Below are 144,179 nucleotides of genomic sequence, written 5' to 3'. Positions count from 1 at the left end.
TTATTATTCACTTCTCTGCTTCCTGGAATGAGAAACCTTTTGATCTGTTCACCAACTGGACAGGTATCAGTATCAATCAGGTAGAATAAATGTTTTTTTGTAGGCGAAAGAGTTTCCTAACTATGTAGATATTTAGCTTGCCCTTTTTACTTTGAAACCATGACTTTTATTTTGTCTTTCCGAAGTGGCGACAGTAATTCCAAAGGATTCATTAAGGTGCTTAGATTCGTATTGTTCCGTGCTGTAATTAATACTCAGTACTAAATACCGTTAAATGAGTACTTGTAAACACTCACAAAGTCGAAATACTCACATGTGTAACTCACCTACCGTACAATTAATTTTCGACACCAAATGAAGTTGCATGCCTCACAGTTAGGTATACCTTTCCACACACACACACCCACACGGATACGACTCACCTGCCTATCGCGTAAAACTACTTAAACGTTGCCGTCGTTGCTGCCGCCGCTAATTGAAATGGCCGCAAATAACAATGGTTGCAGCATTACATTGTGAGAAAAAATGTACTTGCAACACGACTCCGCATGCATGCAGAGGAAGAGTCACAAAATAACTGCACAAAAAGCAAGTGTGGTAGTCGTGGAGCTGACTGTTGAACGATAAAAAACTGCAGAACTTTGCAGAGCAATCAAACTAAAAGCCACAACCAGCGCCAGTGCGTCAAAAGCGAGGGGCGGAGCGTGTTCGCGTATGCGGGCTGAAAAACTTTCCAATATATGTACATACAGACATATGTACAAATGTGTGCGGGGCTGTCAGTTAGAATGCAATTTAACTGCAATAAAGTCGTGCCACTGGGGCGTCGTGCATGAGACGCGGCAAGTCAAGTTAAGAATGAGCTTGGCTTTGGCGGTAGAGATAACAGGACGCAAAACGTGAGGAACTAATGCGGTACGCTTAGTGTAAGTCGGCGCTTGCAATCTTAGGTTATGTTAGGTTAAATGGCTGACCCCATAAGTTGGCTGGGGAATCAAACAAGACTGTTGAATACAGCCCTTTTGTGGAGCCAGATAAGAACTCCTGTAGTCGAGCACAACGACGACAAAGCGACTTGAATGTTTGACAAATCAGTTTACATACTTTATTTTTGTTTACGCTAATTCAATTGGGTTCTAATGTTATTGTTAATGTTAATCTTAATGGTAATGTTAATGTTAATGTTATTGTTAACGTTAATGCTAATGTTAATGTTAATGTTAATGTTAATGTTAATGTTAATGTTAATGTTAATGTTAATGTTAATGTTAATGTTAATGTTAATGTTAATGTTAATGTTAATGTTAATGTTAATGTTAATGTTAATGTTAATGTTAATGTTAATGTTAATGTTAATGTTAATGTTAATGTTAATGTTAATGTTAATGTTAATGTTAATGTTAATGTTAATGTTAATGTTAATGTTAATGTTAATGTTAATGTTAATGTTAATGTTAATGTTAATGTTAATGTTAATGTTAATGTTAATGTTAATGTTAATGTTAATGTTAATGTTAATGTTAATGTTAATGTTAATGTTAATGTTAATGTTAATGTTAATGTTATTGTTAATGTTAATGTTAATGTTAATGTTAATGTTAATGTTAATGTTAATGTTAATGTTAATGTTAATGTTAATGTTAATGTTAATGTTAATGTTAATGTTAATGTTAATGTTAATGTTAATGTTAATGTTAATGCTTGTGGTCAGATTTTTTTGTTGATTATAGGATGACTTTGAGATAGTGACTTTCATATTAAATAATATATCGTTTTTCTTTTTGGTACTGATGAAAACTAAATTTTTCAAGATTAAAGATTCCTCTAAAATCTGGCTAAGTTAGTCCGGAGAACAAAATAGTGGTATATTCAGTCCACTTTCCATTTTTATTTTATAGTTTTGTAGTTCCTAAAAACTTGACATGTGTTGCGTGCTTCAAATAGTCAGTTTCCCAAGCTGCACTTTCTTTTATTAAAATGAGAATGAAATTAAATCAGTGATAATATTATCACACCCACGTTTGAGGCGATCCACGCTTTCCAATTCTTTTCCAATAAGCAAACGCAAACAGATAAATAATAAAAACTGGTTATCCCTTTGGAAGCATGTTATGTCCGAGGTGGCGCGCATCTTCATTAATTTCCAAGCCGATAGAATTTAGACAGCGGACACCAAAAGTTCGTAGAGTGGCGAGTAAACAAGTCGGTAACCAAAATGAAGGTATGAGCGATGGTTGTTGTAGCTGATAAAAGCAAAACGCCAAACGGGGTACGCTCACACACACACACACGTCTTTATACAACTGCTCGTTAAGGGGTTAAACAGTTTTTCCATACCACATACAAACATTCTCGCAACTCTGTGTGCTTTTGAGCCAAATTAAAAGTTTGCAGTTAGACAAACCAACACGCCGCGTGGGTGTGAGCCTGATGGGCTACGACAAGCGTACCGTGTCATGCCGTCTTTCAGTCGTTGGCGTTTTCGGGTTGATAGTCAGAAAGGCGCTGCTGAACAAACCCAACCAATCCGACCAACTACCAGCACTACCTTGGCACTAATGCTTATGCGCTACATTGTCAGCTCCCCGGCGCGGGTGTGTGTTTGCGCTGGGGTCTAACCCTCCACACAATGTGTCCGTGGGTAACTGGCAAAAAGGACAAAGTTTTTATTTCTTAGCATTTTTCCCCATTTTCGCAACTATGTATTTTTCTCATTATTATAACGGTCGTGCTTGTGTGCCAAAAGGAGTGAAAATGAGTATAGATGGCGGGTGGACGCAAGTTGGGGGTGTAGGATTGAGTAAAAGGTACAATTTTGTTACCTCCACTTCGCGTACTGCCTGCCTTCGCTGACGCTAGCTTGCGCACCGAGTACTTAGTCTGGTGCTTCCAACGAACTTTTTTTATCTCATTTCTCTGCATTCTATAATGGGGTACCATTTACTTTGGGCAGCAAAACCGTTTTATGCACAGTTGTTTTTTACTTTTTAATGGACATTGCCAAAGATAACTAGAATATCCACCTTCTTCCACAACACGAAGCTTAGCCGGCGCGCGTGGGTAGCGAACGGAGCAAAGCCAAGTACAATTGCTGCCGTCGATTGAAGGATCTGCTGTTGGGAACGTTCATATAACGGTAGTGCCAGTAGCTTGACGGCTGCCAGCGGGGGAGCCAAAAGTGGTGCGGGAAATCATTCTGATGTCAGGATATTGCAGGCAGCTAGTCGGCGTTTGGCATGCAACCATAAGCGGGGCAGCTCCTCTGGCAGGCAACGGAAGTGGCTGTAAAAAATTCAGCAATTTTTCCACAAACGACAGAGAAATAAAAATCGCAAAAGCGAAGGAAGCTTAGAAGGAAAGCAAGATGCAGAACATTAAAATTCGGAGTAACTTTACATTACAAAATTACAACAACACGGCATTAAGCTTGCGACGCGAGACAAAGAGCGGTGTAGTAGGAGTGCGGAAAATTAAAGACAGCCGGCTTCGAAGACATTTTGACATAATGCATGGGGCGTATGCCTTAGAGTGTAAGATGGTGCTTGCATACCTTTATGCGCCGAAAATAAGTCATAAAGCAGAGCAGTAAAATTTTCTGCGAAACAATTAGTAGCTCGGAGACTGACGGTTCAGATTGTGTGGGCATGCTTTAGCTGGAAGAGTAGAAGACTGTGTGGAGCTAAGCCCTAATACCCTTTCCGTGGAAAGCGTTCACGATTCAGCGCATAAAAAAATCGTAAATGTACGCCCCCGACTCGCAAGTTCTGCCGGTTTCCTCGCAATTTCGCGTATTTCTCTTGTTTACGTTTCTATTTGGCATCGCTGCTCAGTCCCTTTTCTGGTCTCACTTTCTTGCTGTGATTTCTCATTAATTTTTGTCTGCTATGTGCTTCTTTTGCCGGAGTATTGGCCAAATGGTAGTCCCATGGCAATTTTTTTACCGCCTACCTCCCTTTGTTGCCTCATTTTGTGTCCGTCGTTCTTGTGTGGACGTGTTGTTGTAGATCATCAGTCCTTTGGTTATATCATAATTATAATTATTTTCGTACTTTAGTGCGAATTGTAATTTCAGTGTCTGAACCTTCATCAGTCATTATTGTTGCAATTGGATTGCCAGCGAGGAATAACTGTATTGCTAAAGGAGGAGGAAATTGTTGAAAAGGAACCAAACGGTTAAGATGGTAATACAAATTTGTCAAAAATGAGCAAAGGCATAACTGATAATTAAGTTTAAAAATCGATAAGGTAAAATCGGTTATAATAAATTATAATCGGTTAAATGAAAATTACAATCGATTAGTTAAAAATGATAAAAATGATCGTTTGTTTAGAAATGGTAATCGAATAGTTGGAAACTATAATTGATTATATGGAAATTATAATTGATAACACGATTTGAAAATCGATTGTTAAATAATGGTAATCGATTATTTTCAAATGGTAATAGATTAATTGGAAACTACAATTGATTATTTGGAAGTGATAATCGATAATATGATTTGAAAATCGATTGTTAAGAAATTGTAATCATATATTTGTTTTGACTATTCGATGGAAAAGGAAAATTGCCAAAAGTGAGAAAATGCATGGATGATTATTAGGGTTGAAAACGCGTTTACTTTATTTTATGAAAGTAAATTATTTGGACTTTTTTATCGATCATTATAAAATGATGATTGGCTTTTTGGAAAGGCAAATGGTTATTTGTTAATCGGTTTTTTCTAAATCGCTTATTTGGAAGTGATAATCCACAAATCGATTAATTGGAAATGATAATCAATAATTTGATTTGATTATTTTAAATTTAAATGTTTTGATATATAAAATTTTATTTTTATTTTCGATTCTTGACATAAAAATCGAATTTAAGATAAAAAAATTCGGCAAAATTCGGTTAAACTTTATTGTTGAAAACAAATTGATTCGATAAAAATCGGTTAACATTCAGTTATTCATTTTTTAAATTTCTAATTTTCCAATTATTGTTGATCTTGAATAATAAATTGATTCTATAAAAACCGATTAAGAATCGATGATTTTCAATTTTTAATTAAAAAATCTAATTCTATAAAATTCTTTGAATTCTTTAATTTTATTTTAATTTCTTCGAATTTATTTTCTAATTTACCGATTTTGATTGATTTTTAAAACGAAATAATTCGATAATATCGATTATTAATTTTCCAATTTGTTGATTAATTCTGCTATAATTTCTGATTTTAAATAGAAACTAATTTTATAAAATTCGTTGAACAATCGATTATTCATTTTTAATTTGTGTTTTGACTTTTAAGGTAAAATTAAATAAAAGTCGAATAATAATCGATTATTATTATTAGTATTCGTGCTTTTATTTTATAAAACAATACGATATGATATAAAATCGATTTTAAAGCTCTGTCTGTGTGTGTTTTTTTTGTTAACAAGAGTTCTGAAATTTTTTGATTTGGTTGCATTTGTGGCCATATATGATAAAATAGTATATAAAGATTTATTTACGTCCAGATATTATATGACATTGATACTTTGATATTATATGAGCTCCTACACACAATTTTCTGGGGCATACATATATTTTTCCAAATATGTTTTTTTTTGAATTGAAGCACTCATCTGAAAAGCATTATTTGAATAAAAAGCCAGATTTTCGCGTAGTGTGAAACACACCAGTGTGTGTTTTTTTTAATTTTTTTTTTTGGAATAACACAAAACTGCTCCAAATCCTAAAAATGGCGCACACACACTTAAGTGAGGAATATCCGATAGCATTTGGTAACACCCAATAATCCATTATGAATCAACAGACAACGAAATCGATGCAAATAAAAATAAAATGTTCATATTAATCCGCTTCAAAAATACCAATATGCTCATATAGATCATCTATTTATATTTATTTTTACTTGCATATACGTACTTCTTTTACACATACATTTTTGTATATATTTATTCAATATATATTTTTGTAGGTACTTAAGGTATATCCACGGCTTAAAAAACTTCGAGTCTTCCACATGTCCACAAGTGCACTTTAGCCACTCAAGTATAAACGTGCATCGGTAAAACAAGTTATAAAATTCCCAAAAAACATAATGTTGATTCTGAAAATTCTTACTAAAATTATGAGTAAACAATTTTAGTTGAGGAGTGGCAATGTGTGTAGCCTAAGGCAATGCTAGAGACTTTAGAATAGCGAAGAAACCCAATTATTTCTTATAAGGGGTACTAGGCAGTCCATACTGACACGGTTTCAGTTGCAAAATTTTACAGTTATGACGCTTCAATTCTTATTTCTATGAAGTTTAGGTTCACTTTACCTGTAGTATTGCATTTATTTCCTATATACAAAAGTCATGACTGACAAAAGTCAACCAGATTTCGAAGGGAGCTAGCTAGATTCAAATACTTGCTGAAAAAGTAACCTTCATATATTCATTTAGTCTTCATCATAGACTCTCCGACAACTCATAACCAATGGAGGCCATTCCATAACAATAATAATCAATTTGTTATGAAGATAAATTTTAGTTGGCTGATAATTTGTTGCCCACATCTTGGCGCCGTGTTAGCAAAATAAATTAATTAATAAACTTTTATTTAGTATGATATTAATACATCAATACTCTTCCATAAAGGGTGCATGAGCTTTGCAAGAAAAATAAAAGGCATACAATTTAATGTTATTGCCAAGATCTTAGAATTATAATAAAGATAGGAGTCTGTCATTATAGTTTAGGAATGATTTCGTGCAAGTGGCAGGCGCAGCTAATTCGAATAAATTGCAACCGATAGGCTCAGTTTTCAACTCAATTTAAACTGATGTTAAATCACACTATTTTGGAGGCCATGCTACAGCCTCACGACGAGAGATAATGCGCTCACCGAAAGTTTCTCCAATAAATTGACTGTTGGATTGCTGTATGTCATGTTATCTTGTTGGAACCAAAATTCATTCTCATCAACATCCACTAATTTAGACACGACAAAATATTTCATCATTTCTCTGTAGGGCTCTCCATATACATTTACTTTATGCACGGCTTTTTGATTGAAGAAATATCAAACCATGATTTTATCTCCCCATAGAGGGCACCCAACTGTGACTTTTTGTGGTATCTCAATAGCTTGTGGATTATTCTTAGTCCAAATAAAATTTTGTTGAACCAAAAGTGTGCCTCATCGCTGAACAAAATTTTCTTGTGAAAACCTTAGAACGCGCTAGATAGTAGCGAACCGGACCATTATTTAGCACTAAATGTAAAGGTTGTTCCAGAGTAAGTTTGTTCATTATAAAATTGCAAACCAAACTGACTCCGAGAAAATAGATACTCTCTCATTGAAAACAACACGTCTAAAAAGCACTCTTTATAAGCTTTGCGTACCTAGCTATAATCCGAATTTTTCGATCGCTCCTTTTAAGGGCTGGTTTCTATTGCCTACATTTTGGCGCTATGACAAAAATGCTTGTTTTAAATGGAAAGAAAATTCATAACAAATAATTCGAAATGAAGAAAAGTTTATGAAGACAGTTATACTAAATTAGAGCTTATTCATTAAAAATTTATTATATCCAATTATCCAGAGCAGATGTAACTTATAGTCACAAAGAATGTACATATGTATGCATATAACAGTATCTAACCAAATTTTTCGTGCCACAATCAAAACAGCTGACTCATTTCGCCGACTGAGCACAACAAGTCCACTCAAGCACACATACCTAGTAAGAAATCATATACACGCGGCAAATAACTGTGAAAAAATCGGCAGCGAAAATGGATATATACGTAAAAATAAATAATGAGCAATAAAATGCAAAGAACGCGTGACAAAGCCAACAGCAAAGCAACCAAAAAATTCGCGAAGAATCGGCCAAACCTGTTACGTCGCCGAAACAGCTGATTGAAGATTGACAAAACTGAAAATAATAAAAAAAAATTGAAATATGCAAGCGTGTGAAGGCGGAGATATATATATGTATGTGTGAAAAACAGCAGTCAACCCACATAACAGCACACATACTATAAAAACAGGCAATAAACCGAACAACAACAAGGGCATTACAAAAAACAAATTGAAAACTAAAAAATATGAACACAAGTAAATTTGCATCTTCGGGTGACGCGCACGAATTTCATGCTTTATTTAGTTGTTTTTGAACGCCAGCGCGCAGCAACACCAACAACAGCGCGTAGAGCCAGCAGCAGATAATAAACACAACAAGGCAATACAAAACAAAGTAGCAGCTAAAAAATACAAAAAATAACGGTTAAATGCTTGCAACGCGCTAATAAAAAGCATAAAAATCCTGCGCAGCAATGACATCAGCGCGTGGCATGGCGCAAATATAAAATAATAATAACACAAAATACGGAGCAGAGAGTCAAAGAGAAGATATTACAAAAAAAAAATTTAAAAAAATCCATAAACAAATAACAACAAACTGCTGAAGTTTGTTTACGTGCCGCGCACCGGCGACTTTTCATGCAACACGTCGAATGTCGTCGCAACTGCCGAGCAATGCCACCAACGCTTGTGTGTTGTTGCTTGGCACATCGTGCACTTTGCGCGCCAACTTGGTCGTACGCACAAGACGATGGCCGGCGCGGCGTAACGGACGCAAGAAACGAACGCCAGGCGCTTCGCCAACGTGTCGTAGTGCAAGGACGACGCTGTGCAGACACTTCTTGCCGAACACGACGACGACAAGTTGAGAGCACGGCGCTCGTCAACGTAGTCGTCGCCACTTGTGAGCGCTTTGCTCACTTACGGAGCGAGCGCGCTTTTGCTTATACATAAACATATGTAGATATGTACGGGTGTGTGTGCTCTGAGTGGGCGTTTGCGCCCTACACGCCTCGTGGTTTGTGAATGGAGTCGTAAAAGTGTCGTGCATATGCTTGTAGCTTGCTATTTTCCTACTTCACACGCTGTTTCGTAAATTGTGTGAGAGTTTTGTGTTTGTTTTATCTTTTTGAAAAAAAACGGTATTTCTTTTAAGTCTTTTATACTTCTATTTTTTTATGCGTATTTTGTTGTTGCTTTTTTGGAGGTTATTTCTTGAATGTTTTTGTTGTCTGCACATTCGGATTTTTGCGTATGCATTGTTTTGCAAGCTTTCAGCGCAAAAGTAGGCAATGAAACCTATATAAGAAGTAATACTTATGAAAGCGAAGTACTCAAGTTGGAGCAAGAAAAAGTTGAGGTCATAGCTTAAAAATTTCTGAAATTTGCATGAAAGTATATATCTATCTATGTATATACTCATGGATAATCGCTTTTTTTTAAATTCATTCAAAAATTAAACATAGAGCTTTCCATAACCTACAACAAAACTTCGTGTAACTAAAACCTTAAATGAAAGCTTCTGATAGTGATGCTAATAAATGAAAGCTTTTCTTCTGAAGTTTGTATTCAAAGAATGACCTTATCTCTATGGCGGATTTTCTGTCCAAAACGCCCTCTTTAAGAAATGAAATGCAATAGCATACTCCTGATAACACTTTATCAACTAAAATTAAAAGCTCAGGACGAAAGTGTATTTCAAATATCATATTTTTTATTATTTTGTTGAATAAAGAGTTTCAAAAGAACAAAAAAGTAGCTTCCGAATCGACCTAGCGTTTTCACCCGATGAAAGCTTTCATTGAATTCAGAAAAAAGCTCTGAAGATAAGCTTTGATAGTATTAAAATACAATGATAAATACTGCTTACTATTATAGATAATAGAAAATATGCATAATAAACGGATGTAAGAAAGCTTAAAGCTCAGTTTGCATAATTTCTACTCAATCAGTACACGATTTTTATTTAAATATAAAACAAGAGGCGTTCGCATGACTTATAAATACAAAAAGTAATTGTCTGAACACAGAGTTTACAAAACGTGAAGTGAAAGCTTTCAAGATATTTGATGAAAGCTCACTAGATAAGCTTTCGCTGCCTTTTTTTACAAAAGTTGCAAATTTTGTTTATTTACAAATATTTAATTAAGATAAATATTTTTGCGGATTATCTCATTAGATGAAATTTGGACCACAGCAAATTGTGGCGTAAGTAAATTTCTGAAAAAAACCAAATCAATTTTTCCAGCAGATTGTATCCTAAGTAAAAACGTACTTTTAAAATCGAATTTTCGAAAGCTAAAATAAACAAAAATATTTTTAAAATTATTGGCCCGACTTTTATATAACAGATAGTGCATAGATGCTGGAACAGCGTCTCTCTCATGCCTACCGTCGTTACTTATGTTCATCTGGCTCGTAAGTGCTGGCAGTGGGTTCTGACCAGTTAGAGACTAAAAACAGTCCGGCAGTCCTTACGAGACCATATGATCTTGGCAATCATGCATGTACTTAAAGCCTTCCATCTAATAGTGATCCGCTTGTCAGTTCTTTCGGATAGTTCAATTTAAGTACATATATCGTTTTTAGTGGCTTTCGCATTTCCTGTACTTATTTCGAAGACAGACATAATCAGCTGCTTTGTTTCCCGAAATTCCTTTTTGGCCTGCAACTTAGTATATATTCAGTCGCTTTCCGATAGGCGCGGCATATACTACCACCTTGCTTTGAGAAACATCTTCTGACGTAATGCGGTATTTGCCTTGATTACCATCTGGATATGGATGTAAATATTTACTCTTTTTAAGTTATTTTTTGCATTGTTGGCTATGTCAGACGTTTTGCTAGATGCAAGACTTCCGCTTGGAAGATATGGCAATATTCTGGATTACGGCTTCCAATCCATTAGCCATTTTTCGGCCGTCTGTATAAATGTTATAAGTTCCGATGGCACCTCGACAGCTCCTACGCCATCATCCCCTCTGTTAGTAAGGATAGAAGGCATTACACCGAAGCATCGAAAAGCAAGATTGACCTGACTACTGCCGTGTAACAATATTCACGTGAACCCTAGGATCTTCTTTCATGCATATATGTAGGTGGTGTCTTTCTCGCTCTCTCCTCCCTCTTGAGTTGCCGCATCACTTTGCTACCCAAAATTACTACCCGGTACTTAATTGTTGAGCTTCCGGGGGTCCTTGTCTGTACCTCCTTGTAAAGATCTTCAAATCCGTCTTATCGTCATTTTGATATTTGTTGGGCGATATCGCCCGTTGGTGTATGATCCTTAGAGCGTCATCTATCACGTAACTGATTGTGACTGGTATACCTACATATGTATGTCGTCTGCATTGGCTAATAGTTTGGTTGCTTTCTTCTAAAATTAATTCAGAAGCTCATAGTATGCAAAACAAGTCAAAGAATATGTACTTGTTTTGCATACTACTATTTAACTCACATCCACTACCATATGGATACAGTGAGAGCATTTTGGCAACTGTAGCCATATGCCGAAGTGGTGTTAACCGAAAACAAAAGTAGTCAAAACGTTCCTTTCAAATAAAATATAAAAGAAATCATAAAAGACTTACATTGTAGGGAGTGGAAAAACTCCATATTCGCATGAAATTGCCGAAAAGTGGCGAAAATTGTAAACAAAGCTGTTAAAATAGCAACAGTGTGTGGTGTAACGTTGGAGGATACCTGAGCGCTTTGAATAGGATAGGTGGCACCGCGTATATTTGGCTGTATGCTTCACGCGTTCGCATTTGTCTGCCTTTTGATGGATATGTGAAGTGGTTTTCGAGGTGCGATTAAGTGCTCTTGCAGAGACAATGAAAGACGCACGAACAAAGCGCGACTGCCGAAAAATAAATAATTTTGGGAATTAAGTGAAGTTTTATACAAATTTCTTGCTATGGATGGGTATGGAAGCACTACATTGAGGAAATGACGACGACCAAAAATTAATTTCGGAAGAGATGGTTGCTCTTCTCGAATTTTCTGATCAAATTATGTTTAATTATTTCTAGAAGAATTTGAATTAAATAACTATAATTTAATTTTTTAAGTTTTAAATTCAATTATTAAAGTTTTGGGGAGTATAACATATAAAAATATCAGAATTATCAAAAAATTTAGTATATAAATGTATAAGTGGTTAAAAGATAACATTTACACAAAACATACTCCCATCACATAAAATCGTGTAAAAAGATACCAACAACAACACTAATATCAAAACTGCTGAAACTTTGTCACTGCACAAACCACCCTCTTCCTTATGGCTCAGCGCTAAGTTTCTACCAATTCAACAGGTGGCCAATACGCGCGCCATTTATGACCAAGATATCAGTCCATATGGATTCATACATATATATTTGTTTATCTGCATAAATAAATCGCGTACAACTCACAAACACACACACACACAAATTTTGTTAGAAACACTCACAAGTTGTTTGTCTAGCGCTTGTTGTTGTTGCTTTATGCAGTCATGTTACATGACACTGATTTGCGTGCGAAACATCGCTCGTCGCTGACGACTGTAGAATACTCAGCGAGTTGCATAGCAAGAGCAGGGAATGTAGTATTTTCATAACCAATCGATGGCATAGTGAATTTCAAAGCAGCTCTTTATTTTGTGAGTGAGTTGCAAAACATTTAATGAGATTAAGAAATAATTTTTAATTAATAATTTAAGTAATTTAGTGGTTGCGATATTTTTATCAATGGTATTTTTTCTTAAAATTATTATTTAAAAATAATTTTTTTTAATGCCAAATATTTTCTCTTAACGTTTTTCTTTTCTCTAGTTTAGTTTTTCTTTCTTCTAGTGACATTAAATTTTTTCTAGACACGATACAATTTTATATATAATTTTTTACCAAGCTTTAATTCTTCAATAAATTTTTTTAATATAAAAGTATATATAATTTTTTTCTAATTTTACTTAAAAAATATTCTAGAAACCATAAAATTCTGGTATACATTTTTTAAAAATAAATTTAAATGGTATATTTAAATAAATTCTTATGTATATACATTCAATATTAAAAAATTTTAGTTTTTTTTATGTATGTATATATATGGTAAGATTCTGTTTTTGTTCTAACAATTCAGTTTTCCTTAAATCCTATAAAATTTTTTTTAAGAAAAATTTAAATTCAATTTTTTTCTACTAAAAGCTACTTGAAAAAAAAATTCATTGAAATTTCCTTGAAAACAAAAAAAAATTAATCTGATAACCTTAAAATCTTTTTAGTATAAGTTTTCTTTTTTCACCCCCTTTTTATCATATTCAGCGAATAAAAATTTTACTTAAATTGGTTTCAGCAAAAAATATAAATATATTTTGTTTGCTAATTTCCCATTTATTTAATAAGAAAAAATAGTGGTAATCTTAATACAATTTTTCCTTTATTCACCCTTCTTAGCATTATTTCAGAGAATATATATTAAAACTTTTTTAATAAAAGAAAAAATTATGCCTTAATTTAAAATTAATTTTTTTAATACAATTTTTTAAACACAAAAATAAAAAAAAAAATTCCTTAATATTTTTTCTCGTAAAAAAATGTATAAAGTATTTTTTTAATGTTATTTAAATTAAATAAAATTTTAATGGTTTTCAATAAAACGATTTTGATATTTTTATCAACAGTAGTTTTACTTAAAACGCTAATATCAATATTTTTTTTTACTTTTAATTTATTTTTTTTTAATAAACTCTCAAATTAAAAAAAAGTTGCCTTATTCTTAAAAAATAGTATATATTTTTTTTACTAAATTCTACTTCTTTCAAAAAAAAAAACAAAATATTCTGGCAACTTATTTTGATCACCTCTGTTTGCTCTATTTCAATTTATTTATTTTAAGAATTAATTTATAACTAAATCTTGTTATAATTTTTTTTTTTTTGTAACCTAAAAATATTTCTTTATATAAATTTTAAAGTTTAATTTAAATCCGACTTTTAAATAAATTCTTATGTAGACAATAAAAATTGTTTGTAAAATTAATGAAACAAAAAATCTATTTTTTGAAAGAATCTTGCTTTTTCTTATTTAAAATTTTAAAACTCATAAAATTAAAAAAAAAGTTATTGTACTAAAAAAATTATTATCACATATTAAAAATTCAGTTAAAATTAATTTTTTTATATAAAAAAAATTTAGAAACCATAAAATAATTTTACATTTATTTGAGAAAGTGAAGTTACTAGCAAGGTATAAATAAGTTATTGTATAATAATGTAAGCAAAAAATTTGTTTTTCAAAATCAATTAAAAAATATTTTTAAGAGAATCCTGATTCTATTTAATTACAATTTTAAAATTTAATGAAGAAGTTTCAAGAATATTTTTTGTTTAATTTTTCTACAATGATTTTTATTCAAAAAAACTTAATATTATAGTAAAATAACCTAATAGAGTGCTTATCAGCCTAAAGACATGCAAAGAAATTCCACGCAGAACTTTGAAGTTCTGTAGCTGAAGCAGCACTCAATAGTGTTCTCAACACCACTACACTCATAAAAAACAAAAACATCAACACTCGTAACACCACTTTAAACCTATCTATAAATGTCGTTGTCCTTGCCGACGGCGGTTACAACTTCGTCGGCTTCGTTTTATCAGTTTTTGCTTTCATATTACTTTTACTCTAGAATTTTGTAGCTCCTTTTATTTAACACTTTTTTATTTCCATTTTATTTGCAAACTTTTTGCCTCATTTCTGCCTCATATGCTAAGTAGACAGATGGATTCTCTTTTGTTTTCCAAATTTCCTCGCACTTGCATATCGTATTTTCGTCGTCGCTGTTATTGTTTCTGCTTCGCTTCGAATTTCTTTTATTGTCTAGTAATTTTATTTCATTTTTCACTTTTATGCCGTAGATCACGTCAAGGACGTTCGGTTTTTAGCTTTTATTTTTGCGAAATGCTTGCAGTGCGCATGCGCGTAGTATTTTATTTTATTTCTGTTTCTGTGTTCCTTCGTGCGTGTGCTGGTCGCCGTTTTCGCTTCGCTTGTAGATGTGTACAGCAGCAGCACTTTTATTTTTTTCGTCTTGACGCTGTTATTTATTTATGCTTTTACGGTTGCTCTCTCTCTTGTTCGATTGAGGTGTCTTGTGCGCAATTCTTGTTGTGGTTATGTTTTTTTTTATTTATTTGCTGTTTTTTGATTTTTCTGTTTTTTTGTTGAAGCCGCTCTCACGCTGGTTTGGAATTGTTTCGATTTGATTGTTTTGGTTATAATGATGTGGAGGTGGCCGTATATGTATGTATATAAGCATATGTAAGTAGGTGAAAAGTGTTGTTGTATAAATTTTCTTATTATTATATATACTTTATTTTAAAAAAGTAATAGCAAAAATGCATAGAGAACCTTGTGACACATTAAAATTGTAGGAAACATATGGTGATTCCAAATCGGTTAGGGTTTTACAGCTTGCACTTTCTTTACTCAATTTCATGCAAAAATAAGTCCTTAGAATATATGTTAAGTTAATGGTTCCTTATTTAGTTTTAAAAATTCGTCACTTTGCCAAAAATCTAAATTAAAATTAGTCTTTCGAAAAATATCTGCATTCATCTAAAGCGTTAATAAATTTTTGGATTAATAATCACTTTGAAAAGAAAACTCTTCTTTACCATCAGATATATTTTTCCGAACATCCTCCTGGAGATCGGATCGGGCGAAAATGTTCGAGATTTAGTTCCATATTTTTGCCAAGATGAATATTTTAAGTAACTGTAAACAACACAAATAACGCTCCTATTAGATATATATCATCAAAGTGGTCAAAATTTATGATAAGGTTGTGAGGTGGAAACACTATGGTTGCCAAATCTAGAAATACAAAAGGCACGTACGGTATTACGGGAATCCAAAATATGTCAAAATGAATCGCCAATGATTAAAGTAAATTCAATTCTTTAAATGCTTTTTTTTGTTTATTGGTTGGAACTCACAAAAAAGCGTTTTTCTGACTTATAAGTTAATATAACCCCCCCAAACTCTTTCTGTGGATCTTAGTTTTTTAACCTAAGGCCTGCTTATCCATAGTCTATATTAATTGGTGAATCCTTTGCGTTTTATTGCAAATTTTTTCTTCTCCAAAATATAAAATGAAAGGCGTTAAACTTGAGGCTTCCATTAAACGTATCTAATATATATGATCAATGCTTAGAACACTCACATCTGTGCACTTACATATACATACCTACTAACTTTTAGAAAGCAATAGAAAGCAATATTTACAAGTAGAGTATAGAAATCCAGTCTTTCAAACTATCATTCCTAACAACAAGGTTCCTACTTTGACTTACATCAATCTTCTCCTATGAGGTTTCACTAGAATGAGAACACTTACATACATTTTCTTTGACGAGATTTTATTATAATGAACTGTTCTATCACATAGCTCTCTATGAACAGCAAGTGGAAGAACATTCATAAAATACAGCCAAGAATTCGAGAACTGAAGCTTCAATACTTCAAGATTATCCAATACTGGTTTCAAACAGCCTATCCTAATTAAAAAATTGCCAACAATCAAAGATTTCATGGTCTCACTTAATTAAAGTAGATAAAAAATTCTAATTTGTGTTCAAAAAAGTTCATTCCAAAAGGTTGAGAGCATCAATAGTCATCTTGGGGCTCTTGGTTTGTCGCAAGTTTCCAAAAAAAAAAGTTAACCAAAAATACCTTTATTAAAGCTTTAAGAATCATAGAAAAAAATTTGAAAGAGCAGTTTTAAGATGCCAGTCTAGTTAGAATAAAGTTGTGATGAGTTTTTGGCGCAATATAAAGAATTATGTGAACCTCTTACTGTTGGAGATGAAGTCATGAGAACACAAGTTACAGAAAATAGGAGCCACAGATATCTAGTGTTTAAATGTGGTACTTACATATGTATATTATAAGAATTTCATTTGACAAGCTTTGCTGTATTGGATTAGGTATCTTCAGGGTTTCAATAGAAAAAGATTATAGCAAACTTTCAGTTCTTTCATTTTATGAGCTAAGAAATATTTCGCAGGCACTTTCTGAGCTATAAAGATCAAAACTCAAGACTTTTAGCCCTTCATTCCATGAATTTTTAATAAATCGCCGAGGTATACGATGGATGGCACATTTACCATCTGATCAACTTTGACCCAAACTGGCCAAATAATACATTTTCAGAATCTGTAATATTCTCTTAAAAATAGGCTCTTAAATATAAGCATGCTAACACTTAATCCAAATTAACCTAACACTTGTTTTAAGCTTCGGCTGGGGCAGCTTTAGAGTCTTTATCTATTTTCGGGTTTAACTAACTTTTTCGATGTTATCGTCATTAACAGAGTCGAATGGAAAATTGGGAAGTTTTTGATGATTACTCAGCCTTCACTGAATGCTTTGTGACATATAAATATTTGTGTTCTTGATAAAGTAGATTACCCAAAACTATCTTGATTCCATTGGATACACAAAATTTTAAGAGGCCACGGTTTTCTTGTTATTAAGGTAAAGATCGCCGAACAAGCTTTTCGTTAATTGACGCAAGGAGACCACACTTCATACGAATATAAGAAAAAGATTGTACCAATCTAGTAAACCTATTTTACCGAAACGATTTACTAGGTTTAACGGAACCAGTCCGGCTCAAATTTGATCACACTGAGAATTCATAGGAAAAATAGGCGAAAAAAAGTCTCGATATTCCAGCCCTCTTCTGAGTAGTTTAAAGGAATTAATAAATTGTTCTAAATGTATGAAACATAGAATTCGTTACTGCATATATACTTATACATATATTATATACAAATTAATTGTTCTAAGACAAGTTCGATGTGAACACTCTGTCGTCAGCGATCATTATCGAATTGTCAATAAGGCAATAAACTCCCCTAAATACAAATTTCGAAAGTTCAGCGTCTACTTGAACTTCAAAGAAATTTCTAGTGTTCACTCATTTGATATTGAAAAAGATATGAAAACCCTGAATACGAAGATGAAATCTTAGGAATTACTTTTAATTTGAGTAAATGTAGAAGACAATCCTTTGATATGCAAATGGGCGTGTAAATATGCGCGCCAACCAAGCAATCCCGTTACTTTGACCTCTAAGAAAATTAAGAAAACTAACTGCGGCCACTATTGCAGCACATTCAATAAATACACATATTTACATTTGGTATATTTAATATACAATGCCGCTTTGGCTGATGGGCCAAGTGAGTGCGGTCCCTATTTGTCAAGCACTTGAGATATCCTTTTACTAATTTATACGCCATTGACAGCATAGCTATTTACCATATATACCTATGCGACTACACAAATACATACCCTTTTATTTGACTATATATGTATTACTTAAGCATGTGTGTGTGTGTGTGTGTGTGCAACTTAATGTTGTTGCACCTTGCCTCCACTACAAATGTGTCACATGGTTTCGATGAACGCTTCATTGGGATAGTCGTCTACAGTTACCATTATTTACACATAAAAATACGTATGTGTACACGCACGAAGGGAGTAATTTTAAAATGACAGTGTACAGTTTTCTTAGATCCGTACACACACACATACACTCCAACCACCACAAATTCATACACACATATACATGTCGGAGGAAAATTGCATTTGAAGAAAGTGCACATAAGAAAACAAAATATTCTTGCTTTGCTCTCCTTATCTCCTTAGCTTGTCTTTCCTTTTCTTGCTGCTCGACCAAGCTCTGCTCCAGATCTGTGGTGGCAAATTCTGCTTCGTTTAATTGCCGTTCGGCTGGTAGAAATCTTGCTGGAAACTTTAGCAATATGGTCATTACTGCTTGTGTGAGCGAGTGTGTGTGAAGAGTTGTATTTGCTTTTCTGAATATGTGCATGACTTAAATGTTGGCATTTTACTTCTACATAGTGAAGACATACAGTGTGACGATAAGCTTTTCTGATTAAAATATTTTTTTTTCTATTTTCGGGGTTGATTTCCGAACGTCGCGATTTTTAGTGGATATAAAAGCCAAGATTTATTAACGCGTGAAAGTGGTCTTATGCAAATACTTAGAGCACAAGAGGCGTTCGGTTTACTCACAACCATTTTCCAAGTTCGTGATTTGATAACTGTACATTATATTGGGTAGTCGAAAAAGTCTTTTCCTATTTTGTAATAGCTGTCGTTGCAGTAGTATATCGGCACTGCTGCAAAGTACATTGTGTCATAACATATAGTGTTGGAAAGGTGAGATTTTAAGCTTCATTTAACCAAAAAATTTAAATTCGGGGAAGTTGAAAAAAAAGTTACAGCTGCTTAAAATAAGTGAAAATAATGACGAAATCCCCTATATTTTGAAATTTTTGTATAAAAAAGGTATATTGCCACGCAAGCTACCAATGCAATTTGTGAAGTTTACGGAGACGATGCTTTATTAGTTCGTGTAGCACAACAATGGTTTGCTCGCTTCCGTTTTGGAAATGAAATGATGAAAGTTTTACACTGATAGAATAATGTTTCAAGCGGAAAAATGGCAAAAAGTGGTCGACCAAGTTGAAGTTTGATAAGAAATACGAAGAGACTTTTTCGACTACCCACTATTCTTATTCCTTCTTTAGCTTAAAAATGTATAAAGATTTTATTTCCGGACCAAAAATAGTTGCAATATTTTGTTCCACATTCCATTTATAATGATATGATTACCAACAGCAGCAAATTCTATAGACCTAAGATAGAATTCAAAGTGCATATATGTATTATACTATATAATTTGTTACCAGAAATGCCACTAGAAAGGCTACCAGAAAGGCCATCAGAAAGGTTACCAGAAAGTCTACCAGGAAGGGTACCAGTTAGGATACCAGAAAGGTTACCATAAAGGTTACCAGAAAGGTTACCAGAAAGGTTACCAGAAAGGTACCAGAAAGGGTATCATCAGGTTTACAAGGAAAAATTAAGTGAGGTGGAGATCAGAATCTCACTATTTCCGATCGATATATCATCTGTGGTATATACATATATGGTTCTTATAGAACATTTCAATATTAATCGAATTATATTCTAATAAAACTCAATGATCGTTTAATAGAACAAGTTCATATAAACATCTTAACCCAAAAGTAGACGTAAATCCGGAAGAAACTGAAGTGAAACCAATCCAACAACAACTTCTAAAAGAAGGTTTGTTAAAAAATCGAGAGAAAGTTTAAAATCCATACCAAAACTCTTATCGAAAGCCAAAACCTTCAATAAGTAATTTCCTCGATATTAAACTTAGAAACTTCAAACAATTTACAGTTTATACCATAGCACGAGCGAATTGTCTAAAGACTGATAAAAAGCTCAGAAAATAGCTACTAAGCTTAAGAAAAACAAAAGTCGTTTCTTCCTGAAACCTTACATTATCCGTGTTCATGACTTCTGGATCAGAAAATCGCTCTAAATGGTGCAGTAGAACTCACTATTTGCCAAAATGATCTTATCAGCACTATTCTCGAAGGAAATCGAAGATGTAAGTTTAGTTACATGTTTCAGAGAATGTAAGTTGTTAGGGTAACCGGTGAACCAAGTCAAGAGACTTAAGAGAATCTTTGAAAAATATTAAAAACTTTACAAAAGAGAGAAAAAAAACATGGGACCCAGACGCTGATTTATGGCTGTTAAAGTACAGTCAATTTGACATCATACTAGAAATAAGTTTGGGAACTGTTGTATGTCATTTCTCTGTTCACATAGCGATGAGGGCTATGTTGGCGAAGTGAATCGCTCTAAAAGAGTCGCAATGAATTTTTTCATAGGTTCAAAACTCAGAAAGCAGGTTGGGGAGGAGTTTTCTGTAAGGATTTCCCTGCCAAGCTAAGCTTTTAACAATCGGATCACGGTAGTGTGTTCATGCCGAAGGACGGAAGTGGCCGTTATTAAGAATGTAGAGAAAGTATAACTCCGAAGTGCAGCTATTTTTATTTAGGTGAGCAGCTTCAGTGAAATTGCAAGATCCTGCTGGCATAGAGTGGAATGTGGGAAGAACAACTGTGATTATTAACACTCGCTTTTAGCAAGGTTGTTCTTATAGTGACATTAATTTTGACTGTGAGCTTAAAATTAGTCAAGGAGAATCTATCCTTACTAAAATGAAGCTACTTCATTATGAGACTGAATCGGGTGGCCTGGTCATGGCAGAATCTTTAGAAACTGCCAAGCCAATGAGTTGGAGAGCGGCGACTCATTTTGAGAATGAGTTCTAAATACAGGGTAAGTGAACCTCGCGTGAGTCAAGCAGAAATCATTCGATGACCAGCTCTTGTGCAATTGCAGGAAACTTTTGACCTAGAGGGGAATGTAGGGAGATCTCCTAAGACTACTACCACTTGCTATAAGCAAGTCTCTTATTGTAATTGCAGCAGTTCCTATATGTGTCGAATTTGTCGGCAGCAAATTGTCAAAGTTGTATGGAGGATGATGCGGTTGAAACATCAGGTACTTTTTCATCCTTACTCCAGTGTTTGCAAGACTGAGGTTGAAACATTTCGGCATTTATACTTTTGTCCGGGAAGATAGCCACCTCAACAAGTTTATGATAGGCTCAAGCCACTTTTTGGGATTTTTTCTGATTAATATGTATATAAAACTTTGGTTATTATAATGGTTAGGTGTTGATGCTGTCCGACTGACATACCTGTTGGCGCTTGCAACGAACTTTTAACCTCACCTCCAATCTATCTTAAACTATATGTCATTTCAGCAGCAAAAAATTAAAAAATCTACAAAAAAGTATAATTTGTGAGGGAACCTGTAGCCTTCTAACTACGAGGGATGAATATGAAAATTCTTAGAGTGGTTTGTTCTTCAGATATATGTATAGAGTTTACAGGGTTACGCGAGACTCGAAACTTTTAGATACTCACTTGAAGACGCTCCCTTTCTGTATCGTTGTATTTGACTATCAATTCCAGAGTCATCATCTTCGAAATTATTTTTCGCTAAATATTTCACTCACTTAGTCACACTGTCACTCCATTTGGTCCTTGCTGACCAACACTCGCCTAAGACGATATTTTAATGCAATTTTCTTGCATAGCCTTCTGCTTATTTACATTTTTCGACAGAAACCGAAATAACAAGACTTGAGAGAATCACTATGCCTTCGCTTAGCCGAATGGACGGCGCAGTATGAGGGGCAGAACGCACAGCTAAAACACAAACTGTAGGAGAAGAGCAGGAAGTTGCCGAAGAAAATCATTTTCATTTAATTGTGAATACATTTTTGCTTGTGTGCATGGATGTGTGTTTGTATGAATACGTGCATGTGAGTGTGGACCGTTTTGAATGGAAGAAGAAATTTGCTATTCATCTTTTGGCATAACTAAGGCAAACACACATACACACATACGAGCTAAATTTGTTGGTATGAATGGAAGGAAAGACGTTTATGTTTGTGACTGGCCTTGTATGCATGTGATGGTAGATGTATGTATGTGTGTGTTTGTCTTGCAAGAAACTGACCAAGCAAATTAAAGTTTCCAACCGAAAATTCTCTACCGATCACTCAAACTCGACGCGCAGACAAAAGTGGGCGGTGGGGGTGGCATCAAATCGAAAAGTAACCGCACAAAATACATACACACACACACACTTTCATACCATGGTACATACAAATTCTTAAGTCTGTGTGGATTTTGGAAAACAGAGTAACTGCTCCACCTTCGCCTTTGGGCCTACTTCCGCAACCTTCACGGCAAATACAAATGCTAACTAACATTTATACATGCATGCGTACGTGTGTGTGAATGTGTTGCATGAATTGTGCGTTACATCTCATTTTGGGGCGCCTGTGCGTGCGGCGCTGACATGGCGTATGAGTAACCCCTTTGTGGGTATGTAACCGCTGCCATTACCCTGACTAAGCGCTACACATTCGATAATCAAGCTGCAAGCACACACACACACATCCTTACAATTTTCATTTGCTTGTTGGTATATGTGTATGCTTGGCATTTGTGTGTTGATGAGACAAAATGCAGGCACATCTCAAGAAGCCACATTAAAGATGCCGCCTATGCCTTGACATTTTACAACAACAAGCAAACTAAAACAAATATCTTACAACAAATATATTTCATTCTTTACCGACATACATCTCGTTGTGTAAAAATTACTTTAGTATGGCAGCACTGCCCATACATTTGCATGTTATATGTTTGTTGGTGTGAGTTTAAGGTGAAGTTGTTGGCGGAAAATATGGAAAGCCCTGCAAAAAGTGTTTTAATACCCATTAAGGGTTGCAGCTAATGGCACTGAGTGGTCACTACAATTAGTAGCGTTGCGTAAGGCAGAGTGTTGCAGCATTTGAAGTTTCGAATTTTGGAGTTTGAGTTTCTTGGAAATTTGTCTTCATTTATATAGTTCGTGCATGAAATATATGCTAACTAAATTGTGTGCCTGAGAGTGTGGGTGTGCGCTTGGCAGGGTTGCATTAAAAATTTAAAGGCAGGTTTATGGAAGTAAATGTATACGTTTGCATATAATTTGTAAGTTCGTTGTTGTTGTAAGGCTTAGTAACACTGGCTAATCACAACTGCAGCATAGTCAATAAGAGAGAGTCTTTTTAAAAAGCTATATATAAATGCATAAATTAATAATGAGCATTGACGTATGATTTGACTCAGCTCGACTATGTTTAAAGGTGTGTCTCTTTTACTCATTATTTTATTATGGGTATATAGGACTCCTTTAAGAGATAGTTTTCCAAAAAGAAGAAAAAAAAAGAAGAACAAATTTTAACTTCGGTAGCATCGAATCTATAAAACACTTCACAAATAGGTGTTTTCTTGGATAGAAAATTTGATTTTGGTCGGTCAGTTTGTATGGTAGCTCTATGTTATAGTGATCCGATCAGGGCAATATGTGCCGAGATTATACGAAACCCATAATCTATGCCAAATCCTGTGAAGAGATCTCATCAAATTAAAAGTTTTCCATAGAATAACTTTACGGCAGCTATGGGGAATGCTACAGTATTCCGATCTGAACAATGTCTGTAGTTGTTCAATATCGACGGTTCTGTGAAATGAGAAGTCTCTTTGGAAAAAAAGAACGTGTGCAAATTTCAGATCGATAACTCAAAAACTACGGGACTACTTTGCGTATATAAAGACGGACAGAATATTATCGACTCAAGTCGTCTCGTTGACCATTTGTATATACATTTTACATGGTCTCTGACGTAAAATAAAACTACGATTATTTATGATGTATAAAAGTTGCCTCGTAATTAGAGAACAAAAACTAATTTTAATCATTAAAAATTGCTTTACTGTTTTTCAAAATATTATCCATTAAGATCTATGCTCTTTTGCATGCGTTTGAACCAATTTTCGAAACACTTTTCCCACTTTGAATTAGGTTTATCCAAAACGCGAGTTCTGAGGGCTTCGACTGCCTATTCAGATTTCGAAAAGCTTTGAACTATTATTTTATCTCTTAAGTGTAGAAATAAAAAGAAGTTGATCGGTCCCAAGTTAGGACTAATGCGGTGGATGCTTGTCATCATATTGATGTTTCCAGTACTCAAAATTGCAGTTAAGCAGTTATTTCAGTCGATGTGTGAGAGTTTGCGTCATTGTGGTGAAGAGTGATCCATCTTCGGCGGTTAGTTTTCCTGATTTTTTGAAACACAACTTGCAAACAGATGGTTGTATAGCACTCAGAATTTCTTTCCTCTGCGTTGTTCCAGTGGTATGGTTGCGATATATCCAGTTATTCCAGAAAAACAGACAACCATTTGCTTGGAAGTGCTTCCTGCGGAAAAAACTGTTTAATACTTTCAAAGGCATTCGCGTAAATCCACGTTTCAGCATTTGTCACGATGTCATAGACGTGTTTCAAAACACCGCTTTGTATTTTTTTTAACATTTTTCCTCTAGCAATCTTCACGAGCCGTTTTTTGAGCGATTGACAAAGTGTGTGGGTTTCAACATGAAGAATCTTCTTCACAGTCAAATGTCCATCAATATTGAATGTATGCTAGTTCCTCTAATGCCTATAGTAGCCTCTATCTCGCGATAGGTCACATGACAAACTGGCGATATTAGTTTATGCACATCATCAATAATTTCCAGACCAACAGCTGGTTTTGAATAACCTTCATGGAATTCAATTTGGAGTGGTCTACAACCTCGATTGAGTTCGCAGTACCATCGATAAGCACTGATCATTAATGGAGCTCAAAAATTTAATTAAGTTCCTCGAAGCACTGTTGCTGAGTTATTCCACGTCGAAAGTTGTAAAAAATATTCGCGGAAAATGTTCGCGATTTAATTCCATATTTTGACCGAGTTGAATATTTTAAAGTACTGTAAGCAGCACAAATGGCGCTGGTATGTCAAAACGTTGTGAGTATGTAAGACATCAAAAACATCAAACTTTGCTATAGTGTTGTGATTGCAGTTTGCAAATCCAGGATTGCCAATACCCCATAAATAAAATATCACCAACGCATGGAGTTATATCTCGAAAGCAAAACTGAATCTGTCTCAAGGGTAGGTTAATTCTGATAGCTGATAATCAGTTGAAAATTTTTCGGGGTTTGTCCTGACGATCATCTCGGTCGTCTTCTACTGTCGGAAATCCTCTCTAAAAGTAGTTCGAACTTTGTATTTGTTTTATACACAGATCCTGTAAATGTTTACACCATACTCTATGACATACTATATGCATTCATATATTCGTGTAAAGTTTTATTTTTCTTAAAATAAATAATATTTCTCAGAGTTCATGTAATTCCAAAGACGGCTTTTTGATTGTAAGTATTAAAAATATTTCCCTTGATTTGGTTAAACGAAAAGTACCATTCCCTTGACACATTTCCATATCCTTACATTGCTTAGAACATAACCTTTTAACTTACTGACTTTTTGTATAAATAGAAAGAAGTTCGCAAATTTTGTCTTATACCTAAGGTTATTATTCTTTCTCGGTCGGATATTCGGTATAACAAGAGTATCTTAAGGCGATATATCCACTTCCAAGGCCGAAACACGCCTTTTTTCACAATATAAATTTGTTATTTTGGAGAGGCACTTTTTGTAAAAAAAAAACAAAAATAAAGTGCATTTACAAAAAGAAAATTTTGTACTACTTCGATCCAATCTCCAGGAGGACCTCCGAAAAAAGGTGTCTGGTGATGAGCAAGATTTTTGCCCTTAAAATTGCGAAATCTACAAAAACCAAAAAAGTTTTTATCGCCATAGTTAAGTATATATATTAAACAAAAGATTAACCAAAATTTGTATTCTAATTAAAATGGTGGGTTTCCAGAAAAAAATCGATTTGTGTGAAAAAAATATATTTCAGATGGCTGAAAAAATCGAAATTATTTTTGAAATTATTACTATCCCCTCGATCAGGGAGCAGAATACCCTAACTTAGAAAAATTGTAACAATTACGCTCATATCTCCGAAACTATTTCCCACATAAACATCATACTTTCGGAGAAAAGGTCTTCTCAAATATGAATACATTACATAGGTCAATTGAAAAGTCCCACATTTGACACATACATAGATGGCGCTATTAGCAAAACCTTGGCAATATGACGAGTTTTCGAACATTTCTAAGTCTAGACGTGGTGCAATGAGCATTGAAGACGGTGAACGCAGTGGACGCCCAAAAGAAGTTGTTACCGATGAAAACGTCAAACAAGTCCAAAAAATAATTGTGGATGGCCGAAAGGGAAGTTGTTCGAGATAGCATTCACTCTAAAGATATCAACTGGTATCCAACTTCCATTTGAAGGACGAATCGGCAAAAACGGCCACATATTCAGAAAAAATAAAGTGCTGTTTCACCTAGACAATGCACAGTGTCACAAAACAGTGAAAACGTAGCAAAATTCCGTGAATAGATCTTCGTATTGTTTCCGCGTCCACAGATCTGGCCACAGCGACTATTTCCTGTTCTCAGATGAACGCCGAAACTGAGGCCTATCGAAATGGTATCGAAAAGTGTGTCACCCTTACACAGCTGTATATAAAAGCAACACGTTATTGTAGGCCATTTCCGTTCTTATATTTAATTAATAGTGTGCTATAAAGAGTTGAGCCTATAAAATTTCAAGGAGTTTCCAAGAAAAGTACATACCATAAAGTTTCAAATAAATTAGAAGGAAGGTTCAGTATGTCAAGAGTTTAAAAAGTGTTTCAGCTGAGTTTAGTGCATTCGAAAGGCACTCATAGAATTGAAGTTGCTTTCCGGCATATTAAAAAGGGTTTTGAAAAGAACTTCCAAACATAGTTTTGCGATAGAAGATTCAGGAGACACTAATAGTGGGGAATCTGCTTTACAATTCCATAAAATAATTTCAGTAATTATAAATATGTTTTTACAGATGAAACTAAATTAAATTCCACATTAAATAAACATACATATATACATTTACATACCTACACACATTTACATACGACATGTACTTCTTAAAATATTTATACGAAATCAAATAATATCAAAAGGAAATGAATGCATAAGAAGCCCCAACTGTTATGAAATTATATAACTAATACAAAAGCAAGCGCAAACGCAAATAAATATATACAGTTATATATAAATATATCTATTTGCATTTCTACTAAAATAAATAACTATTTAACTCAGCATATCAGGAATTACCCAAAGTGAAGCCGTGTGCCATTGTTGCAAGTTTATTAGTGCAAGCACAATGCAATTGGGGTATCCAAAGGTGTGAGAGGTTAGAGGCAAGAACCGAATAATATAAGCAAAGAAACACGCCGAAATGCAAGCAAAGTGCAGCAAAGATTATGCAGCTGCCATTTTTCGGGCTGCCTCCACAACTTCTTTAACGACGGCCAGAGTTAGAGTTGCCACAAACAACTGCTGACACTGTGCGGCTATACCCTTTACTGCAAGGCAAGAAATTCTTCGCAGAGCAAAACGCTCACACTCACCCAGCAACATACACACACATATCTGGAGACGAAGATTATCTTCTCGCACGCATACCGTTATGTTTGTGTGCTGTACATTTGTGAATTTAAATGCGAAGATGTACAAGAGGCTGCATATTTATAGGCTTGGCAATTTTTGTTGCACTACTCCAAATATATGTATGTATGTGTATGTGGGTGGGTGTGTGCATGCATTTTCATCTTCCAGCTGCATTTCCGGTCATGCATTTCGAAAATCAGCTTTGACTTAGTTACGTCGGTATGTGTGTGTGTGTGTGATTCACCTTAGTTTACCCAGAAGAAATCGATTTGAGCCTACCAAGCTGGCATCTTACTAACACCGCTCACACTCTTACTAATCTACACAAACACACCCACTCACCCACTTTTTCGTTGCAGTTTAGGCCCAAGCAGCACCTTTAGTGGGCTGCGTAGGGTCCTGCAGGCACACAGATATTATATATGTACGCATGTATGTACGCAAATAGTTGCAAGCAGCAAATGAAGTTTTAGTGCAACAAAAATATAGTAACTTCACACACACACAAACGCACACACGCCTGGTCATTCAATTATATTTGCATAGTTGCAGTATTGGACCGAACAAAATTTTGAGAAATTTCTCAAGTCACCTGCAAACACACACACAGGTAATTTAAAACGCACACACACACATACAGCCACTTTAAGACACACATAGCCATATAAAAGAAATTTGAGGCATATACATACACACAAATGCATTTTGCGATGCACATACCCATACACAGTCCAGCTATGACACACACACACTCCAGCCATTTGATTAACATCTTGCCCATCATCGTGTCTGTCGTCGAAGAAAGAAGTTCTTGATGTTCATCTTTAACTTAAGAATTTCCAATTCTTGTTTTCCTTATGTGCAGCGTCTACCACCCCTTTGTCGGCTCGTTTGTTCGTGCGTTCGGTTGCCATGCGCATGCACTTAAAATTTCTTGGCTTAGCTTTTATGCCGACCGTTAGTCCGGTCATAGTGTGAATGCCAAGATGCATTTACTCAAATTCATTTAACTCGCACATATATATATCTATATATATACATATACAATACATGTTTGTGTTTGTGCCAGTGTGCTCTGCAACTAATATAATGACGTTGTACTGTACTTAAATAAAATTATTTGCATTTTATGCCATTTTCGCCATATTTTCTCTACTTTTGCGCAGCTTCTATGTATTATAATGGAATTTTGTTAATTTTGTTGTTGTAATCATACAACAATTCATATCGGCAATATGCACAAATACGTTTACATATACAATATAAGTAAGCAGCGCATTGATATTAGGCAGTCATTTAGTTACTGGTGCTTGTGGCAATGTCGCGGTTGAATAATATTTTTGAAATATCGTCGGGTGAAGTTAGTCCGTTTTTGGGTTTGGAGGATGAACTGTGGTCGCAAATGGTGAGTGAGAGCTTTTTTTGAATAAAATATATATTTTGTATATAGATAATACTTTTGTAATTAAAAAGACTCAACTTTCTTCGGAAGTTAGTCATAAGATGAATTGAAGATAGCTTAGACTTTTAAGACGGCACGAAAAAGGTTTAATTCTCAAAAATTTCTTACACTATAGCCTTAAAAGCCCTGAAAGAAAGCTTAGCCATCCAAAACGGCACAAAGAAGGTTCAATTTTGAATACTTGCTGATACTGTAGTTAATTGTAAGAGGTCAAACAAATTTTCGAAAACCCTGAAAGCACGCTAAGCCTTCCAAATCGATGCGAGCAATATTTATTATACTCTCGCAACAATGTTGCTAACGAGAGTATTATAGTTTTGTTCACATAACGGTTGTTTGTAAGTCGTAAAACTAAGAGAGTCAGATATAGGGTTATATATACCAAAGTGATCAGGGTGACGAGTAGAGTCGAAATCCGGATGTCTGTCTGCCCGTCCGTCCGTCTGTCCGTCCGTCTGTCCGTCCGTCCGTGCAAGCTGTAACTTGAGTAAAAATTGAGATATCATGATGAAACTTGGTACACGTATTCCTTGGCTCCATAAGAAGGTTAAGTTCGAAGATGGGCAAAATCGGCCATCGCATTAGGGAGGGTCATATTTGGACGCAATTGTTTTGGAAAAGTGGGCGTGGCCCCGCCCCCTACTAAGTTTTTTGTACATATCTCGGAAACTACTATAGCTATGTCAACCAAACTCTACAGAGTCGTCTTCTTCAGGTATTTCCATATACAGTTCAAAAATGGAAGAAATCGGATAATAACCACGCCCACCTCCCATACAAAGGTTATGTTCAAAATCACTAAAAGTGCGTTAACCGACTAAAACATTAGGAACCAATGATGATAGCGGAATAAATCTTTACACAAATACGGTATTTGAAAAATATGTAAATGACCGATAATGAAATCTCGATTATCACTTTACCATGCGAGAGTATAAAATGTTCGGTGACACCCGAACTTAGCCCTTCCTTACTTGTTTCTGAAAACTTTGAAGATGAAAATAGATTTAACGTAAAAAACGACGTCAGACATAAAAGATTCATACAATAATAAAGTTTTCCCATTGTTTTTATAAAATTCCATCTAAAATTAAAACAAAAAAAGGAACTCATCAAGTTGGTAAAAAAATCGATTTTCTTTTACACTTTACTCTCTTAACTCTCAAAAGTTGGTTCGTAGAAACCTCAAAAACATGCTTCCAAATTGTTATGTACAGATCGCGCTTTCCAATACTTTTACGAAAAACAGAATTCAATGATGGCTGTATTAGGATGGGGCAAACAATCAAATATTTTCACTTTGTAACCTCTAATATAGTTTGGTGGACAACGAAAAAGATCTCGCCAAGTAGGTGCTCTAAAAATTATTAGGAAGCTCTTTCGACTTTCAGTTTCGTATATTGTTTCTTATTAACTGAAAGAAAAATTCATATGTCAGTTTCTATTAATACAATTAATAACAGTCTCTTACATTTGTAGAGAATTGAATTCTGTAAAAAAAATGCTCCCCTGCAATTTTTGCATAAACCTAACCGTTCTAAAGTTATTAAGGGTTAATATTTGACTATTTCAAGGCTAATTTTTGTTTTTTTCAAGAGTTTCTTAACAACTTTCACAAACAAAAAAATTGTTATGACACCAGAAATCATTTAATATATCACTTTTGTTCGATATCATGGCAAAACATCATTTAATTATCACATATAGGTACTTAATTTACTTCTTTCTCGAGCATTATTCGTAAATTTACATCTTTCGTGCACCAAAACTAGATTTCGGGGTCAATTGGTATAATGTTCGAGCCATATTCCGATAAAGTTCCAAAGAAGGTCTTGTTTTTGCCGATCATAACATTTCCAGTCATCAAAAAACTCTCAAAACGTTCGTTAGTTGTTTGGGTTTCGTCACCATCTTTCATGTCCCATTATTTTTGGGTTAACATGAAGGCAGATACCACAACTGGAAGTCGTGCAGAGAAGATGAGTGGCAAAACGACCTTAAGTTTGAGTTTGATCAGAGTAACAAAAAGAGTCTAAGAGTAAATATGATTACTCTATCGCAGTGTTTCGTTATTTAGAATGTTCTGTCAGCAGTGTGGTGTTTCCATCCTTCCTTTAAAAGCATAGTTATACTCAGAATATTTCAGATCTTATCTTCTTTGTGGGGTTGTATGATCTAAAAATTTCTTAACAATCATTACCAAAAGTTGGTATTGTAATCTTCCTTATAACAAATTGATTTAAATCAGTCGAGTATTACAGCGCTACGTGTTAGATAAATGAAAAACATCTAAATTAGAGCTGAAAGAAACGCCTTCTCAATATTATATGATTGTGACGTATGCATTTATTGAACTTATTGGATAAGACAAAGCTTTCTTTGTTTTAGATTGGTTAGATAATCGATGGAAGAGTTACTAGATAATTTTAAGCTTAGTGTTCAGTACAGATCTTCTAAAAGTTTCTTTGAAATTTGCGAGTTCAAGAGCACGTTCTTCTGAAGCTCATTTTGCAATTCGGAAGTGACCTAATATTTATAGTACACTTAATTTCTAAGTTAGTTCTGCAAATAAGAGAATTGAGTGCTATATCTTTAGATTTCGTATTTATGGATGTCTTTTATAAAACGTGTACTTCAATTTTGAAGCTCGTTTTTGCTCAAAAGGCGTCGATAACAATTGAAAGGATCTTTGTAGTCCTTCCTCCTAGTTGCAATACGGCTCTCATTTCGAGTATGTTCAGGCTTGCAAACAGTCTCTATCTTTTTGTTGATGCTACATGTTTTAAAAATTCCTGTGAAATAAAAATCAGGTTGGAAATTTCAAATCTCAGGTTGTTTGGATTTATTTTCTGTCAATTGACCGAATGCAGTTCCTGCCATATGCCATAATAAGTATGGATGACGTATGACGCACCACTCTTTCTTGGACTATGATCAGGTTAAAAATCGGACTATATCTTCTTGTTGAGATTGTGCAATCTAAACATGTCTTTGCAATAAAAATCAGATAGTAAATTCAGAAACTGGGGTTGGTTGAACATATTTTATATTAATGGAACGAAAACAGTTTTTAGATATGACATAAGAAGAATGGAAATGTTTCTGGCTTCCTATGTCGTTCTCTGTAAACAAAGCTGGTTGAATATTGTCGCACATTTCAGATGGTCACGGAGAAGTTTGATGCTCATGTGCTCCCTTCTTTTCAACGTAATCTAACCTAACATAGCTCAGCATGTCAAAATTCACATGACAGCATCGATATCCATCGCCTAAATATACCCTGAACAGAGTATACTAAGTTTGCCTCCAATTTTGTAAGATCCTGAAGAAAGATACCCTCTAAAAGTAGTTACATATAAATGATCAGCTTGACGAATTCAGTTTTTTAGATATCGATCTGAAATTTTGCCCATGTAATTTTCTCCCCAAAATGCTGCTTATTTGTCAGAAACAGCGCTATAAGACTACTGTAATGGTAGCTGCCATACGAACTGTGGGATCAAAGTCAAGTTCTTGCATGGAAAATTTTTTCGTTTGACAAGGTGACTTCATGAAATTTGGCGTGAATTATTATCCAATACAACAATACAATGTATAAATGCAGGAAGGGTACAATAGCTTCGGAGCAGCCGAAGTTAACATTTTTGATACATTGATATAAATAGGTATAGCTCAATTCATCTGAATTGCTGCTGCTCGCTTCCAAATGCGATGGATGGGTATTGAGCAAAGTAAGGTTGTCACAGTTTTACTCACACTCCAAGAAACAAAACAAAAGTAATAGAAAATACAAATAACCATTAAGGAGAGGTGCGATAAAGACTATAAATTAAAGAAAAGTTAAAAGAAGGCACGCAGCTTGAAGAGAGAGGTAAATAAAGAGTCTAACGCAAGCAAGCAAAATTTATCTAAGGCAAACAGGACGGTGAGTAACCCAAAAATATACAGTACTAAGAGTGGGTGGAATTGGGCAAGTGTACATATGTATATTTCACAGGGGTGCATGTGGCAACTAAGCCTGTTTGTTACTCGGCTATTACAGTCAGTTGCTCATCATACATTTCCTCTTGCTTGGTGATATGCAAATTGCTAATTTTGCCAAACGGCCAAGTCAACCCTTTCCTTTTTAAGATGTGCTGCTGTTTATATTCTTTGTACCATACAACAGTCCGCTTGCAAGCGCTACCCAGCTTCCCGGTACGAGCCTCCCTCCAGCAGTTGCTATGGATTGTGTGAGTTGAAATGCTCGTTTGGTGGTAGTTTGTTATGAATTTCCATTTTCTTCGCAAGAAAATGCTGAAAATACCAAAAAATGTGCCCGCATTTTTGGTAATCTCTTTTACGGTAAACAAAAGTTGAAAGTGGAAAGCATGGAAACCAGTTTTTTTTCTGCTCTCAAAAGTAGAAGGAGAGAAGTTTTCGTACGCATTTGGCAGCTGTTCCAAATTCAGCACTCTTCACACACACATACATATGTATACATGCTTGCTAATCTCAAATAAATGCAGAGGCCAAAGTAAAGGCACTTCCAGTCGACCCATTTCGAGATACGCTCCTACAGTTCACTTGCTGCTTTGCGTGCGGCAAATTCATTTTTGATTAAACACATTCTACCCCTTCTAGGCGGGCTCGGCAACATTTAAACGCACACACACACATTTCACATTCGTGTAACCATTTGACTAAACCAACTTGGCACTTGCGGGATTTGCCGAACGCGGATTAAAAATGCACAACTCACGCTAATTGTCTTGTGCCGGCATTGAGTGCTTTGCCACTCGCTGTGCCACTAACAAGTAGCGTCTATGCGGCAGGCCCTTTTGTCTTGCATACGGCAAATACATACAGCACATAGCATATACTATGTATGAATAGAGAAACTCTTGTACTTAGCTGCGAAACTTCGCTGTTTATGATAGTCACCGACGCTGAGCCTCTGATAGTTTGTGTAAGAGTGTGTACAAACATACATACCTTTATTTGGGTTTGGGGGAGTAAAACACTAAGAATAATGCACGAAATTTGTTTGTAATTAGCTTAGAAAGGAAGCTTCATGGCTTCAGGCTGCTCAAACTAAGGTTAGACCAAATTGATATAAAACCCATCAAGGGTTGAAGCAGCGGTTAGAAGTTATTTTCGTAAAAATCTTATGCATTATGGTGACGTTATAACGTAATCTTTATCTTATATGGATTTTTAAGACGAGATGTATTGTGAAGCGTGATTTTGATGATTATCACTTTCAAATGTTGGCCACGGCTACGTCTCAAATGGTCTCAAATGCGGCAATTTTGTTTGTTTGCATACGCATTGAGCCAGAAATTGACCTCATCACTGAGCAAACTTTAGCTCGATAAGGACGGATCTTCTTGGAATTTTCCAAGAGCCCATAGAGCGAAGCGATGTGGCTTCTGAAGGTCGAGCGGCTTCTATTTTGTACGGTCTTCGCGTACACTGTTAGCTACGGTTGCCATATTTGCTTCACTGCGTTCTGGACGTGGTTTATTCGGCCAAATATTGTCCATGACCTGCCTTAATTTGTATCTGTGAAGAGCGATTAGTCACTTGAACTGTCGAACTGTCCCAGAAACAGTCTCGCCTGTCGAAGCCTCGGCAATTGTTGCCACTGATGTCTTCTGCTGGTCTTTTCCTTCTTTCGTAGCTCCTCTCTTTAGGGGTGGAGGTCCAAAGTGAAGAGCGGTTTCGGTACTATCAGTTTCTTGCGCTAGAAGATAAGTTAGCCCATGTCTGGTTCTTTGATGCCTCTATGCTCAGGAAATCATGGTAGTAGAATATTCTTTTGAGTGGAAACTCTGTTAAACATTTTTATGCACTCCAGTACCATTGTTGTTTTGATTTTAACGAACGAGATTGTCTGAAGTAACGCTTGACTATCGCAGAGAATAAAAATTCGTTCCCCGTGATAATTTTACTCTAGAATAATTTCAGCACATCAGCTAATAGAACTCGGCTTGAAAAATGTCAGGAAACCTGTCCATGTTTCTGAGAAGTTTGGTACGTAGTCCACCCTAACCAGTTTCTCTTCTATCTGCTGTTTCCGAGTCATCTGTATACTATTTGATTATGCTGGAACGAAGGTATGAGTCCTCCTATTCATATTTGTTGGCCACTGAAACTTTAAATACTTTTTCAAAGTAATTTTTTTGGTAATTTCTTCTCTAAAAAACATTGCCAACGGTGGACTCGTTCCAATAACCTTTTTTCTGTTATCTCCACAACACTATGGAGCGGAGTGAGGTCCAAAATCTCCATTAGTGCAGCGGTATGGCACATGCACATACTGTACTACTTATACCACGCACCAATCTCTGCGCTTTCGTCGCTGTTTCTTCACAGTTATGAGTGAGACTCTTGACGTCCATGATGCTGCTCCATATGTTATCATTGGTCTGACTATCATGGTGTACATTCCTCGTATTAAGCCTGGTTTGCAACCCCTGAAAATTGTATAAGCGTAGACTTTGGAGTTTTTCAAAGAGTTTTCTGCTGAAATACAAGGTATTAATAAAAGAAATTGGCTTTAGAGGTCATTGAAAAACTAATCAAATTGATAATTTTAAAGCGTTGCAAGATATAAAAGTTTAAAACTTAGCACTCTGTTGTCTATATAAATACATCCAAAAAAGGCTTATTCTCAAAAAAACTGAAAAATACTTGCCACTTTCCCTAACTCCTGCAACATTTTCTCAGTTACAAATATAATTCCTATTATATTTTGATGTTGGAGCTCATTTCTAAGCGGTTATAGATATTCATTGATAAGGAAAGCAATCATCGATCACAAAATAAGAATAATACCATACCGACGAGATCTCTCCAAATTTATTCGGTGATTGTCGAGCAGACAAACATATTCTTATGCATAGGTCAGGCGAATAAAATATAATAAAAACAACTAAATCAGACATGAATGCCAAACAATAGTTGCCTAACACAGGATAAAGGACAAAAATAATAAGGGCGACCCACAAACGGTGATGCGGAGCGAAAAAGGAGAGATAATAGTGCATATGAAAAAGGAGGAAGGAGGTGAAATTTTTTGTGACACCGTACCAACACATACATACATGTCATATAAATAAATGTGCGAACCGTAAATTGTGAGTATATAAAAATTTTGCTTTTAATGCACAAAAAGTGCGAAAAACGAGAGGCAGGGCCAAGGGGCAATAACTACATAAAGTATATTTATATATGGCTACATGCTGTTATAAAAATGTTACTATTTGTATACATATACCACATGTGTGGGCACGTGTGTATGCCCAGCCACCCCTGTGCCGCGTGCTGCTTGCCCTTTCAGTCACCGCTGCGACAGCCAAACCTCTATCCGGTCACTAGTAGCGCCCCGACAGCGAGGCGTGCATAGAAAAGCGCAAAAAAAAAAAATACAAAACAAAAACAACAGAAAAGGGCGCGGCAGACGGGAAGTGCAGCGGGGTAAGCTGCGGATTTGCGACGAACTAAAAAGTGGACACCAACATTGAACATTTGCCCACATGTCAGTCAAGCAACAACGCCACGCCAGAGTATCCAGTGAGTAGGTAGCGCCTAATGCGCGCGCTAGCTGAAAACACTGGCAACACGGGCGCGCATAGAAATAGCAACAACAAAACAACAAAAGGGCAACAAAATGCGCGACGCCCACTGCGGCAAGCCGAAAGCGTAGCGTAAGTTGATTGTCCGCCAGCGTTGTTTGGCGAGTTGACGTGTCGATTGTGGGTTTATTTGAGGCTAATACTTGGCAGGGGGCTGTGTGATGGTCATGTGATAAACGAGTGCTGCCCGACGCGGGACGGTGAGTGCAAACATTGTACTGCTTTTGCGATTTTTCTTCTCTTTTTTTTGCGAATGTGTAGGCTGGTGCGCGCCGCTTCAGTGGTGGCCTCAATGTGATGGCTTTACCCCCATCTGCTGTCGGTGTTGGCTGTTTTAGCTAATAAAAGAATAAAGTAAGCACAAAGCTCGGACCTTTGGGTGCCTTTATTTGGTTGGGTAACGAAAATTCGTTTCATCTACCTTATATACATTATATATGTATATGTAAACTATATCACATTTTATCTGCGCCACTGCGTGCACTTTGCACTGAGCCTGCTAAAGCAAATACTTTGTAACGCCAAATATTGGAGCCTCAGATAAGACAAAATAAGTCGAAAAAGTAAAATGAGCACACATTAGCATACCGGCATACCTCACCCAACTTTCCTGCTACGCTTGATTCAACTTTGGTCGAGCACCAACGCCTGAGTGGCACCCAAAATAAAAGTATAAAAAATAACATTTACTACACCAACCTTGCTCCCTAAGGGTGAGCGTGTTCGGTGCGATCCACCCACCATTACTTGCTTGCTCCTATGCACACACTTACATTTTTTGCGCCGGCAAGCCCTACTTGATTGCCAAGCGTTAAGCTAACGGCCGAAAATGTGCTTCGGTCCCAATGCGACCGCTGTTTGGTTTGTTCGCCGCCCTTCTCACTCTCTCCCTATTCCATTGGCGCTTGCATGTGCCACTTCTTGTCTTGTAACCAGAGCACGCTCCCCACTGTCGTCGGCGCGAGTTAATGTTCAAATGTGCTTCAGCTGTGTAATCGCATAGCTAACAAACTTGGGTCGCTTGTTGATGCAAAGGCATAAAAATTTAGCTTCGAGGTGCGGCGCATGATGTGGTGCGCCGTTCGAGCACCCCGGGTCTGCTTGCAGCAGATAATGGTTATGTGTATTTTAGTAGCCCAAGCATGGTGTGGGACTCGTAACCGTTGCTATAGCCGCTCGGTAGGGTGTGTTGTGGCAGCGAAGATGCTTGGGTCACAATAGTGGCGGCGGTGAGGGCGTATAGCGCGTTTTGGCGGCGGGGGTGCATGGATTTGCCAGTGTCCGACTCTTGGAATTTTCCTTCGCTTTCTGTTTTTGCAATTCATTTCATTTTTATTTTTCTTTTCCTCAATGAATTCGTTCACTTTCCATGTTATAGTATGAAAGAATTTTATAGGGTGACGAATCATAAATTTAGTCGAATGCTTTGGGTTCGGTGTAAGACGCTCAAGGAAAGTAGTGAGCTCAGTTAGAGGCCGATTATTTTATTTAAATTAGGACGCTTTCATTAAGGCTCATAAACACATCAAATAATATTTCATATACGTATGTAAAGTTCATGACTTAGTACGTGAAATTCTGTGTCTAAAAAATAGATAAAAGGAAGAAAATATAAGTCGGAAGAGCGGAAAGGGGTTCGAGGTGTAAAAAGAAAACCGCAAAAAGTTCCATACACTCCTTACAAGCCCTTCATTTATAATCTTTATCATAAAAACTTCAAAGTTTCCCTCAGCACACCCTGTATTACTGCCATCGTAGTAATTCCTTAGATACACACACACATCCACCAAACATTCATTTATTTAATGCTTCTGTACTCAAGGCTGTCCGCCTGCTGAGCTAAGGTAACCGGCGGCATACTTGTCAACTGGAAGACGACAGCTACTTGTACCCCTTAGACAAAAATATGCTCACAAACATGGAAACAGTAGCATCCTTCGAAAATGGCACATCCACACCCACGTGCTAGCGCGTGCAAGAGTACTCAGCTAACGGTAATGGTGCTGGCACTGGCACATTACTGCTCCTGCCATTGGCACATATAACTTTTATTCGAGCCTCAACGAGCACAGCGCGCACAGAGCTCGATGTGAGCACATAGCCATACACACACAAGTCCGACATCCGTCCCACTTCCGCCGCGTCGGCATCAGCGACAGTGACTCGCTGTTTAATATGAAAAGGGACAAAGTCTAAGACGTCTTCAGTTTGTACGCTCACCTTACCTAAAACGCATCCCTGTGTCCTCCGCTATGCTCTGTCAACGCGCGACCCAACTTCGAAGGACTAAAGCCAAAGTAATATTTTTGTCCAAAAATAATCAAAAGAAAAGCAGAAAAAAGTAGATGTTGAGTTCGGTAGTTTGTATGAGTGTAAATGCGGGTGCTGTGAGTGGAGCTGGGGCAAGACGTAGGTTTTGCTTGTCAAAGAAAAGGAAAGTATTGAGTTTCATTACATTGCCGTCGCTGGCATCACCGCCGCCTTCATCGTCTTGCTGCTTGACTTGGTTTTACTTGGTTTAGTTGAATGGTTGAAAGGTTGCATGACTGGCTGGGCGGGCGGGTTGGTTAGTCCTTGGTGACAATTTCAACCTCGTACCCCTTCTCCGCACGCGAACATCGTCTGCTGTGCTCGTAAGTTGATTTCACAAAAATTGTCTCGACGCTGCTACAACCAACCGTCGTTGGTCGTCAGCTAAACGGACGCCATTGCTGGAGCACACGAGGAATGAACGCTGCAGAGTGGAGCTTTTCTGTTATGTGTTGCAGGCGCACAATTTTCGTCTTACAAACGTCTTGCAAGAAAGCAATGAACGTGAAATTGCCATGGTGGCGGCGACGGCGGCACTGTTGCTGTTGCTACTGCAGTGGTTGTCTGTCTGACGACGAATCCGTAACCACCTTCATACTCAGACACCGGCAGTTGGTTGTGGAACCCACCGACGGACTTATCGAAAAGACGCAGTACACAGAGACATCCACCACATATATGGTTACATAGACATAGCCTTCAACGGTACATGGGTTAGGTAGGTATAATGTGGGGCGTCAAAGAACTGCTACTGAAGCTCAACGCTGCCTGTTTAGAACAGACGCAGCGAGCGCTTGATATCTGTACCCTTCACCGTTTAAGGTAGAGCGCACGTGGATTATACGAGTGTGGGGTAGGCAGTTGGAAAAAGGTAACAGTCCTTTATGTATATGTCTCAGTAGTCGGTGGAAAGCATCTAACTGTATTCATTTGAGCTAACTGTGTATCAATATAAGAAATAGTGGGGTGATAAGCAGGAAGGTAGGCAGGAAGCATGGACGACTTAGTGAAATGACAGTGATTGGATTTATTTCATTTTTAATATAAATCACACAATTGGAAATCGTGATATTTGTGTGTGTGTGTGTGAGCCGATAAACGAAAATAAGTTCAAAGAATGGGTAAAAAGCGACTCACTTTACGTGACGCATAAGGCAATGGTCACTAAATGAAGTGATTTCAATATGAATTGAGAGCAAACAGCATTGGAATCAAACGAATAGCAGTAAAAGAGAGGAAAATATAATTTTTCCTTTTATATGGCGCAGCTTTGATTTTCAACGAATTGCATTTGATTTTTATTTGTATACTTTTAGGCCCTCAGTATTAGACCATTAGCACTATGAATAAGTACTGTTACCAAAGTAAAGACAAGCTTCTAAAATGTTGTGTTATATTCTTTCTTATAACTATTTTCCTTTAAATCAGTCGAGAATTGCGGCGTCAGATATCGGTTTACTGACAAAATTTAAATTGGAGCTGAAAGAGACAGATTTTTAAAAGGTTGTTTTTGATCTTTTTTTAAACATTTTTCTTTAAATCAGTTGAGAATTACAGCGCTATACTTAGGGTCAATGAAAAAATTTAGATTAGAGCTAAAGCAGATTTCGGGACTTTCATATCATTATGCGAGATATTCTTTTATTGATCCTAATGAAGGAGACAGAATTTTCAAAGTTCGAGATTAGGTTCTTCTTATTATCTTTTTAAGATTCTGCATCCTCGAATTTCTAATTTGTGAATGACTTTCATAATGTGTTCACTTCAATTATTAAACCAAATTCACTCAAAAGGGATCCGTAATCTGGTCAGAGCCGTATTTTTAATACTCACAATGCCTAAGTTAAATGGTCACGGATCTCTTCGAGTAACAATGGATTCGTTAGTTGAATTTTTCAGCTAGATAGTATGAATTTCTAACTGTAAATTTACTTTCATGAACTTTCGTGTTATTTTTGAGGCCTTTTTAACATTTAAAAAGTAGAAATTACCATAAGTTTTTCAATACAACAGGAAGGTTTTCTTTCGATTTAGAAAGGCTGTTTGCATAGAAAGTAAAGTGGTAAAGCGAAGTGATACAGACTTTGAACGTGGAACTGTCTCGCCTGAAGTTTGGTTGAGCTTTCATTTTAAGGATCACAAATGTTGCCAAGATTCTTCCAATGAGCTTTCTCAAGTTCGAAATTGATTATTATCTACTTTGAATGGATGGAGAAACTTGATCGTTTAATGCATTAAGCTTTCCTAACTGAAGCTTGATTGAGCTTTTATGTTATGGAACATAAATGTTGCAAAAATTCTTCCAATGAACTTTTTAATTATTTCCTGCTTGAACTTTTTTGATAAGCTTGATCTTTGTATGCTTTAAACTTTTCGACCTGAAGCTTAATTGAGCTTTCATGTTAAGGACCACAAATGATGGCAATATTCATACAATGATTTTTCAAAAATCTAAGATCGATACTCTCTCACCCCAAGTTGTTAGAAAAGCTGTTCCTAAAGGAAAAATACGAGACCCTAAGACAAGATTTATGCTGTTTATTGGCCATCATTGCTCCTTTCGCCTACTTCAAAGTATTCCATCATTCAAGATTCAAACAAATGTACGCAGGTTTACTGCTGGCTACACTTGTCAGATTCGGAAAATCTCTATATCCTACCGCTTACAAACATATCTACACACGTGTGTGTTGATTTATTTACTTTTTCGTCATAAAGATTCCACACAAACGACATCAAATTAAAGAATATCACATTTGCACATTTGCCCATTGTGTGCAACCCAATTCATACTCGGTCCATTTCTTATCCCAACCAACTTTCCCCCTACCATCGACCATACACTCAACAACCATGTAATCATCACCAATATAGCACACTCACTTGACAGCTGCCATCAGCGCCATCATGCCCAAGTAACGAACTCAAAACACAACACCCTTGCGCTACCCACAAGCGTTTGGCCAAAGTCATCATAAACGTTTCGGAGACCATAACCAAATGGAAAAATAGAAGAAGAACGAAAACCGAAAAAGGAATCATCAAACCGAAATCTAACTGTAGTGAACTGAATTGACACAACCGCCGCATAGCTACGGGAGTATGGCATCCCCTCACTGGAACCCCACTGCGTCACCAGTTTTGTAGCGTTAGAGCGGCGCGGTGCTTATGAGCCCGTTTGCTGGGCTTAGCCACAATTTCATGTGTCCATTGTGGCTTATCAGACAACTTGGGGTAACGACAAGCTAGCGGCGCACACAGGACACGCCATTTCTCAAAAACCAATTCAGCTGGGACGAAAGATGAGATGAAGCATAGAGGCAAAAATAAAAAATAAAACGCGCGTAAAGCACAATGAAAATAACAAATCGTACGCGCACACACCCATACACGCCAAAGCTGGAACGGAAAGGCAGGTTAGATGAGGTGATTTTGTTGCGAGCGCAAGGGCAACCGGCGCTCGGATGAATGATTGAGTTCATATTGAATGCGCGTGTATTGAGGGCGAGTACTTGGCGGTGTGAGTTGATTTGAAGTATTGCGTGTCGGTGTCTGCGGGGTTACTATAATGCTAAATAGTATGGGCGATATAAAAAGTACATATATGTAACCGTAGCAAGCGCCAGCAATTTTATAACAGGGGCATGCCAAGTCCAACAAGCCTACTAAAGACGAGTCAGCGTTATAAAGATGGCAAAGGAAGCCTGCCACGCTCACTTCCTTTTCAAGCGCCAACCCTCCCACAGCGTCTGCCAGCCAAAAAGGCACAATTTTACTGTTATTTTAGCGAAGCCGTTGCTGTTGTTTTCGCTAGCGATTGGGAAACACTTTGAAGGGGTCACAGCATTAACGAGTGCTTAGCGCGGGAGCAAAGACGTGCACCCACGCAGTTGGCAGTGGCTGTATATTTGTAGTCATTTAGCAAAATCATACAAGGAGCCTTCGGTAGCTCGCCCTTTTATAATGTTGCTTTATGTTTTGTTGGAGCTGCGCCCCCTTGAAATGTGTAAGCCCCATGCAGCAATGAGCTTGTCGCCAGCGCCGAAACGCCTACCTAACTTCCCAAGCCCACATACATTCATTCACGAAAGCCCCAGTGCTCGGCAACAACCAACACACTGTCGAGTTGGCTCCTTCCATTTCTTGTTCCCCGCTTTTTGCCCGCACCACTTTCTTTCTTCCACGTTTTTGCAATTTTTACTTCCACCAATGTACAACAACAGTGTGATTACTTAGTGTACCCATGATACCCATGTCTTGTTTGACTAAATGAATGGGACCATGCGCCAGGCAAATAGATAGCGCAAATTGACACACACAAACACAGAATTATGAAGATAAAGAGTGGAAAGAGGTGGACTTGTGAGGGGTAGCGCGGGACCCGATAGACTGAAAACTCTTGCCGCCGCTGAACATTGTTTCAGTTGTCCTCCTTTATATTGGCTGCGATGATGTTTTGAAAGAACGACGATCAAATAAAGTCTTACATCAGAGTCAAAATAAAAATAATCCTCAAAAAAGTATTATTGTACTGAGCTTTGCTATGCTTTTGTAACTTCGGGAGGATACAGAAAGAAACCATATACATGATTAGCCAAGCAGTATTGCAAGCCCACTTGTCTATAATTTGGGTTTCCGGTCACGGGAACATTTTCGGCACCGAAAATACAGACGAGGAGCCTCTTTAGATGTATCCGAAGCGGAGTTGAGATTATGCCCGCTGATAACGATCAAAAAAGAGCTTTATACTCACTTTGATCAAATAGCTCAGAGCAGACGGAAATCAATAATCAACTACAAGATATCGAAGCAGGTCATATCTATCATAAGTATGATATACCTAGAACTAAGGACCTACTGCATATGCTCAGGAAGAGTATTTACAGACATGGAGTTACCAAAACGGACATCTACCCTTTTGGAAAATAAGCGCTTTATAATTATATTCCACAAACCCGCGAGCTATACTGGAATTCTCAAACGGTTTCTCACTTTCTCTGTGGATGTCCAGCTCTAACACAAAACAGTCACAGAGAACTTGCCACACATCCGACACAAAAGCTTTAATTGCTGCGCAGTTAGATTTTCTGTATTAGTACTCTGGGATTATTTTTAGTAAGAGTACCATTTTAAAATTCTGATAATGGATATAATATCCCCAAGAAGGATATCCATACTTTAGCGCTTACAATATAATAGGCTAGCAAGCTGAACCATTAATTTTAAGGTTTTGTACTGAAAATTCCGACCAAAATTTTCCGACCTGGTTTCCCTTTGTTCTTTGAAGACCGTTAATTTGTGATTTCACAGCCTTTATTTTACTTATGACCTTCAAAGATGCACAGTGTAAAAACTACGAAAGTTTCTCTAATTATCATTCTTTCACAGAAAATTGATAATAAAAAGTGTAAGGGAGCCGAAAATTTTTTTTAGGACTATTTACGAGATCTTGCGCTTGCTCTTGATTGTCATTCGAGTAACTTTTCAGGACATACAAATCTCTGAAATATTCAACTTTTTCGGTTTTAACCAATACTAAGTACAGATACGAGTCTATACTTTCAAATAGATAAAAACCACTCAAAGTGATTCGAACTTTATGTTGGTATCTATTCTACACTTCTCTCCAAGATGAAAAATCAAAGGATTTTTGTATCGTTCTTTCCTCTCCCTTACACCTTTTATTGAACAAACGGATGATGGAAAATAAAAAGCGGAAAGACTATAATCGCTAAAAAACGGTTGACGACATTTAGCTGCAGAAGGTATGAAGTCTGCTTGCGCATAAACGCATACTTCAGCTGTAAAAATATAAGTGGTGGCGGCCAACTCCAAACCCAGCATACTGTCGCTTCCATTCCCAACTGAAACACGTCTGAGCTGGTATGTAGATGGGAGCGAAGAAACACAAGATTTAGAAAAAAACACTCGGAACTTTGTTAGTTGGATGTGCCGATTTCACTCTATTTGCCTTCTTGCCTTCGACCAGGTGAGCCGAATGGGCTGCTGTCAGCTGAGGTAGGCGAGAGTAAGCATTCGCAGGTTCGGTCTTGGCGGTTGTTACGTTTATTCTAGCCTTTGTTCGCGTATATATATTTTTGTGATTCACGTTTGTATGTGGGTTACTTGCTTTGTGCCTCTGTTCTCGTTGTCTTTCGCTTTATTATCACAAGTCTTTTTTTTTTCTGTTACTCTGAACGCTTGAAATTGCGTTGCAAATGAGTTTTGCCAAAAGTTTGATTGCACGGACAGATTATAATTGGGAACAAAACGGTAACCGTGCGAGTTTTCCCTACTTTTGCTTTTATTTTATTAGTTTGAAGTATTTTTTACTGGTATGTGAGGTATTTGATGAGTGATGATGAGAGTGAATGGGCAATACAGTCTAACACAGAGTTTCGAATAGAACTGCTTGCATCATCTCTCGAGTATATACAGTTATTGGATAAAAGGTCTTCATATTCTGAAGTTCTTGTTCGTCCAGGACTCAAACCACCAACCTACGGGGTGTATGTCATGAACTCAAGAAACACAAAATATGATGGTGTCTCGAAGAAGACTCAGACATTTAATTTTTACTCCCACCAGCTTGATGAACTCGAAACAGTCGAGAAAGAAGTGTTGAGAGTTTTACATCTCGTCTTCTTTCCCTCAGCGTTTTCAGTTGATGTCTAGTAAGATTCTCAACCTTACAGCAAGGGCGTCGATAGGTCAAAGCCCTGTTAGAGCCCCCACCACTACGGTGAGGTTAACCTTACTGTAAGCAAAGAGCTCACTGGATCTCTTTCGATCGATCTAGGGCCAAAAAGATCTTGTCACAGCGCAAGAAACGAGGATAGCCCCGCGCTGCTTAAGCTCCCGCGAAGCTCAGCTATACAGTAGTTAAACACAAGTGGAGAGATGAAAACCGACCCATTCCCATTCTACTGATAGAGGGGCTAGACTGCCTGCCTTGCCAGCTCTTCAGCTTTAAAGTACTCTGCGATTCCATTGTGGCCTGGCTACCGTAGCAGTCTTATCGCAAAGTAAATTGCAGCCATGGATAACGCGGTTAGGAAATTCTCAAGGCTGGTATCGCCACCTTGCTATTGGAGTGGATAGTCAGGTTCCGGTGTAGACAAAAAGTAGAATTATAGGGGAAGCAATTTACATTATTTTTATAAAAACAAGAAAGCCACATACTTTTTAATTAAAAGATATGGCAGCGAATTTCTAAAATAGACCTTAAAGAGAGTTGTAACCCTAGTGTTTAACTAAAATGGCGACACCAAAAAAACGCTGAAGCGCGAATTAATATTCATCAACAGACATAAAGGGATGGGTAAAAGAGGTCTACAAAAAGCTGCTCATCAAAAAAGGGTACCGAGTTGCATAGAAAAGGAAATCGGTATTAACTAAGAGGCATTGTGAAGAGCCAATAACAACTGGGGAGGACAGAAAAAAAATGCTAAAGGACATGCAACGTAAAGCAGACATGTCTAAAATTGCAACAAAGCCAAATGCAATTTTGATCCAAGCCCAAAATGACGAAAAAGATGGACCAGACGACGTCTGCATAAATGCGAAAAAACTGCAGATAAAATCACACGAGACTAAAGTAAAATTAGTAGGAAGACGTTGGAGTGGCTTTTCAACAGCCAAAGTGTTTGAGAAGTTTGGACTATGAGAAAATTGGCAGGACATGGTATTTTCATTGCATTTGCAACGGTTACATTACATTGCATTGTTTGGATTCGAATTATGCAGCGCTTGCTTCTGCATAGCCAATATGCTCGTAGCGACTGTCGACGTTCGAATGCAGACGTTTCGGTCGTTTCTTTGCCACTTTTTTATGGCAGTGCTGAGGTGTAATAAAAAAGTCGTAATTTTTTATGGATGCGCTCCTAGGGTCTACCCTTGAACTTCCTTCGAAAATTTGAGCTCTCTTTTCATTTCGGCTTGCACTTGTTCGCCTTGTTGTTTGTCTTCTTGCCGTGCTAGCGCCTATCTAGTCTATGCATTGTCAAACAAGTTGCATACAGTTACCGTTTGGCGACAGAGTTCCGACTCCTTTCGTTGCATAGTCAATAGCCATTTGCAATAGCATCAAGAAAATCAAAAACGAAAAAATATAGAACTTCGATTTAGACAGTCACACTGTGTTTAGGATGGGAGAGGAGCACGATTTTGATTGGGTTTTAAGAAACTGTGAGTTAGGGTAGGCGCGACAGTAGTTTTTACATTTCTAGGCTCATATTGCATATTGTTTAGGTAATTTTTTGGTTGAAACTCTTTAAAAATTATAAATTGAAAACATCTAATGAAAAATTACAAATGAAATAAATTGTTCTCTTGCGCTGGAAAATTGTTTCATATATGTATGTATCATTGAGATATAGGTACACTTGTATTAATGAAGATAAATTAGGTATAGGTATGCATTGCGTAGAGGTCTTAAGACCTAAAAGTACGATCTAGATAAATATAAAAGAGATCAGACAAGCATACCCTAGATAATTTTCCAACAAAACTTGTAGTTCCAAGGAAGGCCCACACACTAACTAATTGCCAAGTGTCTTTCGTCAGAAGGAAATGGGTATAGAAAAACGTCTTGGGTAAAGATGGAAATGTGTAAGAGCAATAAAAGAATGTGGGTCATTTAAATAAAAGGGTCTCCACTAGTTCACTCTACAATGTTCTCATAAGCATCCTTTTGGTCTATATCCTGAGGCGTTTGTCGGGTAGGTTTCGACGACGATAGAAGGTAATGACTAGCTAAAGATTGGAATCAGGTGTTTAGCAGTAGGAAATTATCTACCAAGGAGCCTAGGTCACAACAAAAGAAGTATAATATTTGATGACCTTGAAGATGGAAATTTGCCTTAAGCCTGCTAATTATTTCGATTACAACAATAGTTATTGGTTCCCTATGATCTTGCTACGACCAAGAAATTTTAAATGAGTGACCATAAAAATAAATCACTTTTTGCTATTTCTTGAAAATATTAACCATTTTTGCCCAATAGTATATTTTAGAAATGTGAAATGAAAGATCTTATAAATAGGCTGCCTAAAAGTATGCTATATCTTGAAAATATTAAAGATTATTGCATAAAAGTATGTTCCGGAAATGTGGGATGAAGGATCCTGCAAATAAATCTCCTCAAAGTATGCATTATCTGAAATATATTAACGGTTATTGCCAAAATGTTTATTTCAGATATATAAAAATCATATAAAAAATCGCCAAAATGTATGCACCTTAAAATAGTAACGATTTAACTTACCTTGAACTTAAACTTTTCCATTTTTTACTTCCACACTTGAACCGTTTTATGTGATCTGCAAGATGGACTAAAATATTAGTAAGATCAGAAGAGAATTTGTAAAAATTAATGAAGATCATCCCTTGAAAAAATAGTGCCAGTAGGCTTTCTTTCGCCTTCTCTTATGCAAAACTAAACTACTTCAATTATGGCTAGAAAATTTAACGCTCATTTCTGCGCAACCAGATTCACAGGCAAAGAGAAATAAAGTAGTCACAACAAAAGAAAAAATTCAGCAAAATTTGGATTTCAGTTACTGTCATGAAAGCGAAGAATACACCGCCGAGAGGACCTGCTATTGCCACACGTAGTCTCTTGTGTGTGAGTGTGTGTAAGAGTTTCTCAGACTTTTTTGGTGAGGCAGCGTTGCTTGTGTATGACGAACACTAGTAGACTGCAGAAGGTGAAAAGAAACAAAAGCTGGCGCTGTGGCACACCTACATTTGTTTCACTGTCCCAACGTCGTTATCCCTTTTTCCAAGTGAACCTTTTTCCAATTTTTCTTTCACTTTGCGTTTTTTCTCATTCATGGCAAATGTTTGCTATGGATTCTCTCTTCCATTTTTTATTGCTTTCGCTGCAAAGGCGAAGGACATTTGATGTTAGGTGGGGTTCGTTGGCTTACAAAGTTGCCGCCAGAGACTCGCAATGAGTAGATAAGAGCGAGGTGGTAAGATTACGGGCGTTAATATCGGTCATTGTTGGCGCTGGGGTTCAGAGCCAGTTACTAGGTACAAATTATAAAGCACAAGGCGGCACTTGCCAACCATATTCGCTCTACGACTATCAAAAATAAGAATTTTTTTGGTTAATTTTTGGGTAACCTGAAGTCCAGCGCAAAACTTTTTGGGCATAGTACTTAAAAACAACAACAGCATTTACAATATCTAACTGCATGCTGTGTTCGTAAAGCGAATGTTTTGCGGAAGTTCGCCGTGTGGGCGAGGGTACCCGTTTTCTTTTGGGTACCAGCAACCACAAATCTTTTGAAGCAACCGAGAAGAAGAACGAAAACGACTTTTGTCGGCAATCGCTGACAAAAACGGCAGCAGAAAGTTTTGATATGCGATTTCTACATTCCATTCACTCTTCTGCTTTGCGCTCGTCAACTGGCGCTCGAAGCCAAGAAAATCCAAACGCTCAAAATGAAGAGGAAGTAAAAGGCAAGCCATGAAAGTGCGCTCATCCACGGTGTTGTAGAAAAACCAAGAATTAGACAGTAAAGCAGTCGGTGCTAAGGGCGAAAAAAGCCCACGAAGAAGATGAATTACTTTCAAGCTGTACTCCAAGTCATCATCTTCGACGCGTGTGCTCCCACGAATGGTTGATAATGCCGAGCAATGCTTTGGCATGAACAAAGCCAAAATGGACGCCGGTCATCAATTTCGTAAAAGGGCACGAGGCAACAGAAAAACGATAACAGTAAATCCAAGTAAATGGCAGCGAAACAATACCGTGCTGGGGTAGGGTGCCGAGACGACAATTCAACGAATTCGAAGAAATCGAAGGCACAAGGGTAAGACAAAAACTGAGAAAAATGGAATACTTTGCTTCCTTCCATTTTTCTCAGTAGTATTCCAAGGTTATAAACAAAGTGCGGAATGTTGATGGCGCACAAACATAGTAAAGTGACTCTCTTCTTTTAGGCCGACATAGACGATGTAGAGTATATCACAAGGCGTACTTAAGAGTACTTACTTCATACTCAGTTTGCTTTAGTTTGGCGAAGGTGGTCTTAAGTTGTTAATGGCCTGTGCAATCCGAGGCGCGTTAATAAGTTTGAGTTCTTTTAAGAAGTGATAGCGCATTGTAGTGTAAGCGGATCCTGATTGAGAATAAAGACTGATCTGCAAGGCATTTATATAAATATGAATATCAATAGTTCAAGTTTGAAAACGCCTGTACTAAGTCTGAGTTCTTGTAGAACGATTTCTTTTGTGCACTTTTTTGGACGTTTAAGCTTTTTGTTTCTTACTATCAGAACATTTCCTGTTACTGCAAAAATTTCAGTCGGAATTGAAGACAGTACCATTGACCCGAAAGGTGTTGACCATCGTTTTCAAGTACTCACAAAGTGGAGTTACATGTATTACTTGGAGAGATCAAAACAAAGAAACAAGACTCCTAACTTGTTGCTTAATTATCCGTATTCACCAAATTTTGGTTTACTCTGTTCAACCTTTTTTGTGATCTTCCTTTCTAAATAGGCTTCGGCTCATAACTCCGCCGTCGCCAAGACTACTTGGTTGTCCATCCTCAGTAGGCTCTGGCTCTTATAAAAGACCACATTCGTCGAATTTGACTACGAACTGCTGACCAAGTTTAGAGTTCAGCCCTTTATTCGAAAAAACCGAAACCCATATCTTCGTCTTTCTTTGATTCCGACTCCTCCTTTTCTTTCTTCTTTTCGGCAGCAGCGCCAGTATCAGCATCTGGACCAGAGACATGCGACGCAGCAACAAACTTACTGGGGTTTTTGATGCACTCCTTGATGGTAGCAGCTTCCTCGAAGTCCACTTCAGTGGCAGCAACAATAACCAATAAATTCTTGAAGTTTCCCAGAATAAATATTGCTAAGCAAAATAGCTTTGGCGTGTTTGGCTTTTTTCGCAAACTATTAGCACTTTTTTGGTAAAATGTACGTTCGACAGTTTAACTGGCTATTTTTTCACTCTTCCACTTTAATTTTTGACCTACTTATGTATAACTCAATGTGAGTCTTGTAGTCAATTTAACCCAGAAATGCCGTTAAAAATGGTGTTAACATCGAGTGGGGCAAAATTCTTCTAGATTTAAAAGATTAGTAGAAATATAAGTCCAATTGATTCATAGTTTGGTGCTCATATGGCTTTTTATGAATGCTGTTCAGATAACGGTATACCTAAAGAGTTCTTTCTTTACTTTTTAAATCCTGAGAAGTCTTTCTGTATACACACGATCTCGGTCCTTTGATTTTTAGAGATCGATCCTAAATTCTTCATACGTTTTTATATCGCATGACGCTGTTCCTTTGTCCGAACTACCAATATCGGATGACTATAACATGTAGTTGCCTAAAAATTACTGATCGGGTTCGAGTTCTTGTATGGAAAAATTTTTTATTTGAAAAGTTATTATCACGAAATTTGGAAAGAAAAATTCCTCAAAGGAATGAAAAAATCTCCCCAGAATTTTTTCAAATCGGACCACTATAGCATATAGCTGCTATACAAACTGGCCAATCGGTATAAAGATTTTGTATGGAAAAGTTTTTATGTAACAAGTTAACGTCGTAAAAATTTAGTAGAGATTCCTTTCTAAGACATCGATGTAATCTCCGAATATAATGTTCAGATCGGACCACTATAGCCTATAGCTGCTATACAAAGTGAACGATCAGAATCAAGTGCTTGTAAGGAAAACTGTTTAATTTGATTAGTTACCGATACGAAATTTGACACAGATTCTTACGTGCGACTTTGATGCAATCTCCGAATACATAGTTCAGATCGGACCTCTATGTCACACAAACTAATCGATCAAGATCAAAATCAAAATCTTGTAATGAAAGGATTTGTTTTTTTGTGAAGTTCAATCCAACTATATATCCGCAGCTGTATTTACCAATCAGTATTACTTTCTTATACTGTTTTTCTATTAATATAAGTGAAGATATTTAATTTTGATTAAAATTTTCTCAAACTCTATTCGCTCACCATCAAACTCAGTCTTCCTGTTGTTTTCAAATGTGTATACAAGAAGAAAAATTTCTTTACTTATCACTAAAAACTCGCCAAATATCTCTGTGCACTTTCTTTGTATGCTTTTCACTCTTCTTCTTATCTACAGACATCTTCCAGTTTCAATATTAATTTTCCTAGCTTCGTCCAACTACTTCGCTTTCTAACGCTGCTTTCTCTACACTTCGCCTCTCACCACATTCAAAATGTAACACTAATACACCTTCGTGCCCATATTCTATCCACCCAAGGCTTCTTACAACTACAACAACAGAAGCAGCTCATACATTTTACTGCTGACCACATTATGTGGTCATCTTCTTGTCTTAGCCTTGCTGAGGGTGCCGGCCAACACCACTGCACTTCCTTGGCTCTATAGAAACAAATTTTCGGAGCAGAAAACTCAACACCTCGCCTCTATAACTTGACCAGCCCACAGTCAACACACGAAATCGGTGATCGCCAGAAGAGTCTTGGTGCAATTTTGTGCACGGAGTTTGTTGTTGTTTTACTTTTACTCTAAAATAATTGTTGCTGCCAGCTTTCAGCATCTTTTTGCTCGTCTTCTGTGCGTATGTGTTAGTGAGCGTGTTTATGTATGCGTGTTGTTGCATTGTACGATTATATATATTTGGCTTCTTTTTCTATCGCATGGAATTGCAGCCAAAAATGCATTTCCGGTGCACATTTCTTGGACTTTTGGGTGCTTACAAGCACAAACACACACATACGTGGTTTGGTGAGCCTGCTTGAGTATGAGTGCCATACATGCTGGAAATAAAATGGATGTGGCAAGTTGAGAAGGGCGGTTAAAGAAGAAGAAATGGCGAAGGAAAATTGTGCACATGCTTGCTTGACTTAGTTGTTGTAGTTGCCATATCGTCTGTTGTTGTTGCGCACACGAGCAGGCATTTTCTAGCTACATTGCTTTAGAGATATATGCATATGAATGTTTGTGTGGCAGGACCAAAGAAAATTTATGCTCAAATGCATTGAAGTCACAGACATACGAACGCACACACACACACACGCATATACTTTTGCAAATAAACTTCACCACACCTACACTCGCTGCGGCGCCGGTAGGCTTTGTGGCACCCACTTGCATGCCAATAAGAAGCTGCATCCACACACATACATACACAGATAGACATGGGAGTGCACTATCAGCTATCGTGTGCGTATGTGTGTGTGAGCGTATGACTGCTTTGTTGAAAATTTCGGCTGTTGCCTGGCGCCACCCAAGAAAACTCACACACAACAGCATTTGCGCAAATATTTTCTATTTGGTTTTGTTGTTGCTAATTTTGTTGCCGCTCTGTGCATGCCGCCTGTGCTGCAAGCAACAACAATGTTGAGGAAAATTGTCACTGCTGGACAATTGTATGCTGATTTTTGTTCGTTGCCTACTTCTGGGCGCTACGCAACTTTAATCAATTGCCTCTCCCTTCAAGTGACAGGGTTCTTTACACATATATATGTACAAGAACACATAAGTAATTTTGCTTTACAATTGTTATCCGAATATCGTTGTGTGTCAAATAACTTAAGGTGCGTGTGTTTGTGAGCCGTATGTATGTATTAGGCTCACATTTGATGTGCTGCGTGAAAATGTCAGAAGCTCAGCACTTTCAAACAGTAATCCTTATATATTACTACACTTGGCGAGCTAATTTTTCCCCAACCACTAGGGTGGGACAGCTTAGGGTGGTAACCATCCGAGATTAAAATTACATATCCATTTTGGTGTGTACAAGTGGGCAGTTTATAGCTTCCCATAAGTGCTTAGGAGGCAACATCTCTTTTTAAAGGAACTCTACAACACGTTATATTATATATAATATAACGTTATATATATCATATACAAGTATAATTATAGTATCTGAGAAAAATATATAGTTTTGAATACTAATCCATGCAAGCAAACTTCTCGAAGACCTACTTGGTTCATCTACGATTTTTATGAGCCTTATAGATCTAACAGTCATCCTCTCTAGTTATATTTCTTTAAAGAAATCATTATTATCGCTTTTTTTGATATTGAAAATTAACCGAAAATATTTATCCAGATCACCCAAATAAGCCCTATTTTCAACCAAAATTTTCAACGTCATTTGTTTTTATCTTAATTAAACGTCAAGATGAGGTTGATCTTTCGAATCCTGCCGAAATAAATGTTAGCTCTTTTATTTTGACTTTGAAAAGTAAGTCATATTAGCTTTATCGTTCAAAATTTACATCCGGTTCACCGAAGCAAGTCTTATTTTCAGCTTAATGGTTTTCCCAAAATGTAGGCAACGTATTTTTATAGTTGTCTTAACTAAATTACAAGATAGTTAATTTTAAAAACACATTGAATTGAGTCTTAAAACTTTCTTAAATGTCTCTTAAGCATGCTCTGAGTCGTCCAACACCTCTTTGCTACTTCTCTTATAATTTTTCTTTAGTTTATCGTCAGTTTAAGACCTTTCCCACAATAGAAAACTTTTCTACTTTAGATTTTTCGAGCACAGGTATAGTAAATTAACTTGGGTAAGGTCTAAATATGGAATATTGGGTCGAAAATATAAACAATGTATGAAGCAAGTTTTATTTACTAAAGATATGATTCGAATACCATGTTTTCCATATAAAATTTACTTTCGCCAATATCTGTACGGTAATGATTGTTTTCATCGAGTAATACAATAATAGATTTAGTTCCAACTCACATTATTCGCAGAATCAATATACTTTCTAGTGTTGCAAATAATTTGTCAAAGTTTATATTTAATATGGCCTTCGAAAGCTCTAAAAATAGTTTAACACAAAAGTCTGCTTTGAAAAAATTCGAAAAATAGAGGAGGGAAACTAACAAATTTTGGACGATTCTCAGATAGGTAATACATACATACATTAAAGAGCATTCAATTTTATTGTAAGCCAACTCAACTCAAGTGTGACTGCGAAGAGGTTGAATTTAACAAATAAAAGTATTGTGTTTCTTGTAAGCGCTAGACTTTTGGTAAATAAGGTAGAATGCCTAGTCATAGGTGCCCATATCCTTTTATTTAATTTGGGTGCTGAATGTCCTCTAATTCTAATTATACTCTTTAGATGGTACATAAAGTGTGTCGGATATCCTTTTAAGCATATGTATATCCAACCGTCCGGCGAGAGGACCTGAGACAATTTAGCCATATTTTTTCTGTACATACGCGAGCTAGTCCCTCAGTTTGTGAGATAGCGATCTGAAATTCCGCACACGTCCTTTTCTTCACAAGAAACTGCTTATTTGTCGGAATCACCGAAATCTGATCAGGATAGCACACAGCTGCCATACAAACTGAACGATCGGAATCAAGTCTTTGTATGGTAAACTTATTTAATTGACAAGGTATCTTCACGAAATTTGTCACAGAAATTAACCCAACGCATTGCTACCATCTCCATAGAGAATGTTCAGATCGGACAACTATAGCATCCAGCTTTCATACACACTTAACGATCGAAATGAAGTGCTTATATGGAAAACCTTTCAACTTGACGAGATATCTTAAAGAAATTTGGCACAGATTTTTGCCTAGAGCAATGGCATTACCTCCGAAGAAATAGTTCAGATCGGACAACTATTACATATAGTTGCCATACAAGCGACAGCGATTCAAATCGAAATAAATATCTTTTTATACACTTTTGGATTATAAAAATGCACCTGTGCAAAGGATTATAGTTTCGGTGCAGCCGAAATTAACTTTTTTCTTATTTTTTTTTTTATTTTTCTAATGCAAATTTTAATGGAAGTCTCAACAACGAACCCAAATTTCTTATACAAATAACTACAATAAAGAGTCTTTGTACTGGAAAAACTAACAACAACACGTTGCAAATATAAAATGTGCGAAAATAACAACAAGTTAAATTTGTTTTGTTGCAGCATAATGAAATAAGAAACAGAAGAAGGTGAAGAAGGCGTTGAAGGAAGCAAGTCTTGAATGACAGCTGCAAGAAAGCAAGAAATGCTTAGTGAATGATGCATTTTATATGCGCATTTATGGATAGCAAGCTAGTGGTGAGCATATATACAACAAAAATATTAGTGCAACTACTGTGCATGCAACAATAACAGCAACTGCCGCTTGCAAATATATACAGCATATTTTTAAGGCTGCTTTGTTCTTGCACTGCAACGGTAATATCTTCACCAACATTGACCATTTCAGCTTTTATTTGCACAGAGCGATGCATTTTGCTCACCCCCTCGAACGTTTATACGCCAACCCGAACTCTTAAATGCAATAACTTGCACCCTAACTCTCATAACCATTAGTTGTTGTTACTTTTGCTGGAGGCCGTTCGTCTTTCTTAGCAGTTTGGAGCTTATATACTGACGACACACACAGTTCCAGTACACTCTCCGGCCGGGCACACTGCTGCGTACGCATTTTCAATTTTATATATTGCATACTTTTAGGCATTTGGGCATATTGCACACAATAATTGCACATTTCGCACACATGCAGCCCTAATGAATTTTCTTAAGATGTTCGTTGCAAGCATTTTATGGCAAAATTTTCTTGAAGCCACACATCTACACAGATCAATGTGCGTATATTTGTTTTTGTGCCACATACATATGCAATATCAATGCACTTCTTGCCTGCTGCAGCCGGTTTGTAGCAATGCATTTAGCCTAAATTTAGGCGTCGCTGTGCGTAAGCTGGTCAAAGTTACGCACACACAAATGCACACGTGCACTTACTTCATACTTACAACAAAAATACTTGCCTCAACTCGCCAGCTGGCCATGCTTGGCTGCTGCGGCGTGTGAGTGTGTGGCGGCAAAATGCATTTGAGTCTTCTGCAACTTTCTAATTTGAATGTGTGCGTGCTTGGCATGCACTTATTGCACTGCAGCTTGCCATTCGTCCGCTTCGGCGTTAGGCCTATGCACCAATACACCTATTCCATACAGCCTTGCAACTTCTTGCGGCGCCTATTTGGCATCTTCGTGCATTTTTACACACTTGTTATCTCTTTTCCTCCAAGCGTAGTCATCAATTTATTTCGATTTCTTTCTGGCTTATTTTCCTTTCTTTTCATCCCAACGTCTTCGTTTATGTCTTCGTATCGCACATTTGAAAATTTCGACTTCTTCGTTTTTACGAAAATTTTAATTCGTCAATAACGCCGCAAATTACCCGCCCAAAAAAATAATTACTTTTTTCCAATTCACTCAAAATAAATTACTTAATGTTTTATATATACTTCAAAAAGATTTTATTTGCAACTTCTGCTTGAATTGCTTCCGGAAATTACAACAAATCAATTAGACAACTGATAGGATATTAAGTAGGCAATGCAATTTTTGTTGTTCAAACTAAAAATATAATATATTATATACACATATAATAAAATATATACGTACAATAGTTTGTAAGTCAGTGACTTAATAATCAATTATTGTTCAAATGTTGGAATCCTTTTTAATGAGTTTAGAGAACTTAATAGGTTAAAATACAGTCTGTGCAAGAACTGAACTCGCTCGACCTTCCTCATCGACATTGCTTCGCTATATTGGCTCTTGAAAAGTTTCAAGAAGATCTGATGTTTTCGAGCCAAATTATGTTTAGCGATCAAGCCCATTTCTAGCTCAAAGTGCATGTAAACGAGCAAATTTGACGCATTTGGAACGAAGAAAAAACCTGAAGAGATTCAAGAGCTGACATTTTATTAGGAAAACTAACGGTTTGAACGTAACCGTCAGTTGCGACGGTTATCGCGCAATGATAACCGATTATTTGATGAAATTGAAGCTCTTGATCTCTACGACATTTGGTTTCAACAAGACGGCGACCACTTCCATCAACCACACATCGCATCAACCAGATAATTTCACGTTTTGAGCCGATTATACAACAAGATCGTGTGTTATCACACCGTTATACTTTTTTCTGTAGGTATCTGTAAAGTTACCAGTTACCAGTCGAAATGCTCAAATGAGTCATAAAAAATTTAACTCAACGGATGGACCATTTTAGATTTACCCATGGCTAACGTTTGAAGGAGATAGTCTTCAAAAAATAAATGCTATAGGATGTCCTTTCGAATAATAATATACATTCGTCATTAGATTTGAGTTGCTGTGTTTTTTCTTTAAAAAATAGAGTACCTCGAAATGAATCACATTTTATAATCTCCTCAACTTTATATTTTATGCATACTTTAGGGGTAAATCACACTTCATACACTTGTATGATGTAAAGAAAACGATTGTGAGCTACCATCAGCTCAGTCTGCTTATCTTTTTCTGAAAATCACACTTCTCAAATTTTCTTGAGTGATTATTCGGAGAGAAATGTTCCGACCAGTATCAAATCTTTTCAGAATTTATCGTATATAATTTTATTTAGTGGCTTCTTTTCATGCAATAAATAGACCTACTGGTCCTTAGTAAAGCAAGCATTTTAATTTGAGCTGAATCTTCTAACATACAGGACGTCAACGCTTTTAGTGTACTTTGAGAGAGACTTATATCTAATTTTGGGGCTTCATCCCGAGAAATAGGAAGCTCTTAGGTATCTAAAACGAGTTCCAAATAAAGCTGGCAGAGCCACAGAAAGTGCTCCAACGGTTTTCTCATGACTTCTGCATGTGTCACCGTTACAAATGCCCTTTTGGCTACCTCTTTCTGGCCACCACCACATCACTGCCTCCTTGTTTCTAAAAACATTCCTGACTTAATACAATGTGAGATGATTGGTTTAATTTCCGCCTGGCTATCGAAGTATTTATTGACCTTCTTTATGTTGTTTCCTGCATTGTTAGCTATAGGAGCTCCTTCAGTATTTCGGTAGCGTGAAGGGCACTTTAAATTCAGTTCTGAGCACTAGATTGCGGTGCCTACTCTATTAGTAATTTTTGATCCGTCTTTATATACATGTTGTAAGCTCCTGTGGTGAACCAAATGCTGTGTTGTGTGGTTCTCCTAGCCAAAAGCGCCCAAAAACGCCCAAAATTTTGTTTAAATTCTGTTTTTTTTTTTAAACATCGCCATTTTTTCCGTATTAGGAATAGAGAATACAAGTATATACTTGTATTTATTGTTACTTTTTATTTCTGAATTTTGCCAGTTCACAGCCCAGGTCTCATATCCATTTGATAGGCATATTTTCAGCAGGATAACCGCTTTTTATTTGTTGAACCAAGCTATGTCGTCATAAAAATTGAACTATTCTATATTCAATCTTACGTCATGTTAAAAAGTGTACCGTTGTCAATGCGTCAAAGCTCATAAATTTGTGTAAGATCTTTCTTTCGAGAGTGCATGAGCGATTTGATAAGATATTTTTTTTTTCATTAATATTGTCACCGAAAGCAGAATATAACCATTTCTCCCCATTTTCTATCAGAGTTATTCTATTTAACTCTTAACTCAATTTGAAGATCTCGCAAACGAAGGCAGGTTGTATTAGAGAAAAGAATTATTAAAGACAAAGTTTCCTAATTAGTTCAATTATTAAAATTGAACTGAGCTAAATTAATGAAATATGAAGAGAAAATAAAGAGAAAACTCTTAATAATATCTGACCCCAATCGCCCATACAAAAAAAGCGCTATGAATTTTAAGCTAAAGTTGATATCAATAGATTGTGAAATCTGATAAATCAAACACAACGCAAGTATTATAAAAATCAAATATTCCAAAATAGTTAATGCAACATTTTAATTCTTTAAATATGAGAATTATCGCCTTTTCACTACAAAAGTGAACATGAATTAATAAGGTTCACTTCCTAAGCAGAATAACCGTAGACACTGTATATGATATGCTTAATGGAGAAGGAAGTGCGTATTAATTAGACATCCCACAAAAAATACCTCGGTTGCTTTCAGTAAATTTTGGTTTTTTCACTTTCGACTTATTTTTGAAGCACCATTCGCTACCTAAAAGAAGTGAGCGAAATATCTGTAGCCGAAAAAGTATTTCGTATTTCTAATCAACTTCAGCTTATTTTTTTTCATGTTTATGCATACTCATATTCATGAACTTTAATGAACCAAACTGTACCGTTTTGGTGGACCACTTGTAAAACTTTTCTGATTTCTCGGCGAAAAACGGTGAAAACCGCGGTAAGTAATTTTCACAGGCTTCTCTTGAAGCCAACTTTACTCCATTAAGGGAGTTTTGCATTGACCGAAACAAAAGGTAGTCCGGTGGTCCAACGTCAGGGCTATATCGTGGATGCATCAAAACTTCCCAACCAAACTCTCCCGAGCTCATAGTGGATGATTCCTTTCCAATCCCACCAAACACTCAGCATAACCTTTCGAGGCGTCAATCCTGACTTTGCGACCATTTATTAAGCCTTACCACGCTTGGACCGTGATCTGTTTCACACACTATTGTCGTATTTGATCCACTTTTCGTCTCCATTTACCATTCGCTTCAAAAATAGTTTGATTTCATTTCGTTTCAGCAAAGAATCGCAGATGTTTATTCGATCGATTAAATTTTTTACAGAAAATTCATATGGTACCCAAACATCGAGCTTCTTTTTATAGCCAGCCCTTTTTAAATGGTTCAAAACCATTAGATGATGAATGTTTAGTTCCTTAGCGATGTCATCGCTACTTATGTGACAGTTCTGGTCAATATTTTCATAATGTCATCGACTTTTTCACCGATAGGTCGACCAGACTTCGAAATTTCCAGAACGGAAGCGAGCCAACCATTGTTGTACTACACGCACGAATACAGCATCGTCTCCGTAATCTTTACGAATTTCATTGGTGGCTTGCGTGGCATTCATCCCCTTTTTATACAAAAATTTCAAAATTTAGTAAATTTCTTCATTATTTTCACTCATTTTTAAATAGCTGTAACTTCTCTTCAACTTCCCCGAATTTAATTTTTTTGGTTAAAAGAAGCTTAAAATCTCATCTTTCCAATTGGTGATTGGTAGCACTGGAGATATACCTCTGCAACGACATCTATTGATCAAAATACGAAAAGATTTTATCGACTACCCAATATATCAGTTAAAAAAAAAATTTACATCAACTCAACTTAATTCAATTCGGAAATAGCAAAGTATAGCACCAAGAAAATTTTGATAGTGATCTATGTATTTTAGGCAAGCTAACCTTAAATATACCCGACCTGAAAAAATATTTATTTTCCGAAGCATACTTTTAAGAGTAACAGATATTTTATGTAGAATCATCACAATTCAACTCATTGCGTTTATGAAAGCAATCAAGACATGCTCAGCTGTTAGCCCCAACAACCCAAAAATTGGAACCATATCGTAAACTCTAATTATACATATTTGACTTGAAGTGAGTTATTTGTTGGATTGACTTTCTCATTAAATGGTCAATATTTATACACTAAAAAGTACTTGATCTCCTCCTGGCAATATTTTCTATGACCTATTTGAAAAGCAGTCACCCTCTACAATCGAATTGTTGGCTGCTACTTTTTCGATTCCCATAGCCACCCTGCCGCCGTTTCCGCACCCTCCGCTTTAGCCTTTAATACTAGCACGGGGCTACAAAAGAAGAGTATGTGGGACACAAAAGCAAATACAAGAAACATTTACAGCCTTATAAGGTGAGTGCATGCAGAACAACAACCAAAACGACATAATAGCTTGTGGCAACAACTATGCGAACATACAACAACTAAGCGCACAATGAAACTAACGGTAACAATAATAATAATAACAATAACAAAAACAATAATAATGCTTACTTAGATATAGTAATTGTAATAATAGCGCTGGGAATCATGGGTACACACTTCACCCCCGCCCACTACTACAACGACACCCGCGCGCACATACACCCACAACGCCGCGCCCTAAGCAGCAACAAGGCAAAAACTAACTTAGTATTGGAAATGAAATACGCTGCCGCTTGAAGCGAAGGAAATGGCAAAAATACCGAGAACAAGGCTGCCTTGTGCCACCACAACAACAATAAGAATAATACATACTATATGCGGAATAGAAAAAGTAGACGGCGGAGCGCAGCGCGCGGCGAAAGCAATAAACTTAGTGCCAAGTAATAGTGCTGCGGCACTAGTCACAATAACAACAACACATACTAAAAGCATGTGTGGTAATTGTACGCGTACCCGCACACATGCGCACATATCAATATATATTTATATGCACACAAAAGCGTATGTGTAACTGAAATGAGGCAACTTTCCTTGATGCAGAAGGGGAATGTCAATCAAACCATCAAAAGCAAGTGATGATGACGGCAAGTATGCCAGCGACGTCAGCGGCGACGCGCCCAAAAACACGCATGCAGGCACAAGCAAACACACACACAGGCATTGCCGCATATAAATGTGATAGAGGCACACCAAAATATTGCTATTATTAGGAAAAGTCGCTGCTCCGTGCGCGCTGTGGGGTGACGGCACCATACCCTTGACAAGCGCACACCATTGCCCGCCGCGCAACCGCAACAACCTACGCCACAAAGTAGTACCGTTAACGGTGGCACAGAGCCGCATAGCATGCCACATGTGTGTGAGCGCGTGACTAGCGAGCGCGGGGTGGGCGGCATAGTGAACGCGCGCGGTTACTGTAGTGGCGTGGCGGCGCAACCCCATCACGTGTCGCCACAACCCCAAACGCATATGCGTCTTACGGGACTAAAGACGTACACATACACACATGCCGTAATGTAAGCCGTGAGACGCCGGTGCTGTGCTTAGAATTGTGCGTAGGCGCGGCAGCACGGCAGTTTTGTCTTAACCCGCGGCCTCATCACTCATCGGCGCGTAACGCGGCGTTGACTGCGCGCCGCTAGCAGTGTGTGTGCTCGATTGAAGGCGCTAACCGAAAGAAAGGCGCATACATGTAACCGCCTCTATATATGTGTGCGTGTGCATGCGTGTAGGTGCGGGAAGCAGCACAAGTGTCGCCGCGCATGAAAAAGGTGCGTCACTTAATGTCTACGTTCAAATTAATTTCGTACAATGAAGCAGCAGCAAACAAAAAACTACAAGAAACAACAACAACTACACATTCTCAAGCCTCAGATTGCCGAGCTAACTAACTCACTAACCCCTTTCGATCTGTGCACAGCACTCCAACTTGCGCCGTCAATTTCGGGGGTTAGAAATTCAAAGCAATTTCCTTCAAAAATACCATCAAAAGCGCACCGGGGTTGGGGTGTTGAGGTTTTCGTGCAAAAGTTTGTTTGTACTTCGACTTTGTCTCAGCTTGGCGCTCATGTGTGAGTATGTCATTGTGGCCGTGCGCGCATTGTGCGCGTTGTCAGTCGCATGAGCTAAGCAGACAATTCTTTTTTCTTCGAATTTTGCTTTGCCTTTCAAATATAGCCCATTTCTAAAGCGTGTTTTTTCGACCTCAAAAACTTGCGCTTAGAGCTCTTTACAACCCTTTCAAGGTGGTTTAGAGTTTGTCGGTTGTTGGTAGGTATATGTAGGTATATACAACACAGCACATACGCACTTCCGACAACTTCAATGAATTTCACGCTCTCCTTCCCAAAGTTCATTCAAATAGACAGGCATTTCGGCTGAGTGTGTGCCCACCCTAATCTATTTCCATTTGATTGGATTGTGAGTGTCTTGGACCCACACTTTCAATTATCAGTGATGAATTTATTGTCATTGCACAATGAGGGATATCACCACACTTAGAGGCTACTAGAGGCTAGTACTCAGTGGCTCTAGAAATTAAGATTGGTGCTCATACTCTTTGATGTGCAAGTAAATTACGTTATGTGGACAGCATTCGTAAGCTGTTATTGCAGCATCGCGCACTGTGAAGTCTTTCAGAACTCGATGTTGAGGAAACACTCTGAAAATTAATTAAAATTTCATATATATTTTCACGGTTCATCCGATATGTCTCTCTCTGAAAATTACCTTTTTTTCCATCTTTCCAAATTTTCGAAGAATATTCAGATAACTCAGATAACTCAAGCGCCTACATCTGAATCAATTGAGCAAATATTAATACTTCCAAAAACAAAACTAAAGTAAGTGATATTAAAAACACTCGAAAAGTTCGTACAATGTATGAGGTTCTAATATCTTCTCTCTGAGCAAGAAAGACATCAACTCTTACTATATAAATAACTTCTTGCTTTCATGTTCGGTAACACCTTAACGATCCACCTCTTAAAACTTCCAGTTATTATCTTCTTCTTTACAACTGTGGTTTGCTCGGGACCGACAACACGAAACTCCGCAAGCTGTCTCTATTCATTGTAAGGTAACGCCAGTTGTACATCCCAAGTGCAGACAGATCCCTATACACTAAGTCCTTTCATTGAATGCGTAGTCCACCCAAGGATCCAGAATCGAAATAGCTTTTTGTAGGACCCAGTTCTTACATACGTACGACATGACTTAACCAGCACATTCGTTCAATTTTTATCAGCTTAACTGTCTTATGCCGCCTTAAAGCTCATATAGTTCGTGGTTTCATCGATACTCATCGCTCACTCAGACGGCTCCAAAAGATGCTGCTAGAAACAGGTCTCTCGAATGCTTCAAGTGCTTTCTTATCTCGTTTCATCATCAGCAATCTGCGCTGTATAATAGGACGAAATGATAAGAAACTTATAGAGCGTATTTGTTGCTCGACAAAAGAGGGATCTACTTCTCATTAGCCTACCGATTCCAACGTATTTCCTGTTGGTAAATATTATTATGCGCTTGATCTTCCGGCTTAAAATACGTTGTTACTAAATAAGTTCCAAAACTCAACAGTCTTCTCAAGTTGTTACTAAGCTGCAACTTATAATATATGAAACTATCTTCAGTTGGATAAACAAGAAAGGCAAGAAAACTATGATGATACCGAGCCTCCAAGTTACTAAAAAGTTTCAGAAACGGATCTCTAATTTGTGGTGACTCGACGAAGTGAATTTTCTTCGCGGTCTTTACTCTCTACTACTTCTCGTGCAGTCAAAAACATAAAAAATAATAATTTACGAACAGTTAATCGACTATTCAAGCGCTCAACCACACACATTAAGCAAATTCCCATCAAAGGCCGATAGAAGCGTTCGAAGTGACCAAACAAATTTGACTCACATCGATTTTAAACACTTTTGATTTGTAGTCTGTAGCCGGCTCACATCATAGTGTCTTGTGTCCAAAAATAGTTGATCGAAATAACCACTCACATGTTGTCGTCCTTCTATTGTCAGCATGAGGCCCAAATGCAAGTCGTCATCCCAAGTAACCACCCTTAATCGGGCTTCGATTGATTGCCGCTTGTTGGCGTTGGCAGTGATGATGGGGGTGACGTGCCCGCCGTACACTCACGGGGCCCGAGGTCACGCACACGCGATTACATGACACATATCTACTTACAATCTAAGATTTCTGTTTGTATGTCCCTTTGTCGTAGAGCGCTTTGTACACATTGACGAAGTGTTCCGTTTGCGGCTGTGTGTAGATGTGTTGCATTTGTTTTTGCTATTTCGATTGGCATCGCCTTTCTTGATGACAACAGTGATGAAGCACTTAATTTACTAGAGCGTTGATGGGCTTTTTTTCAAGTGCCGCAACAACCGTTTCTTTTTTTATTTTGCTTTGCCTTTGCTATTCTTTGCTTTATCATTTCTCTTTATGTGGGCACTAATATCATGTGAGATACGTGGGGTTAGATGATTTCTCATTTATATCCCATTTGGTTTACGGTTTTTCTTTTTCTTTTCGTTTTCAGTTTTATATATATCCTTGTATTCGAAGTATGGACACCAAACTATTATTTGAAGTTTTTCTTCCACGCTTTTCAACTTTCCTTTTGGGAGAGTAGCCAATTTTCTAAGAAATAATTTTCTATTCAATTGCATCTACAGAAGAAAAAATTCTATCAGTATTTTGTTTCCTTAATAATATTAGCGATTGTTGTAACGATCCATTGTCATGAAAGTTAGTGGTACCTGATCAAATATTACCCGGTCTGATGAAGAAACTACATCTTCACTTACTTTAATTCTTTTTTGACATGCGGTCAAGAACTTTGCTTAGAGTGGCGTCTGTATTGTTGAAACCAAAGGTAGTTCACATCAATATTCTCCAATTTGACGGACGAAAAAGTCATTATTTCCAGCTCTATAGCGATCCAATTGACTGTAACATTCTAGTCAGCATAATTTTTTAAGAAATAATTGATTCCCAAAACAAACAGTGACTTTCGGAGGATGCCACTGCATCTCAACAATGGATGGTGAATTATCATCACTCCCATTCAAACAAAAGAGCTTCATTGCCGAACAACAGTTTCTTGTGAAAATAGGGTTCGGGGTCATTTCGTTTTAAACCTGTTCCGGCGTAAGTCTCTTTATTATGAAATGCCAACCAAATCTGCGAAAAAATCAAGTAACAGTTGTCAAATGGACCAAAAAAATAAAACGCAAAATATTTAATAATTCGCCAATATTTGTTTGCTTCTTTCAGGTATGCCAATAATTTTTCAACCCTCTAAACACTTTTCATAAGCACTTTTTGTGATGGCCTTCAGCTCCTTCAGCGAATTTGATCTATCTCTTCGTTTGATTGTAAACGGTTTCGATGGAGCGGCAATTTCAGTTTGGGGAATAAGAAAAAATCAGACGTAGCCAAATCTGATGAATACGGCGGTTGATGGATAGCATTCATTTCGTTTTTGGCTTTAAATTCGGTCACAATAGTCGTTCGATGCGATGGTGCATTATCATTGTGTAAAATACATGAATAGTTCTTCCACAATTCTGTTTTTGGCGCATGTTCTCACGCAAACGCTTCAATACGGCAAAATAGAACTTCTTATTTATCGTCTGTACCTCCGGAACAAATTCATGATACATCAAACCACGATTATCGAAAATTACAATGAGCATCACCTTGATTTTTGAGCGGCTTTGGCATGGTTTTTTTGGTTTCGGCTTGTTTTTTCCCCTCCATTCCGGTGATTATTGACTAGTTCGCATGGCAATCTCATAAACCCATGTCTCATCGGCAGTATAATGCTGCCCATGAGAGTGTGATCGGAATTCGCGCGATCAAGCATGTTCGAAGAGATCTCTTTACTGTACTCTTTTTGAAAAAATTAAGCTTTATCAGGACGAGTCGAGCCAGAACGCTTTTCATACCTGAAATATCTAAATCATTCGAACGACTTCGCGAGAGTTCTAAGGCTCTCTTGACATCTCTCTTATACTTGGCTGACGATTTTCAGGCACCATATTCTTCACTTTTTCAATATTTTCGTCAGTTGAAGTTCAACGACCTCTCGACCGTTTTTAAAGGTTTTATAACACTCGTAGGCTTACGTTTTTGATACAACTGAATCTCCGTACGCCTTTTCCAACATTCGCAATGATTCCGCATGTGAAATTTGGTAATAAATACAAAATTTGAGACCAATTTTTTGTTCGATATTTTTATCCATTTTAAAAATCGCAACGCACTACTGAGGTGTACCGACTTCAGTAGCTATTGTAAACAAACTGGTTGGCAAATCGCACTCATATTTGACATAGTATCTTGGGACAGTCATACCAACTTAGCAAAATACATTTTTTTTAAGTAACATGTTCCCGGGGAGTTTAATTATAATTTGCGGGTGCTTTTTGTCGCAATGTAAGCCTTGGCTGTGATCGCTTTTTTCTGCTTCGGCTCATTTTTGAATACCATTCGCTACCAATGTTGGAAAATTTCAACGTCATATTTAAAAAACCCACGTCTGGCCGCCAGTAACGACGCTTTTGATGAATGTAAGGTCTTCAGCTACGTTTTCAAGCATCTTTTCTGTGATATGATGTTTTTTGGTACGAGTCTGGCAATGACGCGCTTCATACCAAAAACAATAACCGAAATGTGTTGAGTCGTTCTATGAGAGATGTTGAGCTCTTCTACTATTTTTCAGATGCCGACATGACGATTTTAGGCACTCTTTCTTAAACTTTTTCGTTGCTATCAATATTATTAAAGGTCGATTGACAACTCGTATTAGGCAAAACTTTACCCGAACATGAAACAAAAATTGTACCCGTCTAAGAAAGCATGTGTATGGATTCCACAGATCTAAAATCCCTTCACAGAGAACTTCGAACCTTGAGGCGAGTGCTCTTAATGTCAGTCATCAGTTAAATAATCGGTGGTAGCAGAATTTGAAAAAGCCGCGGTTAAGCTGAAGCTACTGAAATTTTTTTTCTTTATGTACCAATGTCCCTTCAAGGCAAATGGGGAGAAAAGGTGGAACGGTATTTAAATAAGGATGGCAGCTTGAATTCTATTAAATATGATTGGATTCAGAAAATTTTCCTTTTTATGGAAGCAAGAAGTTAAAGAATTGTCAAGATTGCGGAGCTTCATTTGGTAACATCCAGTTCTTATTATCCCCAACATGGAAGACGATGAGAACAAATAAACACTAGGAGATCAAATAAAAGCTAGGAAGGCAAAAATTAATATTTTGCCCTAGCTTGAATGATTATTTAAATACCTTGCCTTAGTCAGAAGCCTGTAATCAATATATAAAGCCTGTAAAAAGTAATCGAGCAATATAAATTTCGCGGGAAAATCTCTTTAAAAATCGAGAACACTCGAAGAGAGTTACCGGAGTACGTTTACTAAATTTTTTCAAAACATGATTTCACCGTTACAACACAAAACCCACATATAAAGCATTTTTCCAGCAAATTCGTTAGTCTCTAATTAAGTTTAATATTAAATTTCGCCAACAATCGAGGGTCCAATGCAAATGCATGTTTTTATATGATATTCAAAATAAACTGTTTTAGGCGCATACATACGGAGGTAACAACACTGACACACGCATGCACTGTATACCTGTGCGAATAGTGGGAACAACCCCAATGGCTGTGACCAAAAAGAAGACACCGAAACAGGAGTGCTTCCAATATGGAAGAGTGCGTGGAAAAAATGCACTTTGGCTAAAGCCTAGGCCAACTGCATTTTTCATTAGCCGGGGCATGGTGAGGAGCGAGATTGCAACGAAGCGATTGTATGGGTGTGTGTGCGTGGGTTTGTTTAAGCGCAGGGGTGTGTTAGTGCGTATATTTGTGTGTGTGTGGTGGCGAAACTGCAGCGACAACAATAGCAATAAAGCTAACGGCATTGGTGCAACTAGAATAATAACACCAACAATTGCTATAACATTATCAACAACAGCAACATAAAAATAATGGACACTAGTGTACAAAAAATATCTGCATCAAAAATTAATACCATGAAAATATTTGCCATGGCAACAAAAGTGGTCACACAAAAAATTTCTATAAATATAAATATGTATGCATATATACATATTTATATACACATGTGTTTACATACCCATATACATTAGCGCGTGTGTGTGTAAAGGCGCTAAAGCGGCGCAACAAAAACAATAAGAACGCGCGGCATTGCATAGAAGCGAAAAGAGACAAAAAATCGTGATAAGCACACATCAGTGCTCGCATGAGCGCCTACAAATATGCCAAAGTGCAGCACGACAGCGGCTGCACCGCGGATGGCTCATCGAAAAAATAGAAGCGAATTGAATAAATGACCAACTAAAACGGAATTATGCTAGCACACCCACACACACACGAACACACAGAAGAACCGTGGAGGGGTATTGAAAAAATTGTAGGCCAATTGTGTGGCGGTGTATGTGTGCGGCATAGCGGGAGTGACGCGTTCAGGTGGCGCTCACTAGAAAATGTGTCGTAGCTGTGCCCGAGTGCCAGCGCTGATGCGTTGCGGTGCACCCAATTCAATTAAAAATATTTCCCACTCGCCCTTTTTGGCAGCGCGCAGCGGCGCTGCTGTCGCCATTGTCGCTCAAACGAAAATTTCATATCGGTAAAGGTGCGCGGCCGATACAACACCAGCAATATTTGAAAACGCAAATGCAGGCGGATACACACGCCGCTACACAAAAATTGTGGCAGCGCGGACTCACCCGTACACACGCGCGTATTTTTGCAGTAGCGGAATTTGAATATCAGCAAAGCTAAAACTCAGCGCAAAAAAAGATAACAACAAAGCGCGCGTTAAAACACACACACACATGCGCGCATACATCCACACACGCATGCACTCGGCGGCACTAAAATGCCATTTGCCAAGTGATGTGTCCAACCATATTTATTTATTTCATTTTTTTGTTGTTGTTATTAGCATTTACTCGCGTTTTTGTTGTTGTAATTGTATTTTAATTTTTTGTGCGCGCTCTTTGTTTTTATTTGCCTGCCATTTTATTTGCATTTTATTTTATATTTTTTGCATGCACATTTAATGCGTGCACTAATACACAGGCAAATGAGCGCATGCCAGTGCACACAATCAACAGCAGTTGCAATAAATTATATCTCTGTATGTGTGTGTGTGTAAATGTTGTAGATTCCACCAACACGCGCGCGCTCGACCAGCTCGCACAATTAGAGCGTGTTGGAGGTGCCGGCGCCGCGCAGCAATGAGGCAAAGAACAAAAAAGTCAGTAGGCGTGAAACGAGCCAACACACACAGAGGCACACAAACAGGACTTTTTTGCTGCAATTCACACAGAGGGACGAACGCGCGCAATGGCAGTCAGCAATTTGGCATACATGCAAGCACCTAAGCATCCGCGTATGCACTATTACCCCCCAATGTCCGCGCAGATTTGCGCGATGGGTCACATGGCGTGCTGTTTTGGTAGCTGGAGTCGCGATTTGTGTGCCAAGCAAACATTTGGTCGGAATACTATAGAGGAGAAAGTACATTTGGAAATTCCACTAGCTGAAAAGGCTTAATTTGTCTTTTGTCGTTTGAGAGATCAACTTGTAATACATCTGGAAGTCTTCATGAGATTTGATTGTGGTTTTAGGTTGAATAAACCTGAAGCCCCGTCTTTTTTTTCGAATACGTATTTTTCACAGGAAAGTTGATGCACTGAGTAAAGATTACAATCAGAGACACATCAGAAATTCAGAAATCAGAAGTTTCTTTATTGAAAATTGTTTCAAACAAACCTGGAAAGAGCTGAGAGCCAACTCTGATTTTTGTTTCCTTCTATCTTTACACGATTGGGTATCCAAGTTGTAATACTCTGAAGAAAAAGTCGAAGAGCAAAAAAGTATATGCATATGTAAATAATCAGCGTGACGAGCTGAGCCGACATAGACATGTCCGTCAGTATATACGCGAATTGGTTTCTCAGGTTTTGAGATATCGATCTGAAATTTCCCAAACGTTCTTTTCTTCCTTTATAGTATAACATATAGCTGCAATACAAACTGACCGATCAAAGTCAAGACAAACCATTTATGTTATAAGAAATGCACCTTTAAAGGGCATTATAGCTTCCGTGCAGCCGAAAATCTGTCGAAAACTCTTGAACTGAAATGTCGCTAAATCGTAAAAACAACTTTTGGGGGAATATAAGAAAATCGGCTAACTAGCTTTCATAGAAAATAGATCACATGAGAATCAGCCAGAGAGCCTAACTAAAACTAATTTAAATGATTAAGGACAATTTTTCCAAAGTCTGGTTAGCAGCCACCGTCAGTTAAGTTTTGATTATAAAGAAGGGTCTTTGCCGAAATAAGAAGTGTTTGCTTAGTTAACCAGAACTTAACTGATAGATGGATGCTAATCAGATATTTAGGAAACGGACATAAGTGAACGGCGTTAGATTTATGTCAGACGCTTGGTTCTTACAAAGAACACAATGCTGCTGGCTGTAAGTTTTCCACCAAACTTTAAACAAATTGCTGATTGGGCACACATATCAAATTCAATATATATTGATAAGTGCATGTTGGCTTGTGTGCTTGCAACAAATGCAACGCCAAAAAAAGACAAATGCAAAAATTGCAAAACGAAATAAAAACGAATGCGCGCATAGACCTATGATGCACTAGCCCAGATTGCCATTGGCGCGCCGTGTTGGGGTAGGTTAGAAGTTGGGTTTTATGATCAGGTTTGCAAACCCAAACACACACACCCACACATATGCATGCTGACATTGCCACATAAATACAATGGAGGCCTACTCATGTAAGCATAATAAATAATAAAGTGCATTGAAACTGGCGAGCAACAACACTGACTCACTTATACACACAAACAAAGATGGAAATTTACAAATTTTCATAAAAGTGCGCGCATATGTATATGTATGTATGTGTGCATGAAGTGGCTACAATTTGTTCGCACATTTTATGGCTGATCGGCAAATACGCAATAGGATTGGGAAAGCGCGAGCTAGAGCAACGTGTGGCTGCATTCGTGTGTGTGTGTGTTGGTGTAATGAGTGTAGTTGAAGCCATTTGATGTGCAATGTGAATAAAAATTTTGGGTTCAAAGCTGTAAGTGCTGGGCATGGCGTGATTGGAAATGAAATAAATGAAAAAGCGCTGCACAAATAAAGAGGCGCATGTTGCAGGCGGCGAGCAGCAAGCGGGCGGCGGGTGGCCACATAGATGGCAGCGGTGCAAACAAAATGTGTTTGCGCGCATAAAAAATAGTAGGTATATATACAAAAATGTGAAGCACCTAAGCGCACATGTAATTGTAGTGAAGTGCATTTCGCGCGCGACACACACACACCCATACACGAACACACACACCCATACATATATATTTAAGCAAATGTTACTGACTGCTGTGGCATCAAATTGGTGCAACCACTCGTGTGTGTGTGTATGTGCGCCCAGTTTGGCTTGATTTGGCTGGGTTTGGCATGACAGGCCCACAAAAAATCAACGCTGATAAATAAAATAAGCAAATAATTGCGAAAGCATTAAAAGGCAGGCGAAAAAAGTTGAAATAATATAAAAACAGGCTGCACAAATGTATTTCGACATACAAGCATATGTATGCATGCAGCAGAGTCACATTCAAAACGCACTCGAACCTAAGCGTTTAGCCGCAAATTGGTGTATGTTAAGCGCCCACACACTCACACTCGCACACACACACACAGCGGCCGTGAGCACAAAATGTGTCCGTTTTTTGTTGCGTGCGTCCCAAGCATCGAGGGAGGAGCCTAAAGGTACACTACAAATCACAAAATGAGATGGCACTATAGCGTGCGAGTGGGACACACAACACTTGACCATGCCTGCCGCGTGCATGTACGGGCGTGTGTTTGCGCGACTGTGCCTATTCCTGTGGCTGTATTGGTGGCCCCGTTTCGCATAGGTGTCGTGCTTTCGTTATACACAATTTTTAATTAATAGACCACGTAACTGATCTACCGCAATCTATCGCGCAACTGAGTATCAGTTCCCTTTTTCTAAATTATATTACGCAAGAAGGTTTGCAAAAATCGTCGCTAATTGCTTCTGATGCCTATTAAAGCGTGTGTGCCTTAAGAAATCAGTATTTGTTGATCAGAAGACAATTTGTCGACTTAAAACAGTCACAGTTGTGGATTGTGTTGAAAGGGTTGAACACCCTGATTTTGTGGCAAAATATGATCAAGTTATTTAAGAATTTTAGAGACCATCGCGAGCTTTAGAATTTTTAGCCCAAAAGTATGCTTCTATTTTAGAGTACTGTGGTCATTAAAGGAAAGAAATACGTAAATACGTTGGAGACTCTGAAACATTTCTCCTGCCTATAACTTACAGTGTATGTGGGAAGATATTCATGCTAAGTGACTTTCCAAAATAACAAAAAAACAACTTCTATTTTTATAGATAATATATTCGCAGTACGATTGATTGTCAAAAAGTTTGTAAGGAAACTTCAGGTTCATATAAAAAAAATGTTTTCTGGTAAAAAATCCGTTTTTTTAGGTTTGAAGGTTTCATGGAGGCCAAATATTGAAGAGAGAACAAGGAAGGCCACAGTTGCCTTATAATGCTGTAAAAGAGCTATAGAGAAAGGGTATTTTGGCCGTACGAAAGCATAGTCTAGGCAGTAATGTTCTGTGATGTATTCGTCTGAACCGTCAACATATTCAAAGAACAGATCTCACCGGCATCTTTTCCTTATAAAGAGCTAGCCGTCAATCTCAGCTTTAGGTTCTTGGACCATTGTAATGAATGTTCTTAAGGTTGCACTGCGGCTACTGCCATGAAGTGCGGCTTCTTTCAGGGAGGTGAGTATTCACTTCGACGGTAGAGCGACAATACCACTGCTGAGCTCGATAACTGAGCGCTTAAAGCTAGTCAAGGCATTAATGAACTTTACCAACTGCATAGCCGATGAGCTAGGGGGAACACTATTGCTCTGCTCACATCGGAACGGGACCAAGTTGGATCTTCTTTTTGTAGCTTTTTGTTCCAATGGACTTTAAGTTCTCTTAGCAGAGGCTGGTCGACCTTATGGCATAGAGTAGAACACAGGAGATATACTGAACTACTTGTACCTCAGTAAAGTTTATCTTGCCGCAATCTTAGGGATTCTTACTGGACACTGGCCAATAGGTATTCATGCGGTAAGATTAAAACCTTGTCTGACGCAAGTTGTCAAACCTAATTGACCAGCCGTTACAAGACTAAGGTTGAAGTATCTCGACACTCTTACATTCGGTACCCAGAAGACATAGCCGAAACTAACATTAGCCATCTTAACAAGTTTGTCGATTTGTAAAGGTCTTATGATCTATTATACAAGTATAGAAGTTCAAGGTACCACAAGTGATCGACGTTCTAAGCTGTTCAAGTGGGATCCCTGTTAGATTTGAACTATTCTATTTAGCATAGTTAGAATGATCCAAGTTTAGAATGAGCCAGTTTTATACGAAAGGTTGCTGCCATTTCGGAGGCAGTTTCATAAAACTAGTTTCATTGAAACATTTGGAACCCGGAACCACTGATTTGCCAAACTTCTCTTCAGGCGAATTTTCCATAAGTAAAAATATTCTCCGTAAATACTAGACATATGGCTCTAGGCCCGAACAATAAGGAGGATGAATACTTATCTCTCAACCACACTCTCGAAGTTCCTGGCGAATCACTATCGAGGCGTGTGAACTTTGCATGTCGACTTTGTCATGGCGGAGTCCTCTACTACTCTTAGCAGGGTTGGTTTGGCCACAATGAAAGGTGTCCCAATTGGTGGCTAGCACAGGTTCAAACCAATTAACTAATTTTAATTCTAACTGCTTACAGAGGGTGCTTCTTAAGTATTATTCAGAACATACGCTTTATGTCAACCTTGCAGAGGTAAAATTATGGATTATTTGAAAACAGAGTATATGACTGAAATTCTCGGATCAGTGAGAAGCTCAATTCCCACTGTGATCCAATAAGTTATGTAAAAGGCCGCAAAATTGCCAGAAGATCTGTTTTCTTTCTTTGCTGTTCAAATATACTACAGGAAAATTACGAAGAGATCATATATGTTATACCTCTTAGTAAAGAGTTGATTTGTAGATCGTGGACTATATTGTGCTTCAGCGATCCTTACTTTACAGTACTACATCATCGGTTCGCTAATTCTTCCGAGAATTGATCAGTAATAACATCTAAAACTGAGCACTCCATATTGTGATATTGTGGGTGTTTAAATTTCGTATAAGGCCGTGCCGAATTGCATTACTAAAAAGAATCCAGCAATTACTGTTAAAAAAAATATTTTTCATTTTTTTAGGAAGAATTTGAATCTTCTGCTTCGTGTTTCTCTCTAACTTTTTGTAGAAGATGTTTTCTGTACTACTAGATTCCAGCACAAGGAAATTCTTCAAATGGCTGTCTTCGGATCGAGAATTTCGAAACTAAATCGATCATGTTGTTATAGACAAACGACATGTATCCAATGTCCGCGACGTGCGTACACTCCGAGAACCTAACATCGACTCGGACTATTATCTTGTTGTAGCGAAGATACGCGCCCACCTCTGTACAGCAAAGCACGCCCGTCAACAAACACAAGGTAGGTGCAACGTCGAAAAGCTACTATCACAACCGACAGCGAAACGCTTTTCTATTCGACTTGCACTCCTGCTCTCTGAGTCATGGAGGGAAAACTTATTCTGTCTGCTGAACGGCATTTAAATAGAAACATCTGAAGATGGCGAAGGCGATTCCTCAATCGATGACGATGGAATAGATGTTCCATTGCCCGATTATGATGAAGTTTGGAAGCAATTATCCGCCTGAAGAACAGCTATTCTTCGCAATCAGCTTCTTCGCAATATATGGTCGGACGAAAGCATCTTCAATGATTGCAACCTAAGGGTGCTCAATCCACAAAAATGATCTACTTCAACTACCGTGGAATAAACCTACTTAACATCGCATATAAGGTGTTATCGAGCGTATTGTGTGAAACACTGAAGCCCACCGTCAATAAACTGATTGGATCTTATGAGTGTGACTTTAGACCCTCACATCTACTATCGACCAGGTTTTCACCATGCGCCAAATATTGGAAAAGACCTTCGAAAGGAAGATCGACACACACCACATCTTCGTCGCTTTTAAAACCACATTCGACAGCACGAAAAGGAACTGCCTCTATGCCGCTTTGTCTGAACTTGAATGAACATAATGCTAATACGGCTGTGTAAACTGACGTTGAGCAACACCAAAAGCACCGTCCGCCAGCCAACAAAAATATCAGCATTGAAATCCAATGCAAAATATGTTTTACCAACAGGTGCTACTTTGGACTGAGAAGGCAATTGAAAAGTAAAGTCCTCTCCCGACGAACAAAGACCAAACTCTCCAAGTCATCATTCCAGTCCTGCAATATAGTGCGGAGGCGTGGACAATGACATCATCTGATCAGTTGGTTTAAGGAGTGTTCGAGACAAAGATTTTGCGGAAGATGTACGAGATATACGGTGACATTAGACTTAGTTCAGTGCATCAAGAGACAGCGACAGGGCTGGCTAGGTCATGTTATCCGGACGGATGGGACACTCCAACTGTGAATCTTATTCAGTAACCTCCGGTGGAAGCAAAGGAAGAGGAAAACATCACTTCCGTTGGAGAGATTATCTAATTGGCGCCGAACAGCGAAAATTAAGAACGACAGGCGTGTTGTTTCTAAAATCGGCTATAACCGCGGAAGAAGAAAAATATGTATGTATATCAAAAATCAGTCTAAGTGGTCAGCTTTTCTTTGTCACAAAATTTCTTACAAAATGCCATTACTTCATCGGTTCGACAAAACCGCACTTTCTTCATCTTTTAATTTCTTTTTCTCCCTGATTTTAACCTTAAACATACCAATAACGCCTCAATCATTGTTAATGCTCTTCGAAGATATTTTTGGATATAGTACTCGTATATTTCTTGAACAACCTAAAATACGGGCGTTATAAGTTTGCAAGCCAGCTGTTTGTCAATTTGTGATATTTGGTAGGTTCGGTTCACTGCTTGTAACGTCAATTGGACCTTGACGTGACATGATGGCGCAATTTACCTTCATTAGTACGTTTCGACCAATTTACGGATAGCTTGTACACCCACTACCTATTCTGATGGTTATCAAAACCTAAATATTCTATCCTATACGACTATGTGAGCGTCTTCTCGGTTATGATAGTTTTTGTACTTGTCATATCTATGGAGTCGTGCTAAGTTAGCCGTTAATAACACAACTCTTCGAAGCATTTTAAATTGGGTGGAGAACGTTTCTGAATCGCCTTATTTTGCTTCAGTATACTCTAATAAGAGCGGACAACTAACCATATTTCATGATGAAAACAATATTATTTCCCCAAATAAAAAAATCCCCCTTTATTAAAAAGAAAATTCTACGAATACCTGACTTTGCTACTACGAAGATAAGGTTCAAAAGCGTTGACGATGCATTCACCAACGAAGTCATAACCGATCTCATGGAGTATTCGATAGAAAGATTCTTCTGAAGGTTTATGGAACTTTAACATCTGAAACTGTGAATAAGGTTGAACGGGGTTGAACTGTTTTTGGTATACAAATTTACTGGAGCTCCGATATTTTTAAATGATCTGACCACATCAATTAGATATATTTCGGTCCTTTAAAGAAAACCGTATTCATCATGCAATTATGCTGCTGCTGTAACACTTTATAGTTGGATACAAATGCTTATTTTGGCTTTGAAGAGAGAGTACTGTAAATTCACTGAATTCTAAAACAGTCTATTGTATGTAATCAGATCGGACCCGTATTTTTATTTGGCCAAGGGCTCTAAACTTGGGAGCACTAGATTGATTTCTGTCTCTACACTAACTACTTTACCCTGCAAGTCAAAACTGGCGTGGCTATAACAACACTGTAGAGGTTGTGTTTATTTTAGCAGTTATCATTAACCGTCTGCGTCTGCGTCTCGTTCATAATATACGCCGTACACGCCATGGATTCATTGTTTACTTGGTTCATCTTCAACATTGTCGCACACTTTCGCGCGCTGCAGAGTGTACTGGAAACTGTGGCTGCGGCCATGTTCAGTGCAGAAGGCTACGATAGCAGAATCACTCGAACTTTGCGCTATCAAGGTCGCATCATTGAGTTATCAGTGGAATTTGACGAATTCCATTGAAATCTTCGTTAGCTATTTGAAACTCTGCTTCAGCGTTTATAATCTCATCAATCTTAGTGACATATCTAGTTTCCCGCGAAGCTTTTTGTTGCAACGTAACCTTAGAGAATCTCTTTTACGCAGATTTTTATCAGTAGTGAGTTGTATTTCCGGCTATTTATGGAAGATAATAGGTGGGCGAGCGAATCGATTTAAATACAGTTGGACGAACCTACAATCTAACGTTGTATAAGCATTCATTAAGCATTTTATAATACTGGAACACACAACATAATTCTTTCTGCTCCATGAAGGTGGTGTATTTTAGAGAGAAGTTAGAGAGAGACCATTTTGGAAACTTAAATCTCTTCATATTGTGTGGAAGAGATGAACAGGTTTGAAAAGAAATCACCTGACTCTAAGATGTTCTCTCTGAATCATTGTGCTGCTGGAGAAGTTTATCGAAGTTCAAAAGTCATTAAAAATATGTGCAACTTCCGAAATATCGCCAAGAAACTATCGACCGATAGTTGCCATTTTTTTCTTATACAAAATCCTTTAGAAGTTGTTCTACAAAATCTTCTTCATCTACCTCTTTACTACTTCTATAATACAAAGTAAACAAGACCTCCTGGTGCCGCCCTCGCCAACTCTATGTCGACTGGTGCGTTAGAATCTGCTATCTTTATTGATTGTCCAGTGAGAATTTCATGACACTTCATTGATTGGAAGTTAAGTTATTGCGTTTTAAGTGTCAGTATGTTTCTGTTATCGTTGCGAGAATGAGCTTCGAACAAAGAGCCAACCTTAAATTTTGTTTTGAAATAGCAGAGTGCACGCGTGGTTTCAACGTTTTGAAAGTGGCCGTGAAGACATAATTGACAATCAACATGTGGGCCAATCAAAATCCTTGATCACCGGAAATTCCATCGAAAATTGACTGACGAGCAAAAATTGCTCAGAATCCAACATTCGAAGGACGATTATTTGACCAAAAATCACATTTTGACCATTAACCACTCCGTATTCACCTGATATGGCACCGTGCGACTTATTCCTTTTGGGAAAATGCATTTGCCCATGAAAGGAAAGCGTTATGCAGACGTAGAGGTCATTGAAAAGGTTTGCACCGGCATACTGGCGGCCATACCGGCCAACGAGCTAAAACACTCTTTCGACATGATTTAGGACCGTGCAAAAAGCCGTATTGAAGCAGAAGGAGACTATTTTAAATAAAATAAACTGCTTTTGCAAAAAAAAAAAACCATTTGTTCTGTTTCTGTTTTTTTTTTTAATCCTGTTTACTTTGGAAAGCACCTTGTGTTCATTGTGTGGTATCTGCAGTCCACTAGCATGTCTGCAAATTAGACAGGGATCTGTTGCAATCTTGCCAGAGTTCTTATGTGACTTCCGTTTCTCTGTTAAAATTTTTTTGCATCGAGACTCAGCCATACGTAAAACAGATTTAGCCATTAAATATCTACAAGTATACAGAGGCATACAATTCCTCTCTACTGGAGTCTAATTGTGGGGTGGTGTCTTTTCTGGTTACTTCATTTGCTTCAGAGTTACCAGAATATCCCTTTGTTTTGGAATCTCTTGCAGGTTCATCGTGAAACAAGATGTTCGATCCACTAATAGATCAATACTTTATTTCACTACATTCGATGAAATCCTAAGAGAAAATTATAATCCGCTTTACTATCTATATGTATATATTTTTCTCGACACCTTCTTTGTCGGAACCAAAAGTTTTCTTTAGTCACTGATACCTACGTTTGGAACACACCGCAGTGGTCTGTTGTGCTTAGAGGGCGATTCTGGGATCTAATTTTGCTAAAAAAATATCTCACCTCCCACTTGATTATTGAACTCGTCCTACGGATACTTAACTCTTTGTCCAGAGAGACCAAATTTCAATTTGGTTTTACTCATTATTTGTATAACAAAAAAATTTTTATATGAATAAAAATATGTATGTATATTGAGACTCAGAATATAAGAACCTGTTAAAATTACACTAAAAAAATAATGTCAGGAGAAGTAAGTTGAAAAGTCCCTGGCCTACCATAGTAAAACACTTTTGTAGGTAAAAGTTTTTTTTTTATTCAACATAGAAACCCTTGATAGGTAATACACTGATTTAAACGATTAGTACGATTTGTCTTTTGCTTCAAAAGAGACCTCAGTTTCGACGATAACCTCTTCACTTGACGAAAGTTTCTTCCCATGGAGCAGTCTTTCTGAGAATATGAAAGAGTCGCTGGGGGTCAGATCTGGAGAATCCTGTGAATGTGGAAGCGATTCAAAGCCCAGTTCTTGAGTTTTTACCCATCATTTTCACTGATTTGTGACTCGGTGCATTGTCTTCATGAAACAGCACTTTCTTTTTCTTCAAATGCGACCGCTTGTCGCCGATTTCATCCTTTGCACGCTTTGGAGAGGGTTTTTTGTGTGCAGTTCACTCGGATGACTGTGGATTAGAATTCGGAGCGAAATGATGGAGTATTGTTTCATCCATTGTCACATATCGACGCAAAGATTCCGGTTTATTACGTTTGAACATCTCCAAACACTCCTTCCAATCATCAACTCGTGTTTGTTTTTGGTCAAAATATTTGTGTATGATATGACGCACAAGTTCAGCTGACTCACTTTACAAATTTTTTGAGAACTTTTTTGATGTTTTCGTTGGTAATAACCTCTTTTGGGCGCTCACTGTGTTCACTGAATTCGGTGATCATTTCATCACGTCTGAACTTAAATACCAATCCTTGATGGCAGTGCCCGGAAACATGCCAGCAAGCCAATTTTTTTCTTAAACTGCCGTATTTTATGGACATGCGAAATTATTTTTTATCCAATTTTTTCACGATAACAAAAGCTGCTTCTCTCAAAATGATATAAGTCACAATCTAATGATCCGACATAGCTGTCAAATTAACTAAATATCGAATGGATTTAATTGTAGTAGCATCATCTTAGTGGCAGGCCGGGGACTTTTTACTCGACCTGTTATTCAGCACAGTATCTCAGCTTAATAAATGTGGTCGGACCAAAAATAGGTATGACAAGTTTCTCGATTCAGCTTGATTTCTCTTTGAATGTGGAGAAAAAAAGTTCCTGGTTCACAATTCTGATAGCCGACGGCATTTATTCAATTTGTCAAACCACTTTAAATACTTTTTCTATAATTTCGGAATATAAATATATATGTAGAAGGTAACATTTGAAATTATACAGCAAATAAAGAAAAAAAATTACAAATTACATCAGAACAAAAGTGGTAACATAACCGACCAAAGTTGGTATTAAAAAGCAGTTACAGTGGCAACGCGCACACACGCCAACGCATAAACATCCACGCGCCTATTGTTCTTGCAGGCTACACATACGTACGCCTACGCACCGTGTACCAAAAACAAAAGCATAATTGAACGTCGCACCTCTATGCCTATGCTTAGCACGCCAATCGACGCGCTGCTTGGCGCAATGTTGCATGCAACACCATTGCTCTCTGTCTATTTGTTGCCACCGCGCTCACAAACTGCCCAACGACTTGCAACAGCCACCCATGCGGCATAAAATGCAAAGCAGCGGTCAGTCAGAAGCGCGCCGAAAATCAACAAACACAAAAGCAAGAACAAGAACAAAAGCAAAATAATATCAAAGCGTAAAAAACGCAAAAGCGAAAAAGCATGATTTTTCAAATAACAGCCTACAATTGAAGCGCTGCCCCCCGTAGTTGCAAGTTGCATAGCGACCCACAACTAACCCGAACTGCCACACAACCAAACATACAACTCACGCAAAGTAAAAAAAAAACAACAAACACACAACGACACAACAAAAAATCTATTTTTGCTAAACGAATTTATATGACGCGCCTGGGCCACACACAAACCCGCCGCGCGCTCTTGACCCATTCTCACATGCGGAATTGGAGCATGTCCCCACTTCACACCACAGGCAAACGGCCAGCAACTCGACAACAAACAACAAAAATTGCTAAGCGCTGCGGCATCATGAGCGCCAGCACGTGCTACATTTGATTCTCATCGTTATCTTCATCATCACTAGCGCAATCATGGTAATAGTTCGTCCTTTACGCCTTCGCACATAGTGCGCACCTTTCGTGGCGGCGTCAGCTGTTGGCTAACTCTCAACTAACCAACGTTAGCACAACATAGCGCACAAATGCCTAGCACACCACCTCACACCTTGCTCAGTGTGGCAGTGTTGCCACCTAAATCTGCTGCGCCGCGCTCACACGAACGCTGTGCTTGCTCATTTCCCCCGCGCTCATGCTAATGTGGTATTATTTTTTCCATTTGGCCTTTCCAATTTTATTTTCATTTTAAACATTTTCCACCCAAACTCCAACAACACATTGCCTGCATTGCCTATGCCCTATGTGCGTTGTTTTTTATCAAGCACGCAATCCTTTACTCATCATCAGTCGCACTGGTACCCGTGCGCCACAACTCTCTAACCCAAGCGTGAAAAAAGTGAGTATATCGACACCACCTTCCGTGCCGTGCTCATCACAAACGACGTCCATGGCGCGGTTGTCCGCCAAACGGCGCGCCAACAACACCAACTTTTTTCCATACTTTTTTCGTATCCGAAATGCCGACTCAGGCCCCAACCGTCGTGAGTTTTTGCTTTTATTCTTTATGCTCATATTTTCCACTTTTTATTCGGCGCTGCCGCCGCACGCACACGCAACTGTTTGTGCTTTATGCGATGCTCTACTCCACCTCCTTTTCATATGGCCGACCTCCTCTACGTTCGCTTAATCCAACCCTCGCAATTTCCCAGTCACTCTGTTTCGGCCGCGTACTCATACCACGGCTCTCACACACAACTACCTTCCCACTCCATGCATTTCACATTGTTCGACACAAACCCCGTACCATACTCGCCGTATCATCATCATCATCAACAACGTTCGCTAACTATCCGTGTGTTCGTTTCCTCATACCACTCACTGCCACATCAATTCCGCCCAGCTGTCCCAATGCTGACACAGCTCGTACGGCGCGCCAAACCTCATCGACATTACGCCGCATACACGCGGCGCACAAAACTCAGCTGTTTCGAGTGGTGCCATCGGCAGTTGCATAGTCGTCCCCAACTCCGCACGGCTGCAGCCCAACACTGGTGCTGGCATTGACTCAGCCGCAGCGTCGTTCGCGCTAACTGCCCGATCCGCACCAATTCGTGCCGATAACAGCAACCCTGCGCCAGCTTTTGGCATAACGACGCGCACACAATACGCCTGCCTACCGTACCTACCCCAAAAGTCATACGCGCGTCAGTTGTCGCAGCAGTGGTCTACTACACCCCATCCGCCCAGCGCCACATACGGCGCGACCTACGTAGTCGCATCGTTTTGTCTGCCTTGCCACAAACAAAAATTTATGCTTTGCCGACGCACTGTTGCACGCACCAACATTTCGTCGTTTACACGAAAAACTGCCGTTTTGCTGTCCATGCTGTCGCCCATCAGTTCGCCAATGCGTTCGGTGCACAAATTTCATTAAACTGTTTTCACTTCACTTCGTTCGTCACTTTGACATTTTGTCGCTTATCGCCGTTTCTGTGTTTTTATCCAGCTGTACTTACCTCCATCGACACAGCGCTCGCCCGTCTTCGCTCTACAAGGGCAGCTTGCGTACCCCACATACCGCACGCTCGCCGCTCGACTCCACTTCGCAATGTTTACAACCACTTGGCGCGCGCCAACGACCAGCCTACTTCATTCATTGTTGCACATTTTTTCCGTTTCTCTTGTGCGTTTCTCATTCTCACGACGTCACACACAGGCCGCCTTATCGTCAATTTTCTTTTACGTTCATCCCACTCAGCCAGCATGCAGCGTCATCAACGGCACATACAGACAAATACATTACCGTTATGTTGTGGAGTCCTTAGCAAAACTCACTTCACACACATCACACTCGCTCTCTCGCTGCTGCGCCCGATCTTCGGTGTTTTTGGCGTCCTTCGCCCACTCTGTGCGCATGCCCATTACTACTGGTCGTCTCTTTCTGCTATATCCTTTCGCTTCTTCCTTTTTCGCAAGCGGCGCGGGGTAGACGACGACGACGACTACGACGACAGACACCACAGCTCAGCTATGCTCAGCTCGTTGCTAACTCTCATATGTTGTTGGGCCGGTTGGCGAGCTAGTTGGGGTTGACGTGCAGCAGCTAGGTAGTGCGACGGTGTGGTGCGGCTTTGGCGGCGGCACATTCCGTTTTATCAAAAGTTAAAACTCAATCGCTTGTTTCTGTTTTGGTCAGTCAGCAGTTGTTATCCGGTGGCGTTAGGTCTCTCGTCGTAGTCAGAACAGCGTCGTACACGAGGCGAGCAGAAAACGTGTGCTAACGGAGCATGACAAGCTAATTAGCAACCAAAAAAAAGTGGCGAAGTAACACCAAAGAAAATGTGAAAAAATATTTCATAAAATTAAAAAAGTTTTGAAGAAACACCTAACTCAAAGTCTGTGAATTTGTCTCAGAGACGCAAACAAAGTGTTGCCAAAAAAGTGAACGCTGACAGTTGCTTGACAGTAGGAGCTCCAAAAACCGTTACTTTCGTTTACTTTTGAAAAAGTGGCAAATTTTTGCTAAAAATTTAAAAATAACAAATAAAATATAGCGCTTACAAAAACAACAAAGAGCAGTTCGTCAGTGTGTGTAGACAGTGTTTGTGCATTTACCGCTAATTGCAACAGTTCTTGCTCCAGCTACAGCCTTGCAGAGATTACCAACGCATCCAAAGGCATTAAAAATAAAAACTTCTAAGAATTGTGACACACGCACACGCGCGCACAATTCTTCGTACGCTTAGCGCAATTTAATTAGCACATCGTATTGCCAACGTTTAGCCGTTGCATTTTGTTTTTCCTTTAACGGTATTTCCTGTAGTCCAAAGCCGGCGTTCAGCGCATAAAAATTATCCAAAATTCCGAAGAATCCGAGAAAAACACCAAAACAGTCGACACGTACAGCGTCGTCAACCGGTACCGGTGGCAGCGGTGGTGGTGGCACCACTAAAATGGCATCGAAACGCAAAGCATCGGTGCTGCTGCATAAGGTAGGTGACTACTTGAACGCAATTTTCTAAAAAAGTCAAGAAAAAGTCGAGAAAATAACGCATGAAAGTTGGGGGGCTGTTAGAAAAGGCTTAAGGAAGTAACGGAGTTGCCATGACGGCGAAAAATTACTTTAAAATGAAAATATATACACTTTCATTGTTGTCGTTGTTGTAGCGACAGAATTGATCATTATATGCGCTACAATATAATGTAGTTATCACGATTGGGTGGTCTACGTAATCGGATTTTTTTTTTCGGTCAAGAACTGGCAACTTGGTAGATTACTACCGCAGCACTTTCAATTCATGTGGTTTGGTTTGAACTTTGGTTATGCGAAGGTTCTGTTAGAAGACTAGTTTTCCCTAGATTCTATTAGAAGAAACTTATATCTTAAAAGCTAAGTTGGCATGAACTGTGGTTTACGAAAAGAATTATGCCCGAAAAGACTACAAAAAATGAACTTAGTAACATTTTTTGCTCCAATATATCATTATCTCTTGAGATTAGTAAAGAAGCAAACAATTTTTTTGTTGTTGTTGTTATTGTTGTTGCAGCGCCAGAATTCTGCCGATTTGATAGTCTTTTGGCAGATAAAAATTCGGGTCCGTACCGATTACATAGACCCGACTGTCGTGGGTACAATTTTTGTCATAAATCGGTCACTCAACTTCAATAAGTATTCCACTCCTCAGATTAATACTAGTTTCTACTAACAATAATTGGAAAAACAAACCCACCACTGTAGAGAAATAATTTTTAATTGATCTATTAATGAATAGTATTTCACAGTTTTAATTAATGGATCAAACTTTCATATCAGTGCCTCTTATGATGTCATATTGTCAAGAAAGGACTAAAAGAAATTATTTCTAGCGCATGAACTATAATTTCATGACCCAAATCATTGTTCCATAACCAAAAAAAAATCATTTAAAATTTTCCAAAAAAGAACAAAATTTTGTATAGCAATCAAATCTGACAGTAAATCCAGTGACATCTATCTAAATTCTAAACCTCCCTTCATAGCGGAATGTAACCAAGCAAAAATTTACATAGAAATCAATAGTCTTTGATAACAACAAAATAATTTAATATTCTAGGCCAGAAATATATATATTTATACCCTAGATTGAATACCCTGATTGTTAAAACCAGTGAAATTAAATTTATTTTTCGGAAACATTAAACCAATTGAGCCCTTATTTCTATGAAAGCATAATAATCATCTTCTTATTCTTTCAAACCGGATAATAATCAGTGAAATTTATAAATATTTCCATTTGTTTTTCTTTTGAAATTAAATCGGCGAAATCTGGTAAAAATCTAAGTAAGAACTGTAGGCCTGCGGTACCAAACTCAATAGATTTTCTTTACGATTAATAGGAAGTTATTCTTATATGCCTAATTCAGAGAACTGGACAAATAATCGAAAAAAGATATAAATGTATTCCTTATTTCTTATTTTGAAATTTTAATCGACAATATCGGGTAAAGTTTTAAGCAAGATCAGTGGTTTTCACGGACCAGAGAGGTTTTTTTTAGGATTAATAAGTACATAGGATGTAATTCTTAGAAATTAAGGCTGATTTCAAGAAGTTCTTAAGTTTGCCCTTAGTTTTCACTTTAAAATAAATCCGACAAGATCTACTTGTAATAAAAATCTTATCAAAGGTCTAAGAGCCCGCAAGATCAAAATCCAGACAGAAATATTGTTTCCAGAGGACTTGAAATATAATCAAAGGAATATACCTATAATATCAACGAAAGTTATACATTTATATCCTAGATTGGCAGACTATATCATATAAGCAGTGAAATTCCATTTGTGTTTCTGAAATCTGAAATCTATCAAGACGTTATTTCTATAAACCTGATCCAAAGGATAGAAGAATTATTAATGGAGTATACTATATAACTCATTTTCTTATTTCTCATTTTGAAATTAAAACGAAAATATCTGATTAAAATCTAACCAAGATCGGTGGCCTGAAATCGAGTAATTTTGTTTAGGCTTAAAAAGTGCGACGTCATTCTTATATGTTCAATCCAAAGAACTTAAATATGAGTCGAAGAAATTCATTGTTATATTTATCCTTTATTATTCTAAAATTAACCCGACAAGATTTGGTAAAAATCATATTAAAATTTACGGTCAAGTAAGATCAGAATGGAGAGTTTTTTGTTCAGGATTAATAGGTGAGTTAATAGTTTTATATGTAGAGTATAGAGAAATGAAGAAGAATCGAAGTTACATATTAGTATTTACTTCATTTTTTATTTTATCATTACAATTAAGCCAAGAAGATCTGGTTAAAATATATTCAAGAATCAAGACATAGGGAATTTAAACAGCAAAATGCAGCGATTTTGCTTCCAAAGAACTTGAAGAGGAATCGATGGAATATAACTAATTAATATTTACTTCATTCTGTATTACGAGTCCCTGTCTATTTCTTTTTCTTTATTGGCGTAGACACTGCGGTTATAGCCGAGTTTACAAGAGCGTGCTAGTCGTTCTTCCTTTTCGCTTCTCCCAGCAGGTACTGCGTTAAATACTCCCTGAGCTGGAGTGTTTTCATCTATTCCGAGTCTACTATTTTCGGAAAATATTGAAGCAAAGCCTTTCAATTGTGAAGTTCAAAATCCAAGGTATTTGGATTATTAGTTTCAATTGATTTTAGAGAGAAATAATTCGAATGGATTAATAACTCATAAGTATTAGGTGGACAGAAAGTTATTTTAAAAATTGGTTTCGATTTGAATACCAGAAAACTTTGGGTATCGTTGGAACATATTCAATGAATTTAAATTAAAAACTTTTCGTAGAAGAATTTTCGGTGCTAGCCGTGCTATCGGTTTATACCTCTTTTTTTACGTTCTATATACCATAACAGGTTATCTCATTGGGTCGAAAACGGTGTCACTAAAATTGCGCCGCTTCGTGCTTATGTTATAAAAGGAAATCTCAATAAACCGAACCTCAGTGCTTCTTGATTTCTACTGCAATATTTCCGCTCTTATGCACACATTAGACATTTCTAGGTACTTTCCGGGTATTCTTGTGGTATTTAATTACCAATATCGCCTCAGGATGGGGCAACGATTTGAAGACAAATAACATATTTGCAAGCATTGAGCATATTTATGTCATTCTGGTTATTCTGTAGCAAGTTCTTCTAAAGGTATCTAAGAACTTGATTTTATACTAACTCTTTCAACATGATTGTATTCAAAAGCGAACTCACCCCCATATTTTTCTCGAAGTTTACCAGAAACTTTAGCCTCAGTTAAATTCATGCACATTCCAGAAAGCTTCTGCTTAGAACTGTGCGCTCGTGCAAAAGGCACAAGCAAGTCCAGTGCCATAACTCTCGTACATTCCAATACCTTAGCCCTACACAACATGTATTTTGACAGCAATTTCCAACAAAACTAATGCCTAATCAATTTCGTAGCAAGCGCTTCAAACCAACGCCACAAGCAACAAGAAAAACACTGAGTGAAAACAAAAACAAAACATCGAAAAATGAAAAATGGAAAGAGGTTATGAGGGGTAGCACCCCACTTGCCGATTCATGGTTTATTGTTTTTAGCAGAAACTTTTTTTGCGCCTCACACAGCAGTTACAGGAGACACAGAGACCAGCAACGGACGCAGGGGACGCTCGACGTACGAAAACTTACTAATTCCCTATGAAAAAGAGATGAACGAAATGCTGCCGGAGAAGGACTGCAAAGCATAACTTCTTCAATAGAATGTTTTCGGCTCCGCTCAAGACACGAAACAAGCAAAGCAAGTAAGGCGAGTAAGGCAAGCAATAGCAACAGCAACAGCAACAACACACGCACACACTTACACAGATAACTAAAATGTAGAAAGCGGCATAAACGAAATCAAAAAAGTTGCAAATAAGAAAAATGAAAGTACGCAGTGAAGGGTCCGTACGGCTGCTAGTAAGGCAAATAGAAGACCAAACAAGCAGCCAGGCAGAGGGGTGGCGGTCGAGCAGTGTGCTGGGGAGTGAGAAAAAAGTTAATCATGCCTTTTGCACAATAAATCCCATTTTGCAATGTACCAAATATAATGGATGGATAGATGACCCCATAGACGGACAGACAAAGTTGGTAGCGTTTGCCGAGCGGCAAGGCGAGTGTGCGGCGTGTGTGCACGACATGAGCAGGAGCGAGGGCAGGATATGAGAAGGGCGGGTAAAAGACCATCAAACTTAGTAAAGTATGTACCCCAACACACACACACGTGCACACAAACACACTCGCAAACATTGAGACCCACGACAAGACGTTGCAGCAACTAATGATACGAGCAAACACACACATTGTATGTACATATATTTGGTGCCAGCATAATGTTGGCACACTGACATACGCCTCCTTATATGCTTAGGTATATGCATATGTACTGAAGCGCGCTTTTAGGGGCTATACGTCCTGCTTTACAAATGCGCACACGTTTAGTGCGCTGAGTAATGGGGTTGTTGGGCTGATTAGGTTTCCAATTGCCAAGCGACGGGGGAGGTATAGTAAGAACAGAAAGAAATAGCAACAAGAACAACAACAGCAAGCAATAAAGAGCGCACAACTGGACCGGCGAATGTGCCTTGTGCTTCTAAGTTGTGTAGATATATATTTATTTGGCTGCTGTTGTTGTTGCTTTTTCCTGTTACTTGCGGCTGCCCAACTCCGTTTTGCCCATTTTTCGCTTCTTCATCAAGAACTACGTTCTGCAGCTGGCGCTCCGGTGACTCGCAAGCGAACACGTTATGTCTTTGACGTAAGCTTTGCCGCCGCCAACTGTGGCGTCACTTGATTTGCGTTTGTTTCGAGCGATAAGTGGCACAGTGGGCTATAGTTGATGAAAAATTTTTTTACAATTTTTTTTCGAAAACAAATAAAAAATAATATATTTTTCAAAAAAAAAAAATTTGTTTAGAACAACGCTCAACCAACTTTTTAATTTTTAGTTTTCAATTTTTATTTAGTATATTATAATAAAATTAATATTAAACTTTTTATAGAAAAATGTTTTATAAATACATAAAACTTTGGTTATATATTCAAAATAACAAAAAAATAAAAACACTAAAAAAATATAATTTTTCACAATTTTTCTAAAATGAATAATATTTCTAACAAAAATTATTTATTTATATATTTTTAAATTCCAAAAAAAAATCAATTTAAATTTGCTTTTTAACGATTTTTCTAATAAAATTATATAATTAATAATTCTATTAAAAATAATTTGTTTTTATTCCCAAAAATCACAGAAAAATACAAACATTTTTTTTTTTTACGATTTTTCTAATATGATTAACATTTCTATAAAAAATTTATTGTTTTTATATTAAAAAATCGCAAAAAATAATTTAATTTAAATATATTTTTCTTATATGATTAATAATCTGTTAAAAATAATTATTTTTTGTTTATTTAAAATTTTTTTTTTTTAAGTAAAAAAAATGCAAAAAAAAAAAATTTTAAAGATTTTATCACCCTTCACCCACTGTGCCACCACGAATGTGCCCGCCTCTAACGTGTTGTAAGTAATTCATCAAACTGGACATTGGCCAGAAAAGTTGATGACGATTGATGAAGGGTAGGGGCATGGTAGCAGCTTCTTGGGTGGCTTTGAGCGTAGCATTAGTGTGGGCTATGCTACTACTACAACCAGCCCCAAGAAGCTACACAAAAAGGAAATTTATTGGTTTTGTGTGGGGGTAGAATGGGTGGTAAGACAAGCTAAAGTGCCTTCGGTGCTGGTCATCGCGCATTCATTGAATACTTGGTATAAGCGCGCCAGCAGCGAGGGAAATAAATTTACATATGTACTAAATATACAAGTATATCAGCTATTGGGAGTATATAGCGCGGCACTGAGTTTATACACACACGCCACAATGTATGCGTGTGGCTTGGGTCAGAAATTTATAAGGTAACGCTTAGAGAAGGGGGTAACATGTTTGTGAGTGCGCTATGATATTGTATTGGTGGCATTGCTCAAAGCATTTGTACCCAAAAGTAATCTAATATATATAATTCTATATATTTTTGTGTGACTATAAATATGACTGAATTTTAACTAAAGGTTTTGGGCGCTCCATTGCTTTAATTGAGTATTCATTTATATATTTCGTTTATGAAGCGTAGGTTTTTATGATATATGTTTATATTGCAACAATTTTCTATAAAGCCTGGTACTGTAATGATTTTTGAGTTTTAGCAATTTTTGAAATGTGAAAACTAGTTCTTTTCTTCACTTTTGTTGGTATTTCAGAGAATATTCCATTACACCACAAACACAACTAATTTTTCCTTAGTATTTGAGATATCGTTCTGAAATTTCGCGCAAGTTCCTTTCTCGCCAAGAACCTACTTATCTGTTGGTGCTTGTATGAAAAAATTTTTTGATTTTACGAGATATCTTCACCAAATTCGGCATGAATATAGCTTATAGCTGTCATACAAGCTTAGTGATCGGAAGGAAGTGCTTGTATGAAAAAGTTTTTGATGTGACGAGATATCTCTGCCAAATTCGGCATGAATTATTGTCCACGACAATGTTGGAATCTCCGAAGGAATTGTTCTGATCGAGTCAATACACCATATAGCTACCACATAAACCAGCCGATCGAGCTCAAGTTCTTGTAAGAAAAACTTTTTTATTTGAAGAGATATCTTCACCAAATTTGGCTTGCATTATTATCTAAGGAAATTGTATAATATCCGAAGAAATTGTTCAGATTGGAGAACATTAGCATATGGTTGTCATACAAACTTATCGAAAACTGATAAAAAAATACAGCTGTAAACTAGCACGAGTATGATTAAAACTTACTTAGATAATTTATAAACTGGCTGAGAATTACAAAAGTATTGTATAAATTAGCGACATAATTAATTTTTACGGGTAGAGAACCATTTACGCAAAAAAACGACATCTTCTACGATACCCAGATATTAGCATATATAGTTTCAGTGGCAAGTCAACCTTTTGTTACTTAACTTTACTCTTTTATAAACTTGTTTTCTCAAAGTTATGCTTACTCACCCCACGCCACGCATAACTGCACTTTAATTTTGCCCAAACTATTTAAATTTGTTCAATATTTAAACACTCGCTACAAGCCTCCTTCAATAACTTTGTATTATATGTGAGTTAAATTAGCTGAGACTGGGTTTCATCAAGCTTCCAACCGTTTAAGACATATTTGAAACGCAACTTTGACGACGGTTCAACAGGAGACAAGCCAGGCACAAGCACATAGTAGCAGTATACCCACCGCCCCCCAAAGTATGCAACGCACACAATCAAGCACATTTTCATTTGAACCCTTTTCGTTGGCGAAAATGACTAGAAATTGCTAAGAATTTTACTCAAGCCTCAGCGTTAGTGGCTTGGGTAGACTTGCTACAACGCACTACGAAGGATGCTTAGAAATTGTAGCGTATAAAAAAAAATAATTTCTCAACAGAGTAAAAGCTTAGAACTTGCCAGAATTGAAGGAAATGGAAGGTGAACGCAACGCCAGCAATATTTGATGTGCCAAGATGCCGTGGAGGCGAGCAGACGCACCCCAGCCGACGGCAACGCTACGAGTTTAAGGAATCATTAATATGCGAGCACATAGCTACACACGCACAAACTGTTGGTGGTGTCGAGGAAGACCCAAAAACTCACAGCTTCACATGTGTGGGTGCGTGTGTGTGTATTTTTCGTAAGAAAGTCGCCTGCGGGCTGTGCCAAAGCATGCCCCAAACTGCCGAAATACGGAGGCAACTGCGAAAATAGAAATCGTCTTGTGTATATACACACACACATACAATTGCTTGGTATGTAAACGGAGGCATTTTCGAAATTTTACGACAACACATAAGACTGGATGTGTGAAGGAGGTTGAGTGCAACATACTCACATGCATGCACACGTACATACATGTATGAGTACTTTTGCGGCGTCTGGACGCCAAATATGTCTGTCTAACCCGCCAGCATCCGAGGTACGGCCTTGTAAGACACATTACTGCGCTCATCTGTATATATATATGCATACATATAAACAAAGATAAGCGTATAGACGAACATATAAAAGATGCTGGCGCACAAATATGAATGCATATATGTATGTATGCCAAGGCATGTGTGTGTCTCATGTGGCAAGCTGTATAGTGTTTTCGTAATCTATACATTCAGCGCCAGCAAAATGAGGCAGCAAACTCATGCTACAGCGACAAAAACCAAACCCAAACAGCCACCCAGCGAACGTCTTCTTGTCAAATTCACACACACACACAACCAACATTTATGCTTACACCTGCTCATACCAGCGCCACACAACCTTGCAACCCAGCCACCGCCGCCGCCGCTTTCATTGTGCTTGCAACACAACAGTCTCAAGCAGGCACGATTTATCTCACAGCCCAGCAAACCCACTTCCTTCTCCCCACATGAGTTGGTGTGTGTGTTGCACATATCCTTACTTGGGTATACCTAACACAAATTGCTTTTTACACACCTCCGTTTCGCAAGCTGTGCTCCTTCTAATCAAAACGAAGTTTCGGTATAAGAAAATCCGAAGCAAAATTCTATGCCAACCGCACCACTTCAGCCACATACGAAATGAGTATATGTAAACGCATATGTGTGTGCTATGCATGGGACCTGCTTAAAACGACTTTAGAGCACCATTTTCCAGCAGTCGCCAAACACATTCGTATATCTATAGAGGGGTGCCTACGTCTCCCACCTTTCTAACGTTTCTTCCATACTTGTTTCGCTTGGCACTGACACTGACACACATACGTTAGGGTGTTTGTAACGCCAGTCAGCAAAATATTCGCAAAGTCGTACGCTCTTCATATGAACCGGCACATAAGTTCAATAGGAAAAGTTGAGAGGGATATGAGCAAGGCGTAGGTAGACTGCAAAGGCTCAGTAGATGGTTCACGTGTGGTAAAGAGTAAAGAAATTTTTGGAAAATAAGACTAGAGAATTGGTAGTTAAAGTTTGAAATAGAAATACCCTGCTTTGAACAACTGTGAAATGATAAAGAAGCAATAGGAATACCGAAGCAAACACATTTAGAATAATAAGGATATTACTACAATTTGCCACTCAAGATCCACAAATTCTCACTTAAAAGTTTATTTTAAATGAGTTCCATAACAGTTTCTTTTCTAAAATATACATAACAAATAGTTTCTAAATTGAAGCTGTACATATTAACAATATTTCGTAAATCTGTTGAGAATTACAGTTCTCCGAGTTGATCAAACGAAAAAAATTAGTTTCAAATTTTAAATACGTCATAGCAGACGTTCTGGTAGTAAAGATATGTAATGGCAAGCTACTATAACTAATTCCTTTATGTGAAAATATAACGAACCTCTAGTCCGAAACCGCAGCGAACCTGCATTTATTACTTACCAAAGAAACAGGGTTAGATCTTCGAAATAATAGCCTTTGGTTAGATAAAATCCGATGAATTCAGGTATTGTAGCACCTATTGTTTTGGGTGTTGGCCTTGAGGTCTTTGCACTCTCGATCTTTACATACCAACTGAGTCTGAGCACCTGCAAGGGTTCTGTTAAGTGCACCGCACTACCACAGCACTTAGTGTCATAAACGCCCAGATAGCTCGTGACCTCGTGACCTCAACAAGAGGTCCCCTGTTAGGGGACTGTCTTCCTCGCGTTGGACTTGTCAGAAGATTTAGACAGAGTTAACCTCACAACTTCGCATGATGACTTCGGACAAAGAACGCTCCATGCAGAACTGAAGATGTTGACAATGAACTCTCTGAGCAGTCGTTGATTATCGGTAATATTTCGTGATGAACAATCGGAATTACGAAGAAGTAAACAGAAGGTTCCGCACGATGGTGTCCTCCGATCGCTACGTTTAACCAATACATTTCTTAACTCCCGCAGCTACCAGAATATTGGAATTGATGGCATGTGTGCAAAAGTGAGCGCCTATATTCTTGAACTTTAACGCTCTTTCACAGCAAGAAGCCTAAAATACCCTCCCATTCGATTCCCATCGAGCATAAGCTTCATGCATGCTCCTGCAAAGGAGCAGACTATACTTCTCTGCAAGCAACTTCGTCTTGGGTATCTTCGCAGAAACTCTCCCTGCAGTCCCTGGTTTGAAGCGTAGCGGTCTCCTAGGAACATGAGAACCGACCCGAAACCGACCAAACTTCGGATGAGAACAATTTCCGACAGGCACTAAACGGCATTCAGTGACCCCCCGCAGTGAATGGTGTATTTAGAGCCCAAACATCATCTCTTGCAGAATAAGGGCTTGAGTTGACGCGTGAAACAAGAGTGAGCCTAGCACAACTTCGTTCTGGTATTATAGTAGGATAAACTACATGTCCCCAGCATGCAATGCGTCCTTGCAAGACGCTAATCACTTTTTTGCATTTCAGTTCGTTCTTTAAATCATATTTTTCCAAGCGATTTCATATTTGCCCCCATTCCATTCCACACCGTTGTGTTTCGTTTTAATACATTTTCATTAAGTTTCGTGCATCTTTTATTCACCAAAACTTTTTTAGGAAACTTTGGCACCAAAACTACCGAAACATTTGAGCCTACAACCACGTTACCACAAGTCCCCTTGGGTATGGAGGTATGGAAATAACTTGTGCCTTCATTTATTTCCCCCGAACCCAACTCGGCATGAATTGAACTGTAAGAAACTCCTTCCAAACTAAATTTACTTTCCATCACAAATGAAACTAACCAACGTGCACGCGCTCCACTCCAACTACTCAGACACCCATGTCAATGTCGAAACAACCGACTCACATACACAGGCACTCAAACAACGACGCGTCCAAAAGCAATACAAGTCGACTCGGTGTCGCAAACAAACAAAAACAATGCCGGCTGAAGAGTAGGAACACAACAGGCACATGGAGCGCTGTGGTGTGGGGCGCTAGAGGCTGGTGGGTGTGGGGCTTGGTGGCGTTGCTGTAACGCAAGGCTACATTAGAGGCGATGAGTTTAAGAACATTGAAACCAAAAGACAAAGACAAAGCTCGAGAGAAGACGGCAATGCCAACGACGTTGGTGACGACGAACGGGCGCAATTAGAAGTTTGGGTTGCGTTGCGGCGGCAACAACAACGATAGTTGAAAGGAAACTGCTGGCAATAAAAGCTGTCGGCGTAGTTGGGCGGGGTGCCAAGGATGCTAGCCGGCGTGTACATCTTATAAATTTCGACATTTTTGGGTAATTTTCTACCATTTCGTCTAAGTCGTTTTGTAGAATATTTTGTCTGCCTTCAAGTCCTTCCAGCAGTGCCGTTTCCAAGCGGCTGTTCTGCTTTGTTTGTAGGTTTATGAAAAAAAAACCAGCAATGGCAACTAAGTCTACGGTTTTCAGCAAGATTGTCGTTTTGTTCGGCTTTTTGTTGCTGCTTGCTATGCTTACCAGCTTTCGTGCTGCTTTTATGTTGGCTGCTGCTGCCACCTTAGCTCGTCAGCTCATCAGCTCGTCATTTACCGTAGTGCGTAACTCTTATTGCTCTTTAATGTCGTCTGCTGATACGTTTATTATGTTGCTTTTGGTTGGAGTCTTGCTTTGTAGCTCTCATGTACTATAGGTACGTACGCACGTTTGTTGCAAGGAAACGAGAGCTGGTTGAGCCGCAGGCGAGATCATAACTTTGAAAAACACAATAGAATCGAAATTATTATTAATTACTCCCCATTTTTTAATGTGGGTTCAAAATATCTTGAAATCCAATCTTAGAGAGCCTTGCTCTAAGCTGAGTTTACAATATTATGTCAAATTATATATTGTTTATGATCAACTAGCAGGTTCGTCTATATAAAAAATATGTTCTAGGATATTGCACCGCTACATTGGACAAAGATCCATGCCAAATTTCGCGAAGATATTTCGAGCAGACTAAACTATGACTTGAAAAAATAATCTATACCAAATTTCGTAAAGAGATCTTGTAAAATAAAAAAAAATTACATACGAGAACTTTACTTTGATCGTTCGGTTAGTATGACAGCTGAATGCTATAGTTGTCCTATATCGGTGGCACTGAGAAATGGACTGCCTTGTGAGGAGAAAAGGACGTGTGCAAAATTTCAGATCGATATCTCAAAAACTGAAAGACGAGTATATACAGACAGACGGATACGGCTAAGCACGTCAAGCTGATCATTTAGATATATGTGTTTTAGGGTATCCGACGTTTCTTTCTGGGTGTTCTAAACACCTGTTCAGGGTGTAAAGTTAAGATAGTCATTGAATGTAAGAACTTACGTCTGTATAAAATCCTTAGTACTTTTCTCAATAACTAACGGAGGTTAAGGTAAAACTCCGTTGATCTTCGAATCAATAAAGCCCGAATATTTATTACCCCTACGAAACCACTCTCGCTGTTGTTTTTATTAGAATTATCAGGACTTATACACTAACAAAGACCATGTAATTTTGCTTCATAGTCGAGAAATTGAGGTTATGTTATGTTGGTTATGTTAGGTTGAGGTTATGTTAGGTTCATTCGATTGAGATTAAGATAGATGGTTCTAAATATTATCTTTTAAATTAGATATCATTGGTTTTGATAGAAATAATTTCAGAACTACTTCCGCAAAAAAAAGCCCAGTTGAGGTTATGCTAAATTGAACAAGCTTGCTTAAGGTTAAGTTGCATTTCAATACCGTGAGACTTTGAAGATCCTCATACAAATGCCTCGGAGAGCTTCAACTCCCACTATAGAAGTTTCTGTTCAATTGGATATACATATACAGGTATAATAAAAACTGAAAGGAAATCCTACTATAAGACATCGAACATCACTCCATAATATAGCAAAGCTGCTTATAGATCTGAAGTGTACTAAGTTTTGGAAGATCTCAATATATCTTGACTTCTAGTTTATATTTCAGCCACGTTTTGCCACATACATATAATACATCTTAGTCATATGTGTTTCTTCAATTTGCTTTATGCCCTTTTTATACTCCGTTCAGTTACATAATTATATATCTGTTACGCCTGCATCAAACTTTTCTTAATATGAGTCTTAATATACAAACAGACATTAGCCGGAGGATACGCTTAAGCCATTGCTGCTAACCCCTCGTCTATCTTCTTTTTCTGCTGTGCAAACTTTTCGATCAATGTGTCACCTTTCACCCGTACATCACGCATCACATACACACCCACACACATAAACTCATTTCCTAACCCAAAATTCCTGGAAATCATATATGCCGACAAATTGTAGATATCCATGTGAGCGTTTGTGTAGGCGATGTCGTCTTTCATTTGCGCCCAAAGAGATCCATCACAAAATAGTTAAGTCGATGTGCTTCTACAAGGTTACCAACGTATCCCCTTTTACCAAGCTTCTGCTAAGCGTGCACAAACACACAAGCAATCATTTGTTCGTTTTCCACATGCGTTCGCCATTTACTTTTTTCTTTGTTGCCGCTCTTTGCCTTCGTCTTGCATTCGTCTTGGCTTCTATTACGGTTTTATTTCATGCTCCAATATAAACCCACTCGTCCCTTATGCTTTTACGTTATTGCTTCTGCTTTCTTGTTGCTGGCTTTTTTTATGCTTTTTCTTGCTTGCTTTACGGTCTTCTCGATTTTCTTCTCCGGCGTCTTTATGTGTTCTACCACCAACCTCATCAAGCGTCATCGTCGTCTTCGTCGTTGTTAGATGAAATGTATGGACGGTCTGACAGGCATCTAGAGGCGAACGCACACCCCGACAAACGTGCCCAAGTAGCCCCCACTCCATTTATACAAAGCACCGAACATAAACCGAATGTCCAATGTTTGTTTTCGCTTTACTCCCTACATCATAAGCACTGGGATAAGAAAAAGAAAAGACATAAAAAGGACTACAACAAACAAAAAGGCACACGCCAACCTTGTTGCTGCCCATCAAGTAACAGTCATCCTTGCCTTTATTCTGACCATCAGCTAGCAAACGCCGGAGTTTGTTACAAAACACACTGTCATTGCCGCCGACAAGCAGCAACCAACAAACACATAGCGGTCTATTCATGCCAAGAAAGCTCACAAGACATACTACCACCCCACATAACGGAAGTGAGCGCAAGGGTAACAAGCGAAGCTCAAAATGGAAAACGAGACTGCGAGTTGACGAAGGCACAGAAGGCTTATGACGCGCACAGCTACTAATGCCCCGTTGGGCGCGAAGCAACCGTACGAACCCTTACCGGGTACTTCGAACTTAATTTCGCAAGATTGTAACAAAGTTGACGCCGTCCCACACACACGCACACACCGTACAGATATCAATGTGGCAAGCTTAGTCCAAACACTGGATGCGCAGGTGGCGAGGTGTGGTGTGGTTGAAGAGCAGGTTACAGCAACGGCCTGATTTCATCAACACACCCATACACACACAAACACACACACACTGTGTGCTGTGGTGAGCAAAGTCTTGCCAGGGCAGCAGCGCACAGCCGTCCAATCAGTCCGAATTTCTTGCCCCCGCTCGCAACACGCGCTTCCTTCACACACTTACAAACACACTCCGCCATAGCGTCAAGTTCCTTCAACATTTCTAACTGTTCCATACCGTATTAGATTGTCACTTTTTCGGCGGTTGGAGGCTTCTTATTGTCTTTGCCTCAATACAAGGCAAGAAAAATAACAAACGAGGCACAGCAAAGCGCACAAAGGAAACACTGCACACTCGACGCTGTTCCGGTGTGGGTGTGAAGGCAGCTTAAGGCACACCAAACTTACATCAGCAACAACAGCATGCTGCTATACAAGCAACCATATCCCTAGACCCAACCAAGTAATCGTCTTTTTATCCATTTGTCTATTCCGCACCCGACTGACAGTTTCTAACTCGACCATTACTTGGCCGCTCCCCAACGACCCACCCCATACCACAACGCTCATTTCTAGCAGCCCTTCGCAAATCCATCTTCATTCTGGTTTCTTTTTTCGTTTTTTTTGCTCCTTTGCAGCTTGTTGTTGGAACTTTACGTGGCTGTACGTGTGCTCGACAAAAACTTGAGGGTAAAAATTATTTCTTTTGAAATGGCAGAAGATTTAATTTTTTCTCTGACTCTATGTTGGCTGCAAGTCGTATATGTATAGCCAGTTCAGGCGTACCCTTCGTCAATTTCATTACTTTGTTGGACGGCGCCAGCGTTTTGGCTGGACACTGTTATTAACCGTTAGACGAAAAGTATGTAGTATTCCATGGTTGGTTGGTCAGTACGCTGTAGTGTGGTCGTGACGTGCACTACGGGGAGTTGAAGGGGCTTAGTTACATCAGGAAATCAGTTTGCCAGCTATTGGAGGGTGAGGTAAGACGGTCTCACTGCATTTGGTAACCAAGGACTTAGTTGGGACTGTAAAAGATATGGAGGGAAAATAAAATAGCTACATATTCATTGATGTTTTTTTCCTCTTTCTATTAAAAAGTTTTAATATCTATTGGTGTAGCTGTTCGGAAGGCGCACTCTTCTTACCGGTAATATATATACTATCAAGGAATGCAAAATGAGGACGAAACTCACCTGAAGAAAACCATTTCAAAATGAAACAGGGATACGAATGAGAATGAAACTCGGACAGAAAAATTCAAAATGAAACAGAAGTAACATAATGTACCAAGGCGTGAGGACCCTGAACAAAAACCTTGAGATCTATACAATTAGGAATCAATTACCTAATACATGTATGAAATATAACATATAACACATACCCAAATCCATCAGAATGGGAACGAACAGAGTTTCCACTGTTTTCGTGCACTCGTCAAATGCCTAGTACTTCGATACAGAAGAAGCGTTGTGCCTATTTATGCCGAAAATTGAAGAAATCCGAAAGTAAACAATTTTAAGAATACAATATCTGACTGCCTCTAAATGTTTGAACCCCAAAACACTAATTTCACGAAGAATATTAATATTCCTAAAGTTCAGGTAGGGAGGTATTCATACAGCCCGATAGCAGAGGTGCTAGTAAGGGCATTGAGCTCGCTGAGAGTGAGTGCTAATCAAGGAGAGCATGACCTTACTAGCAGCAACATCAAGCCAATTCTTCGATAATAACTTTGTCTGGGCGCCTGGCCACAGTGAAATCATCGGAAATTGTAAAGGCGATAAGGTCGTAAAAAAAGCACTCATACCCAAATCCAAAATAATAGGAAAGTGCAGAGTTTCCCTCTCTACGTGCACATGGGCGCTGGACCAACACTTGTGGGGTGGAGAAAGTCTTCTGGCGCAGAGTGGAACGGAAAAGATTTATAGAGCTGCTAAGTCTTAGCAAGACTGAGCCTAAAGAAAGGATGCATCAACTTGTCAAATAAAGTGTCCGGATTAAGCTTGAAACATCTCGGTTGCCCTACTTTTTATGAACCCGGTGAATTGATTGGAATTTACAATAAATTTGTGGCAGTTGTCGATATGCGAAGGTCTTTTTACTCCAAAACTTGGAGTTTAGGGCAGCTTTACAATGGACCAGAATCTCTAGCAGTCCAAGTGGAACTACTCCTGGCTTCACGATAAATAATTTTTTGTCGCAACACTGATCCTTCACTTAACTCAAACATAAAGAGCTCGGCAAATGTTTAGTAAGAGAGACCTGTACTCGTACAACTACAACAATTAAAGAAACCCTTTTCTCAGTTGCTTGAGTTCAACACAGAAACTTCGAAATGATTTAATCAATGGTTAGACTGCGTGACTGCAAGCAAAAAGACGGCTACACAAGAACTGACAATAGTCAGTTAACGAGCTCAGATGTGGTCGAAAAGCAAAACTGACAAAGGCAACGAAAAGGGAACGAGCACTTAGGGATACCGAAACAATCTCAAGTGATGGTTGAGTGACTGTAATAATCCGCGCATTAGACCAACAAGAGGGAATGTGAAACCAAAACGAACGAGAAAAAAATTTACGCAAAATGGAAAAGTAACAAAAGAAGAAGAAGAATGTAGAGAAAACAAAGCTATAAATGATAAGGCTGAAGAACTAAAAGCGAGAAGGAGGCTTTGGTTAATATTTGGCGATGATTTTTTAATTAAGATAGAGGAGAGAGGTTTGAGTACCACTGTTGGTTTGACAACTTTTGGAGATTAGCAGCGACGGCGGTTGGATTTCGTTATGAGTTCGTCTAAGAATTGTGCTTAGTCACTCATTTTACAAAGCAACTTGTATTGGCAGCTGAACATGTGTGCAATAAGCCGCACTACACCCCCTCACGCAGCTGGACCCCCGGTTAACAATGTAGTAAAGTGATATTTTATAGTGAACTGTGCACTTTAGTACATTAAAAGTTCGCTCGGGGCTGCTGACATACTAAACGCTAACGGAGTGGGGACGTACATGGCTTTCTATTTTTTATAGCTTGCGTATGTGGCCAATCCTCCGCTGGTGCGCAAGCCAATCGTACATGGTGCACCATTATATTCATCACTAAATTCTAACTTCTTCATTTGTGTCCCCCCCTTGCATGCGGCCACTTGTTGGAAGAGGGTTTTCCTTGATAGCTGCTATTGTAATTTTCGTTGTTGGCAACTCGAAGACTGCATACTTTTAATCAAAAATTCTCTTCCTCCACCACAATGGCTGCCTGATGCTTATTTCTTTCCACTCCTTTGCCATTGTTGGCAATGGGGCAAAAGCAATAATTTTCTACCCCATTTTTTCTTGTTTCCCTTTTTATATTTTTTTTTCCTTTCTACTGAAGTTCAACTCATCAACACGCTCAGTCTCGAAAACACTAACCCCAGCGCACAAAACTTACGCCGTTTTAGTGGGAGCAGGTCTCTACGTATGTATGTGGTGCATGTCCTCCAAATACGTTTGCACCGCCATCACCCTTTTGGCTTAGGCTGTGGCAAGTGTGTGAAGACTGCAAGCGCATTCGTTGCAGCGCCAGTCGCTACAAAGTTGTGTGGGCGGCATTTCGCTAGTGCGCTGTACAGCGCAGAATTTAGTTCGTTCGCAGCCACATTCCTTGTCCTACAACTGCACCGAACCGTCGACTGTGCAACATTTTCGCTTAGCTGCACATTGCAACATAAAAAAAGCGAGCACCGAGTAGTAAAGTAATGAAAAAATACGCCAGCTAACGCCAAGGCAACAGTGTGTCTACAACTTTGCTGGTGTCGGTCCCTTAACTAAGCCACGGCACCCCTTCTCCACCCGCAAAGCAACTTTGCGTTTTCCTTATTTATCCGTTTATCGTTACATTCACATCGGGGTGTGCACCAGCGCTAGCGTCGGCAACATCGCCAAGTCTTGTCTTTGATGCGTCCGTCTGTCTGTCTAACCCTCTATCCATTTGTCCGCCCGCGCGCCCGCCCTTTGACCATTGCTGCAGTGGCTGTGCGCTTGTGGCATGCTTAATGGTTGCCTTGCCTTCTTTCGAGTCGAGTCGAGTCGAGTTGAGTCGCCATAACTAAGCGCTCACTCGCCGACACACGCGGCTACAAGTAGTGGCCGGACATTGTTTGTTAGAGCTAGAGACGTGCAGTTGGCATGTTTGGCAACATTTTTTCCATTTTATTTCTTCCCTCCAACGACCTTCCGTGGCTGCTCTATGCGCTGGTTAGTCGTTCACGTCGCGTTCCGTGTGCCAAATGTCTCTAGTCGCTGCAAGCACACCCAATTCCTGGAACAATAATAACTAACTGCGGTAACCGCACTGTATACTAGTTGCAAATGCGGTGTTGCTTGGTGGAGGAAGGGGAACGAACCCCTTTTGATTGTGCCCCATTCGCCAGCGCGTTATTGGCACATGTCAATGCCGGTTGGCTGCGGCGAAGTTTAGCTTTTTTCGCTTATCATTTTGAAATGCTTTCATAAAACAAAAATATGGATTATAGGACGTGTGCGCTTCTTAAGATTTGTAGTTGAGGAGTTTGACGTCAAAAGACGAATTTTAGTTTCGCTAAGGGGCTACGAAGCATTTCCGTTTTCGATCGTTGCCAGATACAAATATATATAAAAGAGTTTGGTTTCGAGAAGGCAAGTGAAATCTTCCACGTAATAGATGATATTTGAAGGAGTCCGGTCTCTATCCCGCAGCTAAATGGTTACCGTTGTCAGACGCTTTATAAATACTTAGCTCGCGTCTTCTGATGAGCTTGGAGGTCTCTAAAGTCTGTATGGTCCGGGAATGTCCAATGGGTAACCCGTACTGAGATATTCATGGATTCATTCTTGATTAACGCAAATCTGAAGTTAAGAAAAGCAGGAATTGTCTGCCTGCGGTCTTCCCTAGGCAATCTGAGTTCTAAATCGGTTCAAATCCTTATGTCCCGCAAATTTGGGATATCATATTTGAGGTTTCAGCTTTGGGATATCATATTCGATCGACCAAAAGTGTCCGGCTGCGGTTTTCCTTAGGCAGCCTGAGTCTTAAGTCAGTTCAAATCTTCACGTCAGACAATTTTGGGATATCACATTTGAACTTTCAGTTTTGGTATATCATATTCAAGCTTCCAGGAAGTCATGTAAGTCTTATACACTACAACTAAACTCAAAAATAGTTAGATTTGCTTCTATTTTCCTTGTACTACATTCCCTACTACTTATGGATACATCAAGTACCGTTAAGCTTATTATAAATACCGTTTCTTCTGATTACTCTGCAAATAATCTCTTACCGGTTCGCTGGCAATGACTACACTGTAAAACTAGACGGTAACGCGCCGAACCCCCTTTTTTATCAGCGAATCCACATTTTTTGTACCTCCAAGCGCTTATACATATTCATAGTCGAATCTAGCATTCATTTGCGCGCTTACAATGTTGTTGATGAAGAGCTGACTAGCCCGCGCGTTGACGTTGAGAAAGGGAAGTCAAGCTTGCGCTTGAGTAGAGTGGTCGTGACGCCATTGAAGACGACTGCAATAGCCAAAGCGCTGTCGGCGTCGCAATGTACCACGTCTCGACAGTGCAGTCGAAAGTTTGTCTTGTGATTTTATTACTTTTTCCTGCCACACAACAGCTCACACGCCTCCGACTGCCGCTGCTGCTCGGGTACTGATGCTTAACCACTGACTTCTAATTTCGACTTTTTTCCCATTACTCGGTGTTTTATTTTTCCTGCGCTGCCGTCATCATCATCATCGCCGCCGCCGAGTTGCTAGCGCGCGACTTTTGTACATATTTATTGCTACAAAATGTTGCAGCCACACATTGTTGCAAGTACGGCGGCGGGGGTGTACGTACGAGCACATACATGAGCTTCTCATATTTATATGTTTCGTTTTTTTTGCTTTAGCTTTTGCTTTTACGATTTTGTATGCTACCTCTCCAGCAGCAGACAATCCACCAATTCGTTGCTATCCGGTTTGTGAATGATGTTGGCGTTGTCCGCCGCTCGAAGTGTATTTTCTGTGCCCCTTGCACATACGTGTGTATGTGTGTGTGTCGGCAAGCTCCTTGCTTAGCTATCCAGGTATGTTTGTTAGACATTGCGTACTTTTTATGTGTTTTCCATTCCGTCTTTTCCATTTTACAATTTTTTTCTGTATTGGCGCCTCGTGAGCTACACACTCACCATTTACACACACGCGCACACACAGCGCAACCCACATCAATTCATGTCAATCTCTAACGCCTGTTTGTCGGCATTTGTGTGGCCTGAGTGTCCCAAACCCTTCGCCGTATAGTATTCAGCGCCGCTTTGCTATCCATTTTCACATTTGCCGCGCGCCAAAGCAAGAAAGTTTTTATCCCTTTTCGGTTGCAAAATGATGTGCCTCCTTGACTTAACCTTTCTTTTCTGCTACCATACTTCCTTCCTTCTTGCCTGGCAGCCTGCCTGCTTACCCGCATTCCCTGCCATTCGTTTTACAACACTACCATCTCGGGCATAAATGCCGAAAAAAGGTTCCATGCATTGTGTGCGTTCCAACTCGTTGTGACCCCATCTGACCAAGCGCCAACATAGCCGCTGTCGTCATCATCGTCCCTGACAGGGACAGCCAACAGTCGCTAAACAGATAAAAATGCTCCTCTACCAAGGCCCTCACTCCCAGTTGGCACTCTCTAAACACCCACTCTAACTCACATACAGGCGCATACACATACTTGTACGGTCGCAAGCATATGAGTCGTAGTGTGCCTCGTTTGAGCGTAGAAAGTTTTCTGGTCCTTTGGAAGATAAGCGTTCTAGCAGACAGATGACTTGTAACAAAATGAAAAGGGATTTGATGCGAAAAAATTGTGCACAGAGAAAAAGGTCTGTATATGAATGAGATAAAAGCATGAAAAGAGGTGGAATTGTAAATTGCGGAGAAGTGATATGTAGGGTAGGGGCTTTTGGGTCTTAAAAAATCGCTAAAAGTACCGTTCAAATATTTTTTTTTGTATTTTCGCACTTCGTTTTAACTGAAAAGTCGTGCTGTGCCTTGTTAATGAAAATGAAAAAGGTAACTTTTCAACTTTCAAGTCGTCACATGACCTTTATTAAATTCGACTTGTCGGTGGAGCGCAAAACGGAGCATACTCTTTCATTAAGAAGTTATGGCAGATCTGTAAAAAGTAAACATTATCACACTTAATTATGAATATCACTGATTAATTTACTTTTTAAACCCGCAAATGTACAAAGTATAAATCTACGCAAATCCTGACAAAGATTTTTAGTGTAATGAGTATTTCACTGTGGCTAGAGTTAACCTTGCGAGCAAGCGCTCCGAATATTGAAATCTGAAGCAATGTATCACAATGTATGTGTTATAAATCGCGAGAGTTTCTAACGAATTTATATTTGGAAAACCGCTTCTTATAAGTTTTGCTTCACCCGCCCTATATACCAGACCTTGTCTCTTCTGACTACTATTTGGTCTAAACGATGCGCTGTGTCCTCTTTAAAATATAGTTCACATCAGAATCTCGAAAATTGATCTTATCTCGCTATAAAATATATTAACATATGAAATATTATTAACAGATCAATTGAAAACTTCTCGCCCAACTATAATACAACATATGTATTTCTTTTGCAAAATTCGTTTTTTTATTTAATATAGTTCCCTTCAAGGGCGATACGCTGATTATAACGACGCTTAAACTTTTCGATACCTTTCTTGTAGTGCGATTTGTCATTTGCTTCGAGCTCAGCTTCTGCTATCACCTGTTCATTCGACGAAAATTTCTTCGCATCGAGTATACTTTTGTGATCTGAGAACAGTAAATAGTAAACTGAAGGCCAGATCTGGAGATCACGGGGAATGCAGAACCAATACAAAGCCCAATTCATGGATTTTTGCCATCGTTTTCACTGACTTGTGACACGGTGTATTGTCGTGCTGAAACCGCACTTTTTTCGCGAACCTTTTTCGACGATTTCGTATTTCAAATGATCCAATAACGTTATGTAATAGTCGCTGTTTATGGTTCTTCCTTTTCAAAGGTAGTCAATGAAAATTATGACTTGACAGACATCACAACCTTTTCAGCCAGTTGCTTTGGAGCGGGTTCTTCGTGTGCTGTCCACTCAGACGACCATCGATTGGACTTCGGAGTGAAATGATGAGACCTTGATACATCCATTGTCACAAAGCGATACAAAAAATCGGATCCAAACACTGCCCCAAATCATCAACTACTCTCGAATCATTCAAACTTGAGAAACCACTTTTCAATGGTTGATCTCCTGGAGAAGAATCCAAGTAATGTTAACCAGTCGAAACCTTTAACAGTATTTGCTGAAATATCTTATCAACACGCGAAATTTCCTTCATAAGATCGATTAGACGCAGACATTTGGTATAACCAAACTCTTTTAAAGACTTATGATTCCTCCAAAGAAAGTTTACAACTATACTTCATTGATGGCATAACGGAAATGATACACCAGTTTTATACCCAAAGCGTTAGCCAAAACGTGTTGAGTCGATCCATGAAAGATTATGAGATGCTCTGCTAACTTTCTAATGCCAAACCACTCTTCTTTTCAATTAATCGGTGTTATCTTCATTAACAGAGGAAAATGGCCGAAACTCACGTGATAAGTTTTCGATGACTTCACTACTTTCACTGAATGCTTTATGGCGGTCAAATACTTGTGTTCGTAATAAAGTAGACTATCCACAACGCTTCTGCAATATTTTCAACGATATCGTAGTTTTTCGATTTATTTTCATCGTGGTTGATGGGAGGTGTTACTTTATGGGTCTGCCGTTATTCACGTCCCTTAAGAACTAGGTATTGTACAATATTTTATATAAGATGGTTAAGAATCACATATGAATTTCTTTAGCGAACGAAACTGACGAAATTTTGAGTGATCGGTTATGGGAAATAAGAACAAATTTTTTTGAAGAAATTTTTGAATCTGCAAAAAACTAAAATCAATATGAAAATCCACAATGGTGATTTAAATATTGTATACATATACTTACACTGTTTATAGATTTGAGCTATGTGAATACTTGTTCGATGGAATGGAAAATTTATGTATATAAGCTCAAGTTTAAAGAACAACATGTATGTAAGGTCATATTTTATTGCAAAAGAGACGACTTGAATACTAGACGAAAATGTTCTACAAGCAAACTGATGAATTATACCATTGCGACAATACAACAAACGAAATCATAAGGCATCGCAAGAATAGCCACACGCATAAAATTTCGACGAAACAGCACTAGTTGGCCAGCTCTATTACTACCACCACGCTTGTCTCTATCCTCCGAATTTTTTTTTTTTTTGGTTTTCTGCAGCGCCTTCATCATTGTCGCGCATAGGCGTTAAACTTTTGCGCCAAGCCGCACCCTACAACCCGCACGAAAGTTTCCCCAATACAAATTATAATATTTTTTCATTTGGCATAACGCTGCGCCGTAGCCCGGTGCTTTTCTATGAATCTACGTCATCTCCATCTGTCCGCACTGTTGCATTTAGTACCATAGCTACGCGGTCCCGTTGTGGTTCGTCGCTGGAATTAGTCTCTGTTTATGGCTGTGCAATGGTAGATGATGGAAGTAGGTGGCGTAGCAGTGGATCATTAGTCTCAAGAAGGGGGTGAGGCATACATTACGGCGCCAGCTTCAACGCTTTGGCGACGCACCCATGTTCGTGTTCCGCTGCGGCGTTTCTTTGCCTTGTTGTCCTTCAGCAGTCGGCACAAGTTACTCCTTATTTCATTGGCATTTTTTTGTCTTTTTCGCTACTCCCGTTTGTGTTTCGCTAACCAAGGCTTCGCTATGCTTGAATGGTTTTGAAGTGGGGTGAAAAATTTCCCCAAAGACTAGGTTTGTGCGGGGTTAGTCTGGTTTGTGGTATAGTGAGGTCCTATTTTGAATAAACTGCATGTTGGTGGGAGTATAATTGTGACCAGTTACTACTCTTTTTTCACACTACTAATATCGCTAAAGAACCTACATACACACCCATTTATTAGTAAAACTGCGAAACTAAAATCAAATATTATTTGTTGACTTTGAGAAATGAAAGTAAAGCCTTGAGTCCCTTAGTTCCAGCTAAGATTCTCCGAAGTCTGATGATTCTTCCGCCATGCGATCATCAGTATCGAACCATTTCCAGTAAGTTTTAATAATATAAGCTTCTCATAGACTCCAACGTAGATGAGGATCTCTATGCATATATCGCAAACCTTCCAATGGAAACTTCTCGGAGCTACTTGCTTGCAGTGTCGTTGTTAATCACACATCAGTACATTATCATGAATGCACAGCTCGAAAGCAAACCGTCCCATGGCCCATCCTGGACGTGACTACTGGCAGCAAAACTTTTCACCGTAGCTGTTACAGCAACAACAAGCAGAGAAAAATAAAAACGTGGCAAAACCAAGGATGGTAAATGTTTTTAAAAGGTTAGCCGCCATACCACAAACATGCTGAGCACCTACCTTCCCATTCTGGCCGTCCTTCTCCTGCAGTTCTTGTAATGTATTTGTCCCATTTTTGTAATTTCTCTTTTCTCTAGCATTTTTTGTGTTTAGAAAAAAATGCGTGGCACATTAGCGACTTAGGGACGTGGAAAATTTGTCTGCGCACCCAAGTATGTTGATGCCACTGCATGGCATCTGTGAGGTTCTCAGTATGTTTGTTGTTTATGTCTCATACTCTTACTTATTCGATGAGTTTGTGCTCATACGTTCATATGTACAGTTAAAAAGTGTGTGCTTCTACACTTTGACATTTGTGGGTTGCGTTAGAGTCGTGCAAAGTTCAGAGTCCCCACTGACAGTTATCATTTTCCCCCACTATTGCTCTGACGTTTTCACCTTCACGAACTTGACAAACACATGCTTGAAGAGTTTTTTAAAAATGTTTCCGATTGTATCGTTGTGCTTGAAAGGTGTAGGTGGGTGTCTTAAAATGCTCCTAGACATTCCACTCCTTCCTACAAGCCTATCCCAACATGTTTATGCAAATGAGGATGGCTGATTAAAATAGAAAGATAATTTTTCTCTGTAACCTCTCAATTTTTATATTCGCAACTGCTTTTCCTTTCCCAATGCTTAACGTTTCAAATTTAGCTCCCTCAACTACCTTTTCCTTTCCCCTGCTACTACCAGTGGTCCCATCAACGCAATTCCAAGTTAGATATCATTTTCTGAAAGTTTGAAAGTTGATCTCTTTCCAACTTCTTACTAAAGGCTTGTAGATGGAAAATTTAACAAGAATAAGGACCCTAGGAGAAATATATTGTTCGATTGAGTGATAAGGAGTCGTCCGATTTTAGATCTCGTCTGGTATTAAAAGGCTGTTGGAGCTACTCTCCATTTCTGAAAAAGCAGTGATCTTAAGATGTTTCGAAAATGGAGGACGGAGTTGGTGCGGGGAAACACTGTTCAGAGTTAGACTTAAACCGGCTTTTTAAGCTGCCAGGCTGCTGCAAGATATTTAAGTAGAGGTCTTTGCTACGTAGATAGCCTCAAATGTATCAGTAGACAACTCCAGATGTTAGTGGACAGTCAAGCAACAAGGAAAGCCGAGCAACAGTGGAGAGTGTCGCCATAAAAAAGCGACTTTATTTCTGGGTGCCAGGTCGTAAAGGCATAAATAGTGGACGAGATTTGCAAAAGTGGTATACAGCTATCATCCAAAAACTCGTTCGATATTGGAAAACTCATACATTGTCTATTCGGTGATCTATTGGAGTCTATTGGACGATCTGGGCAGGAACAGGACAAGGTAAATCAAAGTGCAGTGGCACGATCTAGAGTGTACAAAACTGCAAAGTCATGTGTAAAACGGTGGTTCGGAAATAAACAAAGTTCTTACTATCACTCGATTGAAAAGGCTACAGGAACATAATTGGAATATTTTTGGTTACAGTATGGTGGCGCCACACGTCTCTAGTATGGACTGACAGATCGAGAAGACTACAGAAAATGCCGAGATCAATACACCAGGAAAACAACTGAGCTTCTCCGGTGCACCTACTCGGCATTGGCAAGCCTTCACTATAAGCATTTGGAGGTCACACGGTATGGGAAACTGGAAGAGATATCGTTAGTAAGGCCACAGAGTCTGTTGAAATTCGCGCCAAAAACAAGCACCCTAAAGGATGACTACCCTCATGGACTTCGTTAGGACACTCTATCTGATATAGAAAACGAGTAAAACTACTCTATAGCTGGGTCCTTAGCTTACCAAAATAACTTAACCTAACCTAAACTAAGTGGCCTTAAGATCGACTAATATGTTCAGAGCCAAATTCTAATTCAGAGGGAGTGCAAAGACTTAATGTGTGTATATAAATGACCATGATAATGAATGATTCCTTCAAGGAAGTTATAAGGTTGCTGCTTCTCACCAACTAGAGTCTAATTTTTAAGAACTTAGACAATATATCATCCAGTGATTGATTCTTGGGATAATCGAGAGCTCTCTCATGAAACAAATTAAACGTCAGACACCTTATAAAAGATATACAATATATAAGTGACGAGCTGTATCGATTAAGCCATGGCCTCCGTCAACATCTTTATTTATATGTGAACTAGCCCTCACCTTTGGAGATATGGAGACGCAATTTTGCACACGTTGTTTTCTTTCCAAGAAGCTGCTTATTTATCGGAACTGCCGATATTGGTCCATTATAAGATAAAGCTGTCATACAAACTGAGCGATCGGAATAAAAGGATTGTATAGAAAACTTTTTTATTTGTTAAGATATCTTCATGAAATTCAGCGTAGATAATTGCCAAAGATAGCGCCAACATTTCCAAATCAGTTATTCAGATCGGATAAGTATAGCAGATAGCTATCATAACTGAATGCTCAAAATCAAGTCATTGTATTAAAAACTATTTTATTTGTGGAAAGTATAACAGCTGCGGTGTAATCGAAGTCTTTACTTTTACTTTTTGTATGAAAATTAAATAAAATATTTGGGTTTAAATTTGAAGTGCGCAATATTACCACACTTTCTTTGGGTGCCACATAAAATAACTTTCCCTACACACAAACTCCAGAGTTCAACGGCCTATGCTGTCACAGCTGCGTACCCTACTGCACCCCTGCTTGTCACGCAAATCCATATGCAGGGTGTTACTTTAAGCCCTTCAGTGCGATTCAACAATTCAAGCATGAAGCCCATCAACCGAACAGCCAAACAGCCAAACATCCAAACAGCCGAATAAACAACTGGAATTGAATTTTGAACATAACTGCGATGGCTGGAATTATTAGACCTACACAAAAAGTAGCTCATACCAATAGCAAGGCCCCAACGACACCAGCGCACCTACATACATATGTACACACCCCTGGCGTGCGCTTTTGTACCCCTGGAAACTGTTGGTGGCGACCAGCCACAGCCCAACTCGCGCCGCAGCAATTCTTTTTGGCGCCGCAGCATTTCCAATAAAATTTAGTTTTATAGATTTTCGGTGCGTTAAGTATTTTTTTTTTGTTTTCGTACAAAAAGTGTGTGTGAGTCAGGGGTGCGCAAGTACTCTCTACACACATGTTGATTTTTTCTATATATATTTTGTATGCAATGTCTTTTGTTCGTGTTGTTTTTGAGTTTTGTAGCAGCAAATGCTCTGAAAAAATTCGAAAAGTATAGGAAATATATAAAAATTCTGACTACGCGTGTCCTGTCAAACATTTTTTGTTTTAGTATTTTTGGGTGTTGAAAAACGATCGCGTCAAAATTGTCGGATTTACTTTTTCCGCAAAAAACAATACTTTTTTCGTACCAAAAATTGTACTATTTGTAACGGACTTTTTTAATGCATATTTCCATTGATTTTTATCTGAAAATGCATATTATGCCCTTGTGCACACATAGTCAGTCAAATAATGGGGGCTCAAAGTGTATATGTAAATATTTTTTAGTGTTTCAAAAAGGCACACAGCTGCGCCTCGTTTTAGCGCTGCTAGTGATTTGTAAAAAACATCAAAACAAATATTCTGTGCATATTTTGAGTAAAGAAGTTTTTTAAATTTTTTTAAATTAATTTTTTTATGAAAATGATAATAAATATAAAACATTTCGGTTTTTATACATATCTATGCACTTTGTATACAGGCTAAATAAAACTAATACATAATTTTTCTGATTACACAGGCGAAATATTTTAAAATTCATTAAAAATGTAAAACACGTTTTTTTGTATCGCTTTATTTCATTTTTATTTATTATTACCATTATTTTTTCATTTTGAAGCCAGAATTAATTGAAAATTCTTAAAAAAAAATGTATAGAAAAAATCACAAATATGAACAAAATCGCTAAAATATATTTTTGTGGATGTGGTATATACTACATAGCTTATATAAAAATGCTTTTGCCATATGTGCATCTATGAAAGAAATTTGATATACCGTACTGACAGGTTTAGGTGAAGCATGTACCCAACGAACTTTTCAAACTAAATTTTTAATGTTAAGAAAGACATATTTTAACGTCTTTTTACTAATTTTAATTTTTCCTAATATTTAGTGTTTTCAAAATTTTAAATAGGTGGCAACATCTTCCAAATTTAAATTTAACTGTCACTAAGAGAAATGCTTTTTTGTGCTAAAAGTTTTATATTTTGTGTTAAAAAATATAATTTTGAGTAATATTTAAATTTTCAACAGGTGGCAGCATTTTCAGCAAGTTCAAATTTCTCAAAGAGAAATATTTTATATCTCAATGTTTTGACGTTTTTTACAAAGCGTAATATTTTATTAATTTTTACTCTTTTCAAAATTTTAATTTAACTGTCACCGAAAGCAATTCTTTTTACTTCAAAAAGTTTTATGTTTTAATCACAAAATTTAATTTTTTAGAAATTTTCAAATTTTTAGAGAGGTGGCAGCAATTCCCAAAGTTTAACTGTCATTGAGCGAATTTTTTTTTTTATTATATTTTGACGTTTTTTACAAATCGTAATATTTTATTAATTTTCACTCTTTACAAAATTTTAAACAGGTGGCAACGTCTCCCAAATTTAAGTATTTAAGTATTTATTTAACTATCACTGACAGAAATGCTTTAAATTTTTAAAAGTTCTATGTTTTTATTACAAAATCTAGATTGTTTAATAATATTTAAATTTTAAACAGGTGGCAGCATTTCCCAAAACTACGTTGAACTGTTACTGAGAGAAAATTTTTATTACTTAATATTTTGACGTATTTTTAAAAAATGTTATTTTTCGTAATATTTACTGTTTGCAAAATTTTAAACTGGTGGCAACATTTTCCAAAGTTAAGTCGTCTTAAGTCACACTAGTTTAACAGTGATTCTAAATATTTAATACAATGTTATAATTGATGTTATACAATTTATTGAACTAAAATTTTACAAACAGTTGGCAACACTTTCTCTCAAAGTTATATTTTACTATGTTTTTAAACCATTTTGGCTTGATGGCCACCCTAAGAACACAATATATTGTAATAATACATCCTACACAATTGATTGAAATTTAAACTTTTACTAACAGGTGGTAACATTTTTTAAAAATATTTGAAGCTATACATTTTAACATTTAACATTTTTCAAAGAAAGTTACTCCCATAATGCTCTAATGCATTTTTCTATAAATTTAATTTAATAATATATATTTATATACGAAACTGCCTATTCAGACTTAGTTAGTTAGCAAGTGTTAGAAAGTTAAGCAATTTTATCTAAATGTGATTTCGAAAAGGGTGCCAACCCCAATAAATTTTTCATTTATAAAATTTTCTACATTTATTTATTTGACAAAAAATTTCAATTTGCGCTGGTTTTTGGACTGCAAGCTTAACACAAATCAATTTCGTCGCTTACGTGACTTATTAACTTCCTAAAGAAGCATAATTTTATGGTTCTCACTAGTCTTGATTCCTGCTAAATATTGTGAAAATGTCATGAGTTTGACCAAACACTATTAAAAAATCCAGAGAAATCCTGACGTTCTAAGATAGGATCACAAGGCATGTGGATAATTCCGGACAGCCTCATCGTTACTCAAACTCTCCCATCCAGCTTTAGTGGTTTCTTTTGTTCTTTTTAGATATGAAGACATGGAATAGTGTTGTGTTTGAAACCTTATGGTATCGGAAACAAAATCAAACTTTTTACTTTTTTTGCCACAAATAGAAAAGGAGGTTTCGTCAGAAATGAAATTGATAATTTACAGTTTAATCTACCTACACTTAAAACTCTGTCTGTACCCATAAGGGTAAATAAATTCTTTTTCTATTCTTTTATTCATGAGCATACGGTTTTCCGCTCTCCTGCCTCTAAGAAAGTAAGTCCGCAAGTCTTACTTCCATCAAATACAACCATTTCCCCTACTTTCTCTACGGAGACTCTTAACTTCTAAAAGAAACAGTTTCCAACATCGCAGTCTCAAATTGACTATTGTAATCATTAGCCGCCTGACTACCTACATAAGAACTTCCCAATCAAAAACTACTTGAGGTACTTGCTTGTGTGTTGTGTGAACTGGCATTATCCTGATGGAATAAAACTCCTCGGATATTAGTCAGCTGTTGACTAGATCTGAACCAATGGAATTAAAATAAGGTTGTTTTAGTATGGAGTAATTATGTTTCTAACGCTACATACCATACATGCATATTATAATCTTATATTTTTACCGCTGAAATAATCTATTGACGAAACAATGTATTTATATCTATTATACCTTAAATAAATTTTAATAAAACCGTAAAATAACCGCAATATAACCGATATATGGCCGTAATATAGCTGAAATATAATCGCAATATAACCAAATATCACCGCAAAATAACCGTAATATAACCAAAATATAACCGCTTTCAATATACAGTTTGCTCTCCATATTCGCATTATAATATCGTCCTGCCATACTTAGCGGGCAGCTGAGCAGCTTCAAATGACCTTGAACTTGCGTGTGACACTTTTCTAACAACTATCTTTCAAGCGTCCCCAACTTACAACTAATCCGGTACCTACACACATACATACTTGTACTGCATTCTGCCACGCCGCATGTTTACGACTTATTAGTCAGCCATTTAATTGTAATGGACACTTTGCAACAATTCCAAATCGTTTAATTATTGGCCAAACATACAATATTGCAATGAATAAATATTTACCAACACACAGACAGGCAAATTATATGTCACTAGCTGTGTGTGTGAGTTGAAAATTATTTGTTACATAATATGGCGTTTTGTTATTGATTCAACCATGTGACTGAATGGCAGTGCAGAGGAAAGCGACCACCAGGCCACTATGTACGTGTGTGGCAGGCCACATTTGACTTGCAACAAGCATTTAGTAGCCGACGCTGCTACAGCGTATTAACTACACAAATTGTGCCAGTTAATAATGCACACACACACACGCATGCAGATATGGAGGCAGACAATTATGGCTGCTGCTCCGCATAAATGTATGCATGATTATGTCCAAATGAGCATGAGCGTTTGTTGGCTGGCGTGCATGTGTCTTGTGAGCCAGACTCGCGTGCCACATCATTTGCATAAGCTTGTATGCGACTGTGTGTGTGGGTGATTGCAGCCAGTTGCATGCAGCCACTAGGCTTTGCACTTTTCACTCAATGCATTCCAATTCATTGCGTGCCGCAAATTGTGGCACACCATGACTGCCTGCTGGCGGACAGACGTCTGTAGAGACAATGACGCAACTATGTAGGCTACAGTGACAGTAAAGCGTTATAGCAGATCTCATGCACGATGTTTTCCGCAAGTGTGTGAGAGTGTGTGTGCAGCACGCTTGCGCTGCTTGCCACACTTTTGTTTTGGCGTCATCGCGGCAAAGATAATCGAGTTTGTTGTTGTAAATAATTTTTGTTATTGTTGTTGCAAACACTTGCATGGATACACTTTAGCTATTATGATACTTAGCCGGCTAACCACGCTGCCGTTTGCGGCTGCCACACTTCTCTAACGGTGCACCATCTACAAGCGTCACTTGCAATTCCTCACGAACTGTTGTTGTTATTTTTATTTAAATAGCTATTGCTATGCGCATAATTATTTACTGCCACTTACCGTTATTAATGTTGTTGTTCTTGCTCATTTTGTTGTTGTTATTGTTGTAACTGCTGATAATGACTATCAAATAGTGCCATCAATTTGCTTGTCTCCGGTTATGTTGCTTTTGTCTTTGTCGTGCCTCATCACCTACGCTGCTGCCAACACCTACGTTGCCTGGGAATGCCACACGTTGCACGCACACATTCGCGATCAAACTTCATTGTTGCTGCCTGCTTACGGTACATTCTCAGATGCTTATCCCATATGGAAGTGTGATTGATTTGGCAACAACACAAACAGCACCCATCTAATGCAGCAACTACAACAACAGCAGTGCGCATTTGCCGCACTTGCCTCATCACCTCATCTTGAGCCGCGAGGCATTGGCATCAATGCACTAATGCTGATTTGACTAGATTTGCATATGAATTTTCATGATGACATCCGCACAGGCAGACACGCACAACAACAACAACGGCAGCAGCAACAACAATAAAGCCACATAAGCGCACAATCACACCCGCTAGAGGCGCAGTCAGACAGCCAGCAAGCCACACTCCACGTGTCTAACGAACAGACGGACACCCAACACTTATGCACAATTGTTGCACCAGCGCTGGAGTTGCAGGCAGCAGTGCGTGTTTGTTGCGTTGTTTGTCTACACGTGTTTTGTGGCTGCCACAGCGTGCGGCGGCGGTGGCAATGGCGGCAACACTGCCATTCATTTTGTGGCGTCCCTCGGCAGTTAAGTGAAATCTATGCTTGCCGCACACATACGAACATGCAGCACTTGTTGTTTTTGTTGTTGCTTTCACGACAGTGTTGCACTTGAAGTGCGTCGGCTTGGCCTTATGCTTGCCAGCTCGGCAAGTGCCACACCGCCACGACTCCACACTTCGGCTGCGCCACCAGAAATGAATGCAACAATCGGCAACACGAATCGTGGCCACAGTGGTGTGGTGCTCATAAATTGTGAACTAGATTTTATTATTTAAAAAATAAAGTTATCTGAAAGGGCTCTGAATTTGAGGAATCACCGATGGACTCACCCAAGTAATACTAAGATTTCCAAGTAATTTTAATGCAAATTTTGTATAATGGTTTGAGGTTCTATGATGTACACTGCCGAACAAGACCCTTCTCTAAAAACCTTATGTTCTAGTTCTTAACGAAATGATCTGCAGAGAAGGACTGCTAGGCAATATTTGAAATGGGACAATTGAAAAGTCACCAGCATACCTTTGTAAAACACATTTGTGTGTAAATCCTTGTTTTCATTTCAAAGGTTATACGCTTTTATCGACCTTCCAAATTCTGGATACCAGTTTCGGCGATCACCTCTTCATTCGACGAACATTTCTTCTCATCGAGCATTATTTTGAAATCAGAGAACATGAAGAAAATAATATACCTTGATGCTGTGGATATTCGGCTTTGATGTAGATTTAACTGGTTGGCTGGGTTTCTTATATGATATTTTGTGTTTCCGATTGTCATAATGAATCCATTTTCCATCACCAGTCACAAAATGATTTAAAAATTACTTCTTTATGTAACCTTTAAGCAAAATCGTCTTTCAACATCTCTTGGCGTCAATTCATATAACAGCCAATTTCCTTACTTTTGTGAGTACCCGGATGGTTTTAAACAATTTGTAATGACTGTTTGAGTGATTCCCAAAGATTGTGCGAACTTTTTTTTGTTTTTCAACAATTTTCTGGTTTCTCAGTTCCTCTTTGAAAAGGTATGCTTTTAATTACCTTTTTCCTTTTATTTTTGGTAATGGGAAGCCTTGAAGCCTCTTACTACCGATGGTTCTTTGCTGCACCTGAAAATCGTATCTAAATCTAACTTATTCACTAAATAACCCTTCTAGCACTTATTGAATATAGCTCTATAAGAGTTTTTCGCGGATACTGGATAATTACGTCTTTTCATCCTCCACAGCTCATTTTAACCCACTGTGCCATATACGCTCGGCGGCGAGTGCGCTGTTTCAAATGTTTTGTTTGCGGTTATTTTTAAGCGCATTCTATAATTTTCTCCCTCATTTCTTTTATTCACGTGATAGAATATACATTTCTTGCTGTGGTTGTTGCGGTTAGAGCTATTGCTCCATTTTCTTTTGCTCTTGCAGACTTTTTCGCTGTAGCAACACATTGCAGTGCGCAGTGCGCTTGTTTATGTGGCAACAATAAGCATTGCATGGCCTAGTATAACCATTCGGCGCACAGACTATCACTTATGCCTTCATATTTACAATTATAAGCAGACATGTGAGCGGTTTCACACAAATCTACGAGCGCAGATAGGAAATCGTATTTTTTCACTCCTCACCTGCTTCTATACAAATAATACGCGCTTCCATTAATGCAGATGCCGTAGTTTTTAATGCGTTTTGTTGCAGAGACCCATGTGGCAACGAGAACTTTGCAACTTCTAGGCGCTAATGCAATAACCCGTTATCTTTATACGCAGCTGTGGGTTACTATAGCGAGCGATTTGAATCTGAGACCCTGTTTGATCCGTTGTTTGTTCGCATGCACGATTACAGGTTTTTATTTACCCTTAATTATGTAGGTACGCGAAGTATGTAGATATGTATTTATTATGTTTGAATATGGTTCATTTATGCGTACATTGCGCAGCGACTTTTATGTTTGTGAGTTCCATTTTTCACTTGTTTTTACAATGCATAGCGCAAAATACGTATCATTCTTTGATAGAGGCGAAATAAATGCCCAGTCGGAAAAATTTTAGTCAATAATCAGTAACAATTTAATGAATACCTTGTTTTATGATTTTTTTAACCGGCTAAAATTGTGGGAAAATTTAGAGATTTTTTTGTTTTCTAAAAAAGTCTTATACATTTTTTGCTGGTAACTCGCTGAAAACGTAGCCGCCAGGAAAAAATTAATTAAATAATTTTTTAACCGCTAAAATATTACCCTTTCAGAATTTAAAGATTTTTGTTGATAATTTTGATGATGTACCCAGTTGGAAAATTTTTTTTCGATTTTTATTTGAATACACACTGTTTTTTAAGACGCTAAAGTAATAATATAAATACTCACTTGGAAAAACCCCAGTAGGAAAAATTTAGAGATTTTTTTCCTGAAAAAGTTTTATAATTTTTTTTATTGATAACCCGCTAGAAAAATTTTAATAATTTTTTAGCCCGCTGAAATAAAACCCAGTAAGAAATTCAGGATTTGTTTTGATAACCCACTACAGATATACCCAGTAGGAACAGTTTTAATGTTTTTTTGCTTCAAAATTCATAAAAAGTTTCACCATGTGATAAAAAATTATTACTCAATGTCTTTTTTTTTTGAAAAAGTTTTTTTTGTAAAAATTAAAAAACAATTTACAAAATTTTACGAAAAAAAAATTACAAAATTTTACAAACAAAATTTAAAAAATTTAAAAGTGAATGAAAAAAATAACTTTTTCAATATCCGATAATCGGGTTTTTTATAAAAAAAAAACAAATTCTTACATTTTCATCATTGAAAAAAACCATTTTTGGTTTTTGGTAAAAATTTTCCGTTTTTGAAAAAAAAAAATGATTTTCCAGCCTTGTTTAATTCTGCCAAGAAAGACATATGATTCTTTCTCTTATAGCCTAAAGAACCGCTGTGTAAATTTTACAGCTCATCTGAGGTGTGACCTAATCGGAAGTATATTTTAGTTAAAATATTTTGTAAAATTTCGGAAGATATGATAAATTTAATAATCTATATATGTATGTTCTCAGCACAATCTAATCTATCTCTAATTCATTATGGAATAATTACACAACTCAACAAATGAGAACATTTTTTTTGCGGCGATAAGAAATTTGTGGGCATTTGAAGAATCTTGATTACAAATTTTAGTTCAAAAATTTTCCACCATGCAAAGTTATTTTTGTGATTTTAGTAAATGGTGGAGGCTTGACTGGTGGTTTGGACTACAAGACAAAAAATCTTACATGTTAAAAAATATATACTATCATTTTCGATTTTGGCAACCAACAAGACAGTCTTTAACAACACAGCCTCCGCTACAGAAGTGCCAATTACAAAAAAACGTTATAACAACAACCTCAAATTCAAACTAACCAGCCCAACTAATTAAGAAAATTACATGCCTACACTTTAAACACGTGCAAAGTTATGCAAAAACAAAAGCAAAATATAATAAATATATGAAAATATGAAAAAAATTATGCGCTGATAACAAAAAAGCAAGCAGGCAAACAAAGTGAGCAGCGAGCGAGCGGAAAATGCTCATTTCGTTCCGCAACGTTAAGCTATTTGATTGTACTCACATTGAATTGTGGCATTGCCTACATTTGGGGGCACAGCCAGCCAGCCAGCAACAGCAGCGGCAACAGCGGCGGCAGCGGTGCAACGGCTGTCTGCATTGTAGGGTGTTTGGTCGTGGCAATTTTTATAATAACCGCATGTATTTTTGCATTTGCTGCTGTTGTTGTTATTGTTGTTGTTGTTGTTGTTGTTGTCGTTGGTAATTTCCGCGCCATTCAGACATTAAAGCGCACACGCACGCCCACACAGCGGCACAAATTTTAAGCTAGATCTGTGAATGCACCCGCTTTGGCTACGAATGAGCGCAGCAGTGAATGCGTGTGCGTTGCTGAGTGGAAGTGTGTGCGTGTGTGTATGTGTGTGTGTGCGGCACAATGCGTTGGCGCAAATAATAAATAATGACCGCATTGTTGCAGCGAACGCATTGTGCGTCAAACGTCACAGTTTCATTTACCATACGCATTGTTGTTGTTGTTGTTGTTGCTTTATTGTATTATTTTCTCTCTTGTTATTATTTTTATTCTAGCGTCACCGCCGCCACACAGCTATTGTTCCAACAATTTTTCCAAATGCAATGCGTTGCCAATTGCTGAGTTTCCGCCGTTCGCTTTTTTTCATACCGTTACGTATTCTTCACAGCTGATTTTGTTTTTGTTTTTGTCGACGGCACTCAACGCCATCAGCCATACTCACACACACAACGCACAAGCACAGCGAGCCACTTATTCAGTCAGTCAGTTAGTCATCGAGTTAGGCAGCTGTTAGTTTGCCAATGTTGCGGCGCCTGTAAATATGCAACGCATAAGCAGGCACAACATCCGGCTGTTCGCAGTTGTGTATGTGTGTGCGCTGGTGCGTGTGTTTAGAAAATTATGTGAAAAGAAAGTGCATAAAATGAAAATGCAAATGAAAATGTGCCGGCGCAATGTGTGCTTGTATGTCTGTATGTGTGTGTGTGTCTGTGTGTGGAACTGTGGCGGATGAGGCAATCGGAAAAATTATAACGTCTATTGCTTATTATGTTGGCGTTGGAGTGCCATACAGAAATTCAAAAATAAATGTGTGTGCGTGCGTGTAGCGCCACCACTGTGCAGTAGGGGCGGCACTTGGGCTGCAAAGTTATGCGCCATTCTAGTATTTCCATGCATTTGCAACTTGAACTATTGAAGCGCCTTGAGTATTGAACTACTTGTACATGAATTAGTGCTATATGCAGCGCGTCATTTGTTAAACCCAAGTGGTCTTTGGTGTTATATTTTGGAGTAGTGGATAGCGGTTTTAGAAACGCTTTTAAGGCTTAGGAATGCAAAGTAACTAAATTAAGAAATTTTTAAGAATTTTTTCAAATAAAAGAATATTTTATTAAACTAAACTTAAGCATGTGAAAATTCAAGCATAACAAATTTCTATGTTAATGAGAGCTATATGCCAATAATTCATAAACCATTTGAGAATTACAAAACAAAAAACAATTTTCAAAGAAATGGCAATAAAGGGTCTACCAACAACAACGACGTGTTGTTAAAATTATAGAAAATGTTAAAATTTAGTGAACTTAGGCTATGTATTTTTCTTAAGCAGATAATCTCAAACCATGTGCATATGAACGAAATGTCAGCCAGGTGGTCTTCAGGACTCGGTGTAGCATTTCGGCTGGAACTTCAGCTAAAGTGCGCTGTATGTTGTCTTGGAACTGCTCGACCATTGCCGGTTGATTGGCGTAAGCCTCTCATTTAACGATCCCCCTTAGAGACAATAATCAAAAGGCGTTAAATCGCATGATGTTGGTGAACTAGGTCATTTCTCGAAAATAAAGCGTCGACAAACTTTGCACGAAATTCGTCTAGGTTTAGACATGTAAAATGAAGCGGCGGTCCGTCCTGTTAGAACTAAAGATTGTCCTCGACAAATTTTGAGAAAAACCAGCATTGTGTTATAACGCTCGCTATTTATGATATTAAAGGGCTCATTTCGAAAGAAATAAGGTCCGATGATGTCGCCATATCATAATCCGATTAAATGATCAATTTTGGATATGCAATTGCGCTTCCTGAATGTCAGGATTTCTTCCACCAACTTTGATTTACACCAATAATAACAATTTTGTTTGTTGACGAAGTCATTAAACCAAAAATGAGCCTCATTTGAGAAGATGATTTTTTTATGAACTTGAATTTGGGAATTTTTGGGAGAATGTGAATTTGTGTAATATTCTTGAAAAATTTCCAGGCGTTGCACAAAAGTGCAACGTGACATGAGGAAATGACAAGCCTTACTGCATACACTGTCAAATTCTACACGAATACGTAAATGAACATGACCGCCACGAGCTGTCAAAATTATGTCATTCCTATTGCTAGACGTTGTATATATGTACATATTACTGAAGACTTGCTTGTTTATAAACAGACTTTTTCAGAAGGATGAGAAGTTACATACAAATGCCTAGAAGCTTTCTTCTCAATTATCCAATTTTTCTGAACTGAGCTTGAGACTTTTAGATGTCATATCGTAGGCCTTAAGAGTTGGCTAGAATCAATGTTAGCCGCTTCAAAACATGGAGATATAAATACCTCTCCACTATCCAGTTTTCACTTGGCTCAGATTCAACAGATATCATAGCATATTAGCTGACACAACAGAATTTTTATTAACTAAAAGGACCTTTTCGATGAATTGAATAAAGGTGTGAAGGCTCTGATAATGTTCCATGAGGGTCTTTTGATCGATATTTAAATCTAAGCTGAACTAATACTTAAAATTTTGGGTACAATAATGTAGTTAATAATCCATAAGCCGTTCGTGAATTACAAGAAGCTAATAATTTTCAATGAAATAGAAATAGTTAAGTGAATTTTTCAGTTAAGTGTTTCTGTAGATTTGCAATTCCCAGGCATTTTCGTATCGACTGTCCAGCTTTCGCAAAATTCGTATTATGCAAACATCTTAGACGTCAAAACTCCAGAAGAGCTTGAGTCGCTTTAAGATGTATGTGATCACCTCTACCCTTATTTTTAGTAAGTGGAGGTCGCTTGGTCAATACCAAGTAGTTTATGGTAACACAAAAGGCCGATGTTATGACTATGCAAGTTCTATCTACATGATTTTCGTCTCGGAAATAAATCCGGAAGCTTAAGCTAAACAAATACTTACATTTTTTAGGACGATAGTGTAATTAACAATGCAAGAATCGTTCGAGATTTCCAAGAAAATTTTCATGTTTTTGAGATACGTACAAATTAAAACATAAATAGTATCAACCGAAGCTTTAATAGCTGAATATTTTGAGAATTACAAAATGCAAATTATATTTTCTTTAAAGCACAATATTTTATTAGTTTCGCGCTTTTCAGCAATGTTAGTGAAATCTTGCTTAATTGTAGCATCACTTTATGGCTTTAGGTCAGTAATGAATTGATAAAGACAATTACGAAAGTTTTTATTCAAAGGTTTGGACAAACATATCGAAGACATTATCGACTTCTGGTTTATTAGTTACTCGATTCAGATTTAGTAAGATTTCAAAGAAGCTACTAATTTGTCGGAAGCGCCGATATTGGACCACTATAGTATATACCTGTCATATAGCGTATAGCTGTCGTAAAAACTGAACGATCAGAATCATGTCATTGTATGGAAAACTTTTTTATTTGACGAGATGTTCTCACGGAATTTGGTATGTATTATTTTTCAAGGCAACAGTGGAATCTCTGAAGAAATTGTTCAGATCGGCTAACCAAAGCTTATAGCTGCCATACAAACTGAACGATGAAAATAATTTCATTGTATGAAAAACTGTTTTGCTTGGCGAGATATCTTCATGAAATGTTGTACATATTATTGTCCCAGATTATAGGACATTATCTGTAGAAATTGTTCAGATCGGACAACTAAAACATATAGCTGCCATACAAAGGGACAGTTAAAAATCAAAATTAAGATGTTTTTATAACCTTTCACGCTTAAAGAGGTATACCAGGGAGGGTTAGTAAACCATAGCTTTAGTGCAGCCGGAGATAGCGTTCGGTTTTGTGTTTTTTCGACCTAAGTAGAGCGTCTTTTTCATATATACAAATACTTCATATACTTAACCTATAATTGTTTTGTGATCAAATTTAAGTGCGCTGCTAGTGTTCTAAGTCCTCACAAAACTTCTGGGGAAAATTTGAGTACTTTTAATTTACAAAAAATATACTACTTTGTGAAAATGCAAAACAAATTTTCGCAATAGGCGAGCAATTTAAGAAGTCAAACATGCCGCTTTAGCAACTATGGCACTCATACGCACTGTTGGCCAGCAAGCGACCGCAGGCAATGCACTAACCAGCTACGGGCATTGCATTACACAGTTCACCATGCATTTTCCCTGTGCACCGATTTGGAGACAACACAGCAGCATGGAGGTCGATTTGTACTCAATTCGCAGGAGTGTGCGTGGCGCTGTGTCGGGGTGAGTGCGTGAGTGCGTGAGCCGCGGTTGAACCATTTAAAAATGCGTGCATCAACGCGTTGTTGTTGACTAGCACAGTGGCTATGCGGTGACGAGTGACGGGCAATGCTATTGGGAAGCAGCCATCACCAGCATATCATAAGCTTAAAATAAATGAGGATGAGTGCTTGTAAGCAGGATATGCAACAGCCTTACATGCAGCATATGTGCGTGCTTATGCATGTGAGTGTGCTTGTGCATGTTCATATGTATGTGTGTGTGTGTATTTTGCGTGCCATAATAACCATCTACTTTTATTTTTTTATGTACATAGCAGAGCGCGCACAGGCGTAATTGTGCCGCGCGCGCGAATGGGTAAAAAATAAATTAAAACATCGACAAAAATACAGTGCCACTCTGGCAAGCGTGGCAACAACTTAAACAAAAATAACAATAAACACTGTGTCTGTCATGGCACAATATTTGCGCCGTCACACATACAAACATAAATAAAGTCGTTATATGTTTGGCGCGACGGTGTGGCATCAATCGGCGTGTGGGCAACGGCATTCATTGCAACGACATACGCACGATCGGCGGGCGGGCGACGCAGTCTGTTGCCAGTGCGTGCTATATACGAAAAAAGACCAAAAAAGCTCCGCCTATAAAAACTTTTGCACCAATGCTGGTTGTCTGTTTTTCTCTTTTTTCCATGCGTATGCCAGCCATGCGCTCGCTTGCTTGCCACACTGGCGTACACGATTTTTGTTGCACGCAACGCGAATTACATGGCTGCTAGTATGCGTGTGTGTGTGTGTTTTTTACTCATTTATTTTATAATATTTTTTGCCGTGCTTTATTTTTCGCAAATTGCAACCTGCTTTCCGCTGGCATAAAAAGGTCCAGGCTGCTGCTTGTTAGTGTCGCGCTGCTGTTGCTGCTGCTGCAGCAAACCCTTGTTGTTGTTTTAATGACTGCTGCGCTGTGACTGTTGCATCCGCTTACAGCAAACGCGGCTGCGTTGCGCGTTAAGTTTCACACAATGCCACAACTCCAACGCTGCTTAACCCTTCCGCATGCAAACATATTGACTCCTTTTCCCGCTACTCAACGCATTTGTAAATTCAAACACTCGCGCTCGCTTCACCACCAGCACCACCGTTAACTTGGCTGCTGTCCATGCTGTGACGTCTGGCAAATAAAAAACGACCACCAACACATATGCGACCGCGAAAAACTTGACCAGCAGCCAACCAAACTTTTGGCATGTTTCTTTTATCGCTTTCACGTTCACGACGATGCGTACTTTTTTATTGCCTGTTGTAGTCTACTTATAGGCGCAGCAATGTGCGTTGGCCATAAGAGTGAGACGTGCGCTGTTGCAGCAAACATTGTAAGATTTTTTCAAGTTGTTGAAGGTGGCGCTAGCAACGCTGGTAAATGGGTGTTCAGACATTAAGTATATACGCGAATTTTGGCTTGAAAGCGTATTAAGCGCACTCCTACATGTATGCAAAGTTATTATCTAGAAGTGATGTGGAACAAAGTTCAAGTATCTGATAGCTTACTTTGCGACACCTTTACTTTTTTGGCTTTTAATATTTTCGTTTAGCTCGACTTAAACGGCAATATTTCATATTTTGCGTTTCAGGTTAGGCTATTTAGAGTATACCGTCACCTAAAATGCAAATCAACGTTTCATAAAAAACCTCGAAATTGAGTTTTTTATTGCTTACGGCTCACTAAATCATGTTACATACTACATATGTATATGTAGCAAAATATTTAAATTTCCGTTCTCAGATATAACCACTATATAACCATTTTATAACCATTACATAACCAATTTATAATCCATTTATAACCATTACATAACCGTTTTATTAACATTATGTACCCAATTTATAACCAAAACTCAAATTTTGTTTCAAACTCATTTTCCTTTACCTGTAAACTTATGAAAGCGATGTTACGTTATTTTGCATTTTAGGTGACGATATACATCATGGAAGACGATATTTTCTTGACAGAGTGTATACTTATATTTTAAAAAATCTTCAAAATCAAACAAAAAAAATTGAGACCATGTACATAGATTTGCTTTAGAAAAGTGACATATTTTCAATATTTTGTTCTTTTTAATATATATGTATATTGCCATATTTGTTGCTTATCACCCAATATTGTTTTCCTGTGGTATAAAAGGCCTCTCAAGTTCAATGTTCTTATTGCAAGAGACTTCGTTGTTTTACTGCCACATGCCTCACCTTTCTCCGAGCCTTATTTGCGTATGCACAAAGCACGGTATGCAGTAAATAAGCCCCATGCACTCCGAATGCAATTACATGGTTGCAATGTGGCTAAAGTAATAGATGTCCCGGTAAAAAACAAATCACAAAAATTGCGCACGGTTTTAGTTGTTAGTTAAAAAGCAAATAAATATACGCACGCTCTACAAATATATTGTATATGTGTATATGATATCATATATATTAAATTTGTTGCATGTATACGCGCCGCTTGGTGTGCTCGCTCTACCACCTAGTGATCCCTAGTGTTACTAGATTTGCCCACATTGTTGCTGCTTTAACATTTTTTCGACAAGCGCACACGCACACTTACATATATTTATTTGTGATGCATTGAATTTTTTTTTGTGCGCCAGCAATTTTTGCATAGCACCCGGTCACAACGCCTCATCATGTGTCTGCCTCAAAGTTTGAATGTTTGATGATTTGTGTTGCGCCAGCTATGCGCCCTCCGAATTTCGGCTACCCTTATGCGCCTGTCAAATTAACAATGCACAAACGCATACAATCTAATGTGGGTATATATAACTAGCAGTTGAGTGCTTATGCACATGTTTGTATATGTGTGTGTGGGTATGTGCGTGGATGCATGGCATGCCACAAGCAAATAAAGTCAATCGACGCATTCGACCCACAAATAAAGCGAACAATTGTGTTAGTGTTTGCTTTTGTTGATTTTGCGAGCGCACAGTGGGTCGAACTTACGTTGAAAATAGTTGCGTATACCTGAGGGCTGAGTCCAAATACATCGCGTATGCCTTCAGGTGGTATATCTAAAAAATAAAAATCCTCAAAATATGTTATTTGGTAGTCATAAATGTAGGACTAGGTCTGAGGTGGTGGAAACAAATAGCTTTTCACAACGTTGCTTCTTCACATATGTATGTCTCTATCGTCTTGATTCCACTTCCAAAATATAAAAGAAAATGTTAGCAGCAAATCTACACTAGCCTTCGCATCTACGCTAGCCTCTTCGGAGATTGTAAAGAAGTTTCAGACAATAATCGATGGCGAATTTCGTGAAAATATCTTGCCAAATACAAGACTTTTCTTCACAAGAACTTTATTTTCATCATTCAGTTTGTATAGCAGCTGTGTGCTATAGTGATTCGATCTGAACAATTTCTTCTGAGATTGTTTTATTGTCTTAGGTAATAACTTATACCAACTTTCATGCAGATATCTTGGTAAACGAAACACTTTTCCATACAAGCACTTAATTCCGATCGTTCAGTTTGTATGACAGCTATGTGGCATAGTTATCCCATATCGCCAGTTCAGACAAATGAAAGTCTTCTTTAAGAAAAAAAGATGTGTGCTTAATTTCAGAGCGATATGTCATAAACTGTGGAACTAGTTCGCGCATACATAAATAGGTGGGCATGGCTTAATCGAGTCCGCTCTTCACACTGATCATTTGTGTATCCAACATCTTCTTCTAGAAGTTTCAAGCTTCGTGAAAAACATAATATAATATATAAGTAAAACAAACTTTAATTTAGTTTTTAGGGTGCTAATTTATATTGTTCAGGGTGTAAGAAACATCATTTTAACTTTATACCGCCAAATAGTTTAAGTGAATAACGATTTCTCTGTCCGTTCTAAAAATCGCAAAATTCAAATTTTCACAGAATTGTTGATCATTGAAATAACCGTTACTCAAATTAAAAATTTTATGTCATGAAGTAGTGAATTTCATTGCATTTGGTTTAGATAACTGAGGCCTGTCACACTTTAAAGCTCTTGAGAACCAGATGCAAATAATTCATAAACCGTTTGGGAATTACAAATAAAAGAATATTTGCTTAGAAAGAAATACAAATATGTGTTTCTGGATTTCATGAAAATCAGAAGCAAGTAATATCTAAACATTATCAGAATTACAAATTAAAATTCATTTAAAAATGCATTACTAAAGCTTCAGGGTATTTTATTTTTTTAAACCTGAAAAGAGATCTTGATTAATGATTCATAAGTCTTCTGGAAATTGCAAGCAAACGATAGTTTTTTATGAAATGCGAACAAAAATATGGCATACGAAGCTTTGCAGACATAAAAGACTGTTATAATATTACAACTTTCCTTTCTCTACTAAATTTTTATAAACCACTTTTTATTTGAAAGTCTTTAGAAATCTAATTTTTTATAGTATTAGAACGAGATCGTGATTAATAATGCATAAATTCTAAGAAAGTCTTGATTGATGATTCATAAACCTTCTAATAATTGCCAGAAAGCTATAGTTCCCATGAAAGGTAAACAAAAATGTGACAACCAAAGCTTGACAGACATTGAAGATAATTAGAATGAGACTGAAAATTCATTTTCTCCATTTTAGTTTTGTAAAGTACTTCTTATTAAAAGGTCCGTACGTGTCCACTGATTCGTTGTATTCACAATTACATTTGCTTTCAACCATTTCATGCCTTCTATACCAACAAATAGGATATCTTTTCAGACGTTCCATAGATTGTGACTTTTGAATTTAAAAAATTCCGCATACGTGGCGTGTTGAAGAAATAAGGGGAATTTTCGTTTTTGTAAAGACATTTATTCATTCGTCTACTTTAAGTTGTCGCCTTGAAAATAGTCCGCATTCGACATTAAGTGCTTCTTTCAATCGTCGCAGCAATTCCAAAACTGGATTTTTAGGATAACCTTTGGCTCTTTTCGCGACTTTCAGCTACATATCTTGTAAAAGGTTTTCTTTATTTTTTGAAAAAGTGAAAAATCACACGAAGCCATGTCTGGCAAATATGAAGGCTGGGGCTTTGTTACAGTATTGCTTTTAGAAAAGATTTCACCAAAAAATTGTTTGATGAATTTCTTTTAACCAACAAATTCTTTATTGCATTTCTTTTGACAAACGAAAATTGCCGAGCTCATAAAAACACGTATAATCTTAGCAGTGCATAAAATTGAAAATTTTGTCGCACTTCAGAGGGAAGTATATCAAACAAATAAAAAAAATGGCAATTGTACTCACCGAACCCAAAAGTATTTTAAAATTATCCTTTTCTTTTCGTATATTTTCCTTTTATAACGCTTTTTATCACCTGCATGCCACTGTACATCCATTATCTACACACATAGTGCACTTTACATTAGTTGACATACATTTAGGCGCAGCAACACAGTGTTCATATTAAGCATTAGTGGGGGTGACGCCGTGGCAACATGTACATATATAACATTGCTAACGGTGCCACGCTCATGACTTTGTGTCTGCATTCGGAACTATACATACACACATGAAGTGGCCGCGTCAAATTAGTTTTGAGTTCACTGCTACAAGCCACATTGCAGTGCTGAAAATTTCAAAATAAAATTAAGTTCGTTAAAAAACAAGTGTAAACAAATAATATGCGCGACTGCACGGCGACAGATATGTATATGCCGTTATTTGCTTATCATTTTTGTTATACACGGCACTGCTTACTTGTACTCCTTCTCCCTCTACCGCTCACACTTTTTCTGCGTTGCTTGCCCATAGTTTGCCACATTTTCCGTCGATCGTAAAACGTTTGTGTTTTAATTGTAATTTATTTTATTTTATTGCATAGACATTCAATTCATTTTAATTTAATTAATTTTATTTCACTTTAAAAAGCTTTTTGTTGTTCCAGCTTATTTACTTATTTACTTTTTCCTTAGTGTTATTGTGTGTGCGTTCAAGTAAAGCCAGTGCAGTGTTGCAATGTTGCTGCTAAAATGACACAAAACAAGGGTTTAATAAAAAATATAGTATACCATACACTATATCTATATATATATATATATAATATAGAGTTATATATGTAAAAATAATCCACACCGCTTGCCATGCTAAAAACGCTAGCCTGCATTTAGGCGCATTGCAATGGCATTCGCCGCACAAACTGCCATTGGTTTGCTGATTTTGTTATTAGTATCTTTTTTTTTGTAAAATGTCTGGTTTGTTTCGTTTCGACACGCAACTATAGCCAGCCACACACACACATCATACACACACAGCTACAAACCCATCAAACAGCGTTGCGCGTAATTTTACTTTATTTTGCATATTTTATGCCTTTGCTGCTTCGCCATACAATACCGTTATATTTAAAATATAAAATAAAATTTATTTTAAATAAAAGTCTGTCAGCAGCGATGAGCACGGGGGGACAGCACAATATGTGCGTTCGCCCATACTCGAGTGAATGCTTGCATTTGCCTACATTTAGGCGCATAGCGCGGTGAAAGGCATGAGAAATTGTTACATATGCGCATAAAATGTATATATATTGTATTGAAATATATTTACAGTTACATGCTGTTGTTGTATGCATAAATAAATTAATGAAGGTGAGAGAATTAGTAGTGTCCCCCTTTGCAGGCAGGTGAGCACTTTTTAGACTTCTAACTCCAGCGCGCATAGCTATATACCATAAACCGACAGACTAGTGTGCTACTAGTACTATTACACACAAACTGAGTTGTCCTTAACAACTGTGTGGGTACCGAGTACCAGTCGCGGTCACTCCTTTTCAATATTACTGAAGAACTCAACCCAGAGTCACGTATCCGTACATTATCATTTACTTTTTTAGAGTTATACAGTAACTTTTTATGTTCGCTTGTTTTAATGCTACTCAACTTAAAGGCTCAAAGCGGGTTTTTAACGTCATAGCCCGGTTCATATGTGTGTAGCAGGTATTTAAAGAAAATTGGCCAAACCTAATTGCAGTTAGTTTGCAACTTCAGCCACACCCTCGCCATATTTCCACATATAATTGCACTTTGCTGCGGTACATTTTCAATGATAATAGCAACAGTGTCAATCAGAAGCTTCAGTTTTTGCTTTGCCTACTTTTAGGTGGCGATCCTAGCTTAGAAGTCTCAGACAATTTTTAATAGGAACTAGTTAGTGTACTTTAGCGATATTTGGCATGGTTATTATCTAGGAGAATAATGCAATCAACAAAGAAATTGTTCGAATCGGATGAATTTGTCATATACTTGTAGTTGCCATACAAACTGAACGATCGAAATCACGAGCTTGTATGGAAAATTTTTTCATTTGAGGAGATATCTTTATGAAATTTGGCTTGGTTTATTTTTCAAGGCATTGGTGCGATCTCCGATGATATTGTTAAGATCGGACTACTATAGCATATAGCTGCCATACAAACTGAACGATTTGAATGAAGAACTTGTTAGGAACTTTTTATATTTGTAAAGGTTATAATCATTAGTTATTTCATTCAACAGATATAAACGTTTTTTTTTTTGTTTATCTTAAGGAATGCCGAAATATTGACTTCACATATTTTTGTTGAGATACTTGTATATCGATATTGATATCCGCCCCATCCACAAATTTCTCGATATCGATATACAAAGGAATATCCTTGTGTTCTGAACGAGGAAAGGATTAAAGGCGTCATTAGCTCTTTTCCTGTTCCATGTGCAATAATGAGTTTATCGAAACCTTAATAAAGTCTTTTATTATTTTCATTAAGTTCCATTAACTATACACAACATTCAATTCTACATTAAACTACCTCAGTCTAAGCGCCGTAGCGTTTCACAAGTGCAAATAGTTGAAGGCATTACACTCAGAAGGAGGAAGCACACATATAGCCATATAATTATTTGGTATTTATAGTGTGCCATTGAAAGTCTATCTTAAGCAGCAGACAACCCGCTACACCGAACTACATTTACTTCATTTAATACTCGAAAATATGTTATAAGAAGAGTAGGAAACTGACTAGAAAGCGATATCTTTACTGCACATAGTCAAATACCTGTACCGTTACGTAAAATTTTATTACGAGTATGCATTTGAATGTACGACAGTCTGCTTTTAGGCGCAACTACCGACACATTAGAACTGAAAGCTATTTGTGACATTATTTGTTTTTAAGATGAAAGTGTTTGGTATTTGGCATTGGAAAACGTAAAGACGTTTCTTGGGAAATAGAAGCGCAATTGCTTAGAGGAAGGAGCAACGGGTGAGGTAAGCAAGCAGTACTGACTCAACCCTCACATTAAACTGCTAAAATAGCAGCAAATGACTTATAAGTCATTTTCATTGGAAATTTCCTGAGTAAGGGAATTTAGAAGATTTCATATTCAAAAAGATGTTATAGCCTTAGCAAAGCCGTCAGTTTCCAGAAATTTTCGAATGCGTGGAAAGTCGGTAGGGAAGATATATCCATTAAATAAAGTAATTTAAGGTTAAACGTTTGTATTTGCATTTTCTAGCAAAATGCTTGAAGAAATTTTAAGGTTTTATAACTTGTTCTGTATAAAAAATGATATTCTAAGTTTTTGGTGTGGTTTATATGTATATATCTTCCAAGCATATCGAGCTTGCTCTGAGAATATGCCAGGTGCTTACAAATGAAGAAATATAAGTAGATCTTTCGAGTATATTGAAATATATCAGTCCCCCATTTTTTTCATTATGAATAAGTAGGTCAGGTCAGATCCAAGTAGGATTACACGTGGTCTCACGAATATCAACCTATTCACTTAACATAAGTAGGCTGAAATTTACCTAAAACCCTGAAAGTCATGAGATCACGAATAATCCCACTTGACTGCTAGATACGCTTGTCAGTTGTGACGCCCAGAAGTGCTAAGTACGGATCAAAAAGACCGGCGTATATCCACAAGTGCCTAAGTGTCTAGAGCCAGCAAAAAAACCGGCTGATATCTACTCCAGGCAATTCGTCGGGATCATAGATAGTATGGCAACCGAGATACTTCATCCTTAGTGTAATGAAAGCTGGAAAATGGAGGATAAAGTATCGAGATGTTTCCACCTCATCTTTGGTAGATCTTATGGTCTGGCCTCTGTCAGGGAGCTCGAGGTATATAAGCAGCTTTACAATCGCAGTGGATGCATAACTCCCTCAAAGAAACCGCACTCCTTTGAAGTACATCTGCTGCTGATTTAATAGCTGCCATTTCTGCTTCAAAGACACTACAATGGTCTGGCAGTCTTCATCTTCAATCTATCCGTGAAAAAGTGCGCAGAGAAAAGCCACTAGAAGCAGTTTCCAAGGCGTAGTGGCTAAAGTTATCAGGAATGCAATCGAAATGCGATAAGATCTGGGAATATCCCATTCTGGGACTCTTAATGTGACTGGCTTCCCCGAGTTTGATACGCATTCGCCGGCTACGTTGAAGATAGCCATTTTATATTGAGGGCCATCGTTGGTGTTGTACGTAGTGTACCGCTGATGACAAAGACAGCCGCTTGTTGGAGATGTTCTAGCAGTTTAGTACCCATAATTGGCTTTACTGAGCGCACTCCACCATACAAATACCATACAAATATATTATAGAACAGTATTACCTTAAATACGGTTTCGTAAAACCAAATCACAACTCTTGATGAGGGTCCCCACCGCTATCCGTTAGCTCCTTTACAGCAATATAAAGCAACCAATACCTTCCTCATCCTCTCCTCGACATTGTGCTTCTATCATAGCTTTTTATGAAAAGCTCCCAATGTTGGAAGGGTTACATCCGAGATTTTCGTGTCTATAGACATCTACCTATAAGCTAAGTCTCAACGGAAAGAAAAAATAGAAGAACCACGCATACAGTTTCTCATCTTATGAGAAATGGAGTGCAATGGATCTTAATATGCACCCTATCCCATATCGAATAGCAAAGCTGGAAACTCTTTTGCAAGTCACTTAATTTCATTACGAACTTTTAGTAAATTAAATTTTCAACTCGAAATTTTTCTAAGAAATAGCTTTACCTTTAGTTTTTTCGAGCAGGCACCCTTCCTATTACCATTCATTCCAATTACTCGACTTTTATATTCCCAGTCCCATTTTAATCGCATCGATTTTCATTTACTTTATCTGTTTAATTGTGGTAGATAAAGTTAGCAAACCGCATTTTAAAGAAATATAAAAAAGCTGGCGCTTAGCTTTCAATTAAATCAATTTCTTGCCTTTACAGCACGTCTTCCTCTCGAGAGGAGCAAAGCCTGCCCGTGTCTGTGGCATGAGCCAGTAGGTAAAGGGTTGCATACAAAGCTTTAAGGGCGCACACTTTCGCCACTCTTTGTCTCCTTTCAATCATTCATGCGAAGAAATATAAGAAACTTTGTTTCCACTGACCCCCAGTATTTCAATAAACTGCACTATCTCAATTGTACCCCAAAGGGAGAAGCACTCAAGCATACTTTGATCCATACATATATAGACATGCTTGTATATTCATTTATGCAACGATTTAGCAGGCGAACATTGAGGTCCTGTATTTTTCGTGCATTTATACATACACTGCAGACGACAACTATATGCCACGCACACACACGTTCATATTCATTTGTATCCTTTGGAGTGCCTTAAGCCCTATTTTTGTTGGAGAGTGCACAAAAAGTTTCTGTGGTTCTTCTATTCATTTCTTAGATGCTACGTATGCCTTCTATGAATTAAAAAGTACACACGTAAATGTAGGTGTGTGCGTGCATCTTGTTGTGTGTTAGTGTCCATTACTTGGCCCGGCTATCTTTTGGTCATAAAAGTTTATAACCAACCCAAGTGTGGGAGCGTGTGGGCAGGACTAATGAAGATTGCTTAGCCGACAGTCGATGACTCGTGGCTGCGGACTTTAACTTTTGGCTAAGGGGCTACACCCATGATTGGCTGTCACACACAGTTAGCGGTCAACGTGCATTGAAGCGATACTATCTGCACTTTTACTTGATCTGACGAAGAAACGAAGAAGCTTCATTCTCCAAAAATTTTAACGGAAAATTAAAAGAAAATTTCAAAAGTCTGCGCTCAATGCAGACACGAACGATTCCAACAAACTGTCTATATAAAAGAGTTTGTAAAACGAAACGTTCAGTTATAATGAATTGAGTAAACGAAATTTTTGGCCGAATAGTATGCGAAGCGCTAAATACCGGCGACGACTTCTGATGCTCAGCGCCTTTGGCAACAACTTACTAAAAACAAAACTGCTGCCTAGCAACAACTAATCACAGTTGTTTGGCAAAAGTTTCGCTTCTCTTGAGACTTTTGCGCGTTCAAAGTAGGCGCTGCTTAGCTCTTGACGAAAATATTCCTTTCAAATCCCAACCAACACTTTAGCCTCACTTTCTTTCTCTACCACATTCACTTTTTAATCATTGCGTCGCTATTTTCTTTGCTTTCAGGAGACCATCCCAGCTGCGGCGACCACAACCACCACGGACGCGACCGGCAATGGTGGCGGCAGTGTCACGGGCGGAGTTGTGGGTATTGGCGCCGCAGCGGGTTCGGTGGCTGGGAGCGTTGGCGGTGACAACAACACCGAAACGGATCCCTATGCCGGCTTAATGAAGGATGCCGACAAATTGAAATTGATGTTGTTGGCTTGGAATTATCAAAATTCAAATGCGGTACGCAATGGCACTGAGGGACCCGATTTGGGTGTAGTTGGCGGTTTGTGGGCACAATACCAGAATGCTTTGGCACAAAACGCGGCAAATAACAAAATGGACATATCCTTGTCGCCAGTGCCGCGCACAGATGTCACATCGCCCATGGAGGCGCAGGATGAGACGAACTCGTCGGGGCAGAAAGAAGAGGATGAAGGCTCTGAGGATGATTCGGATGATAAACTAGATGAGAAGTTGGCCACACATGACCCCGAACGGCTGAAGGCGTTCAATGTGCGTACCCTTTTTGTGTTTTGAAAGAAAGTGTGGCACTTACTAACTCGCTTTTTGTATTTTAGATGTTCGTGCGCTTGTTTGTGGATGAAAATCTGGATCGCATTGTGCCAATTTCCAAGCAGCCAAAAGAGAAAATTCAAGCAATCATTGATTCGTGTGCACGACAATTCCCCGAATTTAGCGATCGCTCACGCAAACGTATACGAACGTATCTGAAGTCGTGCCGACGGAACAAGAAAACACGCGAAGGCTGGGATAATACCGTAAGTCACCATTACTTATGCACTAAGACCATAATAAATGCACATTCTTTTATTTTTCCACAGACCCGTCCAACACCAGCTCACTTGACGTCCGTGCAGGCGGAGCAGATACTGGCAATCGCCTGCGAGAATGAGTCCATGAATGCCAAGCGTATGCGTATCGGCCTGGAGCCCATCACACATGCCATACCGGCGCCTGGCTCAGCCGTCGCCGCAGCTGCAGCCGCAGCGGCAGCAGCTGCCGCGGCCGCTGTGGCTGCCACCAGTTCCGCCACATCCGTGGGCGGTGTTGGCAATTCCACCATCACATCGGTTTCGGCTGGCGACGCCATCTCCACCGTCACAACGTCTACGCTGCCGTTTGTTGGCGGCGGTGGTGGCGGCTTCGCACGTTCCACACCCAACTCCGATGCCGCCGAACCACTGTCGTTGACACCAGCCGCTGCCGTTGCTGCTGCTGCCGCCGCCGCTGTGGCTGCTTCAACGGCTGGCGCTGGCGGTGGTAGCGGTGGCATTAATTCAGCGCGCAGCTCACCGCTGGCGTTGAGTTCGAACACAAGCGTAAGCGGCAGCACTAGTGGGCTGGATATAAAGCCGCTGACGGCTGTACTATCGAATGGCAATACGCCAACTAATGGTACGGTGGGTGGGCTGGCCGGTTTGCCTGCCACAAGTCCACTTTATCGGCCATCAGATTTCACTTCACCATCAGCAGCATCGCCATTTGTAGCTGCTGCCGCTGCGGCAGTGGCTGCCGGTCGCACGCCAACCTATCCCGGCTACTTTCCGGGTGTAGCAGGGCTTGGCAATGGTGAGTTTTACACGCCGCTTGCTTTTACTTAACGCTTCAATGTTTATTGTTTCTGCTTACAGTTGCTCCTACGGATCTCTCCATGAAACCATCGTCCACCAGCACGTGTGTTACACTCACCACCGCCCCAACCACCGTCAATACGAACAACAATATCGGGGTGATGGGTGTCGGCGCACCGAATCTAACAAGTTTGGTCGCCACTGGCGGTCTCTCCATCAACAATAACAATGCGCTCGTCACCGCCACACAGCAGCTACAACAGCTGCAACAACAGCAACAGCAGCAGCAACAACAACAACAGCAGCAACAGCAACAACAACAGCAGCAGCAACAGCAAGCAATCATGGCGACCGGCATGAATGCCAATCAAATGGTTGGCGGCTCAATGAACGATCCCAATGTGGCTGCGGCTGCTGCCGTACGCCCACCGCCCTTGTTGGCGCACAAACTGAGTCCCAACGAAATTACGGCAGCGCGTCAGGTAATCTCGGCGTATCGGGAGAGCGCAGCATTTCTGCTACGCACCGCCGATCAGGTCGAACAGCTGCTTGTGCAGCAACAGTAAATGACCAAATTGGCGAAGAGTTGCATTTTATTGTGTGGTGAATATCTGTGTGTGGTTAATTTTGAGAATTGAGAGTTTTTATTTGTTTTAAATATTTTTAAAGGCATTAACTTTTGAGTTTAAGTAGACGAAGTAGCGTTTAATTTTTGCTCAGCAAAACCGAATTCATTTGCATGAATTTTTGTAGGCAGCATTTTCTATAGCAGACATAAACTCATCATAGACCTCTCTTAAGTGAGCAGGTTGTTCCTATTTTAACAGTAAACAACAAAACACTTATAATAGCAGTAACCAAAAACACAAAGAAATAGTCAAGTCAACAAAAAAGCAATGAAATAAAGTAAAAAATAGCCAAAGCCAAATGTTTAAATGCAAAACTATGTAATAAATAGATGTTCTACTTGCATTAATTTTCTTGAACTAGTACAGCAGCCAACAATACATAACACCGGACTTGTGTGACTAAACGAAAAACTTACGTGCGTCCAAGAATAACGGCTTCATTTAGAGCAATTCGGATTGAACTGCTGCGAGATTTCGCTTTAAGAATCTTAGGATATATCTATCATTTAGAGCAATTCGGTTAGAAGTTCTTCGAGATTTTTCTTTGAGCTCTGCAAACCAAGTTTTAAACGAGAATCTTATGAGGACATAACCATCTTAATTTCGAGCGGATTGAATTGAGCTTCAAACAACAAACTAAATAATAGCCTCAGAGTTGTTGATCATTTTTATGTAAATTTTTTATAACTTAGGTTGAGAGCATAGTGGTGCGTTGAATAAAGCGTCTAAAGGTAGTCTAAGGAAAGTTAAATTATGAAAGTGGGACTATTCTGACTTCTACCTACTGTCACCACTATGTGCTCGGCCTTAAGGTTCAGTAATCAGATTAATAAAGTAGGTTTAATGTTTCTTAGCAGCATTCTCTGCTCTTAACAATTTTTTATAGCCTTCAAAAACCTTCTATAGCAATTTACACCCGATATTTATACAAAAATAATTCCAAATGTGAAATTTCGTAACTTTATTGAGAATTACAACCATGCTCATACTACGAGTGAAATGAAAAAAAAAATATAGAAATAAATTTTAAATAATCTCAACGCACTTAAATGTATTGAAAAGTATTTGTTCTATATATTCTCTTTCCAACTTGATCTTATAACGTCTAGAATAACGTTTAGTCACACAAGTCGGGCCAAAACATAAATAGAAAATACGTATTTACATTTAATGTGTAAATCTCACCCTTGAAACTCAATACAAAATAATAGTAATAAAAACAACAATAGAAAAGAGTGGAACCCAAACGAAAATAGTCAAATACAAAAATCGAGCAAAGGCTCGCTAGTGTAAAATGTCACTTAAATGCGCATGAGATTATTCAATTTCCTCTCAATGTAAATTTGTATGCCAAATAAGGCTTACTTTGTAATTTTTTATGCAATTTTTAAGACTTGTTCCTATTAGTTTTTGAATGTGGCTCAGTAATTGCTTCATAAATTGGACTTTTTTGTTTGACTTCGCGTTATTTGTAAGCTATTTGATAGAGGGAGGCGTATTAGAAGCGAACTGTGAGAAGAGCCCCGTAAGGGACGGTTTTCTAACACAATTTTTATTAGTTTTTCCCATGTTTTCATTGCATTTTATTTTTCTAAAATTGGAATATATTGAAGTTATTAAAACTTTTTTCATTAAAGAAAATTAAAAGCAAACAACAATCTAAGCAGTTAAAGCACTTATTCGGAGCCTACTAAAAAATTTAAATTGATTACGTTTTGTAAAAAGTGTTTATTTCATAAAATGCTTTTTGAGATTTTGCTTTTTTTAGCAGTTATCAAATTGTTTCCAACATTTCAAAAATATTTTTTTTATCAAATTTGCTACTTTTGCTATTTAATAAATTTTTTTCGGCATTTCAAAAATATTATTATTATAGATTTATATATATTATATATATTATATATTTTTTTATAAAATTCGCTACTTTAACTATTTTTTCTCCAAAGTTTGGAAACAACTTTTTTTAACCAGTTTGATTTCCACTTTGGTAATGTAACGTTTAATTATAACTTTTGAAAAAAGCCAAAAACTGCGAAAATACTATAAAAAATTTTATACAGGGTGATACTAAAAAAAATATTATTAGAAAAAAAAAACACTAAAAAACTAAAATAAAAATAAATATGTAAATTATTATAATACAAGGTTTTATTAGCTTATAAAAATCAGTTACTTGTAGCTTCTAGTAAAATAAGTATAATGGTTATGTAATAGTTTTTGCTTAGTTATGGATAAAGTCAAAACTGAAATTGACTTTGTAAATGTACACGAAAAATCTGTTTAAAAGCTAGATCTTCAGTTTTTAGCTATTTTTGTTATTGTATTTTTATTATTTTTATCACATATTATTATTATAATTATTAGTATTATTATTATAATTATTAGTATTATTATTATTATTATTATATTTTTTTTACAATTATTATTATTTATATTTCATTTTTTTTTAATTTTGAATTTTTATTTTGGATGATTATTTCTTGCTTTGAAAAATAATTAGTTTCTAAGCTGATTCACGTTTATACGAGTATGTATATTTAAATTGCTTGGTTATGGTTATGCATTTTTGTTGGTTATATTTCATTCATAAACTGAAAATTTTATTTTATTTGTTTGTAAATATTGAATAGAAGCAAGTTTTTGCGTTAAAGTCATTTAAATATTTTGGGAAGAAAAACGAATTTGAGCATTAGTTTCGAAATTTCTCACACTTGTGGAACTACTTACTAACAATTAACTTTTTTTAGTTAAAGAAAATACTTAAAAACATTTTTAAAATTGTTTGAAGTCATTACACTGACTGTTAAATATTTTTGAATCAAAATATTAAAAAAGTTAGTTTGAAAAGTTCTTTGGAAATATTAAACAATAAAATTTAAAGGTAAAAGGATTAAAATTATTAAAAATTATTTCAAAAAATTTCAAAAATAAAATTTAAGTTTTCAAAAATACTTCCTACTGTTAAAAATTTTTTAGTCATTTAGAATACATTAAACAAATATTTAAAAAAATTCTTTAAACAAATTCAACAAAAATATTTGAAGTTAAAAATTTAAATACATTTTTAAAAATTTCAAAATTTCTGTTTGAAAAATATAATAAATTCTTCCTACTCTTAGATATGTTTTAATTATTTTGAAAACACTAGACAAATATATTTTAAAAATTTGCTTTAAAAAATCTTAAAAAAAAAATTTATTATAAAAATTAAAACTATTTAAAAAAATTTCAAATGTAACATTTAAATTATTTCAAAATTTTAAAAGTTTCAAAAATTTATGGGAGTAACTTGAAAGAGCTAAAATGTTTCTGACTGTTAAATATTTTTTAAAGCTTTTCTGAAAATAATATTTGAAAAATATCATTAAAAAATAAACAAAAAAAATTATTGCAAAAAAAAATTCAAATATTAAGTTTGAATACTTTTTTAAAAGTTTTGAAAATTTATGAAAGTTGTTTTATATTAGTTTTAAAATATTCATGTGAAATATTTTTTTGAAAATAAACAAAAAATTTTGAATATAAAAAATT

At 37.8% G+C, this 144,179-nt stretch overlaps 1 protein-coding gene across 1 annotated transcript; it reads left to right on the top strand.

Moving 5' to 3' along the window:
* Window positions 1-84,926: 84,926 nt before the first annotated feature.
* Window positions 84,927-142,489, top strand: LOC120769521 (homeotic protein female sterile). The gene is made up of 5 exons (XM_040096558.1): window positions 84,927-85,772; window positions 138,443-138,940; window positions 139,006-139,206; window positions 139,270-140,017; window positions 140,080-142,489. The coding sequence occupies exons 1-5, from the start codon at window positions 85,734-85,736 to the stop codon at window positions 140,583-140,585; spliced, it is 1,992 nt and encodes a 663-aa protein (XP_039952492.1). The 5' UTR covers window positions 84,927-85,733; the 3' UTR covers window positions 140,586-142,489.
* The last annotated feature ends 1,690 nt before the right edge of the window (window positions 142,490-144,179 follow it).

Source organism: Bactrocera tryoni, chromosome 2 (assembly GCF_016617805.1).
Source record: "Bactrocera tryoni isolate S06 chromosome 2, CSIRO_BtryS06_freeze2, whole genome shotgun sequence".
Classification (NCBI taxonomy): domain Eukaryota; kingdom Metazoa; phylum Arthropoda; class Insecta; order Diptera; family Tephritidae; genus Bactrocera; species Bactrocera tryoni.
Note: the sequence above shows the minus strand (reverse complement) of the source record. Positions and strands in the feature narration are given on the sequence as shown.

Bases quoted from the DNA above. Each gene is read 5' to 3' on its own strand.
- LOC120769521 (XM_040096558.1), top strand. From the start codon at position 85,734: ATGGCATCGAAACGCAAAGCATCGGTGCTGCTGCATAAG. The intron at 85,773-138,442 runs GTAGGTGACTAC...CTTTGCTTTCAG, and splicing joins CATCGGTGCTGCTGCATAAG to GAGACCATCCCAGCTGCGGC. The intron at 139,207-139,269 runs GTAAGTCACCAT...ATTTTTCCACAG, and splicing joins GCGAAGGCTGGGATAATACC to ACCCGTCCAACACCAGCTCA.